Here is a 143,369-nt window from a genome sequence, read left to right as displayed (position 1 = left end):
CTAACACACACATTCTTGCAAGCGATTTCTCCTGACATATTGTATTTATAGCATTGTTTTCACGTGCAATTTTATGCAGATTTCCCCCTAATATATGCATCCTCGTATACATTTTTGACTAGAGAAACATGCATGGCAAAATTTGCAGAAGTGTGAATGTTGAAGGATAGCCGTGTTTTGGTTTGTGCATTCAACACCCGCCACCCACCCACAGGAACTGCGAGTCACAGTGGTGTAGCGTGGGTTGTCAGCACCCGGGGCAAGGCAAGTAATTTGCGCCCCCTAACCCATGGATTTGCGCCCCCTAACCCGTGGATTTGCACCCCCTAACCCCCAGATGTTTCGCCCGGTGCGGCCGCCCCCCCCTGCACCCCCACCCACGCTACGCCACTGGCAAGTCAGATTATGTCACAATCCAATCTGGTCCAAGTTTCTCCTGCATCCCTCAGGCAAAACTTTCCCCCTCCTTGCCCAGCAGGAAACTCTTCCCAAGAGAGAGGAGCGTGACATGGGGTTACCAGTTTGCAAATGCCTCTGCCACTTTGCCCATTGCAGCAGGTGGGGGTGTTAGTCAGCGGTCACCTTTTTTCCTCCATGCAAGGAAAAGTTACTCAAGTTGATATCTGCAAATCGACTGGTGATTAAAGGCACAAGAACAGACCTTTTCTTCCCTGGTCAATTGGCCCGAGAGGCTGCAGATGGGTCGGGAGAAATGCAGGCCATGATCTTTGCTGCGTCCCAAGCTTCAGCAAACTTCACTGCCTCTTCCCAAGCCAATTGACTGTGTCTGCTTAATAAGCATGGTACTTAAATAGTGATAAACCTGTGCAAGGGCCATTGCTCTCCTGTGTGTTTCTCTGGGATGGGATGTGGGCAACAGTGAAACCAGATGGCTGGAATTAAGCACTCCCCGGACCTCTACACTGCTAAGTAGTTATTTTTGGCTATGGTATATGGTACAAGGAGGGCCAGCCCACCCATGAGGCAAGGTGAGGCGACCGCGTCAGGTGGCAGGATCCACCGGGGCAGCAGATCCAACCTGCAAGGACCGTGTTGCCCTTGTAACAACAAAAGCTGCAGGCCGGATCTCCTGGCTCTTCTGTAGCCACCACGTCCCCAACTGTGTCATGGACTGGTATCTGAAGAAGTGTGCATACCCAGAACAAACTTAGCTGGTCTCTAAGGTGCTACTGGACAATTTTTATTTATTTATATGGACTGGACCCGCCACTTGTCAAGGAAGGAGGGCTTGCACATAAGTGTGCCATAGCTGTCAACTTTCAGATTTGAAAATAAAGGATCAGCAGCCTCAAAAATAAGGGATCAGCAGCCTCACCTGTCCTGGGGCCAGTCTACGAGATATCTAACAATCCGGGACAGCAGCGGGAAACGGCGCTGGAATAAGGGAATTTCTGGCAAAAAAAGGGAAGGTTGACAGCTATGAAGTGTGCATTGTGTCAGGACGGCTGTAGCAATGGCATGGATACCTGAATATTAGCAGGAAATTTACTGTGGTGGAAACTCCCCTCAATTGCATCCATCCCTGTTTCTCAGAGGAATTTTCACTGAGTTGTCAATGTGAGTGGCTTCTCCTTTCCACTTTATCTTGAATGTCCAAACTGCTCGATTGGTGGTGATTATTGTGGGATGGGTGCTTCTCATGCATGGAAGATTTTGTTTGTTTGTTTGTTTGCAGGGACCACATGGCATCAGCATCAAAATGCAAGCCCATATTCTCCTCACACCCAAATTAATTTGGATCAAGCCTTTCTAGGGAAAATCCAACTACAGTCCGAAACCTGTTACCAGTGACTCATTTAGATATAGGAATGAGCTGTTTCCAATATTTTGGCCCTGTCTGGAAACACCCCGACATGGCTACTCCTCTGGAAGTTTCCAGAAGTATCCATATTACATTTAAGAATGTGTTACCATTTTCCAAATCTGGACTTAAACCAGCCTGTATGATAAAACAAGCAAACATGTTATTTGATAGAAACATTTCCGGGCTTGCCACCCTTCATCTGACATGACTCTTCGTCCTCCTGGCAAGTAGAAATTCAGCATATGAATCTTTTCCTGTCACTACCCCTCTGTGTTGCAAGGGCAACATGTGCTGAATTTCTGCGCAAGGTGCAGAACTTCTGTCCCCAATAGGGACATTCCTAACTGTAGCTGCTCTCTCAACTTGAGTCAGCGGCCTCTGGAGTATATTGAAATAGCATCCAAGGGGCTTTCCAGAGATTATCCTTTCATTGTACTGATATAGATAGATAGATGGATAATTATTAGTTGCTGCAGGGGGTTTACTTGCCTTTCTGCAGGCTGCTGTATCTATTGCAGAGCCAACCTCCTTCTTAGTATCAGAGTATATTCACTCTTCCTCTTGTCCTGTTTCTTTCCCCCGGGGAAAACCACTCTCTAGCGCTCAATCTGAGCCAACAGCAACTGAGTTTTTGTGAATTGCTATTTGTTCCAATACAGCGCTAAAGAGCGGGTTTTCACTGGGAAAGGAGCAGGGCAAGCGGAAAACCACTTGACCACCCCACCCTCTGCAACTGCTTAGCTTGCCTCTGTCATTGTGCTGGCGCTACACACAGCTGCTTTCCCGCCCAATGCAAAAGGAAGAGGTACTGAATGACTGGATCCAGACTAGAGCAGCTGTAGTGCAATGATTTCCAGTCTGATTTCTTCCTCCTGCATCTAGGAAGCTGGTCAGATTCCATCCATCTGCCATGCACGAACTTTGCTTCTGCCAGTTCAGATGCTTCACTCTGCATTTTTTCCATCACTCATGGGAGCGCTGTACTCACGAGTTCAGTGAAGTGTGTGAGAGCCAGGGAGTTTTCAGAGCTTGGCAAAATCCCCACACCCTTTACTTAGCCACTTTTTGGCGCTTCCGTGGTCGTGAGATGACTGAGAGATCCATGAGCAGCTATCGGATAAATGTCTGGGCTTTCAAATCCCCACTGGCCCAGGAGCCCGATGACCCTGACATCCTTAAAATATATTTCTATATATTGGAGTAAATCAAACAAATCAATACAATAAAGGCAATAGAAATATCAGAGAGGCTTAATAGCAGGTTGGTAAATTACTTAAGACCATTAGGAAAACCCAATTTCGCATTGTTCTGTTGGGAGGAAGTCCTGTGCATCTGTTGCATATAAGATAAAATCCCACCAAACACTATAGAATTTGCCAGGGTCCTCCAAGCATTTGGCAACACGTAATTTATGAGTTATTTTTTTCCAGCTAGTGCTAATATTTTGGGGGTTCCATGGGACACCCTCCCACCCCCACATCATCAAGCCCCATAGCAAATTAGAAGGGTCTCTGCTGCTTACGGGGGGGGGGCAGCAGTGGAGAAGTCATTGTGGTGCAAATGTATCCCTGGAGCCAAACCTGGCAGTCCTGCTGCTGTGTTTGCACCATGCTGACCTCCCTGCTTCCTCGCCCCTCTCCTTTCCAATAAGCAACAGCGACCTGCCTGCCAGGAAGCTAGCACAGAGTCTCTGCCCCACCTGTTGAGTCACTTCTGTTGGAGAACAAGTCCTCGGTGTAGCTGGCTTTAGTTAAGATTTCACTTCCTCTTTTCTGCTGAAATAGTTACTGTCAATGCCCTGTTGACCTTGTCTGAATCCAAGTTGCTGGGAATAAGTGGAGTGAGCTGCTGTTGCAGGAGTGAGGCCCTGTTTGAAGGCATCTGGTTGGCCACTCTGAGAACAAGATGCTGGACTAGACAGGCCATTGGCCTGATGCACCAGGCTCTTCTTATGAATGTGTGTATGCGTGCTTATTTAACTTATATGCAGAATTCATCATGCGAAAGGCTGGGCTGGATGAATTCCAAGCTGGAATTAAGATTGCCGGAAGAAATATCAACAACCTCAGATATGCAGATGACACAACCTTGATGGCAGAAAGTGAGGAGGAATTAAAGAACCTTTTAATGAGGGTGAAAGAGGAGAGCGCAAAATATGGTCTGAAGCTCAACATCAAAAAAACGAAGATCATGGCCACTGGTCCCATCACCTCCTGGCAAATAGAAGGGAAAGAAATGGAGGCAGTGAGAGATTTTACTTTCTTGAGCTCCATGATCACTGCAGATGGTGACAGCAGCCACAAAATTAAAAGACGCCTGCTTCTTGGGAGAAAGGCAATGACAAACCTAGACACCATGTTAAAAAGCAGAGACATCATCTTGCTGACAAAGGTCTGTATAGTGAAAGCTATGGTTTTCCCAGTAGTGATGTATGGAAGTGAGAGCTGGACCATAAAGAAGGCTGATCGCCGAAGAATGGATGCTTTTGAATTATGATGCTGGCGGAGACTCTTGAGAGTCCCATGGACTGCAAGAAGATCAAACCTATCCATTCTTAAGGAAATCAGCCCTGAGTGCTCACTGGAAGGACAAATCCTGAAGCTGAGACTCCAAACTTTGGCCACATCATGAGAAGAGAAGACTCCCTGGAAAAGACCCTGATGTTGGGAAAGATGGAGGGCACAAGGAGAAGGGGACGACAGAGGACGAGATGGTTGGATAGTGTTCTCGAAGCTACCAGCATGAGTTTGACTAAACTGCAGGAGGCAGTGCAAGACAGAAGTGCCTGGCGTGCTCTGGTCCAGGGGGTCACGAAGAGTCGGACACTACTAAACGACTAAACAACAACAACAATGTGTGCATGAGTATCCACAGTGTGATGCAGCAGCAAAAAAAGCGAATGCTATTCTAGGTTGCATCAACAGAAGTATAGCGTCCAGGTCAAGGGATGTAATAGTCCCGCTCTATTCTGCCTTGATCAGACCACACCTAGAGTACTGTGTCCAGTTCTGTGTGCCACAATTTAAGGATGTTGAAAAGCTGGAACGTGTGCGGAGGGCAAGCAAGAATCTGGAAAACAAGCCTTGTGATGAATGGGAGCTGAGTCTGTTTAGCCTGGAAAAGAGCAGACTGAGAAGAGATAGGATGGCCATTTTCAAATATCTGAAGGCTGTCACATGCCAGAGGGAACAAGCCTGTTTTCTCCTGCTCTGGAGGGTAGGATTTGAACCAATGGCTTCAAGTGACAAGAAAGGAGATTCCGACTAAAAATCAGGAAGAACTTTCTGAGAGTAAGAGCTGTTCAGCAATGGAACAGACTCCCTTGGAAGGTGGTGGGCTCTCCTTCATTGGAGGTTTTAAAGCAGAAATTGGGTGGCCGTCTCATGGATGCTTAAGTTGAGATTCCTGCATTGCAGGGGGTTGGACTAGATGACCCTTGGTGTCCCTTCCACCTCTACAATTCTATGATTCTATGTGTTGGTATGGATCCCAGGGGTAGGCTGGTGATTGGAGGATTAACCTTATACAGTGGTACCTTGGGTTACAGACGCTTCAGGTTACAGACTCCGCTAACCCAGAAATAGTATCTCAGGTTAAGAACTTTGCTTCAGGATGAGAACAGAAATTGCGCAGCTGCAGCAGCGGGAGGCCCCATTAGCTAAGAACAGTTTCAGGTTAAGAACGGACCTCCAGAATGAATTAAGTTCTTAACCTGAGGTACCACTGTACTAGACAGCATCTTAAAAAGCAGGGACATCACCTTGCCAACAAAGGTCCATATAGTTAAAGCTATGGTTTCCCAGTAGTGATGTATGGAAGTGAGAGCTGGACCATAAAGAAGGCTGATCGCCGAAGAATGGATGCTTTTGAATTCTGGTGCTGGAGGAGACTCTTGAGAGTCCCATGGACTGCAAGAAGATCAAACCTCTCCATTCTGAAGGAAATCAGCCCTGAGTGCTCATTGGAAGGACAGATCGTGAAGCTGAGGCTCCAATACTTTGGCCACCTCATGAGAAGAGAAGACTCCCTGGAAAAGACCCTGATGTTGGGAAAGATAGAGGGCACAAGGAGAAGGGGGCGACAGAGAACGAGATGGTTGGACAGTGTTCTCGAAGCTACAAACATGAGTTTGAGCAAACTGCGGGAGGCAGTGGAAGACAGGAGTGCCTGGCGTGCTCTGGTCCAGGGGGTCACGAAGAGTCGGACACTAAACGACTAAACAACCACAACAACACTGTACTAAGAACCTTGGGGAAAGCTACAGTCCTCCCACTAATTGGGCTGAGCTAGGATTTGACCTGAGGGGGGGTGGAGCTCTCCTGGCAGTGGGGCCTTTAGCTGCTGTTCATTCCATAAAGACTTCAGAGTGAGCCTTAACAATTGTGACTCTATTTTGGAATTCCCTCCCTTCTGAGGTTACGTACATCCACACCACACATTTACAGCACGTGACTTCCCCCAAAGAAACCTGGGAACTGTATCGTACTCCCTCACCCACCTATGATTACTGACACCTTTAACAAACCACAGTTTCCACAGTTCTCGGGGGGAAGCTTTGCTCTTTAAATATGTGGTGCAGCCTCCACAGGCACATACCTCCACATGTGGTGGGAGTGCCCCAAAATCCAACTATTCTGGACAACAACCATACGAGAAATAACTAAACCACCCCAGAATTGGCCTTACTAAACATCTTCCAAGACAATGATGCCCACTTACACCACAAAGAACTCGTAACCCACTTACTTTCAGCAGCCAGAAGCATCATAGCCAGACACTGGAGAGACCTGTCACGACTAAGCATGGACCAATGGTACCAAATAGTATGGGAAACAGCCTTACTAGAAAAATTAACCAATAAACTGAAACTGACACAGGGACAAATGGAAGACGCCTTCACCTCGGCATGGCTCCCCTTTATCACAGACACAGCCCAACAAGACAATGACAAAAATCTACCAATGGCATACAAATCAATATGGCTATCCTTATCCAAAACACCCACCCACCCCACTCACACATGAAAACAAAGACCACCACAGCCAACCACAAATGAACAACCACACCCTAGGCCAACCCCAACCTCTCTCATCCCCAAAGGAACACAAGCGAACAGCAAAGAACCTGCACAAGCAACGCTGACACAAAACCCTACATATAGTAAGTAAAATAGAAACATCGCCACCCAACTTTACCCCGACCCATCTCTCCCCCACCACTCTACCTCTTTCCCCCTTTTCTTCCCAATGTCTCAACAAATGAAACTGATTTGTAAAAATGTTACATGGGGGAGGGGGGAATTATACGAGAGACATTGCACACACTTTTGTAAATCAAGAAAATCTTTAATAAAAAAAAATATGTGGTGCGGATGGAGATACAATGGGCGTTTAATTGTTTTGTGTCAGCTGAAGACATGGTCATTTGCCCGGCCCTTTAATGAAGTTTTGTGTCAGATTGGTTGTTTATGTATTATTCCTGGATTGTAATTTATCTGCCTTTGCTTTGAGCTGATTGCATTATGTATCTGGTTTGCACTTTTAATTGTAATCCACTCTGGTCTTGCAATGAAGAATGGGCTAGTCATGTTTTAAATAAATAAAATACATCTCGCAATTATGTTATTGCGAGTAGGGAATGCATTAAAAGGGGTGGGAGAGGGTTGCTGCAAAACCTTTTGATTTTTCAGGGGTGCTGCAAAATGGATGATAAGCAGTGGTCCATTCTGAGTGAGGGCAATACTGACTCAGGAATCAGTGACCTCACTCTTAACTGCCTTTGGGACTTCCACATGTATTCATTCAAAATTCTGTGCCATCTCATAACCAATCTGCATTTTAAAAAATCCATATTGAAATTTGCATTTAAATATGCATTCCTCATTATTGAGAATGAATAAGGAGCAGGGTTCTCTTCTGACTTGCAACTCAGTGGAAAGAGAGCCAAACATTTAAGTTGGCAATAATAAATACATCTTCCTTAGTTCTTGGGAGCACAATATTGCCTCTGCCGTTGTTAACATTGCCTTAGATTGCTGCAAAAACTCCTGTGTGCCGTTCATCACCAGGAAATGCCAGGGACACTCCGAGCTACACTGCCAGTGCGCAGGGCAAGATCCTGCCTTAGAAAAGCACATCTAAATACTGCTGTTGTGCCACTGGGAACCTCCTTTAACATGATGAGCAAGCTTTGTTTTGCTGTCCCCGTCTGGTGACTCATATCTTGTAGCTTGGGAGGCGCATTCCCTCTGCCTTTGTTTTGCATGGGGCGTTGCTGTTACTGTGGAACGGGGGAAGTCAAAACTCTTGCACCTCTGCAGCGTGGAGAGGAAAGGTTTCCTGCCGCGGAGTGGCAGGCCTGGTTTGTCCACTTCTCTTTCCGGCAGCATTCCTGGCAGCCAGCGCCACAGAACCTTTGCCCAGACACCCCAGATGCCAGTGACCTTGTCGTGATTACTCAGTGGCAAGCAGAAACCACTCTGCATGGGCTCAGAGGCACTACTGCCACCGCCTGTTCCATTAACTGCAGCTTTTCGTTGCAGGCGTTACGCAGGCGGAGTTTATCCCCCTCTCCTTGCCCACATCATAGAATCATAGAGTGGTAGAGTTGGAAGAGACCCATCAGGGGCCATCTAGACCAGCCCCTTGCACTTCCCATCTTCGCCAGGAGAAGATTCACCTGCCTTGTTCCCATATGCCTGAGTGCTGCTAAAAAACAAGGCAAGGTGCTGGAGCAGGGCCAGTAAAAAAGATGCCAGCCTGAGCGACTGAACCGGTGCCACATCCGCCTGCTCTCTGGGGAACAGAGGCTGAGATGGGGAAATCAGCAGAGCTGCAGAAAGCCTGACCTGTAGGGTGAAGGTGCAGCACATTAACAGGGTGGGCTGGGGGGCGTCGGGGGAGAGCCGATTACCGGGAACAGCGCTCCCCCCCCCGCGCAGCCCCCTCCACCTCTGCCCTCCTCGCCTCCCTCTCTCCAATTGCCATCTCTTACCTTGCTGCTGAAGGGTTGCCAAACGAGGCAGGCCTCTAGAGAAGGATTTATGGGCAGTGATTAAAGAGCAGCAGGCAGCCCTGCTCAGTTTGATTTCACCCTGGCTACAAAAAGCCTGGGAGAAAACAAATTGTTGTGAATTTGAAGTAATTAAACGGGTGAAAGAAAAATGTGCGGTTTGATGCATGGGGCTAGCACTGGCGGGAAGAGGGGGTGGGAGGGAGAGTGGATTCAAGTGTGTGTGTGTGTGTGTGTGTGTGTGTGTGTGTGTCTTACACAGACATGCACCTCTTTCTTCCCTCAAATCAATGCACCGAAGCAAATGTGAAATATTCTCAGATCCTGGAATCTTCTAAAAAAGAAGACGGCAACCTGTGGGCTGTGTATAACCCTCAGCTGAATTCCAGAAGTCCTCCCCCTCTGCAAGCCATCAGGCCAGATCTGAAACAAGGCTTATCTATCTATTCCCAAGGCCTCACTCCTGTCAGCAATCAGACTGCAGCATTTGGCACTAACTGCAGCTTCCGGATCAAGCACAAGAGAAGACCCACTTGGAGTGCACTGCAGTAATCCAGTCTTGAAGCAGTGCGTGAACTACTGCAGCCAAGCTTTCCTGGCAAGCTTAATTTAAATAAGATTTTTTTTTGAGGGGGGGGGGGATCTTGAGGACCCACCCCCGAAGAAATTGGGAGGGTGGATACAACCAGTGAGCTGCAGATTAGCCACTCCTGGTTTGAATGCTAGAATTGCAAAGCTACAACCATCGGCTTATAAAATACTTTAAAAACTGAAAAATATATAAAGGTAAGATCAAAATAAACCCACAGCAGAGCAGAGGGTGTTAGCAGACCACTTTTCTCAAAGTACTTTTAAAAAACGGGTCTCCACCTACCTCTAGGAGGGTGACAAGAGGAGTGTGTATGAAATGGGGGTGCATTCCTTCCACTTGAGGGGGGAACAGCTGTCTCCTGCCTGCCCACCAGGGGTGAAATTCCCTTTGATTTCTTGGGTAGGCCCTCAACTTTTGAATGGCACATAATGGTGCAGAGCTCCTAGGGGCAGGACTGGCAGCCTCTCAACTGTGAGAAATGTGGTGTTAGCAGGATCCAATTTTGCAGCTCTCGGCTTCGGCTTCGGAAGAGTTACCGTTTTGCAAAATGAAAACGAAATGAAAACACTTTCCTTTTTTTTAAAGAACGTGTGATGGGCAGGAGACCAGGGGCGCACCTAACAGCTGCTCACTTTAACAACCAGCACGTGATTCACCACGTTGGGCCTTATTGCTATAAAACCTAAATAAAACCTATTATTCAATGGTCTGAAGATTTTACGGCCCTTCCTACATTTGAATGCAGAACTGTCAATCTCATCCCAATATTTACTTGGGCACAAGGACTGCTTTGTTAATAGATGTTTGAATTGGGATCATTAACATCAGCTGACTTCTCTTTTTTGCTTCCTGCTACAATTCCAGTATTTTTCTCTCTCCTCTGAGCTGCACCTGATAATAGCAATAAAGGAGAAAGAAAAGGAACATATATTTATAATTAAACAAAGTTTAAATGGACAGAAGTGTTCAATATTAATCTGTCCAGACATGGAGCTGTTGCATGTCACATGTCTGTTTACATTCCAGCACAGCTTGCTGGGAACTTCCGTTGTGTGTATAGCTTTTGCTTTTCCCTGTCTCTCTGAGAAGACAAAGAGAGAGACGACATGTTTCTTTGTCCTGATTTATGATTAATAAATCCGAGGTTGTAGTATGCTTCCACAAGCCTCACACCTATTCTGTGTGTGCAGTTTGCTCTGCTGATATAGTGTGCCCTGGCTTTGAAGCCTGGGTCGCAGATTTACGTCGGAGCAGAGGCCAGTGGGTCCTCGCAGTGGGACGGCTGGAAGGAGATGACCCAGCTGGGGCTAGCCAGCTAGCCTTACAACCCTCTGCATGCCGACACCCCCCCCTTACATTTTTAACAACTACCGTGGTACCTCGGGTTAAGTACTTAATTTGTTCTGGAGGCCCGTTCTTAACCTGAAACTGTTCGTAACCTGAAGCACCACTAGCTAATGGGGCCTCCTGCTGCTGCCGCGCCGCCGGAGCACGATTTCTGTTCTCATCCTGAAGCAAAGTTCTTAACCTGAAGCACTATTTCTGGTTAGAGTTCTATATACAATGGACTGTTTGGGATGGTCGCTAGAGGCATGTAGATATGTTTGTTTGTTGGTCAGTTGGTTTACGGTATAAGGTGGTGTCTATGCGCCCATCCTGTATTTTTATAGTAGTGTCCAAAAAATGTATTTCTTGCATAGATTGATTCATTGTTAGGTTGATTGTGGGGTGAAAATCATTGAATTTCTGGTGGAAGGTGTCCAGGGTCTGTTGACCATGTGTCCAGATGATAAAAATATCGTCAATGTATCGCAGGTACAAGAGAGGTTTGAGTGGGTAGGAGTTTAGGAAACGTTGTTCTAAATCTGCCATGAAGATGTTGGCATACTGTGGGGCCATGCGGGTGCCCATTGCTGTGCCGCTGATCTGAAGGAACAGATCATCACCGAATTTGAAGTTGTTGTGGGTAAGGACAAATTGGCAGAGTTTGGTGGCAAAGTCCGCTGTGGTTTTATCTGAAATGGTGTTCCTTATACAGTAGCTTGTAAACCATCGTTGTGTGGGATGTTGGTATACAGAGATTCCACATCCATAGTAGCTAGTATAGTATTGTTGGGAAGATTATTTAAAGGTTGTATTTCACTATTTCTGGGTTAGCGGAGTCTGTAACCTAAAGCGTATGTAACCTGAAGCATATGTAACCCGAGGTACTACTGTACAAGAAAACATTTGTGCAAATAAGGAACTGGGTGCTGGTAACCCACATCAGCACTGTAGGGGGGGGGGGTGAGGATTGCAGCAGTGAGGAACACAAGAAGAAGAAAAGGACAAAGCGACGGAAAAGGCAGAAAAGTTGGTTTCTTATGCTGCTTGATTCTAGTTATGTGTTTTCACTTCCCTTTGGGTGGGGAAAGCACTTACAATGGGCAGCACTCCCAAAACGTAATGAGCTGGCCTGAACCCACCCTAGGAAAGTAGGCCTGGCACCTTCCCTCAACCCCTAATAGCTGGAGACTTTTCACTTCCAGAGAGCGAGCGCACAAATTGCTGGTCTGTTACTGAGATTCCCCACGAATGCCAGGGTGACACCCCCCGTTTCCCAGCCCCCATTTTTCCTCACAACAACCCTGTGAGGTGGGTTAACGATAGAAAGAACAACTTGTCTAAGAGCCCCAGTGAACTTTCTGGCTGGAAAGGGGAGATTTCAGTTTATATTCTCCTAAAGTTAAGGCTGAGCATGTTAGGAATTTTCTATTGTTCTTCAGTTTGGCTTGGGGTTTATCTGCATTTTATTCTGTTTTCAGTCGCTTTGAGCCTTTTGGGGGGGTATGAAGCAACTGGAAATGAAGTAAGAAACACCTCATCTCACTTGCCTGGATGGAGAGGGTGTGTGTGTATTTGTGTTGAAAACTAGCCTAGAATTCAAAGGTAAAACTTACATTCATTGCCCTGCCCACTTTTGCCTCTGCTTCTGGAATGTTTTTCAGAAGAGAATGTGGTCCTCAGCTGAAAACATCTCACCCAGATCTCACAGGACTGGAAGGTGTCCTTCAGGTAACCTGGTCCCAAGTCGCTCAGGGCTTTACAAAACAGAAACGAGTTTATAGAGCATTCATTTGTTTGCAGGGAGGTCAGCATTACCTGGCACTTCCCAGTGCATCTTCCCCCCATTTCCCCAATTGCCAAAAGTCTGGATATTTTGAGGAAGAGGGTTTGTTGAGCAAATGGCTCCCAATCAACTTGTTACACAACCTGAATTGGCTGGTTATGCCATTGAATCCCACCAGAGAAATTGAGACCCTCTGGAAAGAGCCTTGATTTGGAGCACTTTATGCAAAGACCCTCCTCTCCCTCACTTTGGGGCTTTTGCCATAAGGAAAGTGGCAAGGGTGGCATTTGCTTGGTGTAACTGTCCTCTGAGTTCCCCACAAATGAAGCCATCTCCAAAACTACTGTTTTCTGCAGGCAGGCAGCTAGCTGATCTCCCGCCACAGGTGAGTGGGGGAAGGCTCCTTCTCTAAAATATCTCTTCTTTGCAGAACAGCTTCAGGCCATTCGCTATCTGTGTGGGGCATCTGCTGATAAGGATTAGCTAATCTCCTTGACAAAAGATGTACAGTATCCACCCACAACACTGAGTGAATCTGTCTCTCAAAGGAGATATCCCAAACTAGTAAAGGTAAAGGTAAAGGTACCCCTGACCGTTAGGTCCAGTCCCGGACGACTCTGGGGTTGCGGCGCTCATCTTGCTTTATTGGCCGAGGGAGCCGGTGTACAGCTTCCGGGTCATGTAGCCAGCATGACGAAGCCGCTTCTGGCGAACCAGAGCAGTGCACGGAAACTCCGTTTACCTTCCCGCCGGAGCGGTACCTATTTATCTACTCTTCTGATCGGCAAGCCCTAGGCTCTGTGGTTTAACCCACAGCGCCACCCATGTTCTTTACCCAAACTAGGCATGGCCAATCTGATTGACCTTTAACTCAGCTCTCTTTGTTACAATCACAGAACCACAGGGTGCAAACCCTCCCCCCCCTCTGATTGATTGTTTGATTGTTTGATTGATTGCAGTTATCTCCCACCTTTTTCTCCAAGGACCTCAAGAAATCATAGAATTGAAGTTGAAAGGGTCCCTGCAAAGCAGGAATCTCAACCAAAGAATCCATGACAGACGGACACCAAACCTCTGCTTAAAAACCTCCAAGGATAGAGACTCCACAATCTCCAGAGGGAATCCGTTCCACTGTCAAACAACAGCATTAGGCTGAGAGGCGGTGACATGGAAGCTTTTTAGCTGAGATTCCTGCATTGCAGGGGGTTGGAACCTTTGGGGGTCCCTTCCAACTCTACCATTCTATGACTGCCTCTAGGTCACCCAGTGAGCTTCATGGCCAAGTGGGGATTTGAACCCTGGTCTCTCAGGTCCTAGTCTGATGCGCTAACCACGAGACCACCCTGGCACGTGACACTACTGTATTAGCGAAATTCCCATCCTTACGTGGTCCGAGTGGAGACTGAACATGCTTAGTGGTGACGTAATGCTGGCTGGGGAAAGGAGGGAGAGACCGACTGGGTGACAGAAATCAGAAGCTGGAGCTTGTAGACTGTGTGTAGCAGTCTACACACCAGCTGCTTTTAAAGACACAGCTGCAGCACTTGCTTGAAACATTGGCAGCCATAAATATCTCGCCATCCACACTGCCTGTATAGTTTGATCAACCCCAGGAAAGCAGCTCTGTGTGACTTGCCACCAAAGTGGCACCTCCATGTTTGGACGCAGTCTACCTTGCTGCTATGAACAAGAGAGGGCCTACATGCTCCTTGTGAGCATGTTGCCTACATACTCTCCTTGCGATTTTTCTGGGGCTTCTGAGCCAGCTGCTGGATCGCATGAGCTTTTGATCTGATCTTCCTATGCTCTGAATATACCGTATTTTTTGCTCTATAAGACTCACTTTTTCCCTTCTAAAAAGTAAGGGGAAATGTGTGTGCATCTTATGGAGCGAATGCAGGCTGCACAGCTATCCCAGAAGCCAGAACAGCAAGAGGAATCGCTGCTTTCACTGCACAGCAATCCCTCTTGCTGTTCTGGCTTCTGAGATTCAGAATATTTTTTTTCTTGTTTTCCTCCTCCAAAAACTAGGTGCGTCTTGTGGTCTGGTGCGTCTTATAGAGCGAAAAATACGGTAATCCCCCTCTCCCAAAAAAACCAATTTTATTTCCTGAACTACGAGGGAGGCTACCTATGCAGAACTGACACAGCTGAGTTCCTTGAAGGCTGGACTTAAACCATTCAAAGCCTGTAAAAATCCCCTTACCCACCACCCCTGTAATAATGGCCACCAATCCTCCAGGGAGAATTCATGGGGATACTTCTGAATAGCCAGGGAGCTGCTCCTCTTCTGCCTTTTGCAGACACAGAGTTTAATTTCCAGTTTTATTCTCTGCTTTTATTGCCGCTTTAATTGCTTTTCTATTTTATGTCTCGGATTTCTCCAAGTGGCTGGGGAGGTGCGCTTGGCTGCAAGAACTTCTTAAATCAAGTGGGGTGGGGGGCTTCCTGGGAAAGGAAAACAGAATGGGAGGGAAATAAGCTAGGTGAGTCAGTGCAGGAAAGAACAATAGGTAAAGGGAGGAGAGAGAGAGAGAGAGAGAAAGAGAGAGAAGGAATCCATATTGGTCCCAAATTATTTAGCTGTGATTTCTGCATTGAATGGGGTTGGTCTGGATGACCTTGGGGGGTCCCTTCTAACTGTTAGAGTTCTGATTCCCCGAGAAGAAAAATCCAGTTTTGCTAGAACCAACTGAAATGTCACAAAAAGAGTGAGCAAGCTTCCGTTTTCTCCAGAATTCTTCGTTACAGCCGCTAGACCTCACGCAACGTGGGAAGGAAGGCAAAATCTGGTCTAACCACAAGTCTTAAAATGGAAGCGTAGGTGGCGGTGGGCAGGTTTCAGGCTGCAGCTGCGACTGCGACTGCTGGGGGGAAAAGAAGCACACCATGGCTGACCACCCTCCCTTTTGAAGAAAATAAAAACGTCGCAGGTCACCTACATCTGCCTCCGCTCTTAATGAAAATGGACAGGTTAGCAGGGGCTTAGCAGGAGGAACGGCTGCTATCAAGAGCTGCTTGAAAAGTTTGCAACTGTGAGTTGCCGGGTCATATCCAATTTAGTTAAGACTCCCTGAAACCCATGGGCTTTATTTCAGCGGGTCTACTTTGGGGGTGACCAACAATGGGCGTTGGACTAGATGACCCTCGGGGTCCCTTTCCAACTCCACAATTCTCTCATCCTATGACTCACTCACTGCTTACATTTCCCCCCTTTCCCTTCTCTCTGTCATTTTGATGCTGTAACTCAGGGATGGGGGGGGGGTCTTCAGTCTCCGAGGCCAGATGTGACCCCCCCCCCCAGTTTGGTCCTCAGCTCCCTCACCAGGCCACACTGTTTTGCATCTCTTTACCTGACTTGCAGTTTGTCCTTCGGCTCTTCTGCCTCTTGCTTTTCAGGAGGGAGCAAAGAGAGAGATGTGTGGATGTACTTCACAAAGGTGACCCTTGTGTTTCTTGCTGCACCCCCTTTTGTCTGTGGCTCCAGCACTTAGGGCTGGCATATGGCCCTCAAAAGGTGACTCAGAAGGGAACTGCGGCCCTCAAGTTCAAAAAGGGCTTCCCAACACACAGCGACTGTTTTTAGCGTTCTGAATGTGCTGCTACGTTTTGTTCCGTTCTGGGTTTCTTTGGTAAGCCACCTTGTTCTGACGAAAAAGCAGGTTACGAATAATGAAGCGAGCCAAACCTGCCCTCCTAAGCGTACAATTTAAGGCAGGCTTCCTCAACCTCGGCCCTACAGATGTTTTTGGCCTACAACTCCCATGATCCCTAGCCAGCAGGACCAGTGGTCAGGGATGATGGGAACTGCAGTCTCAAAACATCTGGAGGGCCGAGGTTGAGGAAGCCTGATTTAAGGGTTTGTTTCGGCTGCATTTAACGTCTCTGTGACAGGTGGGAATTCAACAGGTGAGGCTTAAGGTAGCAGCACATCTGTTGAGCTTCTATGTGGCCCAGGGAAAGGCCAAAGCAAAAGAGACCCATTCTTAAAAACCTAGACGTAAGTATGCATACTCCGACAGAAATCACAGAGAATCGTACAGTTGCTAGGAACCCCAAGGGTCATCTATTCTAGCCCAACCCCTGCAATGCAGGAATCTCAGCAAAAGAATCCCCCCTGAATCTAATGCCACCTGCTTTCCAAAATGCAGGCTTTGCATTGCTTTATTATGACATTCCTATCCCACCTTTCCATTCTGAAGGAAATCAGCCCTGAGTGCTCACTGGAAGGACAGATCCTGAAGCTGAGGCTCCAATACTTTGGCCACCTCATGAGAAGAGAAGACTCCCTGGAAAAGACCCTGATGTTGGGAAAGATGGAGGGCACAAGGAGAAGGGGACGACAGAGGACGAGATGGTGGGACAGTGTTCTCGAAGCTACCAGCATGAGTCTGACCAAACTGAGGCAGGCAGTGGAAGACAGGAGTGCCTGGCGTGCTCTGGTCCAGGGGGTCACGAAGAGTCGGACACGACTAAACGACTAAACAACAACATCCCACCTTTCCTTTTTAGAGTTGGTCTCTCCAGTTTATCCTCCACAACAACCCTGTGAGGTAGGCGAGGCCAAAGGAGAGTGACTCGTCCAGGTTTACCCAGTAAGCTTGCTTCCTGAGCGGAGATGGGATCCATGCCCTTCCAGGTATATATATATATATCATGCAGGTGCAGAAATGGGTCAATGCTCCCGGACTTCCGGAGGCGGCGCAAAACAGCAATGGCGGTCCTCTTTACCCAGTGAAGAGGGGCTCCGCGAAAAAGGGTTTTCCGCTACGGCGAAGCGGAGACCCATCCAGATAAACCGCAGGCAGAGCGAGCCTGTGGCCGTGGGACTCGGCGGGTGCCAGAAGCCCCCCCAGAAGCGAGGAAGGGACCTCGTAAGAGGCTCCGGATCGTGAACGGGGGAGCGGCGCTGTGAGTTCATCGCTCTTTTCGCGGAAGTGAAGCCGCGCTGCTGTTGCTGATGAGCGCCGACCTTTCTTCTTGAAAAACATCGAGATTGGCTGCAATTTACCCGTGAGTAAGGGGTACCAAAGAACTGATTAAGGATTAACTTAAATTTATCTATTTTGGCTGAAAACGGGAGGCGAGTAACAGGAAGTCCGCCTTCCGGTCCTGCTAATCGGAGCAAAGCAAAGAACCCGATGCGGGCTGAAGTGTTAAAAAGAGACTTTGAAAGAAGTAAGAAGGGGCATTAATAGACTGTGTGTTTCTAGAAATCGAAAAAGGGTGAAGAAATAAATGTTTTAGTCCAGTGTGCTAGAGAATCTTCCTCCTATTGTGAAGAGACGTGGAATTGAAGGGGACAACCGAGTTATTGGACTGCCAGTGTTGCAAATGAGTACTGTCAGGCTGCTGAAACTTTTCTTTTAACATAAACTGTTGCATTGATGGATACACTATCGCTTTAATACTGTCATCGAAACCTCTCTGTTACCTTGTGGCACTAATTTGAAACAGAACTCTCTGAAATCCTCCTTTCTGAACTTGGGGATTTCAGTTGAAATAGGAGCTTTGATGGTGGAAAAGAAACTTTCTTTCCTTTGAAAACCCCCCCTAGTGGATTTGCGGAGGCATAGTGGCCTGGGAACTGTATCTTATTGGGATTTTTTGTGGTTTAATTGTTTATACTCTGGACTTGCCTTTCTCATGGACTGAAAGACTATTTGACCTTGAACAGCAGCTGGGGAATGAGTGGCCCAGCGAAAACAAGAGCAGCTAAAGCTAAGGAAGCTTTAGCTGAGGAAGTTAAAGAAAAGAAAAAAGACAAGAGAGCTGGGCAGCTGGTCCAAACAACCTTGATTCATCATCGTAGATCCTCGGTGCCTACTGTGTTGACGGCGCAGGAGGAGGAAGTTGAAACGCCTGCTACAGAAGAAATGGCAGCTGGAGGAACTGATCCAGTCTTGAAGCAAATTTTGGAACAATTGGCACTTTTGAATAAGAAGGTGGACGATCAGTCATCTAAAATTGATAGAGCTACATCTACTATCAGCAAGTTAACAGATCAGGTTTCGCAGCACACCCAGGCTATTGAGAAACTGCAAGGAGCTACGGCGGAGAACTACAAATTAGCTGCGGAAGCCAATCAAAAAGCTGAGCAAGCGTGCAAGAAGGTGGAAGAGATCAAAGGGGAAGTAAGACCTCTGAGAAGACAGGTAGGAGAACAGCAAGCCTACCTGTCAATGGTGGAACTGAAAAGTAAGGAATGTAATCTTAGGCTGAGGGCTGTCCCAGAGTTGGAACAGGGCAACCTAGAGAAATTCTTGACGGAGCTGTTTTCTAAATTTTGGGGGGTTGAAGAAGATAAAGACTTCAAGATTGTGACGGCCTTCAGACTGGGAAGATCGGTTAAAAAAGATAAGTCCAGAGACTGTTTGGTTTGTTTGAGAACAAGAGAGGAAAGAGACAAGATATTAGGCCAACACTTTAAAAAATCCCTGGAAGTCGAAGGTAAAAGGGCAGAAATTTATAGAGACATTCCTAAATATTTGTTGGACCTTAGAGCCACATATACAGACTTGGCCAAATTGTTAAGATACAACGCAATCCCTTACAGGTGGGAATTTCCTCAAGGTCTGTCATTTACCTATAAAGGAAAGAAGGTAAGAATCAAAACGCCAGAAGACCACCAGAAGTTCCTACACGACAACGAGGAGGACCTCCAAAAGAGAGCCGCAGATTCTTGGCCTCCACCACCGGGATTACCACCAGGATCCATACCATCTGGAGGCGGCCCGGCACCACAGCTTCCGGAAAAGGACGACAAATTAGATACCCAACTGTGATACCCAAGAAGTAGACCGGGATGTCTCTACAGCTTCTTAGTTGGAATATAAATGGCGGGAACTCTCCAGAAAAACGCAGAAAAGTATTTCATATTTTGAAAAAAGAACAATTGGATATTATTTGCCTGCAAGAAACACATGTGACAAGACTCCATAGAAAAGTGCTAATCAATAAAAGGCTAGGCCAAGAATTTATTTCATCGGATAAAGTTAAGAAAAGAGGAGTGGTGATTTATGCAAAGGAGAACTTGTCCCCAAAATTTGTATTTAAAGACGAACAGGGCAGAATTTTGGCAATTGAAATCCAGACACAAGGAGAAAAGTTTTTAATTCTGGGAATTTACGCCCCAAATGATGGAAAATCGGAATTTTTTAAGAAGCTGCATGAGATTATGCTGGACTATTTGGACTATAACAACATTATCATGTTGGGAGATATGAACGGTGTCGCCTCAGTGAATATGGATAAGTCACAAAGTGCTAATATAACGAAAGATGGCAGACTTCCAAAAACCTTTTTTGAAATGACTGACAATTTGGATTTGATTGACATATGGAGGATCAAGAACCCTCTAGGGAAAGAAGGAACTTTCTTTTCTGAGGCCCATATGACATGGACGCGAATCGACCAAATATGGATAACTAGAGGGCTGGCACCTAAGACCAGAAAAGTGGAAATCTGCCCAAAAACCTGCTCCGACCACAACGCCTTGAGAATGGAACTGAGACTAAATACAACCGGATCGTTCAGATGGAGAATGAATGACGCCTTGTTAAGAGATCAGGAGATTGTTAAGAAGGCCCAAAAAGTTCTAAAGGACTATTTTGAAATAAACTTAAAGACAAATGTGGAAAAAAGAATAATCTGGGACGCAAGCAAAGCAGTGATAAGAGGGTTTCTAATACAACAGAACACGATTAAAAAAAGACTCTGGAATGAAAAGAAGGAGAAGATCTTGGAGAAAATAAGAGAAGGAGAGAGAAAACTGAGATCCAGGCCTAAATCGAAGGAAGTATTGAGAGAAGTGAAGTTTTTCCAGGCACAATATTCGAAACTGATAAATCAAGAGGTGGAATGGAAAATTAAACAAATGAAACAAAGATCCTTTGAATCTGCAAACAAATGTGGAAAATTGTTAGCCTGGCAGTTGAAAAAGAGACAAAAACTTAACACAGTTACAAATCTAGAGATTGAAGGGAGAATGGTTCAGAAACCCGATGAAATCAGAAGGTCCTTTTAAAGAACTCTATTCTCAAAGGCCACAAAAAAGCTCAGAGGTGGACCAATTTGTTATAACTAATGGATTACAAAAAATACCCCAGGAAATGAGAGCAACCCTGAACTGTAATATTACAACCCAAGAAATTGAATGCGCCATTCAGAACCTCCAACTGGGCAAATCTCCGGGACCTGATGGGCTTACTTCCAAATATTATAAGGTACTGAAGGACTCATTGACACAACCATTGCTGGAAGTTTGCAACCAGATTATGGAGGGGAGGAAGGCACCGGAAACGTGGAAAGAAGCCTTCATCACGTTGATCCCAAAACTAGAATCTGAAAAAACTCAACTTAAAAACTACCGTCCTATCTCACTCCTAAATGTGGATTATAAAATTTTTGCAGACATTTTGGCAAGTAGGTTTAAGAAAGTCTTAAATGAAGTTATTCATAAGGACCAAGCAGGCTTTCTCCCTGGTAGGCATTTATTTGACAACACAAGAAACATCATTGACATTTTGGAGTTTTTACAGATTAATTCAAACACAAGAGCGGTGTTGATTTTTATTGATGCGGAGAAGGCCTTTGACAACATTTCTTGGCTGTTTATGAAGAAAAATTTGGAAAGGATGGGAGTAGGGCGGGGGTTTGAAAATGGAATAGAAGCAATTTATTCAGAACAAAAGGCCAAATTGATAGTAAACAACGTGGTGACAGAGGAGTTTAAAATTGAAAAAGGGACACGACAGGGGTGCCCTCTATCTCCTCTGCTGTTTATTTCAGTCCTGGAGGTGCTACTGAACATGATTAGAAACGACCGGTTGACACAGGGAATTGTGGTCGGAGAGAAACAATATAAACTGAAAGCTTTCGCAGACGACTTGGTATTAACATTACAGGAGCCAGCCTCTAGTACTAAAAGAGCGTTAGAATTAATTTCTGATTTTGGTCGGGTGGCGGGATTCAAGCTGAATAAACAAAAAACTAAAGTTTTAGCAAAAAACTTGACAACTACTGAAATAGAGGAGTTCAGAAAAGAAACAGAACTAAATGTGGTTAAAAAAGTAAAGTACCTAGGGGTGCACTTGACCTCCAAAAATTTGAATTTATTTAAGGACAACTATGAGAAATGTTGGTCAGAGATAAAAAGAGATCTGGAAACATGGTCAAGATTAAAACTTTCCTTGTTGGGCAGAATAGCTGCTATAAAGATGAATGTATTGCCGAAAATGCTATTTTTGTTTCAGTCCCTCCAGATCGTGGATAAGGTGGAATGTTTTGGAAAATGGCAGAGGGATTTATCTAAATTTGTCTGGCAGGGCAAAAAGCCCCGAATAAAGTTTAAAATACTAACTGATGCGAAAGAAAGAGGGGGGTTTGCCCTGCCGGACTTGAGGTTATATTACGAAGCTGCAGCCCTCTGCTGGTTGAAGGATTGGATCCTATTGGAGAACACCGATGTCCTTGACCTGGAGGGATTTGACAATGCTTTTGGGTGGCATGCATATTTGTGGTATGACAAGGTTAAAGTTCATAAATTGTTCAAAAACCATATTGTCAGAAGGGCAATTTTCATGGTCTGGTCAAAATATAAAGACTTATTGGAGAGTAAAACTCCGAGGTGGCTCTCACCGATGGAGGCCAAAGCACGTAAAAGACTCAATATGGAGGCCCACTGGCCTAAATATTGGGAAATAATTGAAAAAATTGGAGATAAATGGAGGTTACAGAGTATGGAAAAGTTAAAAAACAAGGTGCGAGATTGGTTGCATTATGCTCAAATCCAGGAAGTTTTTAAAGCAGACAAAAAAGTGGGTTTTCAGGAGGAAAAATCGAAACTAGAAACAGAGTTGCTTGAGCCAAAATCCAAGCTAATTTCGAGAATGTATAACTTGCTGCTTAAATGGAACACACAGGATGAGATTGTCAAATCCTCTATGATAAAGTGGGCACAGGATTTGGGGCATAACATTATGTTTGAAGACTGGGAAAGGTTATGGAACACCGGAATGAAATTCACGGCATGTACTGCCTTGAAGGAAAACATTATGAAAATGATATACCGGTGGTACATGACCCCAGTCAAGCTTGCAAAGATATATCACCTGTCTGATAATAAATGCTGGAAATGTAAGGAAGAGGAAGGGACATTTTTACACCTCTGGTGGACCTGCCCGAAAGTGAAGGCCTTCTGGGAAATGATACATAATGAACTAAAAAAGGTGCTGAGATTCACCTTACCTAAGAAACCGGAGGCCTTCCTTCTGGGCATGGTAGACCAGAGGATGGTCAAGAAAGATAGAACTTTCTTTATGTACACTACTACAGCAGCGAGGATTCTGTTGGCAAAGCACTGGAAGACACAAAATCTACCCACATTGGAAGAATGGCAGACGCAGCTGATGGACTATATGGAGTTGGCTGAAATGACTGGCAGAATTCGAGACTCGGGAGAAGAAGAAACGGAGGAAGTTTGGAAAAATTTTAAGGACTATTTGAAAAAGCATTATAAGTTGTATGAATGTTAAAAAATGCTCCTTTCTAGGAAGGTATAGCTTCAGTATCGGCAAATTTCTGAATTGATAAATAAGACACTATAAGACAGAAGTGAGGTAACGAAATATTTTTATTGTGTGGAAATTAAAAATTAATGCAATTGTATCGAAATGTTTACATCAGATAACACGATAAAATGGAAGATATATTGTTATGTACAAAACAAGTCAACAAATTGCTGAGGTTTTGGTTACACAGGGAATGCAGTGCTCGGGAGATGGGGGAAGTCCATTGGATTCATGGAAGTATGTATTTGAAAGTGGAAATTTGTTTATTAAAAACCTAATAAAATATTTATAAAAAAAAAAAAAAAATGCTCCCATCTCCATTTTCACCGTCGTGTGCTTCCGATTATTTAAATGCGATGACTTCCGGGAAAGCCTTAATGTCACGTTGAACACGTGTTCAGCGGGAAAGGTTGAACACCCTTGCTGCAGTTCAACCCTGCGCCTGTTTACTCGGAAGTAAGCCCCGGCACCGATTCCGATGCTACAGAGTTCTGGAGCCAGGCCTACGGATCCAGTGCAGGTTTACTCGGAAGTAACACACACGCACGCAGGGACACGTGCCTAATTTGTGGAATTTCCTTCCTAGTAAACACGCACAGGCTGGGGCTGCTGTTAGGACTTTGCCCTTAAGCGCGGACTGTGCATGGAGCAAAAGTCCCCATCATGCGCTTTTGCACGCGAGTAAGTCGACCCATCCAAAACTGAGCGCGGGGGGTTGTTGAACTCGATCCGGAGCAGAAACCCTCCGGCTCTCGCGGAACCCCTTACTCCCGAGTAGACCTGTGTGCGTGCATGCGTGCGTGCACGTGGAGGTGGCTCGGGCGGCGGCTTCCCTCTGCCTCCTCCGCGCTAGGCAAGCAGCTCCGCTTTCGGGAGAGACCCTTTACTCCCGAGTAAGCCGCTCCCCTCCTGTCTTCCCCAGCAGAAGCAGCCCAGCCCGTGCTCGCTCCGACCCGTCAAGGCAGGAGGCGGGGATCGGGGCGGCGCCGGGGGCGGCGCGTCGGGGCGGGCCGGTTTGCGCCCTGGAGGTGCCGGCGGCGGGGCTGGCCGCCGTAGTCCCGTCCCGTCGGGTCCCGCTCGCCACAGCGCCGTCGGAGCGAGCCGCAACCATGCCCCGGCCCGCGAGAGGCTCCGGCGGGCCGTCGGAGCGGAGCCCGCTGCTGAATTACCGGCTGTGCAGCAGCGTCTCGGTGGAAGCGGAGCCGTCCGCGGCCAGGGCCGCCGGGGCGCGCAAGCTGCCCACCTTCCTGGGCGTCGTCGTGCCCACGCTGCTCTCCATGTTCAGCGTGGTGCTTTTCCTGCGCCTCGGTGAGTGGGGCTTTCCCTGCGCGGCTGGAGGAATCTGGCTTAGTATTGTTATTAGTATTGTGACTTTTATTATTTAGTTCGAAAACCGAGTTCAGCGCGCGTGGCGGAGACCGTATCGCGTCTTAAGAAGCCGCCTGGCCCGAAAAGCTCAGTTTGGAGGCGGCGGGGAAGCGCACGCACTTTGCCTATGCTCAGGAAACCAGGGGAGGGAGCAGCCCTTTGGTTCAAGCCTCATCGTTGCCGCTGTAGGCGTTAAGTGAGCCAGGGATCTCCAGTGATGGGAGTCCAGTAATATCCTAGGCCACAGGATTCCCTGCTGCTGGTGAGAAGATGCCTTTGAGATGAAGGCTCTGTTGGCGCCTACATAAATGTGACAAATATTGTTTCACATCTGTTTTAAAGCTCAGTCTGTGCGGAGGTTGCCGCCTCTTCCCATGAACTTGTTGTCCTTCCTGTTTAAGCCAGGTTCTCCCTGAGGCAATAACCCTGTGTCCAGGTGAGGGCTTGCTTCTATAGATGTCCCTCATCGTGTGTTATCCAAACATATCAAAATACGCCCCCTGTTCATAGAAAGCTAGCATCTCAGGGAGCAATGCCGGCTAGAACCCTTCTCCCTGTCATCCTAGGTTTCTATGGGCAGGGGTTATTGTTTATGTATGGAGCTGCTTTGGGTCATGTTGCTTCCCTGCCAACAGCTCTGCTGTCTGGAGTGGAACAGATCAGAGCTGACTCCTGCAGTGAGAATTAAATCCTAGTGACTGTCTGCTGACTTCCTCTTGGCTTCAGGGCACCCTGCCCAACAGCAACTTATAATTAACCAAGTCTTATAAGTCCTGATAAGGTCCTAACTCCTACACTGACCCAACACATCAGTGCCCTACTATAGGGCCTTTTAACTAGCGTGGCAACTTACCACACCAAATGCCAGCTTCCCTAAGGAAGTGGTTCTCAAACTTTTTTCTCAATAAAGACTTCCCTGAATTTTTCATTGATAAGAAACACATTGGATTATTATTATTATTATTATTATTGGGTTATTATTATAACTGGGTTTCCCCAGCTACTCTGGGCGGCTCCCAACACAATTAATAATAATAATAATAATAATAATAATAATAATAATAATAATAATAATAATAAAAAGTGATAAAACATAAGACATTAAAAACTTCCCTAAACAGGGCTGCCTTCAGACGTCTTCTAAAAGTCAGATAGTTGTTTATTTCCTTGACATCTGATGGGAAGGTGTTCCACAGGGCAGGCGCCACCACCAAGAAGGCCCTCTGCCTGGTTCCCTGTAACCTCACTTCTCGCAGGGAGGGAACCGCCAGAAGGCCCTCGGCGCTGGACCCCAGTGAATGATGGGGATGGAGACGCTCCTTCAGGTATACTGGGCCGAAGCAACAACTTGTGGCAGTGTAAATGTAGAACACAACTATTTATAATATGATCGCAGGTAAAGTAAGGGACGCGGGTGGCACTGTGGTCTATACCACAGAGCCTTTTGGGCTTGCTGATTGGAAAGTCGGCGGTTCGAATCCCTGCAATGGAGTGGCTCCCTTTCCTCTCTTCTGCCAACTTAGCAGTTTGAAAGCATGCCAGTGCAAGTAGATAAATAGGTACCGCTGTGGCGGGGAAGGTAAACGGCATTTCCATGCACTCTGGCTCTTGTCACGGTATTCCCTTGCGCCAGAAGTGGTTTAGTTATGCTGGCCACATGACCTGGAAAGCTGTCTGTGGACAAACGCCAGCTCCTTTGGCCTGAAAGTAAGATGAGCTCTGCACTCCATAGTCGCCTTTGACTGGACTTAACTGTCCAGGGGTCCTTTAACTTATGATCACAGGACATCCAGAAGGTATAAAACAATGCAGCTACGTAAGAGCATAAATCATTTCCAAAATATAATTGTAAACTTATGTACCTTAAGGATGCATACAGACTCAGTGAGAGGCATGAGCTTGCTTTTGCGGGCAACTCTCACCATCCCATCAGCACAAAGAAGCCTTTCTCTTGTCTGCTTTTCCTCCGAATCACTTGATGTTCTTGCTCTCCTTTTGGAAAGATATCTACCCATATTTGGCAAATAAAAAAGATATTGTCATACTATAGTATACAACGCCACACTGAAATGTTTAAATGTTTATTTGATGGCCCTTGAATCTTCCCGCCGCTCTTGCCACCCTCTCCTGCCACAGCCTCTGAGAAATACTGTCCTACAAGACCAGGGGTAGGCAACCTAAGGCCGGGGGGCCAGATCCGGCCCAATCACCTTCTCAATCTGGCCTGCAGATGGTCCGGGAATCAGCGTCCGGGCATTACATGAGTAGAATGTGTCCTTTTATTTAAAATGCATCTCTGGGTTATTTGTGGGGCATAGGAATTTGTTCATTTTTTTCTCCAAAATATAGTCCAGCCCGCCACATGGTCTGGAAAGGACCCACGGCTGAAAAGGGTTGCTGACCCTTGTATAAGACCCATATCCACTCTTTAAAGCCTGCCTTGCAGGGACCTCGAGTTCAGCTGCATCCTTTATTTAGCCTTACTCCCTAGAGCATTTTTTATGATCTGGCGCCTGGAATACAGTGTCACTCCAGGGTTCCTGATCACCACATTTGACCCTCATACTATCTGCACTAGTGGTCTATACCCCACAAAGACCCCTCTTTTGTTAATACTCTCACGCTCTTAGCAGTTAACTTCTACCTTCCTCCTCCAAAACCCTTACAAACAACCGCAGCACTTCTGCTTTGGTCTCTCCTTTGGTCTCCATACAGTCCAAGGCTGCTGCCTCTTATGAACTTGCCCCACTCATGTTATTGCAATAATGGCTACCTAACCCCTTTCCAAATGCCCACCTCTGTTCTGGGCTATAAATACTACTCATTGGCCTACCTGCCTGCTGCGAATTTGAAGCGGCTGCAAGGAACCAGGCTGGGATTGATGGAGATGTTGTAGTCCCAAAACATCTGGAGGGCACCAGGTTGGGGAGGGATGGGCTTTGGGCCTTGACCCAGCAGCTTGAATTGGACTTAGGAGAGAGTAGGCAGCCTGTCGTTGGCATTCGTCTGTCTTGAGAGACAATGGAGTGTGCGTCCGGGGGCAAAGTCAAACTGCTGTGTTAGCAGCATTGAAGTTACCTCTCCGTGGTGCAAACCTGAGCTCTGTGTCTGGAGGTCCTGGGCTGCCCAGAGGACAAGACCCCCCTCTCAGCCTCCCTAATGGGGTCCAAAGGAAAGCAAAGCAAGACATTTGACACCAGCTTGGCTGCAGGAGTTGCCGGAGGGAAGCGTCCAAGGAGCCCTACAACCATCTTAGGGACTGCACTCCAGATTTGTGTATGGTTTACTCCAGAGTTTTCCAAACTTTTCATGTTGGTGACACACTTTTTAGACATGCGTCATTTCACGACACAGTAATTCATATATATGTGTGTGTGTGTGTTTTAACATATCATTTTCAACAGTAATTAAACATGCTTTTACATCTTATACAATTTTTTTGACTTCCCTCAATCTCATCTGGAAATTTTCCAGTCTAATCTCTTAGTATAGATTTCTTACTTTCCCCATTACATTTAAATCTCATAACTGTTATCTCTATTCTTTTTCTACTTTGTAACGTTTCATATATTTCTCCTTACAAAACTTCTTGCAGTCCTATTAGCGCAATTTGTTAATTACAATTGCTCTTCAAATAGTTCATATACTTCTTCCAATCTTCTGTGAATCTCTGGTCCCGCAGGTTTCGAATCCTTCCTGTCATTTTGTCCAATTCTGCATAATCCATTAATTTTTTCTGCCATTCTTCTTTCGCACAACATAGTAATTCAGTTTTACTAGCAAACCGGAGGGTAAACTAACTCCTTTCCAGCACCGGGAGGAACTTGGGGAGTGTTCACACGACACAACCAGACACTGCAACCGACACAGTAACATGGCACAACGTGCAGTTTGGATAGCTCTGATTTACTCCCTAGCCTTTTCTTCTTCCAAAGATATCCCACAAGGCACCAGACCTTTAAAGCCCTTCACGGCTTAGGACCCTCGTACCTACGGGACCGCCTCTCCCAGTATGCTCCCCAGAGGACCTTAAGGTACATAAATAACAACACCCTAGAGGTCCCGGGCCCTAAGGAAGTCAGATTAGCCTCAACCAGAACCAGGGCTCCGGCCTGGTGGAACGCTCTATCTCATGAGACCAGGGCCCTGCAGGATCTGATTTTTTTCCGCAGAGCCTGTAAGACAGAGTTGTTCCGCCTGGCCTTTGGCATGGCACCAATTTTATTCCCTCCCTCTCGGTTTCTTTTTTCCTTTTTCCTTCTGCGATGGAACTCCTATTTGGGGACTTCCCTGGCTTTTTTCTGGCCCACGTAGGACCAGTCTGGATAGTTGGCCTTGGTGAAGACTTGACGTTTTTATCCCCCCAAAAGTTTTTGATTTGAGTTTCCACTGAAATGAGGCTGCATTTTAATGTTTTAATGTTGTATTTTAATCTTGTTTTTTAAGTTGTATTTCGATCAATTGTTTTATATCGGGTGTTAGCTGCCCTCAGCCCGGTCTTGGCTGGGGAGGGTGGGGTATTAATAAAATTTATGGTGATGATTATTAGCTATTTTTCCAGCATTGCAGGGGGTTGGACTAGATGTCCTTCGGGATCCCTTCCAACTCGACAATTCTATGATCCCCTCTTTCTGCGACCTGCTTCTTCAGTCCGCTTGAGCGGAAGCAAACGTCCCTGCTCCCACCCCCAACACACACCTGATGTTCGATCGCAAAGTGCTTTCTCTCAGAAATGGTTGTGGCAGCTGGGAAAATGAAGGAAGCGAGCCTGTAAGTGCTGGCCGTAATAAGCCTTCGCTCTTCTTGGGCTTTGGGCCAGCCGGGGTCACTCCAGTCGTTATATCCCCTTGCGTCTTGATTAATACCTTTCTGCAGCTTTAATGGAGCACTCAGGCTGCAACGTGGTGTTAATTAAGTGTGCAGGGTGGCCGTGCGAGAGGTGATGTGGTTTGTAAGTTCTGGGCTGGAACCAGAACTGGATTAAGGCACCGTATCGTAGGCACACATAAATCTGTTCAGTCCAGCATCTTGTGTCTCCAGGGGCCAGCCAGATATTTTGGGAAGACCACGGCAATAGCCCTTCCTTGCTGAGTTTCCCCATGCAGCAGCTATTGAGAGATAAAGGGTAAAGGGACCCCTTACCATTAGGTTCAGTCGTGACTGACTCGGGGGTTGCGGCGCTCATCTCGCTTTATTGGCCGAGGGAGCCGGCGTACAGCTTCTGGTTCATGTGGCCAGCATGACTAAGCCACTTCTGGCAAACCAGAGCAGCGCACGGGAACGCCGTTTACGTTCCCGCCGGAGTGGTACCTATTTATCTACTTGCACTGTGACGTGCTTTCAAACTGCTAGGTTGGCAGGAGCAGGGACTGAGCAACGGGAGCTGACCCCATCGCGGGGATTCGAACCGCCAAACTTCTGATCAGCAAGTCCTAGGCTCTGTGGTTTAGACGACAGCGCCACCCGCGTCCCTTATTGAGAGATACCGTACATTGCCTCTATATGTGGAGGTTCCATTTAACCAGCATGGCTAATGCCCATTGGTGGATCTGGCCTCCATAGATCTCTCTCAAGCACGTCCAGTGTTTGAGATCAGCATGGCTAGGATCTCACATTACTGGTGCATTCCTACATTGCATGGGGTTGGACTGGATTACCCTTCCAACTCTATGGGTGCAGTAGCACCCCAAAAGTAATCCAGCTTCAAGAGCCCAACTCTGGAAATCAAACAGTGGGTGTGGGGGGGTACTTGTAGAGAGAGTGTCTGGCATAGACCTGACCAACATACATCCCACCACTTGGAGAATGTGGAAGATTTCTCCCTCCAAACCCGAGCGCCTAATTGCAGAAACGACTTCCAGTTCATCTGTTGCCAGTTCAAGCAATAGTCTTGTGGCTTATTCAGAGACTTTCTGGTTCGATTTGGCTGAGGCCTTTCCTGGCCTTGGGGAGTCCTCTAAATTGGGAGGCACAAAGTTGCCAAAATGGTGGCAGTGAGGATATGTGTCTGTTTCAAAATACATTTTCGATTATATGTCGAGTTCTTTGCACGCTCAGAGCAACGGAAGCATTGCAGCGGGGCGAGATCGAAATGGCTCTTGTTAAAATGTGTGTGTCTTCCAGAGTTCAAAACGTTTGCGCCAAAGCATGAAGTCTGCACATCTGTGTGTCTGACGGGACTCTAAATCTAGATGCAGCAACTGTCAACAACAGTTAGCACTTAAATCGGTTTGATGTTGTTTGCATGTTTCAAAAGATTTCAGATTTATTTTTGTTAAGTGAGAGACAAATGATTGAAGCGTTGCTGGTCTCTCTCTCTCTTTGGAGGGGCAGGCAGTATTTCGGAGTCTCTTGCCGTGTGCCCGTCCGAGACGGCTACAGATGGAGTATCTGCTTTACTCAGGTCACATTTATTTTTTTACGACAAATGGCCGCCCATGAGAAAGCAATCAGGCAGGCCTGCAAGAAATGGAAGCATCTCTTAGGAGGGAGAAAGGAAGACGTTGGATCACGTTTTTTTCTTCCTTCACTAAGCGATCACCTGTGTTCAGTCTTCAGCCTTTCCCTAGTGTGAGAAGCTGCCTTAAACTGTGTCAGACTTCGTCCACCTACCTCAGTATTGTCCACTCTGACTGGCAGCGTCTCTCTGGGGGTTCAGGCAAGTGTCTCTCCCAGCCCTACCTGAGATACTGTGGATTGGGACCTTCTGCACGCAGAGCAGATGCTCCAGCTCTCCTCTGAAGAAGTGCTAGTGTAGGATTCAAAACAAGGCACATGGTTTTGAATTCATTTGAAATATAAGTCTGTTCATAAGCTGCTCCATTGTTTGAAATGCAGGTTCTTTGTCCTGGAGGCAGACTGCCCTCATTTGGCTTGCCTGAGTAATCTGAACAGTCTTCTTTGCAAATACCCACTTAGGCTTAGTCAGTAGGGTATGTTACAGATAGGTAGCCGTGTTGGTCTGCCATAGTCAAAACAGTAGCACCTTAAAGACCAACTAAGTTACTTCTTGGTATGAGCTTTCGTGTGCATGCACACTTCTTCAGATACCAGGTATTCAGGTATCTGAAGAAGTGTGCATGCACACGAAAGCTCATACCAAGAACTAACTTAGTTGGTCTTTAAGGTGCTACTGGAAGGATTTTTTTTTGTTTTCAGTAGGGTATGAGACTCTTAATCGCGGGGTCATGGGTTCAAGGGGCAAAAGATTCCTGCATTGCAGCAAGTTGGACTAGATGACCCTTGGGGTACCTTCCAATTCATCAGTTCTATGTTTCTAAGATTTTGACTCGTGACCTGTCTGATTTGTGTGGGGCAGACTGGGGATTTGAAGTTGTGGGTAATTGGTGGGGCAAAACTTTGGACTCAAAGCCTTTCAGTTCCCACAGATTGGGCTTGGTAGTTTTGCTCTTCATTGCATTTGGTTCAGAAGTACTCTGGCATTGAGATCTGGCTTCCTCCTCTTCATCGCTCATTGAAACGCTTCAATTCTGCTTTTTCAACACGTGGTTACTGCAGTCTCCGATATGCTCTACAGTTCTGTCGTCCCACCATGTGCGCATGCAGTCTTCAGTTTGGGATTGGGCACAGAATCTGGAGCATCGGCTTTCCAAAGCAAATCAAGTTTCTAGTCCATATGAAAAAGTCAGCTGTGGCAACCAGTTGTGATTTCAGTGTCTTCCACAGTTCTCTCCCCGCCCCCCCACGCCCCACCCCACCCTATTGAAGTAGAAAGATTCTCTCTTGCCAATTTTTTGTTCTCAGCTGAGTTTTAAACCTTACAGCAACATTATGTTAATTATTATTCTAATTAAGCTTATTGTTTATTTAAAAACAACAACAACAACAACTGCTGTTTGAGGGAGTCCTGCGCAGGATCAGAAAGCAAAACAAACAGAATGCAAGGGAAAGAGCCTGAAGATAACATTTGTGTGTGTGTGTGTGTGTGTTTTAATTGTGGTGAAGGTAAAACGGATTCTGTTCCAAGAAAAGCTCAATTTCCTGCACCACTTCCTATATCCCTTATACAAGTCTGCAAAAAGTTGTTCATTTTGAATAATGTATCCCCCCCCCCCCCCCAGTTTCCTGCATGTTCTAACAGGCTCAGACTGTCCTTTTTATGTATATATAAAAGACTGCAGTTCCATTGAATTTGGTGGGAATATACTTTGGGCAAGTGTCTATGGGACCGCAGCCTTAATCAAAGAGAAACTAATAGTAATAGTCAAAACAAAATAAAAAAATTCCTTCCAGTAGCACCTTAAAGACCAACTAAGTTAGTTCTTGGTATGAGCTTTCGTGTGCATGCACACTTCTTCAGATACCATGAGGTTGATGGACTTCCATTTCATGCGGCTCAATGTGGTGCCTTCCATAGTTCCAGTATCTGAAGAAGTGTGCATGCACACGAAAGCTCATACCAAGAACTAACTTAGTTGGTCTTTAAGGTGCTACTGGAAGGAATTTTTTTATTTTGTTTTGACTATGGCAGACCAACACGGCTACCTATCTGTAACTAATAGTAATAGGATACTGTAGAAATTAATCCGGGGTCTGTGCAGCCTGATAGTATATGCCAGCCTTAACAAAGGCCAGGGATGCAGTGCAGTTACACCCTGCGTTCCCTTGCAAACATTCTCAAATATTTAGATCTGAACCCCGTGGGGGGAAACCGGACACAGGGTTCTTTCAGAGCTGTCCTGATCTTCCTTATGACTCAGGATCCGCTCATTATCCTGGGATCCTCTCTGTTTGCAGCGAGAGCCAGCTCTGAGCAGAGGGCAGAGTCCGAGCTGTGAATTTCCTCTCCCTAGCAAGGAACAAATTGGGCAGCTCGCTTTGCCAGGTCCGCGTGGTTGGCGGGGCGTGGGGGGGGGCACACCCTCCACAGATTTGCTCAGGGCAGCTGGGGACAGTTTAAAGCTGTGTCTACAGCCCACGAGCTCCGCAAGGTTCAAATCCATTTTCTCTGCTCATCCTTTCTCGATCGCTTTTAACTTCCCCCAGAAGCAGCCTGGGGTCAATCAGGGTCATCCCTCTTGCAAAATCTGCCTGCAGAAACCTTTTCCTCCCTTGAGTTGCAAGTAGCACTATCTCCAGTCTCCGTTGTGGGACAGAATATACAGCTTGGGGGCGAGGAAAGCCTTTCCTTGGAAGGGAGGCTGCCCTGGCCAGGGCCTGTGACACCCGCGGTGCCCTTGATTCAGGATTAATTAGAGCAAAGGCAATTTCCATGTGCATGGCCTTCAAGCAATAAATAATACTTTAAATAAAAGATCTGGGAGGTGTTGATACCTAGGGAGGGATAGCTGAGCTCTGGCATTTGTCATGTTCAAAACTGGAGCAGGGAAATCCCTTTCCATCCAAAGGGCCACATTCCCCCTTGTGGGGGCCACAGGCCAGTCAGGGGCGTGGCTAGAGGCAAAAGTGGGTGGAGCCACAGGAGTGACTCTCTGCACAGCATAGGCTACATTCTGGTCATGGAGAAGTCGAGAGTTTTCTGCTTGTCTCTGCATTTTATCCTCATCCTATGATCCTAGCGGGGGACGCAGGTGGCGCTGTGGGTAAAACCTCAGTGCCTAGGACTTGCTGATTGTATGGTCGGCGGTTCGAATCCCCGCGGCGGGGTGAGCTCCCGTCGTTCGGTCCCAGCTCCTGCCCACCTAGCAGTTCGAAAGCACCCTTAAGTGCAAGTAGATAAATAGGTACCGCTTTATAGTGGGAAGGTAAACGGCGTTTCCGTGTGCTGCGCTGGTGCTGGCTCGCCAGATGCAGCTTGTCACGCTGGCCACGTGACCCGGAAGTGTCTTCGGACAGCGCTGGCTCCCAGCCTCTTTAGCGAGATGAGCGTGCAACCCTAGAGTCGGACACGACTGGCCCGTATGGGCAGGGGTACCTTTACCTTATGATCCTAGCAGCGATAGGCCTGGTCTGTGGGATGTGGCGCTTCAGAATACGTTAAGGAAAAGTGTTCTTGCCTAGCTTGTTCCCTGCCATGCTAGATTTCTACCTGCAGGCGTTTTCTTTCCCTTTCTTTTTTTGGAAAACGGGAACCTTTGCAAAAAAACCCATATCCCACCTGTGGGCTGAAGTGGTCAAATCCTTTCAACTAACTCACTTGATTCCATCACATTGTTTGCATCAGGAGGCATAAAGAAAGAGATTTGTTCCACTGATAAACTAATTACCGTTTGGAGACTTAAGGCGGACTGGTGGCTTTTATTTCATGCTAGTGATTTTGTGGGACACGGCAGAGACTTTTACGTGGTCTAGGATGGGGAAACGGTCCCAGGCGTTTCGGTTCTTGCAGTGGAAATTCCAGTTAGTCCCCCCACCCCCTCTAATAATTGGGAAGTTCTCTTCCACAAGCTCCTTTGAAATGAGTGGGTCTTGCTCAGCAGAACTTCCCTGTCAGGTGAGACACATGGAGGGGTCTCTCTAAATAGTCTGCTTTGCTGCTGTTACAGGAGACCCAAATCTCTTTCCCTCCCTTCTGGCAGCTTCCTCATGTTGCCTTATGACAGGGCTGCCTTAGTTCTCAAATAACACTGTGATCTTATGAAAGTCCTCTTTCTTCTTCTTCTTTTTTTTAAAAAACTAACAAACCAAAGAGAAATCGAAAGCGTGAAAATCCCAGGGTGGAGACACTTTGGAATTCCCCCACACAGCTCTGGAAGAAATGGCTTGATTTCTTTACCTGGCACTGACTGGGTTCCTTTCACTCTGCTGCTGAGGTTTTCTGGAAATCTCGGTTTGTCAGGGCAGGGTAGCTGAGTAACAACCCCTTCCACAAACACACACAACACCCAGCCTGCGGTTGCAAGGGGAAAGGCACCACTTTCTGGTCTGCGTGTTTGCCCAATGCCAGCTGAGCCAGCAACATGTGGAGGTTCACAATGTGCTTCCCCTTTGCAGTATTTCTGCACAGAATTGCTCCAGAAACTTGTCAAAGGTGATGTGTGGTGCCTGAACAGGTTGGCTCTCCTGGTCAGCCCCGTGACCCTATAAACTCAGATATATATGTTAATCCATTTGTTGTTGTTTAGTCGTTTAGTCGTGCCCGACTCTTTGTGACCCCATGGACCAGAGCACGCCAGGCACTCCTGTCTTCCACCGCCTCCTGAAGTTTGGTCAAACTATGCCGGTAGCTTTGAGAACACTGTCCCACTATCTCGTCCTCTGTCGTCCCCTTCTCCTTGTGCCCTCCATCTTTCCCAACATCAGGGTCTTCTCCAGGGAGTCTTCTCTTCTCATGAGGTGGCCAAAGCTTCAGGATCTGTCCTTCCAGTGAGCACTCAGGGCTGATTTCCTTCAGAATGGAGAGGTTGGATCTTCTTGCAGTCCATGGGACTCTCAAGAGTCTCCTTCAGCACCAGAATTCAAAAGCATCAATTCTTCGGCGACCAGCCTTCTTTATGGTCCAGCTCTCACTTCCATACGTCACTACTGGGAAAACCATGGCTTTAACTATACGGACCTTTGTTGGCAAGGTGATGTCTCTGCTTTTTAAGATGCTGTCTAGGTTTGTCGTCGCTTTTCTCCCAAGAAGCAGGCGTCTTTTAATTTCGTGGCTGCTGTCACCATCTGCAGTGATCATGGAGCCCAAGAAAGTAAAATCTCTCACTGCCTCCATTTCTTCCCCTTCTATTTGCCAGGAGGTGATGGGCCCAGTGGCCATGATCTTCATTTTTTTAATCACTTAATGGCACCTTAAACCTAAGTTACAGTTGCCACAACAGAATGTCTAGGTGTCATCTTTTTTACAAGGATATTTATTATTACAGTCGTACCTTGGTTCTTGAACTTAATCCATTCCAGGAGTCCGTTTGACTCCCGAAACCGTTCAAAAACCAAGGCGTGGCTTCCGATTGGCTGCAGGAGCTTCCTGCACTCAATTGGAAGCCACGTCAGACTTCCAAAAAGCATTCAAAAACCGGAACACTTACTTCCTAGTTTTTGGTGTTCGAGAGTCAAAACATCCAAATACCAAGGTGTTCAAGAACCAATGTACAACTGTATTATTATACTGAACTATGGCAATTAGATAAACAAATTGTCGCTGTATAGCAGGTAATAACTTGTGAGTGACTCCTATGGGGAAACCACGGCTGATAGCAGGGTTTTATCCAGGAGCAAAACACGTTTCCGTTCATTTGGGTTTTCCTTTGTTTCTTTTTATTATGGGGTTTCCAAAATTGGCAAATTAATTTGCAGAGTTGTAAAATCGGTGTTTAAAACCAAAACCAAAACCAACCCTCCTGATTCTGCTTATTAAACATAACTTGTGGTTTCACCTCGAGTCTCTTGACCAATTCCCCCCCCCCCAAAAAAAAATTACAGGGTTTCCACATGTTTTCCTCACGGTGGTTCTTCTTTTGTGGTGCCAGGCACATTCCCCAAGGCTGAAAAGCAGCAATATTTCGTCAATCTGGAAAACCGGATTGTCGCAGCGCCCAGCTAGAGAAGTCCATTGCAGCTGTGGATGGAGATTGTGATGGTGTCATTGTCGTGGGTGCCTGTTGCCGGTCTCTTATAGCACATTCACCCCCCCACACTTGCTGCCCGCCCCGCGGTTCCCTCGGTTGCCAGATATATATGTACTCAATTTAAAAATCAATTGGCTTGTTTTCGAATCAATACCTTGTTTTTGCTTTACAGCTCTGAGGCCTTAAGGGAACTCGGTGGAGTTTATAAATCTAAATAAGTCAGGCCTCGACGCTTTAGAGCTTAAACGGTTCCATGGAGAAGGGCGGGAGTCTTCCAGAAAGAGCCGTGTGAAACCCCAGAGGCCGGGAGGCTCTGATACGGCGTGAAACGGACAGCAGTTTGATGCTGCTAGGGCTTGTTAGCTGGGATCCGGAAAGATCTGGGCTTGGTTCTTGAGCCAAAGGACAGTTCTGGCCTGGTTCTGGCAGCAGCATGGGTGCGGGTGGGCCAAGAGGGTTGTGCCAGGATCAGTGGACCCTCAGGTGGGCAGCATCCAGCTTGCATTGGAGAACTTGGGCCAGTCGTATACTCTCAGACAAGCCTACCTTAAAGGGTTGTTGTTGGGGTGATAGGGTATGTTTACCTGTGTTCGGTCCTTGGGGCCAGGAAGGAGAATGGTGGTGCAAACCAGGGTTAGAAACTCAGATAGAGAAGCTAATCGCCAAATTGCACCTTAAACCGAGGTTATGTTCACCACGGTTGAACATCTAGGTGGTTGGGTTTTTTTTGCATTATTTATTTGTTTGTTTCATTTCTGTATTGCTTTATATTTTAAAGAAAACATCCCAAAGCAGTTTACAACATATTAAAACTTCCAGCAAAACAATCCAGAATAAAACAAATTCAGGCTTCAAGGAAAACATATCAGATTCTTCTTAAAGTGACACTTGGCTTTCCCCATATTTATTTACCGTATTTTTCGCCCTATAGGACGCACTTTTCCCCCCTCCAAAAATGAAGGGGAAATGTGTGTGCGTCCTATGGGGCGAATGCAGGCTTTCGCTGAAGCTTGGAGAGTGAGAGGGGTCGGTGCGCACCGACCCCTCTCGCTTTCCAGGCTTCAGTAAGCTATCCGCAAGCCTTGGGAACTCCGTGGGAGTTCCCGTCGGGCTCCCAAGGCTTGCGGATAGCAGCCTGAAGCCGGGGGCGCATTGCACAGTGCACCCGGGCTTCGTGCAGATATTGGGCAGCCCCACAAGCTCGGGGGACAGCGGGGAGGCGGAGCGCCGCCATCCCGCTGTTCCCCGACCTGGTTTGGAGGCTGGCGCTGGGAGAAGCGCACTTCTCCCCACCGCCAGCCCCACAAGCTCGGGGGACATATCCGCAAGCCTGGGGAGACCGGCGCGACTTCCCGCTGGGCTCCCTAGGCTTGCGGATAGCAGCCTGTTCTGGAGGCTGGGGTTGGGGGAAGCTCGGGCATCCCCCACCCCAGCCCCGCGCCTGGGGAAAAAATAAATCCCCCCTTTATTCCCCCCCAAAAAAACTAGGTGCGTCCTATGGGCCGGTGCGCCCTATGGGGCAAAAAATACGGTATTTTCCTACTTCATTTATAGAGCTGCCCCATAGTAGAAGGAAGGCAGTGTGGTTTAGTGGTGAGAGTGTTGGACCAGGACCTGGGAGATCAGGGTTCAAATCCCCACTCAGGAATCTCACGGTGTGACCTTGGAGTCAGTTGCAGCCTCTTAACCTGCCTTGCAGAATTGTTGTAGGGGATTAACTGAGGAGGGGGGAGAACCATGTACTCCTTGGAGAAAAAGGTGGGAGATTAATGCAATAAATAAGGTCTTTGGCTCACCTGCTTAAAAAAGCTGGAAGGATATGGAGATGTCAGCTGCCAATCTGGCATCCAGAGATCTCCTTGCGATCGCAATTTGACCCGCGCCAGTTGCAAAATGCGCCTGGTGCCTTGCTAACTTCTAACACTGGTGCAAACATTGGGGCTCTGCCTCAGTGTGGAGGGGATAGATTAGCTGCCACTGGTGCAGGGAGAATTGGACGGAGGTCTCGAGTCTTCCTTTGTTCCCGGCTGCCGAGCTTTTGCACTCTGGCACATTGCCACTTTCCCAGTTGGCTCGCTGCCTCTGGGCAGGGAACGTTGCCTCCTAGGTGCCTGCCGCTTAGACAGATCCCTTGATTCACAGAGCTGTAAGGCTCTGCAAGGTGATAAAATTCTCCAGGGCTTGGTTTTCTACACATCCTTCTGTGTCTCATCCGTACACAACACAGACATCCCTGCTTGGAATTCAGCAGCCAGATTGCTGATTGAGGCAAGGCAATCTGAGCGCCTGAGGCCAATCCTGGTGCAACTGTGTTGGCTGCCTCCTCCTCCTCCTCCTCCTCCTCCTCCTCCTCCTCCTCTTCTTCTTTCTTCTTCTTCTTCTTCTAGCTGCCCTTCACCCTAAGATCCCAGGTCTATTTTTTAAAAAAAAATTTTTATTAAAGGATTTTCATGGTTAACAAGGCTACATACGTCTCTGTTTTTTTTTTACACCCACCTTATTTTCACACTTGCAAGTTGTTTTACATTGTTTTTCATACTGTAACCCACCCTGAGACCTTAGGGTGGAGGGTGGCTAATAAATGAATGAATGAATGACTAACAATAATAAAAAATAAATAATATTTAGCCCAGCCCTCGGTTTCCTGTTGCTGTACCCATTCCCAGTCTGCAAGATAACCTGACACCCCCAGATTACTAAATTTATGCAGTTCATAAATCTACATTGGGTCACTTCAGTGCCCTTTTAAATCTCTCCCCCCTTTCCCATGTCTCCCCCACTGCCGTCCCATGGCCTGCTTTAGATTGGCAGCTCCTAGGGAGCAGGGACCTGTTTCTGGGTGTGGATCTCTGTGGGGCAGTACCCACGCTTGGTGTGTTGACAATGAGGAGAATGCGGAAGAGGAATGCGAGGTTTGAACCTGCGGCTTCCCTTCCCGGCTACTGTGAAGATGACTCACGTTGCTGTGTTGCAACAACTCGTGCATAAATTGGTCTAGTTGGCTAATTGGGAGTCTGCAGGTTACAAAGGAGCCATGTATTTAGCAAGTCACCGGGTCACCCAAGGTGATCGGGAGTTTAGGTACAACTATTTACTTTTAAAGGACAACTGAAGGCGGCCCTGTTTAGGGAAGTTTTTAATGCCTGACGCTGTATTGTTTTTAATATTCGATTGGGAGCAGCCGAGAGTGGCTGGGGAAACCCAGCCAGATGGGTGGGGTATAAATAAATTATTATTATTATTAAACTTAATATTTTATGTAATTCTGTCATACTCCATTTTACCAAAGTTGTCCATTGTTTTTGTCATTTCCCCCCTTCCTCTATGACCCACATGGAAAGCAAGCCGGCTGGCAGAGGAGAGACAGATCATTCCTTTGTCAGTCCCCTTGACAGAACTTTCAAACCCCATTTTGCTTAGGGACTAGAAACCTGCATTCTCATCGTGGCAGACTCTGAGCCCCTGAGCAGGCCAGTAACTTATGTGGACTTACTTATGAGGCTCTGATGAAGTATTTTCTTGTCAGGAGCCCATAGATACCCTCAAGGGGCCTGAGATGGATGCCCAAAACCAGAAAGGGGCTTCTGCCTCTTCTTCGCTGAGAGGGTGAAAATTTGCTTGGAGGTTAAGGGAACACGGGAAGCCTTTAAGGCAGGTTTTCTTTTTGGCTGCCCTAGCACTCAGGTCCTTTCCTGGGGGCTCTTGTTCCAGAGCAGGAGTGGCCTAAAGAAACTCTGGGGGAAGGCCAGGAAAGTTGGGGCAACGTCCACCCTCCATATTTCCTCCTCTGTTTCTTTCTCCGTGCTGACAGGTTTTGTGGTGGGCCAGGCCGGGCTGTTCCAGTCGCTGGCCATGTTCGTCGTGGCCTATTTCATCATCGGGCTGACGGTTCTGTCGGTGTGTGCCATCTCCACCAACGGGGCCCTGGATGCGGGTGGCGCCTACTGTATCCTTGGCACGCAGACCCAGCGAGTGTCCGGTTGGCTTAGAGCATCTCCTAGCACCTCTACAGCCATTGCACCAGGGGCTGGGAACTGGATCCAACCAGTGGGGCAGTTTCTTCTCCTGCCCGCACCCCACAGCCAAGTTCCACAAGCAGGCGGGGCTGCCCAGTGCTACAACAACATCAGGAATCAAAGGCTGTGGGATTCCTGCTTTACAGCGGGCTGGGCTAGATGACCCTCAGGGGCCCTTCCCACTCAGCGATTCTAGGATTCATTGAAGGCTGGTCCATTTGAGCAAAGGGGGCACTGCCCCACCAACCTCAGTCTGCCCTTAGCCAGCCCCCTCCTGTCTGCCTACTTCCAACCCTTCCGGGGGTGGGTGACGTCACTGCCACCATTGGCCTTTTGCCCCACCAATTTCTACTTTACACACACCTTTGCAACTATCTATGTCAGTGTTTCTCAAACGACGACTCCCATCATCCCTGACCACTAGCTATGGATGATGGGAGTTGTAGTCCAACAACAGCTGCAGACCCACGTTTAAGAAGCGCTGGTCTGTGTGACGGATGCAGCAAACCTTAGTTTGGCCTTCTTCAGCCTGATGCCCTCCTGGACTACAACTCCCAGCATGCTGGTTAGGAGCTGATGGGAGCTGTAGTCCAAAATGCCTGGAGGGCACCAGGGTGGCAAAGGCTGCCAGTTTCCCTCCAAATGGCGTGTAGATGCTAGTGCCAGTACAGACCCTCCTCTTAGCTGCATCTCAGGGTCACTGGGTCCCCTTGACTTCTATGTTGCTCCTTGACGCACCGGGCGCAGACATGATCAGCCGGGCGCTGGGGCCCGAATTCGGCGGCAGCATTGGCATCATGTTCTTCTTGGCCAACGTTTGTGCCAGTGCGCTCTACATCCTGGGGCTGGTGGAGGCAGTCGTGGATGACTTTGGAGCCCCGGCAGGTGAGTGGCATACAAATCTTCCCGGGAGATGCTGACCCCTGTCCGCACTGCAGGGTTTTCCCCTCTCTGCCTGCAAGGCAGCGAAGGTGCCCACCCTGACCACCTCCTTGCCTGTCCCCGCAGAGGGCGGCGTTGGCAGCGCCACCCAGGTCCTTCCTCGCGGCTACTGGTTTGACCTCCTCTACGGCACGGTCCTTCTCTTCCTCTGCCTTCTGGTCTGCCTCGTGGGCGCTGGCATCTACGCCAAGGCTACTTTCCTCATCTTCCTGATCGTCATGCTGGTCCTGGGCACCGTCTGCCTCAGTTTCTTTGTGGTGGCCCCCCGCAAGGTGAAACTGCCCCCAGGCATCGACGGCAACGGCACGGAGCAGGGCAACGCCTCCTTCACAGGCTTCAAGCACAGCACTCTCCAGGCCAACTTGTTTGGTGAGTTACACCTCTGCACTTGAAAAGTATTATTTTGTGGGGGGCGGGTGGCGCAGAAGCTGTGACTCGGGAGGAGGGGGGAGAGAAACAGGAAGAGAGGGCCTTCTCTGTGGTGGCCCCTAAGCTGTGGAACTCCCTCCCCACAGAGATGTGCCTGACACCTTCATGGCACAGCTTGCAGAGGATGCTGAAGATGCACCTCTTTCCCCTGTATTTTGACCCTTGAAGGGGTCTGTTTTTAGGCTCCAGTATGTTGTTGTCATGGGGACGCGGGTGGCGCTGTGGGTTAAACTACAGAGCCTAGGGCTTGCCAATCAGAAGGTCGGCGGTTCGAATCTCCGCGACTGGGTGAGCTTGGTCCCTGCTCCTGCCAACCTCGCAGTTCGAAAGCACGTCAAAGTTAAAGTAGATAAATAGGTACCACTCTGGTGGGAAGGTAAATGGCATTTCCATGCGCTGCTCTGGTTCGCCAGAAGCGGCTTAGTCCTGCTGGCCACATGACCCGGAAGCTGTACGCCGGCTACAAAGCGAGATGAGTGCAGCAACCCCAGTCGTCTGCGACTGGACCTAACGGTCAGGGGTCCCTTTACCTTTACCATGTTGTTGTTGTTGTCATAGAGCTGTAAGGGCCCCCCCGGGTCATCTAGTCCAACCCCCTGCAATGCAGGAACCTCAATCATACATGACAGGTGGCCATCCAAACTTCCAAGGAAGGAGAGTCCACCACTTCACGAAGGAGTCCGTCCCACCATCACTTTTTTGCGATTTTCCCAAGGGAAAAAGCAGCTCACAAACTGTTTCAATAAATGCATTCTTCACTGCCTCCCGCAGCCGACTACAGTGTGGATTACACAACGGGCCGCCTGATGAGTTTCAGCACCGTCTTTGCCGTCATGTTCAACGGCTGCACAGGAATCATGGCAGGTTCCAACATGTCAGGTGGGTGCAGGCTTTTCACGGGCCGGGCCAGAGCCCAGTGGGCAGAGTGCATGCTTTGAGAACAAAGGGGTCCAGGTTTGACTTTATGGCATCTCCAGATACGGCTAGGGGAGACCCTGCCTGAAATCCAGGAGAGACGCTGACAGTCTGTGAAGGCAGCACTGAGCTAGGTGGACCCTCTGTCTAAAAAAGTGCAGAGTTGCAAAAGACTCAGAAGATGGCAGCCAAAATCCAAAGGGATGGAGCGGCCCCCCTCCGAGGAAAGGTTGCAGCAATTTGGGGCTCATTGCTTTAAAGCAGGGGTAGTCAACCTTTAGGGATGCAGGTGGCACTGCAGGTTAAACCACAGAGCCTAGGGCTTGCCGATCAGAAGGTCGGCGGTTTGAATCCCCGCGACGGGGGGAGCTCCCGTTGCTCGGTCCCTGCTCCTGCCAACCTAGCAGTTCGAAAGCACGTCAAAGTGCAAGTAGATAAATAGGTACCACTCCGGCGGGAAGGTAAACGGCGTTTCTGTGCTCTGCTCTGGTTCGCCAGAAGTGCCTTAGTCATGCTGGCCACCGCTCCCTCGGCCTGTAAAGCAAGATGAGCGCTGCAACCCCAGAGTCGGCAACGACTGGACCTAATGGTCAGGAGTCCCTTTACCCAGTCAACCTTTTTATACCTACTGCCCACTAATGCATGTGTCTTTATGGTAAAATTTCCTTACCGCCCACCAGTGCTCAATGGAAGGAGGATTCAGCTTGTGCTGTAGAACCCCCTCCCGCCCACCTAGAATCCTGAAATGCCCCCTAGTGGACAGGAGGGACCAGGTTGACAACCCCTGGTTCAGAGAAAAGCAAGTCAAAGGTGACATGATAAGCAGGTCATAAAACTATGCATGTCACAGAGAAAGTGGAGAGAGGAACGTTTTTCTCCTTCTCTCCTAAAACTAGAACTTGTGAATATTGGAAGATTCAGGAAGTCATTCATCATCATTATTATTATTATTATTATTATTATTATTATTATTATTATTATTACAGTGGTACCTCTGGATGCAAACGGGATCCATTCCGGAGCCCCGTTCACATCCTGAAGCGAACGCAACCCGCGTCTGTGCGGGTCGCGATTTGCCGCTTCTGCGCATGCGCATGACGTCATTTTGAGCGTCTGCACATGCGTGAGCGGCAAAACCTGGAAGTAATGCGTTCCGTTACTTCCGGGTCACTGCGGAGTGCAAACTGAAAACGCTCAACCTGAAGCAACTTTAACCCGAGGTATGACTGTATTTATTACATTTAATTTGTATTCCGCTCTTCATCCGTAGATCTGAGTGGTTCAGAAAAATACAAGATGAAAGCACAAAATACATCATAACTTCCAGAACAAAACAAACCAATAACCCCCCTCTCTCCGCCTGTGGAACTCCCTCCCACAGGAAGCAGCAATGGCCACTAACTTGAATGGCTTTAAGAGAGGATTGGACAAATTCATGGAGGAGGAGAGAGCTATTGATGGCTATTAGCCAGGATGGCTGTGGTCTGCCTATTCAGCTGAGGCATCAATGCTTCTGAAAACCTGTTGCTGGAAATGGCAGGAGGGTAGAGGGTTCTTGCATATGTCTCCTGCCTGTGGGTTTCCCATAATGGACATCTGGTTGGCCACTGTGAGAACAGGATGCTGGACCAGATGGATGTTTATATAAAATAAAAATTCCTTCCAGTAGCACCTTAGAGACCAACTAAGTTTGTTATTGGTATGAGCTTTTGTGTGCATGCACACTTCTTCAGATGCACTGTTTTTATGTTCGTGGTCTGACAAGGTATAAGGCAGCTTCCTGCCCTCTGAAAGGAAAATGAACACTTTGTAAGCGGGATTCTCTGGCCTGGGAGATATGGAGGTTTTCTCCCCCTGTCCGGGAAGTCCCTGATCCTGTCCTCCTTCCTTTCCACAGGGGATCTGAAGCGGCCGAGCTACTCCATCCCACGAGGCACCATCACAGCTGTGATCTTCACCTACATCGTGTACAACCTGTTGGCTTTTCTGCTGAGCTGCACCTGCGACAGGTAGGCGTTGCGACTGGCCACCAGGGGGAGCTCCTACCCCATAGCTCTTTACTCCCCCCCCCTTAAAACAACAGCAATAATGAGCAGACAAAGACTTCTGAAACCTGCCCTGTACTGGGGTTCAGTATAGGTGGCATCATCTGCTCATTTTATCCTTGCAGCTCTCTCCCTTGTTAAAGCGATTTTGGAATTATGCCCATTTCAAAGACAGAGAAACTGAGCTGAATTATCCTGGGTTTGTCTAAGCTGAGCAGACCTCATAGTTTCAGGTTAGCCTAGAGACTTAATTTCTCCTCCTCCCCTACTGGGCATTTAAGAGGCTTTCAGGTCTAAAGCTTGGGACCAGCTTGTTCACAAAGGGGCATCATATGATACAGTCCTTCTTTGGACTTCAGTTTGTGTACGTGTACACGTTCGCAGGTGGGAAGGAATTATTATTAATTAGATTGATATACCCCCCCCCCAATCATAAGATCTCAGGGTGGGTCACAGAATAGAATGCCTCCCTGCAGCTAGAAAGGAAGAGTGTCAGGGACGAGGATTGCAGCTTTGCTTTCTCCCTTGATGTACTGCTGTGTGGCTCTCTCTATATGGGGAATGACCTGCAGCTCAGTGGTGGAGCATCTGCATTGTTTTCAGAAGGCCTTGGGTCCAATCCTCAATGGCATCCCCTTGTAGGACTAGGGAAGAGTCATACCTGAAACCTTGGAGCCCAGCTGCCATATATGGGGGGGGGGGAGAGAGAGAGAGTGTGAGCACATGGAACTAGGTGGTCTCACGGTCTGGCTCAATGCAAGGTTTCTCCATAACCACACAAGACATAACCGGCTGTACTTTTAAATAAATGAGGTATATTTCATTGTATCAAATTGTAGATTTCAACGGAAGTCTCATAAAGTTAAATGAAAAAAGCAGAAGACCCAGTGGCTCAGTTCATTCTCTACTCAGTTCATGCATAAGGTCCACACATGTATAAGTGTCTATTTCACCTGTCTGTTCATGTTGTTGTTGTGTAGTCGTTTAGTCGTGTCTGCCTCTTCGTGACCCCCTGGACCAGAGCACGCCAGGCACTCCTGTCTTCCACTGCCTCCCGCAGTTTGGTCAAACTCATGCTGGTAGCTTCAAGAACACTGTCCAACCACCCCGTCCTCTGTCGTCCCCTTCTCCTTGTGCCCTCCATCTTTCCCAGCATCAGGGTCTTTTCCAGGGAGTCTTCTCTTCTCATGAGGAGGCCAAAGTCTTGGAGCCTCAGCTTCACGATCTGTTCTTCCAGTGAGCACTCAGGGCTGATTTCCTTCAGAATGGAGAGGTTGGATCTTCTTGCAGTCCACGGGACTCTCAAGAGTCTCCTCCAGCACCACTGTCTGTTCATAGAGTCCAATAATCCACATGCAGGGTTGTTACAGTTCCGCAGAATCCTTTCACAGAGTCTCAGACAAGGATTTCCGGAATATTAGCCTTGTTTCGCCATCCTAGGCTTCATCAGTAGAACAGGCTCATAGTGGTTGCAACCACTACTATGCTATAAGATCCACTATCCTGTAATATTACACATGAGCCTGTGCTACTGATGAAGCCTAGGATGGCGAAGCAAGGCTAATATTCCGGAAATCCACTGGGTCTTATGCTTTTCTCGTTGAACTTTATGGGACTTCCGTTGAAATCTACAATTTGATACAATGAAGTATACCTCATTTATTTAAAAGTACAGCTGGTTACGTCTTGTGTGTTTATTGAGCACGTTTCACGTAACCATAGGTTTGTTGTTGTTTTGCTAAGGTTTCTCCATAAGGACATAAGAAGAACCTAGGAAAACTCGCAAGCGGGACCTGAGCAGAACAGAACTCTTTCCACCTGCGATTCCTAAACAGGCGTTCACTGCAGGGAGCTAGGCCTTAGGTCTAGAGGCCCTTGATAGTCATGCCCTCCATAAATTTGTCTTCCTGTGTTTGTTTGTGGCGGGAATTTCATTTATTTTCCTGTGCTCTGTGGTCTAGGTCTTGCTGACTGATCTTGGGTGACTGGCAACGGGCAGGCTATGTTTATTTACCGTCTATTTCGCTCTATAAGATGCACCAGACCACAAGACGCGCCTACTTTTTGGAGGAGGAAAACAAGAAAAAAAATATTCTGAATCTCAGAAGCCAGAACAGCAAAAGGGATCGCATTCGCTCCATAAGACGCACACACATTTCCCCTTGCTTTTTAGGTGGGAAAAAGTGAGTCTTATAGAGCAAAAAATATGGTATTTATTAAATTTGTATACTGCCCTACACCCGTAGATCTCATAAAATCACAATATTAAGAAAAAGAAAACACATAATACAAACAAAGGCAACCCAATAGTCTAACCCCCTTCCACAACACGTTTTAAAAGGGCATTGGATGCCAATCAGCCAAAGGCCTGGTTAAAGAGGAACGTTTTCGCCTGGCACCTAAAGGTGTATAATGAGGGCTCCAGGCTCCACAAATGGGGAGCTACTGCAGAGAAGGCCCCGTTCTCATGTTGCCACCCTCCGGACCTCTTGTGGAGGAGATACACAAAGAAGGAGCTCAGAGGATGATTTCAGGATCCAAGTGGGTTCATATGGAGAGAGGCGGTCTTCTACGGCTCAGTTGGTTGCAACAGGGGGAACTTCCTTTCCCTACCAGCTCTTTGACTTTCTGCGCACTTGACGCTGCCCATTTTGCTTCGTGCATGGAGGCTTATTATCTGCCATCCTCCTAATGCACACTTGTTTTTCCTCTGCGCCTCTTTGTGTGCCGGATTATACGTCCAGCCCCTCGGGAACGGATGTCCCAGGCTTCCTTGTCTTGTCACCTGGATTAGCCCCCCCTCCCTCCTTTTGAGATTTGTGCAGCCCAGTTGTACATAGGCAAAGAAACCCAAAGTAGGCTGGCAAGCGGCTGATTGTGGTAATCTGCCCCCCCCCCCGCCAAGGGCATGGGAAGGCACTCAAACACAATTTCCTCTACCTGCCGGCGATTGCACCCACCCGCTCTCTTGTGGCTAGCAGAAGCATAACGTTAAGCGTGGCTAAGATTGCGCTGAACTGCCCCTGCCACCAATTCTGAGAGATTTCAAGGCGGGTGATGCAGGTCAGGTGCACATGGAAGACTCCAAATCAGAGCTGACGTGGCAGAATGCCAGGCGCAGGAGGGAGCGAGAGCGAGGCCTTCCCACGCCACTAGATCAATTCGGCCTCTCTTTGCCCACTTCCCCTTCTCCCACCCTCCCCCAAGTGGCTATCTAAGCACCCGGGAAATTTTCTGGATTTGGCAACCCATTGCAAGATAAGCGCACCTTGATCTCCGCCATGCATACTCTGGTTGCAGGTTTAGGGTGTGGTTTTGTTTGTTGCTACCCTTCCTGCTACCGATAGGGCAGATAAAAGAAAGCAGTTCTTCACACAGCGTGTTGTTAAGCTGTGGAACTCACTGCCACATGAGGCATCAACGACCACCAGCTTGGATGGATTTAAAGGAGGATTAGACAAATCCATGGAGGGGGATAAGGCTATTGCTGGCTACTAGCCACAAGAGTGGTGCCAGTAGCATTTCTGAGTACTAGTTGCTGGAATGTTTAGGAGGTGACAGGGCTCCTGTGCACGGGTCTTCTGGACTTTGCACATGCATCTGGGTGGCCACTGAGTCCAGGAGCCTGGGCTCTCACGGCCTTTGCAGTTTCACAGCACCAGCTTTTAAAAACATTGCCCCGTATCGCATGTTGAGAGCAGAGCCCTTGGGCAGAGAGGCTCAGTGGCTTGGCTACGGCTGCCTATCGAATCTAAGACCGAGACGGGATTTGAACTCTGGACTCCTCTTTATTTGCTTATTTCATAAAATGTGTTCACTGCTCGATTTCTTTAAAGCAGCCGAAAAGCGGTTTGCAAAAAATGAACGACAAAAATTTAAGACTTTCAAAAAAGCTAAAATAACAATAGAAGGAAAACAGATTGGAACTTGCATCAACTTTCTAAACATTTGGGTAGGCTTGTCTGAACAAGGATGTTTTTAGCCGGTGCCAAAAAGCATACAGTGAAGGTATGGGGCGTTTAGGTGCTGCCACACTAAAAGAGTGAGTCTACAAATGTAGAAGGGGGAATCTTCCATCTACAAATGTGGAAATGGCACCTGTAAGCAATGCCATTGCACTGATCAAAGCAGCTGAGTGAACGTATATGGGGCCAGGCAATTTCGCAGGTCAACTCTTCCAAAAGGCTTTGTATCCTAATAACGTGGCCCAGTAGTAAATGGGAAACCAATGCAGATCTCTGAGCTACAGGTACCATAATATGCTGGCAAGGCCTCACTCCTGTCAGCAATTGTGCTGCAGCATTCAATATTATCTGATGCTTCCAGATCAAGCACAAGAGAAGTCCCACTTTGAGCGTTTTGCAGTCACCAAGCCACAAACCTCAGCTCACAGCTTGGCCAATGGCCTCCCACCTGCCTTGCCATTATTTTTTCTGGCTCGCTTTCATGTGGGTCTGCAGTGCCCCCTAACACAATGACACCAGTGCTATCCCCCCAAAAACCCCTGCAAAACCCAGGGGTAGCAAGGATCTGAAACTGAGCTTTGGCTGGAGACATGTCCGGGGAGGTGGGGCACTGGTGGTCATGCCCCTTGGTGCATTTGCAAACGGTGTCGGATTTTCAGGTGGGGTGCATGTGTGCATGTGGGCCTGCTTGTTCTCGGAGAGAGAGAGAGAGGCTTGTTAATTTTCTGCTCTGGAAAGTGCTGCCATAAATCGCGGCTGTGCCGGGGCAGTCGGCAGGAATTGGCTAGAATTATAGCTGTCATGTTCTAATACCTTAATGCATGGCCATTGCTCATAATGACAGGGGACAGGGCAGCTTGCAAGGCCCCCGCGCATGACATGCACCTGCCCCCCTCCCTCCCCGCCACTCATCCCTCCTCTGCTCTGAGAGGTTTAATAGGCCTCACCGTCCCCTGTTCCTTCCTCATACCCCCAACCGGCTGATCCTGATATCAAATCAACATGAGCTTATTGGAAAGGCACGAAAATGAAATCTGGGGCCCTGTTCGTCTCCTGCTGCTTTGTTAGGCATGCCCTGCTCTGTCCCTGGGTGGGATTTATTTTGGGGAGGGGTGGTAAGGGGGGTTGGCTGCTACGTGTGATTAGAAAGATGGGAGGAGTGGAGGCACAGCCCAAGAAAGGAGACAGCTCTCAACCAGACCATCCCGGCTAAAGGACGGTTGTCGTGGGGCAGCCCTGATAGAGAAGGAAAAGCCAGAGGTTATGGTTGATATGTAGCTGTGCCTTTAAGGGCAGGTAATTCGTTCCATAGAATTATAGAACTGTCAAGATAGAAGGGACCACAAGGATCATCTAATCCAATCCCCTCTATTGCAGGAATCTTTTGCCCAATGTTGGCCTTGAACCCGTGACCCTGAGATCAAAAATTTCAGGCTCTGCCAGTTGAGCTGTTTATTTATTTGCCCATGCAAATACCAACTTGGGTGGCTTTAAAAAAAGGTTGGAGAAATCCATGGAGAGGGCTACTGATGGCTACTAGCAGTTTGAAAACATGCCAGTGCAAGTAGATTAATAGGTACCACTGTGGCGGGAAGGTATATGGTGTTTCCGTGCACTGCTCTAGTTTCCGTCACGGTGTTCCGTTGCACCAGAAGTGGTTTAGTCCTGCTGGCCACATGACCCAGAAAGCTGTCTGTGGATAAACGCCGGCTCCCTCGGCCTGAAAATGAGATGAGTGCCACAACCCCATAGTCACCTTTGACTGGACTTAACTGTCCAGAGGTCCTTTACCTTTTACCTTTTACCTTACAACTATGATGGGGATGCTCTGCCTCTATAGTTGAAGGCAGCAGCGCTTCTGAATGGCGGTTGCTGGAAGCCACACGAGGGGAGAGTTGCTCTTGTGGTCGGATCCTGCTTGCTGGTTTCCCACAGGCATCTGCTTGGCCACTATGAGAACAGGATGCTGGACTTGATGGGCAATTGGCCAGATCCAGCGGCCTCCTCCTGAGTTCTTATGACTGGTAGCATCTCTCCAGGGTCTCAGTGTTAGAATTCCTGCTCCATGATTGCAGTCATGGGATTGTTGTCTATCCCATGATGGTGTATGTTTTCCTTCTACAGAGTGGGAAGTGACGGAGACAGGATGTTTGTGTTACTGTGTTCCATGAAGTGGGACTATTGTCCTTTGTCCTTTTTCTTTCTTGCTGTCTGATGCTAGAGAGAGAGGGAGCCATGTTGCAGTGCTCCGTGTGTGTTTATATGTAAATAAAGTAGATTAGCCAAAATGCTGAGTTGCTGACGTCTGTCACACAAGCAGTGGTGTAGCGTGGGTTGTCAGCACCCGGGGCAAGGCAAGTAATTTGCGCCCCCTAACCCGTGGATTTGCGCCCCCTAACCCATGGATTTGCGCCCCCTAACCCTAACCCCCAGATGTTGCGCCCGGTGCGGCCGGCCCCCCTGCACCCCCCACACTACGCCACTGCACCCAAGATGCGCAAACTCTGTGGATCCCTAAGTGTGCTGGTGTCGGTTGGCATCAGTCACTGTGATGTTTGGGCAGAAGAAAGCTTATGAAGCTCCCAAACGATCGACCAGGAGGGAGGGAACATGCCAGTTGGGCATGTGTCTCTGCCAGGGTCCTACTCGAGTGTAGGCTGAACTCCTGACACTCAGATGGGCAGCATTCTTCATTCTACCTGAAGATGTCATTGGGGATTGGACTTGGGGCATGCCAAACAGGTGCTTCGCCACTGAGCTGTGCTCCTTCCCTTAGGACTCCAGAGCCTGCTCTGCCCAGTTAGCAGTGCTTCCATCCCCGCAGCAGCAGCGAGAGCATGAAGCATGCCAAACGCACCTGCCAAGCGACAGGTGTGTGCTCTGAACGCCACATCTAGTCCTTAATTGTACGGCAGTAACAACTGATAGTGGAACAGGCCAGAATAATAGAATCTTAGAGTTGGAAGGGACCCCACGGGGTCATCCAGTCCAGCCCTCTGCAATGCAGGAATCTCAGCGAAATCATCCCTGACAGATGGCTGCCCACCTACGTCAGAAGATGGTGGAGTTTCCATGGAAGTTCTTTTTTTAAAAAAAATTAAAGGTGCATGTTTATTGAGCATAGAAGCTGGAGTCAACAGGGAGCTGAGGAGACATCCGCCAACAATGGCCTCTTTGCAGTCCGGTCAGTGTTGGCAAAGTGGCAGTGACAGGCAGTAGCAGGAACCACAAGCCATTCTGCAGGCACATCCAGTGGCCAGGTACCCTGAAGGGCAGGAGACACCAGCCCCACGTGCAGATGTGCTTGTGCAAATCAGGTGGGCCTTCGCGAGGATTGAGGACACTTTGGAATGGACCATTAATCAGAGTCTCGATAACACATGTCTGAGCCCTGGCGTACTTTGCAAGAATCAATGCAGCAAGGAACAGGAATATGGCGGATTTCATCACGCTGTTGCAGAACGTCCTTGTCAAAAAGCACATTCCTTCAAAAGCATGGATTTCTTTCAAGAAGTTTTCCCCTTGGAAGTTCCTTTGAAACAGGTGGGATGGCCATCTTTTGCGAATTCTCCTTCTGTGATGCCTGCATTTGCGGTAGTTGGACTAGATGACACCACAGGTCCCTCCCAACTCTACAGTGTTGGCCGTGGGTGCTGCTGCCTTGGGAGCCACCAACTGGGGCACGGGGAGGGTGCCAAACTGGTTCCTCGCTACACCAGGCCCACCTGCCCCCCCCTGCTGCGCTTATTAGCAAAGCGATCAATTTGGGGGTAATTAGGTATTAATTGCCCAAAGACACTGGCGTTGATAGCCCGTGCTAATTTATCTCCCACCTGCTCACTGCCTCTTGTTAAAATCCAATTAAGGCCCGGCCATTTGTATAGTTTAATGCGTGAAGGAAAGTTCTGCCTTCCCTCTCCTTTTATTTCCGTTACTGAATTTTGGGCAAGCGGCTCCTCAAATGCCGTCAGCCGCGAGACTGACCAAGCGCCTTCGATCGGATCAATGGCTCGTTCAGGATAGATCATCCTTTGCCAACCACTGTCTCTTTTGGACTACAATTCCCATCAGCCGTCCTGGCTTGGGCTGATGGGAGTTGTAGTCTAAAGCATCTGGGGGGAGGGCACCAAGTTGGCAAGACTCCTCATAGATGATGAGCTACTTGTTCCTGCAAAGGACAGCGCAGCTCCTGGGTTTGAGGCACTCCCTAGATAGAACTGGTGGGCATGCCGTGTGGGAAGGTTGTTGATCTGCGGAACTCCCTGTCACAGGAGGCAAGGCAACTTTAAAAGAATAGGGCTATCGATGACTACTTGCCATGATAGTGATGCTCTGCCTCCACAATTGGAGGCAATGATGCTTCTGAATGTCAGTTGCTGGAAACCCCAGGAAGGGAGAGTTGTTCTTGTGGTCAAATCCTGCTTGCTGCTTTCCCATTGGGTTATCGGGTTGGCCATTGTGAGAACAGGATGCTGTACTGGCTAGGCCATGGGCCAGATCCAGAAGCTTCTTCTTATGCTCTTCTGGGTCCAAACATGCTGCCAAGGAGCTCAAGGTGGTGTACATGGTCCCATCCTTCCCCAGGACCCACAACAGCCCTGTGAGGTAGGCTAGGCTGAGAGGCAGTAACCGGCCAAAGGTCACCCAGCGGGCTTCATGGCCCGGTGGGGTTTTGAACCCTGGTCTCTCAGGTCGTAGCCCAACACTCAAACCACTATGCTGTGCTGCCTCTGTGTTCTTATGGGGGTGCCCAGGCCTTGACCATACAGAGCCTGCTGGCTTACCAAACTGGTCATGCAGATGCCAGGCCATTTGAGTGTGCTTCTCAAACCAGCTTGATTGGCAGGAATAGACCTTCCAAATGTCTTCCTGCAAGGAGGGGAACGTGATTACAGTGGACGCCCGGGTTGCAAACGTGATCCGTACGGGAGGCTTGTTCACAACCCACAGCGCCGTGTCTGCGCATGTGTGGGTTGCGATTCAGCGCTTCTGCGCATAGTGTGATTTAACGCTTCTGCACATGCGCTACTGCCAAAACCGGAAGTAACCCGTTCCAGTACTTCCGGGTTTTGGTGTATCCGTAACACCCCCCCCCCCAAAAAAAATGCAACCTGAAGCGGATGTAACCTGAGGTATGACTGTATCTGCTCATGTCTGCAGGACAAGCTGCTCTTTTAAGGGCATGGCAGCAAATAAAATGGGGTCAGGGGTGCATAGCAGATTCCTTTGGGTCTGCTTTTGATTTGGGCTATGTTCAAAACAGCCCGGTCCTCTGGGGGCTTCCCTGACCTCTTGCCGACTCTGCTCCAGGAGGGAATTATGCACAAGGGCCTCGCCAAGGTGGGAAGTAGCTTGTCTCCTTGGGATATAGAATCATAGAATTGTAGAGTTGTAAAATCATAGAGTCCTGAAGGAGCGTCTCCACCCCCATTGTTCTGCCTGGACACTGAGGTCCAGCTCCGAGGGCCTTCTGGTGGTTCCCTCGCTATGAGAAGCCAAGTTACAGGGAACCAGGCAGAGGGCCTTCTTGGTAGTGGCACCCGCCCTGTGGAACGCCCTCCCACCAGATGTCAAAGAGAAGAACTACCAGACTTTTAGAAGACATCTGAAGGCAGCCCTGTTTAGGGAAGATTTTAATGTTTAACAGACCCCTGTATTTTAATACTTTGTTGGAAGCCGCCCGGGGTGGCTGTGGAGACCCAGCCAGATGGGCGGGGTATAAATAATAAATTATTATTATTATTATTATTATTATTATTATTATTATTATTATTATTATTATTATTATTTTGGAAGGAGCTATGCAGGTCATTAGTCCAACTCCAACCCAATCATTTGCCCAACATGGAGCTCAAACCCACAACCCTGATATTCAGAGTCTCATGCTCTGCTGACTGAGCTCTCCCAGCAGGACTGGAGGCCTCCCTCTGCAGGGTCTGCAGCATCCCTGTAATGGACTGAGAGCAGAAGGCACTTTCCCCCCTGCAAGTGTTCCTTAGGGGCTCATTTTGGAGCCTAATGGAGCAGGGAGGAGGCCAGGGTTCCTCACCCCAGGCGAAAGCAGAGGGGGTCATTTCGGATGCTCAGATGGAGAGGGACTGGCTGGAGTCTGGGATGGCAGAAGCACAGAGAGCAACCGGCCTGGTTCACAGCCAAGCTGTCTCCCTGAGAAGCACACAGGAGCCTCTCCCGAGCTCATGCCCAGATTGAGGATGAGGTTATCACTCTACAGCAAAATGTCCCTAGGGCATCTTATGCTTATTAAATTGCTTATAGACTGTTTTTTCATTAAAAAAGCATCATAAAATCATAGATTTGTCGAGTTGGAAAGGGACCACAAGGGTCATCTAGCCCAACCTCTTACAATGCAGGAATCTTTTGCCCAACCTGAGACTCGAACCCACAACCCTGAACTTAAGACTCTCACGCTCTGCCGACTGAGTCCTGCTGTATTCTCCCTTGGGCAGTTTGCAACAAAGAGACATGAACAGACACCAATTGACCAGTTGCCCGGGATTCTTTAGCTGTGATTCCTGAATTGCAGGGGGTTGAGCTAGATGACCCCACGGGTCCCCTACAATTCTACGAATTAACTGTTGTCAAAGGATGTATCCTTAAATGCCTGCTTGTTCCTGAATCCTGCTTGCGGGTTCCCCACAGGAATCTGCTTGGCCGCTGTGTGAACAGGGTGCTAGGCTAGATGGGCTGTGGGCCTGATCCATCTGGCTGCCGCTACCTTCTCATGAGTTTCCACCTTCTCACCCCCTCAGGCTCCTCCTGCAGCGGGACTACAGCTTCCTGAGGGACATCAACATCTGGCCTCCCTTCGTCATCATTGGCGTCTACTGCTCGACTCTGTCGGCCGCTATGAGCAACCTGATCGGGGCCTCCCGAATCCTCTACGCGTTGGCCAAGGACGACCTCTTTGGTGAGTTGACCTTCTGCCTGCCTGGGCCTACTTCTTGCGTCAGGGATTCGTTAGCAATGTCTCTCCTTGGCAGGCAGGCATGGACCAACATAAGAACGTAAGTAGAGCCGTAAGTGGGAGTGGCCGCCGAGACCATATAACAGTGATTCTGAATGATCTTCATTGGCTTGCAATGCACCAAACTGTGGCCCCGAGCACAATTCAAAGTGTTGGTGCTGACCTTGAAAGCCCTAAATGGCCTCGGTCCTGTACACCTGAAGGAGCGTCTCCACCACAGGCAGAGGGCCTTCTCGCTAGTGGTGCCTGCCCTGTGGAACGCCCTCCCGTCAGATGTCAAGGAAATAAGCAACTATTCTACTTTTAAAAGACAACTTCCCTGTTTAGGGAAGTTTTTAATGTTTGATGCTGTATTGGTTTTAATACAGTGGTGCCTCGCAAGACGAAAAGAATCCGTTCCGCGATTCTCTTCGTCTAGCGGTTTTTTCGTCTTGCGAAGCAAGCCCATTGACAGCTTAGCGGATTAGCGCTACAGCGGTCTAGCGGCTTCTAGCGATCAGCTGTTAAGCGGCTTAGCGGCTTAGGAAAAGGGGGGGGAAGCGGGGGGGGGAACTGCAGGGACTCGCAAGATTTTTTCGTTTTGCGAAGCAACCCCATAGGGAAATTCGTTTTGCGAAGTGCCTCCAAAACGGAAAACCCTTTCGTCTAGCGGGTTTTCCGTCTTGCGAGGTGTTCGTCTTGCGGGGCACCACGGTATTCAGTTCAAAGCCACCCAGAGTGGCTGGGGAAACCCAGTCGGATGGGTGGGATATAAATAAATTATGATGATGATGTATCAGGCCAGTGACCCACGTAGTCCAGCAACCAGGATTTGAGCGTCAGAGCCTTCCTGTGGTTCCCAGCAGCTGGTATATGGAAGCATTGCTGCCCTGAATTGTCAGGGCACAGTGCCAGTATGCCAAGGCCACAGACTGGGGCAGCGTCTCCCAGCTTCCCTGGATTTCTTATGGACTACAGTTCCCATCCATAGCCAGATGCAGGGCACCACATTGGGGGATGTTTACCTAGGCTACCAGTTTCTGATTGACTAAGTTTACTAAACTTCTCCACACTGAGCTGATTTGATTGATTGATTGATTATATTTCTACGCCGCACTTCATTCGCATGAACCTCAGAAGCGGCTCACAAACAGTAAATAACAACAACCAAACAGAACATCACAAATGCAACATAAATTGTATAGATTAATCAACAGATAATCAGTGAAACAATTACAAATCACCAGGGGCTCACAGCAAACGTTCAAAACATCAAAAGACAAAAGCACTGAAAGCACAAACACACAAAATGAAGAGCACGTCAGTAGATTGAAAAAAAAAACGACAAAAAACAGCAATTCAACAAACCGTAGAATAAATTTGATGTTGCAAAAGAAAACAAATCATTGTTTCAGTACATAAATGCAAAGCAGAACAGGAATTAACCCGCCACCTTTGGTCTTTTAGTTGCCTACACACACGTAGACACACTTAATACTCTTTGGGGGCTGTTGCTGAACGCAGCTGATTCTGCAGTCTGGAAGATCCTTAGCTCTGCCTGGCAGTCCTCTGCGCCCTCTCCTCTGTCTCCTGCTTGGCTCTGTCTGCCTCCCTGCCTGGCTCTCCCCAGCGGTTCCCTTGTTCCAGCACTTGGCCGTCCTTTCAGAGTCCTCTGCCTCCCTGGCGGGCTGCGTGGGCAACCGCCAATCAGGTTGGTTTGCCTTTGCCCTCGCCTGGCAGGGCCTGTTGACAGGGCTCTGCTCCTGGGCAGAGACGTAGCCCACCCTCAAAAACTCCTGCCAGCAGGGCAGGGGACGTGGGAAGCTGCCTTATATATTGAACGCGGCTGTTGGTACGTCTGACTCAGTATTGTCCACCCTGGCTGGCAGAGGCCCTCCAGGATTTCCAGAGAAGACATGCTACTGGGAGACGCTGACAGGGCTGGATTAACCATTAAGCAAAATAAGCGTGTGCTTTAGGGCATCAAAGGGAGGGGGAACCACATACATTTTCCATTGCTGGGTTTTTTTAACCTTAATGGTCCCAAATGGCTCAGCTGAGCATTCGTTTTCTCCCTTGAAGTACCGTATTTTTCGCTATATAAGACGCACCAGACCACAAGATGCACTTAGTTTTTGGAGGAGGAAAACAAGGAAAAAAATATTCTGAATCTCAGAAGCCAGAACAGCAAGAGGGATCGCTGTGCAGCGAAAGCAGCAATCCCTCTTGCTGTTCTGGCTTCTGGGATAACTGCGCAGCCTGCATTCGCTCCATAAAACGCACACACATTTCCCCTTACTTTTTAGGAGGGAAAAAGTGAGTCTTATAGAGCAAAAAATACGTTATATTACAAATCCCAACAGAACAACTATGCAACAAGGCAGGCTGGGTGCCTTATCTCTACTAAGTATCGAAGCAGATTCATTACGTAAGATGAGTTTTGAGGATCAGATCAAAATGTTTGCAGTTAGAAAAAGAAGGAGATTTTTCTTTTCAAATACAAAATCTACAAAAATAAACATTATTTTCCATCTTACTGTAGGTTTAGATTCATTTTGAAAAATAAGATTTTATTTTACTGTTTATTATGGTTTATATTTTGCATTAGATATATATGGGGCACCAACATCTTTTAAATGCTTAGGGCCTCCGATGGTCTCTTTTGTCCCAGCAACAGCCCAATAACCTCACTGAGAGAAGGGGCTGGCTGCTGCTTCCATTCTGCCGGGCTCCTTTACTGCTCTTGCATTTCAGCAACCTTTACCCCACAGTTCAGCTCATACGCCAGCCTTCCCCAACCTGGTGCCCTGCAGGTGTTTCAGCCCCAGCCAGAACAGGGCACACAGCGGTTGTCTTCATAAACAGAAGTGGCTGGTCTTCATCTCTCCCTCCCATCTGTGCCCGTGTGCTATTGCATTGTAAAAGAAACAATCATGTTTGATTCAAGGGGAGCCTTCTTCCATTTGCAGATTGCCAGCATGTCCCCCTACTATCTAAATCATGGGTAGGCAAACTAAGGCCCAGGGGCTGGATCCAGCCCAGTCGCCTTCTAAATCTGGCCCGCAGACAGTCAGCATGTTTTTATATGAGTAGAATGTGTGCTTTTATTTAAAATGCCTCTCTGGGTTATTTGTGGGGCCTGCCTGGTGTTTTTACATGAGTAGAATGTGTGCTTTTATTTAAAATGCATCTCTGGGTTATTTGTGGGGCTTAGGAATTCCTTCATATACAGTGGTACCTCTGGTTGCATATGGGGTCCGTTCCAGAGCCCCGTTCGCAACCTGAACGGAACGCAACCCGCATCTGTGCATGTGTGGGTCGTGATTTGCTGCTTCTGCGCATGCGCGTGACACCATTTTGCACGCCTGTGCATACGCAAGCAGCAAAACCCAGAAGTAACCCTTTCCGGTACTTCCGGGTTGCCGCAGGACGCAACCTGAAAAGACATAACTTGCAGCGTTGGCAACATGAGTTATGACTGTATTTTTTAAAAAAATATAGTCCGGCCCATCACATGGTCTGAGGGACCTGCTGAGAAAGTTTGCTGACTTCATTCTAAATCAAGACATAAAGGGTGGCAAAGAGTTAAATTCCCCCCTACCTACCTATCTCTCAAACTAGGGACCCAGTCTGCATCTAGCAGGCCCCTCCAACTGGTTTCACTTCCTGCTCTGCACTTAAAAGCACATAGCTTGGCCCTGATTAATCCAGGTGGGGTGTGTTTTAGTTGATTTCCCCCCAATCCATTAAGCCAGCCAATTAATTGATGGAACATTTCAGCCTCAGCGTTTAATGAACATATAGTAAAACGGGCATCAACACTCTGCTGAGGACCTCTCCATTAGGGGCGGGCAGACGCCAGCCTTGTGGGATCTACTTTACCTTCTGCTGGAACTCCCAGAGGGAGCCAGGTGCAACTAGAATTGGCTCAGGCAGGCAGGTGTATGTTTGGAATTAAGGAACAGGGTGCCTCGGAGCACATGCTCATCCCAGAGATCAGAGATCAGTGCCCAAATCAACTTCACAAGGATGCATGCATTTATTTTTTTAAAGCTTCTCTTGTTCCCTGCTCCCAGTTACTATTATTTATCTAATTGCGAGTGGTTTTGCTGTCGTTGCTAGCATTAGACAATTGGGAGTCAGAAACTATAGTGCAAATTACTGGAGATCTAGCAGCAGATTCTGATCTGCCTTCTGCGCATTGTGGTCACTTTCCCTGCTCTCTCTTGCTCTCTGTCTCTCTTTAATAAACACCGATTTTATAGAAGCCCTTGTTCTAATGTATTGTGCTGCCTCTCTCTTATCTGGTAACGAAGGCAAAGTTCTGGGGCCGGCAAAGCGGACGTCCCATGATGGAAACCCCTGGATGGCTGTAATCTTCTCCTGGATCCTGGTACAGGTGAGTTGGATCCCAGTGCCCTGGTTTTGCTCCTCCTCCTCCCAATGCTGCTGTTTTAACCACAATGATTTCTGTTTGGTTTGTGTTCGTCCCATCGATCAGCCACCCAATAACAATGGCTCCCAGGGCGACGCGCAGAGTAGAAGAGATTAAAAACCAACGTCCCAATAAAACGGGGATCGATAGAGCAGCAGAACAAAAGCCAGCAGGAAGCATCTGCCAGGGATGCTTTCGCTGAGGTTCCTTCCTTTCGGCAGGTTGGACTAGATGACCCTCGGGGTCCCTCACAACTTTACAGTTCTATGATTCTATGAAACAACCCCCCAGCACTAGAACCAATGTTGCAAAAGTGAAGTCTGGAGAATTAAAAGCATCACAGCAACCGTCAATTAATATAGAAAGCCAATGTTCTCAAAAAGGGAGGGTGGGGTCTGCCTTGCTGGCCCTTGAAGGTGGGCAACTTCAAGCCCCGGGTGGCAGCTGCAGAAAAGAGCAGACTGGATCTCAAAGGGAAATGTAGATTTGTCAATGGGGACTACAAAGGACCAAGAAGCCAGGAACGCAGAGACCAGGATATGGGCTCAGTCTCCTTTTTCCAGGCTAAACATACCCAACTCCTTCAACCGTTCCTCATCAGGCTTGGTTTCCAGACCCTTGATCATCTTGGTCACCCTCCTCTGCAAATGTTCCGGCTTGTCAACGCCCTTCTGAAATTGTGGCACCCAGAATTGGACACAGTATTCCAGGTGTGGTGTGACCAAGGCAGAATAGATCAATAAAGTGGTACCTCTGGTTACGTACTTAATTCCTTCCGGAGGTCCATTCTTAACCTGAAACTGTTCTTGACCTAAGGCACCACTTTAGCTAATGGGGCCTTCTGCTGCTGCTGCGCTGCCGGAGCACAATTTCTGTACTCATCCTGAAGCAAAGTTCTTAACCCGAGGTACTATTTCTGGGTTAGCGGAGTCTGTAACCTGAAGGTTCTGTAACCTGAAGCGTCTGTAACCCGAGGTACCACTGTAGCTCCCTTGATCTGGACACTATACTTCTGTTGATGCAGCCAAGAATAGTGTTAGCTTTTCTTGTTGCTGTATCACACTGTGGACTCACGTTGAGCTTGTGGTCCACTAAGACCCCGAGATCCTTTCCACATGTACTATTCCAAACAGGAACGATTTGTAGTCATCCATTTGTATCGAGAGACAATGGAGTGTGCCTCTCAGACTGGAGTCAAACCGCTGTGTTAGCAACGCCGCAGTGACCTCACCGGGGCGCATGCCTGGGCCGGGTGTATGGGGGTCCTGAGCTGCCCAGACAGCAAGACCCCCCCCCAGCCTCACTGATAGGGATCCAAAGGAACTCAGAGCAAAACGTTTGGCACCGGCTTGGCGGCAGGAGTTGCCAGAGGGAGGTGTACAGGGTGCAATCCAACTGCCTTAGGGACTCCACTCTGGATTTGTGTAGGGTTTCCTCCTGAGCCTTTTCTTCTCCCAAAGATGTCCTGCAAAGCAGCGGGTAACTTCTATTTTTATTTTTAATAATGTTTATTGCAGTTTTAAAAGTTACAAAAAGAAAAAGTAAGCAAAAACAAAACAACACATCACAATAAGAAAAAAAGAAAAAAATACAAAAAATAAGATCCATTAAAGAAAAAAACACAGCAAATCTTCCCATAACTTATCTTTCATTTACTTGTTTCATTGACCTCCTCACATCTCCCTTTTTTGTATTCTAGTTCGGTTAACATTTCAGCAAATCCTTTCCAACTTTTCCAATTTTTGTCCTGTAAATTATCTTAATATAATGTAACTTTACTTTCCCTCCTTTCACCAATTAACAGTCTGTTTTTTCCTAAACCTTTATGACATTTCTGCTAAAACCACATAACTTCATTCCAACATCCTTCTAACATTCATTAATTTTACAATGTTTCTGTAGATAGTCTTTAAATTTCTTCCTGTCTTCCTCCACTGACTCTTCTCCCTGGTCTCGGATTCTGCCAGTCATTTCCGCCAGTTCCATGTAGTCCATCACCTTCATCTGCCATTCTTCCCGGGTGGGTAGATCTTGTGTCTTCCAGTACTTTGCAATAAGTATTCTTGCTGCAGCGGGCAACTTCTAAGGGCATTGGCCTGATCCAGGCGGGAGGGCTTGCCTTACGATCTTACGTTGAAGTTCGTTGTTTCCTGCAGATCATTTCTCGTTACGGTTCAGATGGTGACGGCGTCCTTTCCTGTAAAATAATGCTTAGGTTTTCCTCCTTATCGGCATCTGTTTTATGTTGTCATTAGCTGCCTTTGGGGGGCACTTTGTTCAAAAGGCTGGTTAGGATTCTTTTTCTAAATGTGCAGATGAATAAATGCATTAGACGGGCGAGACGGGAGATGCGGATCTGAGCAAATGTGTAGCTGAGGGAGGGCAAGGAGCGCGTCTGGTATCCCTGGAGGCAAGGCTGGCCTAGGACTGGTTTACTGGGGTGATGCATTCATTTGGAACAGGCCTCAGCTCTAAGATGCAGGAAGAAGAATGCCACTGGAGAATGTGCAGAGTGCATGTCCTCCGTTGCTGCATAAAACCAGTGTGCACCCAAACGCAACTGAGGTTTAGGCAGCTGGGCTTGCTGTTAAGAGCAGTTTGAGTCCCAGAACCTTTTCTCTTTTTGATCTGAACCCCAGCAAAGAAGCAAGTCTTGAAGGAGAGGCACAGAAACTATGTTGATGAATAAGAGTGTGCTGAGGAGGCTATCTCGTGCCTTAAGGTGTGACAGGAGGCACGTGGAGCATTCAGCATGAGGGCTAGAAACTTCGGAAGCTGTTGCAACAAATAGCAGTAGGGGCAGGGTGGGAGCTGCTAAGATAGCCCTGGGGGGTGGGAAGGCAATGAATCCCTTTCCCATCAAGGCCTCCTACAAAATGGACAGTCCCCTCTCAGATGGTAAAATTGGAACTGTGGCTGGGTTGGGGAGAGGTAACACTGCGTGAAATAGGCTTTCTGTGAAGGGAGAAGCAGATTTCAGGGCAAATGTTACCAGATAGTGAATCCAAGTCTCAGCGATGTTGTGGTTTGGTTAGGCAGAGAGGGCAGTAACCTGGGGAAATATGGAAGCTGAGTTGGGGGAGATGTGTACTGGCTGGTTCTGAGCCGTAGAACCATAGAACTGTAGTTCTGGAAGGGACCCCAGGTATCTTATCCCAAACGTGGTTCTCAAACCCACAATCCTGGGATTAAAGAGTCTCATGCTCTACTGACTGAGCCATCCTTTCAGTCAGCTGAACCAGGACCCACAGAGGAACACAGGAAGCAGCCTCTTATCCCAAACCAGACCTCCATTCTATTAGCTCAGGACTGTCTATGTTGACTGTCAGCAGGTCTCCAGGGGTCTTGGCCCAGGGGCATTCTCAGACCTTCCTGGCGATGCCACTGGGGAACTGAACCTGGGACCTTCTGCATGCAAGCCAGATGTGTTACTGCTGAGCTACGCCTCTTCTCCAAGTCTTGCCTCGTAGGTCCAGATCCTGGCCACGACAGAGGGCACCGGCTTGGGGGAGGCTGCTGTAGGCCCTATGCCAGCTCTGCCCCAGAACGTGGCAAGCTTTGGGCAGCTGTTGCAGGCCTGGGGGAGAAGCTGGGAGGGGTGGGAGGGAGGGGGCTTGGCCAGGGAGGGGGTCAGAAGGAGGCAATGAAGTGAGTTGGTGCACGCTGGACATGAGATCCCTATCAGGGCTCCATCGGAATTGTCCCAGGTGCATTAAACAATTGGTCTGACGCCGCATGCAAACCTATCAAAGCGAGATGCCCCCTCTCCGCCTCCGAGAGAAGGATTGCAGCGAGGCCTCCCCCCCCCCCCCCGAGATTCCCATCAGCTTAATCTGCCGGAGCTGCCGTCTATCTCTCTCCCCCCCCCCCCGGCTCCCTCGGCCGCACAGGCGTGCGCTGCTCCGCCAAATTGGACAAATACATGTAATGCAAAAAAAATTGCCCCATTAGCCGGAAAAGAACATTGCAGTGCACTCACAAAAGGGGAGGGAGCCATTAGGTGCTTCAAGCCCAATTGAAGTCACCATGGATCAGATTCAATGGCTGGCGACAGATGCGGCATCGCTCGCTGCGCATAAGACTCGAGGGTTTGGGGGGGCGCGGAGAGGCAGCGCTTGCTACATGGTGGAGCTTGAATGGTGCTTGGATTTCTTCGAGCTGGAGAACAGCAATGACCGTCAACTCAGAAGTCTGCAAGCTTCTTAGGCCCAGGTCCCATTTTTTGAAACCAAAACATACGTTTGGAGGCCCTGTTTCTTAATCTTTCCCCCACTGCACCCTACCTGGGATCAGTGGCACAGCACAGCATTGGTTGATTCCAGGTAGGGGAGCTTCCCACAGAGGAGGCCATTTTGGGCACCTGAGAACCAGGTTCTTGTTTCCTGCATGCCCTTAATTGGGGGGGAGAGCAAGGACACTGTCTTGTCATAGAATCATGGAATTGGAAGGTTCCCAAGGGTCATCTAGTCCAACCCCCTGCAATGTAGGAATCTCAACTTAAGCATCCATGGCAGATGGCCATCCATCTCTGCTTAAAAACCTCCAAGGAAGGAGAGTCCACCATCTCCCGAGGGAGACCGTTCCTCTGTCAAACAGCTCTTACCACCAGAAAGTTCTTCCTGTTGTTTAGTCGGAATCTCCTTTCTTGTCACCTGAATCTGTTGGTTTGGGTCCGGAGTGGAAAGCAAGCTTGCTCTATCCTCCGTAGGACAACCCTTGAGATATTTGAAGATGGCTCTCATATCTTCTCTCAGTCTCCTATTTCCCAGGCTAAACATACCCACCTCCTTCAACCGTTCCTCATCAGGCTTGGTTTCCAGACCCTTGATCATCTTGGTCGCCCTCCTCTCCACACCTTCCAGCTTGTCAACATCCTTCTTAAATGGAGGTGCCCAGAACTGGACACAGGACTCCAGCTTGGTTCTGAGCAAGGCAGAAGCGAGTGGGACTCCATGAATTTGCCCAGTCCTTTTTTAAAGCCATCCTAGTTGGTCGCTAGCCTCCATTGTGAGCAAGTTCCATAGTTCAACTGTGCATTTCCTCAATCCTCTTTCCACATAACCATGCATAATTTTATAAACTCGTATAGCAACAACAACAATTTATTATTTATACCCCACCCATCTGGCTGGGTTTCCCCACCCACTCTGGGCAGCTTCCAACAGAATATTAAAATATAATAACCTATTAAACATTAAAAGCTTCCCTGAACAGGGCTGCCTTCAGATGTCTTCTAAAAGTCTGGTAGTTGTTTTTCTCTTTGACATCTGGTGGGATGGTGTTCCACAGGGCGGGTGCCACCACCGAGAAGGCCCTCTGCCTGGTTCCCTGTAACTTGGCTTCTTGCAGTGAGGGAGCCGCCAGAAGGCCCTTGGAGCTGGACCTCAGTGTCTGGGCAGAACGATGGAGGTGGAGACGCTCCTTCAGGTATACAGGACCGAGGCCATTTAGGGCTTTCTAGGTCAGCACCAACACTTTGAATTGTGCTCGGAATTTGTTTGCCTTTTCTCTAAACTAAGTCCCAAATGCTGCAACCTTTCCTCACTGGGAGTGCCTCTCCGTCCCCTTGATCATTCCAGCTGCCCTTTCCTGGACCTTTTCCAACACTTTCTACTTTGTTGTATGAAAGCGTTTATATGCTCTGTTTCAGTCCAAAAAGCTCAACACACTTGCATGAAAACACAAAAAGACCATGCAATTAAAAAGACAATAAAACTGAAAACAGTTTTTAAAAACCCACCACCAACGTAATCAGCTAGGAGAGAAGAAAAACAGCTGGGTGATATATACACATGTATTTTAATAAAGGTATGAACAAAAGCTTTAAAAGAGAGCGAGCTGACAGCCAACTTGGGAGGGAACACCACAATATATTGGTTTATTCATCATTGCTGTTATGATTAGCAGTTTTTATGTCACGCTCCACTGAGGTGACAGTCATTGTCTCCCACAATAACCCTGCGAGGTAGGTTAGGCAGAAAGGGGAGAGGGCAACTGGCTCAAGATCATCATGGGAGTCTGTTTTTGGACTTCCAAGCGTTTTGGACTACAAAGTCCATCATTCCCTGCTACCCAAGACCCTTTTCCCTGGAGAAGCCAGGGAGTTGATGTGGGATCTTTAGTGCCAGGACTGAAGAGGGGAGGTGTAAATTGTCATGGCCAATCAAGCCAAACAGCTGGGATGGCTCAGTTGGTAGAGCACAAAGCTCTTAATCTCAGGGCTGTGGGTTCAAGTCCTGGGTTGGGCAAGAAGATTCCTGCCTTGCAGGGGGTTGGACTAGATGACCCTCAGGTCATCTTTTCAATTTCAGGCAAGAGAGAATCTGCTATCTCTTAACTGTCAGAATATTCTCCCTAATGTTTACTCAGAATCTCCCTTCTTTGTCATTTGAATCTTTTGGTTCAGGCCCTCCAGAGCAGCAGAAAACAAGCTTTCTCCGCCTTCCATGTGACAGGTCTTCTGATATCCTATCACCTCTCAGGAGTCAGCAAACTTATTTCAGCAGGGGGCCGGTCCACTGTCCCTCAGACCTTGTGGGGGACCAGAATATATATTGAAAAATATATATGAAGGGATTCCTATGCCCCACAAATAACCCAGAGATGCATTTAAAATAAAAAGACACATTCTACTCATGTAAAAACACACTGATTCCCGGACCGTCTGCGGGCCGGATTGAGAAGGCAATTGGGCCGTATCCAGCCCCCGGGCCCTTGAGCTAGTTCTTTGGCCTGTCCAGTATCCAGGTTTTTTTTAAGCCCCCCCCCCCCAGCTTGAAAAAAGACTGTTTCTATTTGGCCTTTCTTGGAGCTGTGATACCACAGCCTTGATCTCTTCGAGGTCCCCCTAGCAGGCAGTGATGGTGTCCCTGGCCTAGCCTTGTCCGGACCTCCCCTTCCCCTTTGGTCCCCCTCCCCCTGCAGTCACACAGTGTCGTCGTTCCCCCCCCCCCCCACACTCAGGGCAGGGGCACGCTACCTATCAGCAGTGGCTCTTTTACCTTGATGAGCAGCTAAATGAATTATAAATCAAAGGCAAGTGCCAGGGGAGGGGGGCGGGAGGGGGAGGCTGCATTGCAGCGGCCAGGCACGATCTCCACTCGGTGCACACTATTAACTCGCAACCAGCTGAAAATCCCCAATTGCTTAGATGGTCTGCATAATCTCAGCCTCTTCCCTGGCTCCCCCCCCCCCAAGCAATGATGGCAGGTCGTTGCACTCCTTGCCAGCGAGAGGGGGGCTGTGAGGGTCCAGGGCAGCAGGGAGGGGGCCACCTCTTAGTGGGGGGGGCACACAGACAATCCCTGGCATCCCCGGTTGAAAGCATCTTGTCTAGCAAGGCTGGGGAAAGGCTTTTAGGGTTGAGAACTGATTTGCGAGGACATGGGAGCTGTCTGGTGCAGTCAGACCTCTGCCCTAGCCAGCTCAGTGCTACCTGCACTGACCGGCAGCGGCTTTCCAGGGTTTTAGAGCAGAGGACGTTCCCATATGCTGCCGGGAATTGACCCTAGGGATGCTCCACAGCTGATATTACAGCTGTTTCTCTTAGCACTGAGTCCAACTCAAAATATCCTGGCAGGAGCTCCATGGGAGCTTTCTGAGCAGTTGCCGTCTGAGTTGTGGGCTGGTAAAGGGAGCACTTTCTAGCTGGTATCCTGTTGGAGGGGAAGGTCTCCTTCCAGCAACTCTGGCAGCCAAGCTGGTGCCAAACACATTGCTCTGCTTTCTTTCGGACCACATCAACGAGGCAAGAGGGAAAAAGCAAAGTGTGCTGTTCCTGTGGGTTACCCGGCGAGAGGCGAGGTCCAAGTCCTGTCTGTGGTCAAGGTGCAACATGGAGGCAGTCTGTAGTAGCTGAATCAGGGTGTAGGGCAGGGAGTCAGGTGAAATCAGGAACAGGCTTGCAAGCAGGGAGCCAGGGCGGGTCAGGAGCTCTGGCAGAAAAGCAGGACAGGGTTCAGGCAGGAACTAGCAACCAACAACATTGCTCCCACAACTTGGGACTGGGGCCGGCCAGCTTTTATCTGCCCCGAGGCACAGGGCGGCCCCGATCCTCTGGTGACTCGCCTCTCCTGGCCTGGAGGCGAGCACTCCTCCTGTGGGAACTTAGTTCCCTCCACCTCTCTGCCCTGAGCCTCTGCAGCTCAGGAGAGGCTGGAGGGTTACCGGACCCAGAGGCAACCTCAGCTTCCCCTGATGGGGCTGAGAGTGGAGCACCTGCAGGCAATGGGTCCTCCATCACCTCAGGAGCCAGAGCAGACTCAGCTGGTGCCTGCACCTGAGGATCCAGCACAGGTGAGGACCCTTCAGGCTCAGCTGGTTCTGGAGGCGGGGAATCCTGTGCAGGCTGGGATCCCTCAGGTTCAGCATCTGAGTCCGAATCCCAGGCCATCACACTAACCCAGGAACCGATTGTTAATATGAAAGAGTAGTTCACATAATCAGTGGCTGTAATGGAAGCAGTTTGGGGACATGAGGAAATGAGCCCCACTTTCCCCATATATATTTTTTATTCAAGTAACCTTTATTGGCATCACATAATACAAACAGAATAAATAGGCCAGTGCAATCTCGTTGCCATTTCCACGGTACAGTCATTTGCCAAAGGGAAGAAGAGGCGAGCAATCTGTTTCATCTCTGTGGGTTGCCAGCAAGGGCAGGATCCTGCAGCACACTTTGGCGACAAAAAATCAAATAGAGGAACTTAGCTACAGTCTTGGTGAGCTCCTGGTCTCTCCCCTGTAATAAGAAGCACATAACCTCCGTCTCTGGTTTCCATGTTGGAATACATAGATGGTCTGGAAATTGTTACCTTTTACATTTAAGGGCCATGTGAGCTACAGTTTCCACCAGGTGGGCAGATCCTGTCTCCTTCTGCCATCCCTGCAAACCTACCCCACTTCCCCCATATTTCCCACTGCTGCAGCCTGCTGGTGCCAAAGGAGCCCGATGGAGCTGCTCCTTGTTGCTCTCTCTAGGGCAGCGGTTCTCAACCTGTGGGTCCCCAGATGTTGTTGGACTACAACTCCCATCACCCCTGAGCTCTTGCCTTGCTAGCTAGAAATGATGGCAGTTTAGTCCAACAACATTTGGGGACCCACAGGTCGAGAAAGGCTGTTCTAGGGGGAATCTTTTGCCTTGTGGCTTTGCCTGCTTCCCTCCACCGGTGCCCTGCCTGTTTGTTTGCAAAGCGATCAGATGCGTTGCACAAGGGCGGCTTCAACCTCAAGTGCTTGCTCACCCAACCCCCCCCCCCATTGTTCTGTTCCGGGAACTTTTTAATGCTCACAGATGTAGTGAGCAATATCGCAGCCAGTTACCAAGGTGTTCTCTCTCTCTCTCTGTGTCCCAGCATCCTGACGTTCCTCCTCTAGTATGACTAAGGGTACATTTGCGCTGCCAGCTCACTCTGCCTCTTTCCTCCTTGAGCTCTGCTGGAAGGGCTTTTGTCCTCTCCACACCCCCCCATAGGGCACACTGTTCTTCAACAGCTGTAGCTCAGTGCTAAATCGCTGCTGGAAGATCCTGCGGTAGTTTTCCTGATGCTCCCCCCAGGACTGTTTAAAAGAGGCTCCGTGAACGGCCCTCCTGAGCGGAGCTGCTTTGGACCACAGCATGGGGGGGGGGGGAGTCAAATCCACATTCCCATATCCTGCATAGGAGACTGCCTGATTCCAAGCCAGGCACCTGGTCCATTTTGCTCAGTGTTTTCTACACTGACTTGCAGTGGGTCTCCAGAACTGCCCGGCCATGGCCTTTGCCAGACATATGTGTCACGGACTGGTTGAATGCAGAGGAATGCTGGGAGGAACTAGCTGGGGACCACCCCCCCCCAAGGGAAGAAGACTCAGAGCCCGGGGGTTAGTGGTGGGATGACACTGGGTGGTCACAGGGAGAGGATGGAGAAGATTGGGAGGAGGAGGAAGCTGAAGAGGTAGCGGGGTTTAGTGAGCATGAAGAGGCTGTGGCAGAGAGAAGCTCAGAATCGCTGAAGCAGGAGAGGAGGGAGGTTGGCAACACAAGAACAGGGCCTTCTCTGCAGTGGCTCCCCGTCTGTGGAACGCTCTCCCCAAGGAAGTTCATCTGGCGCCTTCATTATACACCTTTAGGCACCAGGCAAAAACGTTCCTCTCTAACCAGGCCTTTGGTTGATCCGATTTACAACCCTTTTAAAATGTGGGTTTTTTTGTGGGGGTGTATTGGGTTGCTGTTTTTATTTTGATTAGGTATTTTGTGGTTTTATATCTTGATTTTGATCTGTGAACTGCCCTGAGACCCCCAGGTATAGGGCAATGTATAAATAACAATAATAATCCAGACGTCTGCAGTGGAGCCAGCACCTGCAGGGGTCATGAGGGTTCCTGGACCAAGCAGAGGAATGAAGCAAAATGCGTGTTTAAATGTGAATTTTCATGCAGATAATGGGTTTTTAAAAATAATGTTGTTAAAAAAATCAATGCCAAAATAAGGGCAGAAAGGATACTGTTTAGAATTGGGATCCACGCAGACCCACCTGTTCATTATTGGAAGAAAGGCGAGGGGTAAAATAAATGCTATGAAATATTTTGTGCGGCTGTTTGTAGGTTTTGGCTGCTGAATTGTTTCTTGAGTAAGCTGCTTTTGTGTCCAATGTCTTAACTATTCAATCATAGAACTGTAGAGTTGGGAGGGACCTGCGAGGCTCATCTATCCCAACCGCCTGCAATGCAGGAATCTCAGCTAGATCATGTTACGATATGGATGCAATGCTGCTGCAAAGTCCTAGCTTGAAAAGTAAACATGATGGGAATGTTGGGACTGCTGTGGGAAACAGAGGGACAGTCAATTCACAGTGCGAAGCACTGGAATTAGCTCAGAGTGTAATATGAGCTCTTCCGTTTGTTCCTGTCCAGGAAGTGCAGGAAGTGTTTGTCACTACACTGCTGGAGTTTGAAGAGAGCAGTCATGTTTTTTGTAACGCTGCAAAGACAGAAATAAAAGCATGTAAATACGTTTCTGTCTATCTCTTTCCCCTGCCGGGGGGGTGGAGCAGGAAAGAGGGGGGGTGTTCTTCCCACGTTTGAGAAGAATCGCCGATCGAGACCTAGCCTGCGCTTGCTGGGGAATTCAGCCAGGGAGATCAACAGGGAATCAAGCCAGGTGCCTGGGAGAGTTGCCAGTTTCTCCTGATAAAGGCTTGATTTCCGACAGATCATACATGACTGATGGTCATCCAACGTCTACTTAAAAACCTCCAAGGAAGGAGAGGGAGTCTGTTCCAGTGTCAAACAGCTTTTACCGTCCGAACGTTTCTCCTAATGTTCCTTCCATAATGATAATTATTACAGCATACTCCCGCAAAACAGTGGCTCCCAAACTTTTCTGAGCCAACTACCTCTCGGTTGCACAAACTCAGCGCCCCCTTCCCTATAAAAATAGCAGAATAGCAGCCTGCATGACCCACTAAGGAAGATAATAACCCAATAAAACAGTAGCAATTAATTGCACATTCATTCAGAATCCAATTAAAACTGTTTAGTTTAATTAATTCAACAAAATGGATGAACTTGATTCAGAGTCTAATAACCATTTGCAACTCCCTGCAACCCCCTTGCCCCCCCTTGAAATCCCACCCCGCCCAGGGGGAAAATACCACCCAATTTGGAAGCCACTTCTGCAAACCATTATTGAACCTGGTGTATATAAAGATTTTAAGTAAGCAAAGTCCCCCATCACCTGTATTTTACCTGCGCTGTTGGAGTCTGCAGGCTTCCGTCTCCTGTCTCTCACCGCCTCTCTGTTCTCCATCCCTTGCAGCTCGTTCTCTTCTCTGGCAAGCTGAACACCATTGCCGCTGTGGTCACCATCTTCTTCCTGCTGGTCTATGCCACTGTGGATTTGGCCTGCCTCGCACTCGAATGGGCGTCTGCCCCAAACTTCAGGTATGTGGGGCTCCTGTGTGTAGACTAGCAGGCTGGCGATTGCCACCGGGATCATATTACACCGGACCTGAAAGGCCTACATTGGCTCCCAGTACATTTCCGAGCACAGTTCAAAATGTTGCTGCTGACCTTTAAAGCCCTAAACAGATTTGGCCCAGTACAGTGGTAGCTCGGGTTAAGAACTTAATTCATTCTGGAGGTCCGTTCTTAACCTGACACTGTTCTTAACCTGAGGTATTACTTTAGCTAATGGGGCCTCCCGCTGCTGCCGCTGCGCAATTTCTATTCTCATCCTGAAGCAAAGTTCTTAACCCAAGATATTGTTTCTGGGTTAGCAGAGTCTGTAACCTGAAGTGTCTGTAACCTGAAGCATCTGTAACCCAAGGTACCACTGTGTACCTGAAAGAGCGTTTCCACCCCCCATTGCTCAGCCCAGACAATGAGGTCCAGTGCCAAGGGCCAATTGGTGGTTCCGTCACTGAGAGAAGTCAGGTTACAGGGAACTAGGCAGAGGGCCTTTTTGGTGGTGGCACCTACTTTCTGAAACGCCCTCTCATCAGATGTCAAACAGATAAACCACAATTTGACTTTTAGAAGGCCTTTGGAAGTAGCCCTGTACGGGGAAACTTTAATGTTTGCGTTTTATTATGTTTTTATATATGTTGGAAGCCTTCCAGAGTGGCTGGGGTAACCCAGTCAGATGGGCAGGGTACAAATAATATATTATTACATTCACCTTGTTTGAAAACCAACCGTGAGCCCCGTACGCTGAGGGCGAGTGGGAATCTGGTGGACAAGTCTATGAAGTGTGAGGACTAGCTGCTTGAGTCGGGGCAGGGAGCTTCTTTCAGCCTGGGCGTTTTGCTTCCTTCTGGGCATTTATTTTGGGGGGGGATGTCACATGATGTCACATGTCTGGTGGGTGGGGCCAGAGACAAAAGTGGGCGGGGCAGCAGATGTAAATTTTGCCTAGTTTCTGCACAAGCACTCACCTCACTGTCCTCTACCTGGCAAGGACTGTCAGCATTCAAGGGGGAGTGTGAAGCAGAGGTAGTTAGGGGCGCGTCCAAGGGAGTGTCCCGAGGGCCGGGTAGAGGCTCATCGAGGGCCACGTTCAGAGCCTAAGCCTGAGATTCCCCATAGTTGCTTCATAGAGCAACAGTTTCGAGAAAGGTATTTGGAGGAAAGAGAGGAGCATGTATAGAAAATTCTGTTCCTCCTTTCTCAGCTCACGGGCTCTCCCAGCAGCCTGCAAATCAATGCAGAGACGTACCATAGCAATCGTGTGCAAACGTTAAACACAGTCGTAAAACCAAACATATGCACTAGCCAATAAAATAACTGGAGTTCTAAACAGAATTACCATTGTTTGCTTGTGCAAAAAGCCTTCTTAAACCGGGAGGTTTGTCTTGGAGGTGTGGCGTTTTGCTGGGCACTAGAGAGATCTGGGAGGGACACAGGTGGCGCTGTGGGTTAAACCACAGAGCCTAGGACTTGCCGATCTGAAGGTCGGCGGTTCGAATCCCCGTAACGGGGTGAGCTCCCGTTGCTCGGTCCCTGCTCCTGCCAACCTAGCAGTTCGAAAGCACGTCAAAGTGCAAGTAGATAAATAGGTACCGCTATGGCGGGAAGGTAAACGGCGTTTCTGTACCTGCTCTGGTTCGCCAGAAGCGGCTTAGTCCTGCTGGCCACATGACCCGGAAGCTGTATGCCGGCTCCCTCGGCCAATAAAGCGAGATGAGCGCTGCAACCCCAGAGTCGGTCACAACTGGACCTAATGGTCAGGGGTCCCTTTACCTTTACCTAGAGAGATCTGGGAAGTTCTATGGCACATGCAGTCAGTTCATATGGGAAGGGCACCCCTTTTGGAAAACAGCACCATGGTGAAAAGGCTCTGCTTCTTCTTCTGACAGTTGCCAGCTTTCTGGAGTCGAAGAGAGCCTTGTCCCAGAATCTTTATGCAGCTCTTTTCCAGGATAAACACCCCCAGTTCCTTCAACGGTTCCTCATCTGGCTTAGTTTCCAGCCCCTCTATCATCTTGGTCCCCTTCCTCTGCACACTTTCCAGCTTCTCAACATCCTCCTTAAATTGTGGTGCCCAGAACACCTCTCCGCCTCCTCTTTGACTCTCCATACGGCTTCTTCCTCTGCTCCTGTAACTCTGCCTTCCCCTTGACCCCCCCTCCGCACTCTTCACATGGGTCTTCCATGCAGGTAAAATACATGCTTTGGAGGACCCCTGGCATTTGATTGTTGCATGTTGCAAGGCGAGTGCGCCTGCCTGGGGCTGTCTGCAGTACTGCTGGCGGGGTTGGGGGGCACGGGTAGATGGATGGGGAGGAGGTACTCCCCCCCCTGACTTTCTCTCCCTCTCCTTGCTTGCAGAAAAGCCAGTCCACCCGCTTGTGAGCAGCTCAGGGAAATCACCTCCCCCCCCCCCACTTTCCTCCCTCCAGTGGTCCCTCCTCTCTCTCTCTCTCTCTCTCTCTCTCTCATGGGCCTGGTGATCAATTTCTCCCCCCAGCTAATCCCATCAAGCCGAGCACATCGCCCGTGTAATAAGCATTTATGATCCTGTTTAAAAAGCTTTTGCCCTTGAGCAAATACCGTTTTTAGCCAAGAAGGGGGAAAGGGAAGGATTGCCGGGAGGGGGGGGCGGGGACTGGGGGGCGTGCGCGAGAGAGAGAGAGAGAGAGAGAGAAAGCAGAGAACCCAGACTGCATTCTGCTCTTTGCAGTGAATTTATGGTACTTGTCCTGCTCCTTTTCTCGGGGCCGAGTGCCAGCCGTTTTTATGGAGCACAGTTTACATTAGTGGTAATTAAACCAAGGGGAGCAGGAGACAGTGGGGAGTGGCGTGGAGCAGCATTCCTGGAACAGCGTCCCTCTTCCTTTCCTTTTCTTAGCTGGGGTTTACTCAGCTGCAGCCCTGCGTGCAGGCGAGAGCTTGCATTGTTTATTTGTGATTAATTTCCTGCATTGAAGCAGCGTTGGACTAGCTGACCCTCGAGTTCCCTTTCAACTCTGCAGCTCTGTTTATTGAATCTATCTCTCACCTTTCCTACACGATGCTGAGGGTGTTTTGTACATGGTTACCCTCATTTAATCCCCACAACAACCCCATGAACTGGGTTAGGTTAAGAGGCAGGGACCAGCCGAAGGTCACCCTGTGCTGTTCATGGCCCGAGTGGGGATTTGAACCCTGGTCTCTCACATCCTCGTCCGACAGTCTTAACCACTACACCACACTGGGAAAACCAAGATGAGTAATGTTTTGGAGGATTCAAAGTGCCATGAAACGAATTTGATGCAAAGGTGTCTTGTTTGTTTCCGGTGCAAACTTTGCAAAGTGGTTCCTGCAGGTTTTTTCCAGAAAGTTCCAGTTTGAAGGAGGGGTAAACGCCAACGGTGGAAGGCGCCTATTGGCCAGCATCAGTGCCACCAGCAGCCCAACTCCTTCCTTGGAGGAGAATTATTATTATTATTATTATTATTATTATTATTATTATTATTATTATTATCACAACTGTTCCTGTGATTATTTCCTCATAAAGTGTGCTGTTTAAAATAGCAATGTGGAGACCTGGAAGCATGAAGGAAAACATTGAGGACTGTACCTTTGTTGGAATGTGTTAGTTTGTGTGAATGTTAGAAAAGTTGCAATGGTGGAATCATGAGAGAAGGACCTTCTGGGACCACAGTTATCGTGCTGAGTGTGTAGGAGTGTCCTCTGGGTGTTAAAAATGCCGGGTGCTGAACCTCTTGCAATGCAAGAATCTCAACTAAAGCATCCATGACCGATGCTTCAACCTTGCTTACAAAGGAAGGAGAGTCCACCACCTTCCGGGGGAGTCTGTTCCACTCTTGAGCAGCTTTTGCCATCAGAAAGTTATTCCTGCAGGTGGTGCTGTGGAGGGGAAGCGGGTGGTGCTGTGGGTTAAACCACAGAGCCTAGGACTTGCTGATCAGAAGGTTCGGGGTTCGAATCCCTGCGATGGGGTGATCTCCCGTTGCTCGGTCCCTGCTCCTGCCAACCTAGCAGTTCGAAAGCACCTCAAAGTGCAAGTAGATAAATAGGTACCACTCTGGTGGGAAGGTAAACGGCATTTCCGTGTGCTGCTCTGGTTCACCAGAAGCGGCTTAGTCATGCTGGCCACATGACCTGGAAGCTGTACGCCGGCTCCCTTGGCCAATAAAGTGAGATGAGCACCGCAACCCCAGAGTTGGCCATGACTGGACCTAATGGTCAGGGGCCCCTTTATCTTTACCTTATGATTCTACAGGAGGGACGCAGGTGGCATTGTGGTCTAAACCACTGAGCCTCTTGGCTTGCCAGTCGGAAGGTCGGCGGTTCGAATCCCCACAACGGAGTGAGCTCCTGTTGCTCAGTCCCTTCTCCTGCCCACCTAGCAGTTCGAAAGCACGTCAAAGTGCAAGTAGATAAACAGGTACCGCTCTGGCAGGAAGGTAAACGGCATTTCCGTGTACTGCTCTGGTTTCGCCAGAAGCAGCTTAGTCCTGCTGGCCACATGACCTGGAAGCTGTATGCCGGCTCCCTCGGCCAATAAAGCGAGATGAGTGCCGTAACCCCAGAGTCGGCCATGACTGGACCTAATGGTCAGGGGTCCCTTTACCTTTACTAGTCGGAATCTCCTTTCTTCTCATTTGAATCCGTTGGTTTGGCTCCCAGCCTCTGGAGCAGGAGAAAACAAGCTTGCTTTGTCTTCCATGTGACAACCCTTGAGATATTTGAAATTATAGTAACCTAACAAGCTGTCGGGCCAGTGGTCCATTTAACTCAATATTGTCAACACTGACCGGCAGTGCCTGCGCGTTGGACTAGATGACCCTTCGCGTCCCTTCAACTTTTATGATTATGTGATTCTAGGATTTCAAACTGGGTCTCTCCTGGCCCTGCCCAGGGATGCCAAGGGTTGAAAACGAGTCATTTGGTGTGAACTGTGGCCCTTCCCTCAAGCTACAGTCCCTGGGTTATTCTCAGTGAGGGTGAAGCATTCATTGTTCAGAGGGCCCTTGCGCCCATGCGCAGACTCTCTGTCTCTCCCGCCCGCCCCCTTGCTTTTTTATGGTAGCCAATAACCGTCAGAGTGCAGTGAGGGTCACACACTGAAATTAGCTGCTGTCAAGAGCATAAATTAGGCAAGACCTTTTTCTCTCCTGTTCCTGAGTTTTCTCTCTCCTTCTCTGGGATCTGGGAGACGGAAGTTTGTGGGGTAACAGAAAGTGGGTGCTCAACGGGTGCCTCATTTGGCTGAGGCCTGGCCTGGACCAACTCAGGTCATTTTGCTCCCAGGGGCAAAGGGCAGCATGGCAACCCCTGCCAAGTCCATCTCCATAAGGCTGCTAGACTGGCAATTGAATCTGATCGCATCGTCGTCAATGGGGCGGCACCCACTGTGCACCCAAGGCCAGGGCGGGGGGGGGGGGCACACACAGTTCTGCTGTCTAACCCCACACTCCTGCTCTCCACCTCCCAGTTTCTGCCACCCGAGGCAGATGCCTCTCTCTCCCCAACGGTAGGGCCATTAGACCTGACTTAGCAGGGAAGTTTTTTCCCAGGCGATGGAAGCGGCGAATGCGCCCGGCCAATATTAATAATTAATTTCTGCGTGCGCCCATAATTATTTAAACTCAAAAGACGTGCATGCATCCTAGTCGGCGTTAACACCTCTCCATTTCAGAAAGACGTGGGCTTTTAAGTTTAATGGATAAGTTTTTATTATCTCTGTAAAGCGTCTGAATTGATTGTAATATCTGGATCAGATGCTAGTAAGCCTCCTGGACAATTTCAGTCAAACTCACACGGTGTTCTTTCTTTCTTTCTTTCTTTCTTTCTTTCTTTCTTTCTTTCTTTCTTTCTTTCTTTCTTTCTTTCTTTTAGAAGTGGGGGAGGGTTTGAAATCTGGGTGGGTGAGATTGTCTGTTTTATTTAGAAGATCACTGCCATTCCAGTTCTAAAAATGGAACCACCTGAGGCAGCTAAAAGCATAGAGTAAAACAAAAAAACCCCCACCCACACACAATCTAAAACAAATTTAAAATGAAGCAACAGATAGATGAACAAAAAAAGAAAAAAAGAAAAATCTATACAGGAAGCAAAGCAGGTTAAATCAACCAAAAGACGGGCGGAAAGAGCTTGCTGAAAATTTATTTTGTGTGGCCGTGAGGTGCTATCTAAGGAAGAGTCGGTGGAATCTCCCAGGGCAGGGAGTTCCAAATTGGGGTCACAGACCAAGGGTGCTGACAGGTGAGGATACCAGAAAGACAAGAGTGAAGGCCGGGGTGGGGGGAGATATGGAGGGGGCCTAGTCATCTGAGAAATGAGGCACAGGGAACAGTGGGTGGAGAAATATGGGGCAGAGGGGGGTAGAGAGATAGGGCATGGAAAAGGAAGGGTACTTTTTCTGTCTGACAGAGGTGGGGTTGCAGAGATGGGGGCATGCAAGAAGACCTCCAGTGGTTTTGGAACTGCTTCTGAGATAGGCCAGGCTAAGGGAGGCAGCGGCCGGCGCAAGGTCACCTAATGAGCTTCTTCATGGCCAAGTGGGGATTCGAACTCTGCTCTCCCAGGTCCTAGTCCCCCCCTCAATATACAATTTCAAGGCTGCAAGAGAATGTCGTCTCTGGGGCAGCATCTTAAAAAACACACAACCCGCACCCTTTTTCCTTTGCCCCCCCCTCTTTCTCCTGCCATGGCTTCCTTCCTCCCCCCCACCTTAAAATGCCACTTCCCCCCTCCTCCACTCCCCTCCCTCTCCGCACAGCCGCCGAGGTCTCCAGCACACACGAAATAAAAAGGGATTTTAATTACCTTTCAGCAAAAACAACAATTAGAGAAAATCACAGCTTGTGGGCTCCCCGCCCCCGGCTGGCTAATCGCGCTCCAGCGCTGAGCGCTGAGTAGACGGGGAGGGGGGGGAGAGCAGGAGGCCACCCCTCCATGCACAAAAACACACACACACATTTCATAAGCTGGTCTGTTACCCACAGACAGGCCCTTTTGCCTGCCTAATCGATTGCGCACGCTTGCGCACACCCACACGTGTTGTTCCAGGTTGTCAACCTCACAGCCCAGGCCTGGAGCAAAATCAGGGTTAGTTCCCTGCAACAATCCTATCATATTGTTATTATTATTATTATTATTATTATTATTATTATTATTATTATTATTAATGAACAACAAAATGCAGTGTGTGTGTGGCAGGGAGTATTATTTGCTTCGCGGCGCAGCAAAGCCAAGCGTGCCCAGAGACCACCTGGTTTTTGCCCCCCAAACCCCCAGTGGTTCACGGAGACAGCAGGATGTCATGACCGATGGTTGCTAGCTAGATAACCTGTTGAGTTTTCAAGCTGGGAGGCAAAGTTCTTTATCTGTGAGCATGTCATCTATTTGGTTTACATGCCAATCTTTATCCAAAGATACCGTATCTTCGGGTGCCAGGCAAAAACATTCCTTTCTAACCAGCCCTTAGCTATCAGTGCCCCCTTTTTTTCTGTGGGTGAGATTTTTCTAACGTGCTTGTTCTTTGCTTAAAATACCGTAAGCCGCTTTGCGTTGCAAAAAAGCAACTAATAAATTTAATAAGCAACAACAAGGCAGGTTTTGCTCTCGACTCCCACCCTCTCCCCAGCCTACTGTAGCTCGGTTGTAGAGCAGCTGTTTTGCACGGACAGGGTCCTGGGTTCAATTTCCGGCATCTGAGGCCTTGCAGTGCTGCTGGTGGTCAGTGTTGACAGCACCCAGCTTGATAGATAGACCAAACTCTGGCCCCGTTCACTCCATCAAAGGCACCCTTGTTGTGGGACTAATCCTGCTCCTGGGTGGGCTTGCCTGGTTTGCAGCCCCCTCCCCTTCCCTCTGCATGGCTCTTGCCTGCAGGGGTTTCTTCCTTGGCGTGTGACAGGTTGCGGGGACTCGCCGTTGTCTATCCATAGGGAGGAACTGGCACAAAGCCCAGCATGACGGCATCTTGCAGGGTTTCCTGGAGAGGCTGGATGCATCTTACCACACAGCGATCTCTGTGCAGCCCCTCCCTTCAGAGTCCCACCCAAGGAGTTCCCTTCCTTGGTGTGAACACAGGAAGCTGACTTATACTGAGTCAGACCATCAGGCTCCCTCTAACTCAGTCTGCACGGACTGGCAGCACCTCTCCAGGGTCTTCAGAGCATCATAGAGCAGTAGAGTTGGAAGGGACCCACGGGGTCATCTAGTCCAACCCGGCTGCAGTGCAAGAATTCTCAACTAAAGCATCCATGACAGGTGTCCACCCAACCTCTGCTTAAAAACCTCCATGGAAGGAGAGCCCACCATCTCCCAGGGCTGAGCGGCTCTCAGAAAGTTATTCCTGTTGTTTAATTGCATTCTTCTTTCCCGTAACTTGAAGTCCTTGGTTCAGGTCCTGCCCTTCGGAACAGAAGAAAACAAGCTTGCTCTGCCTTCCATCTGACAGCCCTTGAGATATTTAAAGATGGCCATCAGATCTCCTCTCAGTCCTCCTTTTCCAGGCTAAACATACCCAGCTCCTTCAACCGTTCCTCATCAGGCTTGGCTCCTTGGGCAAGGGACATTCGCAGCCCTGCCTGGAGATGCTGCAGTGTGAACTTAGAACCTTCTACATCAGAAGGTTGGCGGTTCGAATCCCCGCGACGGGGTGAGCTCCCGTTGCTCAGTCCCTGCTCCTGCCAACCTAGCAGTTCGAAAGCCCGTCAAAGTGCAAGTAGATAAATAGGTACCGCTCCAGTGGGAAGGTAAACGGCGTTTCCGTGCACTGCTCTGGTTCGCCAGAAGTGGCTTAGTCATGCTGGCCACATGACCCAGAAGCTGTACACCAGCTCCCTCCGCCAATAAAGCGAGATGAGTGCCGCAACCCCAGAGTCGGCCACGACTGGACCTAATGGTCAGGGGCCCCTTAACCTTTACCTTAAATGCAGAGCAGCTGTTCTGCCACTGAGCTACAGCCCTTCCCCACCGGACTCCCTCACCCTACCCAGGTTGGGGAAGGAGGAAGGAAAACTTTGGACCAGTTGAGGCAGCACTGCGGAATGAGCACGCATTCCTTTCTTTGTCACTGTAGTGAATGGGAGGCATTGATTTTTCTTAACTTCCATATGTATTGATTTAGTTTTCTTTGTTGCCTTCATATCCCAGCTTTTCCTCCAAGGAGCTCAAGGTAGCCTTCATGGTTCTTCCCCTCCCCATTTAATCCCCACGACAACAACCTTGTGAGGTAGATGATGCTGAGAGACAGCAACGGGCCCAAAGTTTGCAGTGGAAACTAAACTGGCCTTTCATTCTGCATCTAGCCAGCTCCTAAGAAAGCAGCAAGAGAGAGAAGCTCAAACACACTGGGTTTTCGACTCTCCGGATTTGTGGGGTTTTTCCCCCTGCATGTGCTCTTTGCTTACAGCTTGCTGTTTGTCGAGCTTTTGCAGGTGGGCGGAGAGGAGCAAGGAAATAAATAAATGCATTTAGAGGGTGCGGCACTTAGGGGAATCTCCCTGATTGCAAGTTTCTGCAAACTCCCCCCCCCCCCATCTGCCGCCCCCAGAATGGCTGTGGGGTCGGAGGGAGCCCAATTCATGTTGCCAAGGAAGCCTGGAACCATTATCCCAGCTGGATGCATTAGTGCTTAGAACCACGGTTTGGCGGATTGGGGGGGGGGGGAGAGAGAGAGAGAGAGAGAGAGAGATATTTGCTGCCTGAGATAGTAATTGTCGCCGTTCGGCCCAGCTAATGGCTGTTATGATTAAGTTCTATTATGGAGCCCGCGCTCAGGAGCGGGTGGGTGGTGGTGGGGTGTTTTTTTTTTTGTCGGGGAGCGCAGCAGGGAAAGGAGGGGATTGACAGCTTTTCAGATGGAGAGACGGAGCATGCTGCTCCTTGGCCGCACTGCCCCGCCTCCCCTCACCCCACCCCAAAAGGATCTTAATAGCAGCCCACGTAATAACCCAGGAGTGGTAACTGAGAGTGCACATTGCTTTGCAAGAGCAGGCGGGCGGGAGTTGGATGAGAGGCTTCGCCCTCCCCTCCGCAAAGGACACTTTCTCATCTATTCCTGGGTTCGTTCTGCAGGCAGGCCCCAGCTGCGTGCCACCCCCCTTTCTCTTCCTCCAGCCCCCGCCTTTGGCTGCTATCTGGGGAGCCGACCCTCGCCTCGCTGGCTTCCAAGCCTCTATTGATGCGATTGTTGATGCAACTCCATGCACCCATTGTTGCAGTGTAATGAGGCTGGCAGCAGCCAAGCAACCTGTGGCACCTGAAAGGTGTGCACATCTGTGGTGGAATAAGCTCTTGGCTGTTGCAAACGTGGTTCCCCCATGTCAGATTGCCACGCACCCCCCTACATGCAAAGACACCTCCAGGTCATGCAGCGGCAGAGACAGCCTCATGTAACAGTAAATGAAGCACCCACGCATAAATGGGGGAGACCCTCTCCCCACCACATCCTGTCTCTGAGCATGTTGCTCTGTCCCCTGGGAACACTCGGCTCTCGAGCCTTTGGTGGTCCTTGAACTGGCACACAGCTGAGCTGATGAATGTGAGGCAAGGGCTTGGCTTGGGTGCTACCCGTCCACTCTGGCCAAAGGAGGGAGGTCAACCAAATTAGCTGCCAAGACCTCTTCACATGAGTTGGCCACAGCTGATCATGCATTTTGCCTGACCCCTGACAAGCTGGAAGGTGTGCAGAGGAGGGCAACCAAGATGATCAAGGGTTTGGAAACCTGATGAGGAACGGTTGAAGGAGTTAGGTGTGTTTAGCCCAAGGTTAGGCAAACTAATGCCCGGGGGCTGGATGTGGCCCAATCGCCTTCTAAATCCGGTCCGGGAATCAGCATGTTTTTACATGAGTAAAACGTGTCCTTTTATTTAAAACGCATCTCTGGGTTATTTGTGGGGCCTGCCTGGTGTTTTTACATGAGTGGAATGTGTGCTTTTATTTAAAATGCATCTTTGGGTTATTTGTGGGGCATAGGAATTCGTTCATTTCCCCCCCCCAAAAAATATAGTCTGGCCCCCCACAAGGTCTGAGGGACAGTGGACCGGCCCCCTGCTGAAAAAGTTTGCTGACCCCTGGTTTAGCCTGAAGAACAGAAGACATAAAGATAATAGCATGCCTACCTTTGGATATCCGAAGGGCCATCACATGGAAAGTGGTGGGATGATAAAAGCTTGTTTGCTCCTGCTCTGGATTCAAATGACAAGGAAGGATATTCCAACTTAACATCGTTTTTATTTTATTTTTACTGTTTTAGCTTTTGTAAATCACTTTGTGATTGTTGGTTTTTTTACAATCAAGCAGCGTATAGATTTTATGAAATAAACGAACAAGTTTGTTTTTTCCCTACTCGAGAGGCTAGGATCCGAACCAATGGACTCTAGTTACAAGGAAGGAGATTCTGACTAAACATCAAGAAGAACTTTCTGACAGTAGGATTTGTTAGACAGTGAGATGGACTCCCACGGAAGGTGCTGGACTCTCCGTCACTGGAGTTTTTTAAGCAGAGGTTAGATGTCCAGCTGTCAGGGATTCCTGAGCTGAGATTCCTTGGACCAGATGACCTCAGTGTCCCTTCTATCTCTACAGTTCTAGGATTCTAAGTTGACAGCCATCACTGCCTCCCATTGGAGCAAGTTTCATAGTTTAGCCAGTTCACTTGGCCTGCCCTGGAGTCCTGAGAAGGAACTCCTTTGTGCTGGAGAGAGGGCACTCTGCACATGCTCCAGACACACACTTTTTCGCCTGCTCGCTCACAGGTCAAGTGAAGTTGAGTTCCAGGTAAAGTGCAATGTCTTGCTTCTGGAACAGATTCTGTGTGCTCAGTCATTCCTGCTGAAAAAAGAGCTGGCACAACCTTTGCTGCGAGTTTGCATTGTGTTCCCACTCATCATGAATGTTCCATTAAGGGACATTCTGGTCTGCTTGCCTGCATATGCTGTAAGAGGAAGAACAGGGTCTTACAGAATTGCCAGCAGCAGCAGCAGCATCTAAAAGGCGGGTCGCCTTCACCAAGATAACTACCTGAGCAGTTGGATGTCAATATCCTCCTTTGTGTGTTTCTGTTGTTCAAATCTCAGAAGCAGAGAGAGGGAATTGGCGGAAGCTGCAAGGAATTCAGAGACCTGGAACAAAAGGGACGAGGAGAGGCAAAGAGGAAACGTGTCTTCCTTTGCTCTGGGCCAGGCCTCCCCCGGACGCATTTGCAGCAGCCCCGCACCCGTGGCTCGCCCTCCTTGCTGATATCTCTTGGCACTTTCTGATTCACGATGGCCTCTGCCTGCCTGTATATTGGCAACATGGTGGATAATGAATTGTTTACGACCAGTAGTTCTGTTTTTCAATGAGCTGAAACGTGTCGGATAATAAGTTGTTTATAAGCCGTAAATCTCGGCCACCATAAACCCAAAGCGCATCACTTAATGGTGAATTGCAAGCTCTGGTCCCCTTCCGCAGCCAGCCTGGAGCCCAGCCGCCTCATTGGGTGGCGAGTCGATGGGAAGCGGGACGCTCTTCCCCATTGGACGGCGCTGGGATGATAAAAGCTGCGAGGCTCCGTCCCGTTGGACAGGGGAATTGGGGATGAGTTGCGAGGTCCGTCCCCATTGGTTAGCAGATTGATGATGAGCTGTGAGCCGGTGTCCCGTTGGGTAATGAATTACTCGGAGACATATTTGCTCAGGAGAAGTAAATCTGTTTGGTACATTGTTGCCGAGTTGTGATTATATTGTAGCCGCGCTCTGTAAATCACAAAGAAGGGCCTTGATATACGGCAACCAAGCCCGGCTGCAGAAGGAGGCAGCGCTGTGTGTCTCTACAGCCGCATCAGCAGGCTGGGTCTTGGATGCATTGAAGTAAGCCGAGCAGCCAACAGCTCCTATCTTATTCTGGTCTTGCATTGCCACCAACCCATGGGGTTGGTTGTGCCTTGACTGCATGCCAATATACAGCCAATCCAACTCGTGCTGGCAAAAAAATGGCGGCAGGAATGGTAATGGGTAACATATTGAATGGTGGTGTTTAGACCTGGCTCTAAAACCTCTGATATCTGCACCAAGATTATAATCTGGAAGCCAAGCCTTGAGGAGGAATGGTTGAGAGAGTTGGGTATGTTGAGCCTGGGGAAGAGGAGACCGAGAGATGGCATGATAGCCATCTTCAAATATTGGGAGGGCTGTCACATGGAGGATGAAGTGAGCTTGTTTTCCTCTGCTCTGGAGGGTACGACCCAAACCAATGGATCAAATGACAAGGAAGGAGATTCGACAGTGTTTGGCAGTGGAACAGACTCCCTCGGAAGGTGGTGGACTCTCTCCTTCATTGGAGGTTTTTAAGCAAAGGTTGCACAGCCACCTCTCAGTGATTCTTCAATTGAGATTCGTGTATCTCAGGGGGTTGAAACAGATGACCCTCAGGGTCCCTTCCAACTCTGTTATTCTAAGGCAAGCTTGATTCTGTGACGAGAAAATTCAGATGTAATTTTAGCATCCCTTATTCTGCTTCTACCACCTACTGGGAAGATTTAAGGTGCGGAATTCTGAGGAGTGAATTGCAGCCTCCTCTGGCTTTTGCAGTTGCCAACACTTATTTATAGTCATAAGGTCTAGAAACTTGCCTGCAGAATGGTCGCCATGATTCAGAATGGAGTGCGGAACCAGTTAGGCACTCATCCCTGGTGGTAAGCAATTGCATCTTGCCAATACAGAGAACCAACAAGGTATCGTCTGTGTGTTTGCTGTACCACAACTCCCATCACCCCTGACCATTGGCCTTGCTGGCTGAGGCTGATGGTAGCTGTAGTCCGTTACATCTGGAGGGCACCATATTGGCCTCACTGAGCCAGCGGCAGGGTGGTTGTTCATGATGGCAGGCAAGGAAATGCAAAATTCTCTGCAGAAAAAGAGTTGAGGATTATCTGTGAGCAACTCACAATTGAGTGCAAGGAAGAGTGAAAAACCAAGGGATTTCTGTAGGCAGTTGTTGTTTCGGGATGACAACCCTGAATCAACAAACTTCAAGAAGGCTTCCCAGATCACCTAAACTAGCGCTTAATAGTGATGCACTGCCTCATTGCGCCCAGGCTGGGGAAAGGAATATGGATTTCGTAATACACACGTTTTATCAATTTAGGGACTTGCACAGAGCTAGAAAAGTTTCAGGAAAGATCAGCTAAAATGATTGGCATCTAGAACTTCTTAGTTTGGAAAACAAGTAGGGGGCATGGCAGAGGCACATAAAAGAATGCCCAGTGCGGAGGAAAAGTTTTTCTTCCTCTGCCACAATAATAGATCCCAGGGCCATCCAGTGAAACTAAGAACAAACAAAAGGAGCCACTTTTCCCCTCAGATTTGCTCACATCGGATTTAGTGATTGGCACCAATTTTGGATGGCTTTGAAAAAGATTCGGGTGAATTCTTGAAGGGTAAGGCTTCCAGTCATGATGGCTTCATAGAATCATAGAATTGTAGAGTTGGAGGGGACCCCAAGGGTCATCTAGTCCAACCCCGTGCAATGCAGGAATCTCAGCTAAAGCATCCACGACAGATGGCTATCCAGCCTCTGCTTAAAAACCTCCAAGGAAGAAGAGTACCAAGGGAGACTATTCCACTGTCGAACAGCTCTTACTGACAGAAAGTTCTTCCTGCTGTTTAGTTGGAATCTCCTTTCTTGTAACTTGAAGGCCGTTGGTTCAAGTCCTACCCTCCAGAGCAGGAGAAAACAAGCTTGCTCCCTCTTCCATGCGACGGTCCTTGAGATATTTGAAGGTGGCTATCATACCTCCTCTCAGTCTCCTCTTTTCCAGGCCAAACATACCCAGCTCCTTCAACCGTTCTTCATCAGGCTTGGTTTCTAGACCCTTGACCCTCCTCTGTGACCTACAGTAGCAGAGGCAGGATACTTCTGAATACCAGAATACCTTTGAATGCCAGTTGCTGCGAATCACAAGCAGGAGAATGTTGTAATCAGGTCCTGCTACCCTGAGGCATCTAGCTGGCCACTGTGAGAAGAGGATGCTGAACTGAGTGGCCAGTCTGAGTCTATAGCAGCCGATGCCAAGCTGTGTGGTTTGTCTTTAAGATGCCGTTGGATGTTTGCAGAGTCCTGCTCCTGCCGCCTCTTCAGGGTCGGGGCTGCTGGCCAGAGAAAGCAACAGAGCCCAGCCTCCTCTGAAGTTCACAAGGGAACTGCGCGTGGAGGTTGTTCAGCACCTTGGACAGCGGATTTATAGCTTGGCTTACGAGAGCTGGAGTCTTCTCCAGCCCTTAAGCTACTGATCCAAGCCTGGATAGCTGTCCTGGCCATAGCTGGCAATGTTTCCCTTTTTTAAAGGGAAATTCCCTTATTCCGAATAGGATTCCTCACAAGAAAAGGGAAACGTTGACAGCTATGGTCCTGGCTCAATCACCAGCTGCACGTTGGAGAGCTCTTAAGGCTGGGATGATGGGAGCTGGACTCTTAGAGTTGAAAGATTTGAAAAAGGACTTTTTCACACAGTTTGCAGTTAAACTGTGGAACTCACTCTCGCAAGAGGCTGCGATGGCCACTGAGCTGAGTAGCTTTAAAAGAGGATTTGACGAATTCTCGGCTATCAATGGCTACCAGCCGTGGTGCCTCTGCCTCTGCAGTTGCAGGCAGTGATGTTTCTGAATACCAGTTGCTGGAAACTTCAGGAGGGGAGAGGTCTCTTGTGCTCAGATCCTGCTTGCAGGCTTGCCCTGGACCTCTGGCTGACCAAGGTGAGAACTGCATATTGGACTAGGTGGGTCCCCTCTGGCCCGACACAGCAGCCGGTCCCTCCTTGTGTTTCCATGCAAGCAGCGATTCTCAGAAATCCTCTCTGGATAAGGCAAAGCAAGTTTGGAGTTGGCTGATTGGGCTTTGCCTCAAGGGGAAGACACATTAATGGAATCAAATACCTCTGTGAAGACAGGGCAAGACAGCTAAAATTGGGAATTGAGCTTTTGATAAGGCATTTAAATAGAGTTCGCTTCCAGGAGAATAGAGGGGTTTGGTCTGTAAATGATCCGAGAAGCTGTTAACAGACTCTTTTCTCTTGGCGCTTCTCTCGCTCTTCATGTTTGTGCTGCTAAGGTAGCACTGGGGACTCTTTTTCAGCAAGGTGTGTGAATTTAGGAGGGGAAACTTAATTTTTGCACATTTCTTTGGTGATGGGGTCTTTAAAAATATGTTTTTGGGTGTGAGGAATTCAGATCTGCTGTTACTTTTGTGATTAGACATTTAGCTTGGTAAGTCTACATTTAATGAAGAAGCACCTCAAATGCTCTTGGAAAACCAAATAATTATAATTTTACATTCAGAAAATGCTAAATACTACTACTACCACTGCTAAATAATAATAATAATAATAATAATAATAATAATAATAATAATAATAATAATAATAATAATAATAATATATAACTGCAAGTACTTGGCAATCATTTTACACACATTATACTTGCCAAGTAAAACTAAATTAATTTAACCAAAATATCCTTTGAATCCCCAAATCACGTTGACATCATGTTTGAATTCCCAAGTCATCTAGTGGGCATTTTGGGGGTATATGTGGGTATATGGGGAGATGGTTCTCAAACCTAGACCTGGAAAGTGTGTGCTTCTGCTTGGAGCAGTTGCATTTTGCTGGAGGAAGCTGGAAACAGCATCGGTTGCTCTGTGAATCATAGAATCAAAGAATTGTAGAATTAGAAGGGACCCCAAGAGCCATCTAGTCTAGCCCCCTGCAGTTCAGAAATCACAGCTGAAGGTTCCCTGACAGAAGGCCACCCAACCTCTGCTTAGAAACTCCCGAGGAAGTCCCTTCCACTCTTGAAGAGCTCTTAACCACCAGAATGTTATTGCTAATGTTTAGTCAGAATCTTCTTTCTTGTATTTTGAATTCATCGATTTGGGTCCTATGCTCCTGAGCAGCAGAAATCAAGCTTGCTCCATCTTCCATGGGACAGCCCTTCAGATAAGGCTCCAAGGCAGCCTTTCTCAACCTGTGGGTCCCCAGACCTTGTTGAAGTACAACTCCCATCACCCCTAGCTAGCAAGGCCAGAGCTCAGGGATGATGGGAGTTGTAGTCCAACAACATCTGGGGGCCCAAAGGTTGAGAACCGCTGCTCTTAGGCCACCGTCGCCTGGGGTTGATTGCAGGCTTAGCTAACACAGAGCCTTGTTGCTGTCTGTCCTACACTGCAGGGTCTGCTGACGACACACCCTTTCTACCTCAGAAGTGTGCGCCATCCATGACACCACAGACCCCTGAGCTCCTCATTTGAGCTTCTGAATTTCTGTGCTCCCGTTGCACCTGCATGAACAGTTCTCGATCCGGAGGTGTTGCTTGGCGCATAGCTAAGCTGTGGAACTCCCCAGTTTAGGCAGCCTCAAAGAGGGATTAGGCCAGGGGTTGGAAAAAAAATTTAGCCGCAAGCCAGTCCGCTGTCCCTCAGACCTTGTGGTGGGCCGGAGAAGCGGTACCGGGGGGAGGAAGCTGAAAGAAGAGGCAAGGGGGGCAAGTAGTCCTCCTCCCCACCCCCAGTCCCAGCTGCTGCACTTACCATCCCAGGGGCTGCCGCCACTGCCACCACCACTGCGAGCTTGTCCACTCCATTTTCTGGCCCACAGGAGCACCAGGGCAGCGACGGCGGAGGGAAGATGAGCGTCACGAAAGGGCTGGCTCCGGAGAGGGGCTGCGTAAAATGGCACTCAGCCAGTTCAGCCCAGCCCCCTTCCTCCTCTAGGCAGGGCAGGGAGAAGCCAGGAGGAGGGAGGGAGGAGGCGCCACCGCGGTGTGTGTGTGTGGGGGGGGGATGGAATGGTGCAGGGAGGGAAATGGCGCAGCCCGAACGAACAGAATCCCCATGCCAATCCACGGACAGTCCATAGGCCAGATCCCTTTTTATATATATTACATATAAATTTTTATTAGTTTTTCAACATATCAATTTCAACAATAATTAAACATGCTTTCATATCTTATACCATTTTTTTTTACTTCCATTAATCACATCTGAAAATTTTCCTATCCACTTAATATACATTTCTTACTTTCACTATTACATTTAAATATCATAACTAATATCTCTATTCTTTCTCTACTTTGCAATGTTTCATGTATTTCTCCTTACAAAACTTCTTGCAGTCCTACTGGCGTAATTTGTTGATTGCAGTTGCTCTTCAAATAGTTCACATATTTCTTCCGATCTTCTGTGAATCTCTGGTCCCACAGGTTTCCAATCCTTACTGTCATTTTATCCAATTCTGCGTAATGGACTAATTCTGTGTAGTCCATTAATTTTGTCTGCCATTCTTCTTTCGTCGGAATTTCTTCCTGCGGGCCAGATCCTGAAGGCAGTTGGGCCTGATCCGGCCCCCGGGCCTTAGTTTGCCGACCCCTGGATTAGACAAATTCGTGGGGGAATAAAGGCTAACAGCAACTGCAGGCCTTGATGGCTGCATGTTAGGTTCAGGATCAGAGGCACCATGCCTCTGAAGACCAGTTAACTGGGAACTGCTACTAGGAGAGCTGGTTTTGAACTCGTGTCTCGCTTCTGGGAAACAGGACAATTGATTAGATGGGACCCCTTGGACCTGATCCAGCTACAGGCTCTGCTTAACTTCTGAGTAAGTGAAAGAGAGGCTTTTAAACAAGAATCGTTAGTAGCATCTACCCAGTATCCTTTTTTTTTGCATTTTCATTAAGGGGCAAGGGGCAAGACGCAGGGAGTCCTTTTAAGCATCTTGTGTGAAAACAGCCTCCCGAGTGGAGAAGTGGGAGCCTTGAGTGCCCTTGTCTGTGCATTCCCCCCTCAGCCACCAAGACAGGACTCTCCAAGCGCTGATTTCTAAGAGGATGCTAATTGATAATTACCCAGTTTGCAAGCCCTTGTGACTAGCAAGAGCTGAAGGGCTCGGAACTGGTGTTTTCACAGTGTTTGAAGAGGGCAAAGAGGAGGAAGAGGGGGAGGTCCGCTTCCGGACAAAAGGAATCCTGGCTACAAATCCAAGTGAATGGGATATCTGGCCAGGCCTCTTAGGGGTCACTGGCGGTGGGGATTAAATTCTGCACCCGGGCAATCTGGATTCTGTGTCAAGAAAAGCTGTGGTTTGGTTCAGGTTGTGTAACAGATACGTTTGCATTTGTGTGCAAAGTTTTTTTTTCTGTTTGTGTGTCTCTGTGTTATTATATTTCATTAAGTTTATTGTGGCTTTCTTTCTCATGGGTGAGCATTTGGGTATGCAGGGGACTGAAACCCTGCTCCCCCTTCACCGGCAAATCTTTCTCAGTCCCTCTCTGTGGTTCAGCAAGCAATTTGTGTGCAGATTCCAGCTTTTCAACAATAAGGACGAGAGAGAGAGAGAGAGAGAGAGAGAGAGAGAGAGAGAGAGAAAGAATGAAAGTTGAGATTCTTGTGGCAGCTGAAACTTGTGCCCCTTGGCATATCTCCCAGTGCTGCAGATTCAGTTATACCTGCAGCCCTGAATACGACTTCGTTACAGGGGTATTGAGGTGCCTTTGTTTAACCCAGAGAGGAAGATGATGGGGATGTTGGGAATTTCCATTCCACCTTTAGTTGCAGACATGGAACTGTTGCATGTCACATATCTGTTTCCATACCAGCAAAGCTTGCTGGGAACTTCCGTTTGTGTATAGCTTTTGTTTTTCACTGTCTCTCTGAAGAAAGGGAGACGACATGTTTTCTTTGTCTTGATTTATGCTTAATAAATCTTTAGCTGTTAGCATGTTTCCACAAGCCTCACGCCTGTTCTGTTTGCGCAGTATGCTCTGCTAATATAGCCTGCTCAAGCTTTTGAAGTCTGAGTCGCTGATTTACGTCGCACCAGAGATCGGGGGATCGTCATGGCTGGAAGGGCATGATCCAGCTGGGGGCTAGCCAGCTGGCATCTCAACCCCCGAAGGATGCCGACAGGGGATGCCCAGAAAAATGCACCCCACCCCCCATAGACCAGAGGTATCCAGGACCCTGGAGCAAAGAGCCATTCTCTTGGACGTGTTGAGTTCAAATGGAAGCTGTGGGTGTAGCCTCCAGTTTGCAAATGCTGGTGCCAGAGTAGGCAATACTGAATGGAGTATAGAAATAGAGTTGGAAGGGACCGCAAGGGCCATCTAGTCCACCCCTGCAATGCAGGAATCTTTTTGCCCAATGTGGGACTCGAACCCACTACCCTGAGGTTTAAAATCTTGTGCTCTGCCGACTGTAGTGCTCTGGTTCCATATAAGACAGCTTCCTAGGTTCACAGGTGAAACCACCAGCCTGGCAATCCATTCAATGTAGGGATGTGGAACTTTCTGGCCTCCCAATTGGACTCCAACTCCCATCAGCCCCTTCCATGTCACGGATGATGGGAGTTGTAGTCCAGCAATATCTGGAGGGCCAATTATCCCTGATAAAACTGGAATGCAGATCCTGCATGGACCCCCTCAAGATGGCAGGTTATGAGCCATTAAAGGGGGTATTTGAGTTTTAGGGTGTTCCCCAAGAGTGGCTTTGGGGCATCCAGGTTCTGCCCCCCCCCAGCTGTGGCACATTTTATCCCACCTCTCCTACTACTTGGGCCAAAAGCCGAATTGCCTTCTTTGGCCTCCCTAATTTTCTGACACCACGTTAACCAGCCATCCGCTCTTTCCCCCCTCATCACGCCTGTGTGACATTCATCCTTGCAGACAGCTCTTTAGCTCTCGCTAAGTGGGGCCTCATCCTGCCCAGGGGCTGAGCCCTTCCGAAAAGGAGTAATTGAATCGAGACCTTTCTTCCTCTCCCTCCCCCAGCCCGCTCCTCTCAGTAAGAGTGATGGGGACTCAGCACCACGCTGGGTGGAGCCCTTTCCAACGTTGGTTAGTTCTGAGAAGCCAGGGAATATGGAGAGGAACACGTCTCCCCACAATTATCAGCACTGGTGAATGGCAGCTCCCTGCTGCTGAGAGCTGATGTGCCTTTGCATTCTCTGAGGTACAAGTCAAAGAGGGTGGGGGAGATTCTTTCATTCTCGCAGCCTCCTCCCGCCGCCTTTTAAACATGCTCATGTAGCGTCTTGTTCCTCCAGCTCCCTTTCTTTAAAGTAAACAAGAGCTTGTGTTACTTTCTCAATTCTCCTGAGCACGTACAGAGTTTTCCTCCAGCACTGACCAGCTATATGTCTGGTTACCACAAACAGACAGATAAGGGGCAACCTCTCTCTCCATCTGCATGCATTTTAACACCTCCCTTGACACAGTCCAAAATTTATTTTAAAATCCCCTGGGGAAAGTCCACAAGTGATGGCTCCTGCCCCAGCATGGCATGACTTCAGAAACTGTTGAGGTCCAATAATTCTTGGAGAACAGATGAGGTCCCTTAGACTGGAGGCAGGGAGCTGCTGAAGTGTGGCCCATCACATAGAATAATAGAATTGTAGAGTTGGCCAGACTATCCTCCACCAGGGCCAGGGCCTTTTCAGTGATGGCTCCGACCTGGTGGAATGCTCTGTCCCATGAGACCAGGGCCCGGCAGGATTTAACCTCCTTCCGCAGGGCCTGTAAGACAGAGCTATTCCACCTGGCTTTCAATTTGAATTCAGCCTGATCTTCCTTCCCTCCCCCTCCCCTTTTATGAAGATCACACCTGCTCTGAGACCCCACAGCTAATTCTTCCCTGGCCTCCCCGCTGGCCAAGTAGGACCAATTCAGCCAGCTAGCCCTGGGGATTATCTAATGCTTATTTCCCCTAAATTGATTTTTGAATTTTAATGTTATTCGTGTTTTTATACTGTATTTTATGCTGCTTTTATAATTAAGTCTTTTAAATTTGTTGTTAGCCGCCCTGAGCCCGGACTTTGAACCGGGAAAGGCGGGATATAAATAAAAAAATATTGTTATCATCATCATCATCATCATCATTATTATTAACCCCCTGAATGTAGGAATCTTAACTAAAGCATCCATTACAGATTGGACATCCAACCTCTGCTTAAAAACCTCTGAAGGAGAGTCCACAGTCTCCCGAGGGAGATTGTTCCACTGGTTTGGGTCCAAAAATGTGTACACCAGGCAGAATACCGTAGATTCCGGCGTATTAGGTGACTGGGTGTATAAGATGACCACCTAAATTCGCAGCTGCCAATTTGGGGGGTCGACTTATACGCCCAGTCTTATACACCCAGTCTCTGCCCAGCGAACCCATACCTGGCGTATAAGACGACCCGCAACTTTTTAGAGGATTTTCCGGGGTTAAAAAGTCGTCTTATACACCGGAATCTACGGTATATGCAGAAATGCATATACAGTGGTACCTCGGGTTACATACGCTTCAGGTTACAGACTCCGCTAACCCAGAAATAGTACCTCAGGTTAAGAACTTTGCTTCAGGGTGAGAACAGAAATCGTGCTCCGGAGGTGCGGCGGCAGCGGGAGGCCCCATTAGCTAAAGTGGTGCTTCAGGTTAAGAACAGATTCAGGTTAAGAACAGACCTCCGGAACGAATTAAGTACGTAACCAGAGGTACCACTGTATTTGAAAGAGGATTCAACAAATTCATGGAGAAGAGGGCTGTTGATGCCTAATGTGCCTTCTGCAACTTGGGCAAGCAATGCTTTGGCATCCAAGTTGCTGTGAAAACCGCAGGAGAGAGGGCTCTTGCGCTCAGATCCTGCTTGCTTGTTTCCCATGCGCATCTGGTTGGCCACTGAGAGCAGCATGCTGGTCTAGAAGGGCCACTGGCCTCATCCAGCAGCCTCTTCCTATGTTCTTAAGTAGCTGGGGTGGTGGGAGGTGTAGTCAAAAACACCTTCGAGAGCACCAAGGTTGGCGAAAAGCTTGCCGAACGTGGGCTGAGGCCCCTTGGCCAAAGTCGCAGACGTTGTGCATGTGTGGCTTTGGGAGCTGAGGCTGGCTCCCTTCCCCTCCAGTTAACCTCTCTGGTCCTTGCTGGGGCCGCAGCATCCCGCGAGGGGGTTAAACTCTGTGCGCTTCGCAGAGGCTCTAATGCACGCTGCGGCTGGCTGCCAGGGCCCAGGAGAGACCCGCATTTTACACACATCGATTACACACTTAACCACCATTTGCGTTTTTATCCCTCACCTTTTCTTCCCCTCTGAGCAGCAGCAAAAGAGGCGCGTCTCCCTTCTCTGCGTCTCCTCCCTCCCCACCTCTCTCTCTTACACACACAAGTAAATACACACAGCCTTTGTGCATTTTTTTTATTTTTGTGGGTCCGGCTACGCAAGAGTGGCAGAGGGCAATTAGCATTCCGGGGCTCTTTTTAAATCTCCCTAAGCAATATAGATAAGACAGCGGGTTAGATGAGAACAGTTTAATTAAGCCGTAGAAAAGAGGCCCTTTGCCGGCGCCCTCGGTTCCTGCGCTCTGCCAACCGCGCCAACCTTCCAGTGCGGGACTGGCTTGGTGCCACGCAGAGCACACCCTGCCTGCTGCCCCCTCCCCTCTGTGCAGGATTGATAGCCCCCTTTGGCTTCTTCTTCCCTCTCCCTGCCCCCCCCCAAAAAGCTGAAATTAAAAACCAAATCTGGGATTAAAAAGCAACCAAACACTTTTTCTTCCTCTATCTGGCCAGTGCCAGGAAAACCTACAACTCTCTTGAGGTGTCGCAGCCATCAGCTGTCCTCATTACTCAGTGAGATTTGAGGCTACCTGTCCCAGAGGGGAGATAAACAAGCAGATTTTAGGGACTAGGTGCTGTTTTTTTTTAAAAAATCACATTTTTTTGTTGTTGTTTAAAAATTGTGTTTACATCCTGTGCTTCTGCCACAGAGCAATGGCTTTGGTTCGACTGCATTATTATTATTCCAACAGGTCTGCAAGGAACATTAGGCCGTGATGGGCAATGAAATATCCCACTCAGCTTCATGGCTGAGCAGGGATTTGAACCCAGGTCTCTCTGGCCCGGAATTTTTAACTACTCAAGAAGATGTAACTCTTTAATGCATGCGGATCAATAGGAATCGCTCGCGTTTTTAGTGCCTTTATAATGAATGATACGTGCTAAGATCCCGTGGGAAGGTGGGGAATCCTATCGGAGCAGCTGTGTGATTAAAATATAAATTGCAATGATGTGTGCGGTATTTTTTGTTGTTTCAGTACTTCAAGTCAATTGCGTGTTGTTTGGCATTTGGTTTTAAAATTTATTGCAGCCCCTTCGAACAGGGCAGCTTCAGTGTGTAGGTGTAGAAACGGTCAGCTTTTAAAAGTTTTTGCTAGGCAAATCTTGTCAACCCAAGAATCCTGCATCTAAGAAAGACCAACTCTGAGGGAGTCCTTTTTTCCAGATAAAAAGTTGTCCACACCCCATCATCCAACCACAGGGCATGCTGGCTTCCATGTATGTCAAGAGATATCACTTTCCTCCCCCCTTTCTGATACAGGCATTGGACCTTTTAAAAAAGCCCCTGATAGGCAGAAATACAATAGGAGAATCTTGCAGTGATGGGGGAAGGTTTCTCCTGTTGCATTTCTGCTGTCTTGCAGGGGCTGAGGGCTCTGCGTTTCAGCTGACAGAGGTTGAGGAATCTCAGCTTGGCTCCTTTCCTGAAACTAAGTGATTTCAGTAGTTTTCTCCTTGCAGGTGTCATTAGATAATAAAAAAAGCGTGTGTTTTATTCTGTAATGGCTTCTCGGCTGAATCAGACCTCTAGCCCAGCTTTCTGCTTCCAGTAAGGTCAGCCAAATACTTCTGGCAGATAACTGGGGCAGCCTGCTTACAACTCATGCTTAAACTTAAATGCTGTTTTTTTCCAACCGTCTGCTCAAAAGCATTCTCATACTTCTTCCCCCCCCCCAAAAAAATCCTTATCTGTGCCTGCTACAGTTGTGTGACAGGCAGAAATTCACCAGGTGTAGTGTTTCCTGTCACTGCATCCTCATCCTGGAGTTAGCCACGCCATCTGAATTTCTTCCCATATTTTCATGTTGAAAATACCATGCATCCCGTGTGTTTGCCTGCATGCATGTGATACTGCTGCAAATTGCATGCAGAAGCTGCTCTGTGCAGGAAATTTCATGCATGTACAATTTGCCATGCTTAAACCTTGGAATCTATGAAGCAGCTAGGGAAAGTGATCTGAGAGCCCTTCTACTTACTCAAGCATTTTGCGGCTGGAGATGAGTGCGTTGGACTCTCTCTAATGGATCCCTCGGGGTGTAAGCAATTGTGTTACGTATTCATTGTCTTTAAATGTTGCTAACCAGCCGTGAGCCTTCTGGGACAGGGCAGGTTACAACCCAAATAAGATGGATTTCCTGCAACTCTGCTCCGGTTGCATCTGAGGGTGGCCTCAGGGGCTAGTGTGGAGTAACTGATGGAGTGGCAACCTGCAGGGTCCGCACGCTGCTTTGTAGAATGGCACACCCCCTAACGGAGGGGAGAGAAACCTGTGGAGCCCTGAGGCATTGCTGTACTCCAACTCCTGGATAGCTCAGTTGGTTAGAGCAACGTGCTGATACTGCCAGGGTTGCAGGTTCAATCCTCGTATGGGACAGCTGAATATTCCTGCATAGTAGGAGGTTGGACTCTACAATTCTGTGATTCTGTGATTCTAACTCCCAACTTGAACATCCAGAGGGCTGCAGGTTCCCAAGCTGTCAGGAGTGAGCCAGCAGTAAATCACACCATGCAAACTGCAATTGACTCTTTATTAGCAAGAACATGATCTTGGCAGAGTGTCAGGCCTAATGAGCACAGCAGCTCATCCCTGGTAGGTCTTGCAGTTGCTGAAGACTGAAGGTCCCCACATCCCCATAGCTGCCTAAGCCCCGCTCCCCTCCAGGGTTTCTCCCAAGCAATCTGAGACTGTGCCTGTCTCTCCTCTGTGCTTTTCATGTCTCTCCTGGTTCTAGGGTACCAGGGAGAAGGGAAGCTTCCAGCAGGAGGCAGAGATACCTGGGACTCTTCAGCAGTCTGACTCATCTCTGCCTCTCGGCCTCTCCTGCTTCAGCTGCTGCCTCTGATTCTGGACTTCTGTCTGCCACAGACTCTCCCAGCTCACTAAGCCCTGTTGCCTCTTCAGCTTCCGACACCACCACTTCCCAGTCTTCTCCCTCTGTCCACCCACCAATCCCTGGACTCTTAGCCTTCTTCCCTCGGGGCTTCCCCAGCTGGTTCCTCCCACAATTCCTCTGCGTCCAACCGGTCCGCGACACCACTGGCAGCTAAGTGGATCTGCCCCTCCCAAGCTGACTGCTATGATTCTTCCCGCAGGCCCACCTTCCGGTACTTCACCTGGCACACCTGTGTGCTGGGCATCGCCGGCTGCTTCGTCATGGTCTTCCTCATCAGCCCCATCTACGCCTCAGCCAGCGTGGCCTTCATGGTGGTTCTCCTTGTGGCCCTCCATTACCTCTCCCCCAGCAGCAGCTGGGGCTACATCAGCCAGGCTCTCATTTTCCACCAGGTAAGCACGGGGTGGACCCCCAAAACTAGCTCTCTACCGCGGTCGGCAGCAAGCAAGACTTTCTCCTTTCTGATGCGAAATGTTTTAATCAGTGTTTTCGGGCGCTTTCGTTTGTCGGTTGCTCCTCCTGTGGGAGAAGGGGCGAGGCAGAAACACGGCGAGCAATCTCTTTTCCTTGCACACATAAACACCTGGAGCTGTGCTGACTAGTTTAGAGACAAGAGTTCTCCCTCTGGCAGCGTTCAGCCCTCTCGTAAATCAGGCAGGGTGGGAGGAGGAGGAGGAGGAGGAAGAAGACCCTTTTCCAGGGATTTCAAGGCAGGGTCTGCGAGCCTCATGCTCTGGCCACCCAAGGAAATTGCAGAACGCTCGAAAAGTATACATTTCCTGCAAAAGAGGCAAAAAAACTTTTGATTCCTGAGTATGCTAAAGCTATTCAATATTAGAAGCGATGTGGAAGGCAGCGATATTTTTTTGTTTATTATGGGTTTATGGGCATTAATTTTATTTATTTACCGTATTTTTCGCTCCATAATGTGCACCGGACCATAAGGCGCACCTAGGTCAGTGTCTTCTCCCTCCTGAGGAAAAGCCCGCAAGAGCCGTGCGGAGCTTGTGTGCGGCTCTTGGGGGCTTTTCCTGCCTGCCTCCCCCCTGCATTAGCTCCATAAGACGGACACACATTTCCCCTTACTTTTTAGGAGGGGGAAAGTGCGTCTTATGGAGCGAAAAATATGGTATTAAATTTGTAGACCACCCTTCATCTGACGATCACAGGGTGGTTCACTAAAATAATAATAATAATAATAATAATAATAATAATAATAATAATAATACGAAAAGAACCCAGCAAGCAGGACCGAAGAGCCCTCTCCCCAACCCACTGCAGCTTCCAGCAACTGGTAGCTCGTTTGCAAAACGCAGGACCAGGTGGTCCTCCCCGCCCCATACAGATTAATTTACCTGGTTGTCCTAATAATGTTTCGAACTCGCCTCCACCCCTTCCGCAAGGGAGCTGCACGCTCTTATCTCGCATCCTTTCAGACAGGCAACTCGTCCTTCCAGCTGGCGCCGTTCCCCCCGTGCTCTGCCCTTCCCTGGGATTCATTCCCAGACCCAGCAAGTTGGGCCTGTTGCCCAGCCCTTGCCTTTTAATTTTTGTGTCATAAAACCAACACTTAGCAGGGAAAAAACCCTGTTAGCACGTAATGGAATATTCTTATTACCCAGCTGCTGTCTTGCTGGCCTGCCTTAACGAAACTCAGGCCCTCAGCCAGGCCTGGTGAGTGGGTTTTGTTGTGTTTTAGCAGGTTCCGAGCACCTAAAACCCACAACGTTAGTACAGAAGGTCCAGACCTTCCAATTTGCAAAGTCGATTCATTTATTTATTGTGGGGTTTCCCAAACTTGGGACTCCAGCTGTTTTTGGACTACAGTTCCCATCATCCCTGGTTCTGCTAGCTAGGGATGATGGGAGTTGTAGTCCAACAACAGCTAGAGCCCCAAGTTTAGGAAACCCTGTTTATTGCGTTTGCGTCCACCTTCCCTCTCAAGGAGCTCAAGGTGGCATACGTAGTTCTCCTCATTTTACCCTCACAAAAACCTGTGAGGTAGGTTAGGCCGAAAGTGAGTGACTAGCACCCAAGGTCACCCGGTGAGCTTCATGGCTGAGTCAGGATTTGAACCCTGGTCTCCCAGGTCCTAGTCCAACACTCCAATTACTACTAAAAACACTGTTTCTAGCTTCCCACGACCCACCTCAAATGCTTGCATCTGAAGTGTTTGCTCGGATGCTAAGAAAACCTTTATGTGGGGCTGTAGCATGTTGGAAGAGCTTCAGATACATTATTTCAGTACAACAGCCCTGTACGGTAGGCCAGTGGCGGTGTCCCCCGTGTTGCAGATGGTGGAACTGTGGTTGAGTGCCGGTGAATTCATGGCCAGCGCCAGATCTGGAGACTTGAGCTAACTTCCTTGGAGCTTCGCTCTCACGAATCACTGGCTTGACCTGGAGTGTGCTTCCTGGAGTTTGTCCTGGTTACTTCCTCCTTGCAAGAAGCAAAAGAGGCCCTGACACTGCATTACAGCGGGACACAGCTCCTCTGCATTTCCCGTTTTCTGCTCGGCCCCTTTCTGCTAAACAAAAGAAGGAGAGTTTGGATTTGATATCCCGCTTTAAGACGTGGGTGGTGCTGTGGGTTAAACCACAGAGCCTAGGACTTGCCAATCAGAAGGTCAGCGGTTTTAATCCCCGCCACGGGGTGAGCTCCCCTTGCTCAGTCCCTTCTCCTGCCCACCTAGCAGTTCGAAAGCACATCAAAGTGAAAGTAGATAAATAGGGACCACTCCGGCGGGAAGGTAAACAGTGTTTCCGTGCGCTGCTCTGGTTTGCCAGAAGCGGCTTAGTCATGCTGGCCACATGACCCAGAAGCTGTATGCCGGCTCCCTTGGCCAGTAAAGCGAGATGAGCGCTGCCACCCCAGAGTCGGTCGCGACTGGATCTACTGCCTCCTGACACCCACATTTGGCTGAAATGCATCCACTTCTGAGGTGCAGCACCCCCAACACCACTAATCCATGCTGAGCAGGCCTTACTAGGAAACAAGGGTGATCTCTGGCAAGCGGTTTGGGCAGTGTTCAAAATCCCCCAGGTGCCAGGCTCGTTTTGCTACTGGCACGGGCCCATTCGCGACTGTGTTGTGTGGAGATTTGTGGGCACCAGGTTGGCGACTGACGTCTCCCTCGAGCACCTTTTCCATTTCCACTCTCTGCTTCTGCTTCTTGGATACTGGGACAAGTGAACTGTTGTCAAGCAATGTTGTTGAGATCATAGAATTGTAGAATTGCAGCGTTGGAAGGGGACCCGAGGCTCATCTAGAATCATAGAATCATAGAGTTGGAAAAGACCACCAGGGCCATCGAGTCCAACCCCCTGCCAAGCAGGAAACACCATCAGAGCACTCCTGACATATGGTTGTCAAGCCTCTGCTTAAAGACCTCCAAAGAAGGAGACTCCACCACACTCCTTGGCAGCAAATTCCACTGTCAAACAGCTCTTACTGTCAGGAAGTTCTTCCTAATGTTTAGGTGGAATCTTCTTTCTTGTAGTTTGGAACCATTGCTCCGTGTCCGCTTCTCTGGAGCAGCAGAAAACAACCTTTCTCCCTCCTCTATGTGACATCCTTTTATATATTTGAACATGGCTATCATATCACCCCTTAACCTCCTCTTCTCCAGGCTAAACATGCCCAGCTCCCTTAGCCGTTCCTCATAAGGCATCGTTTCCAGGCCTTTGACCATTTTGGTTGCCCTCCTCTGGACACGTTCCAGTTTGTCAGTGTCCTTCTTGAACTGTGGTGCCCAGAACTGGACACAGTACACCAGGTGAGGTCTGACCAGAGCAGAATACAGTGGCACTATTACTTCCCTTGATCTAGATGCTATACTCCTATTGATGCAGGCCAGAATTGCATTGGCTTTTTTAGCTGCCGCGTCACACTGTTGGCTCATGTCAAGTTTGTGGTCAACCAAGACTCCTAGATCCTTTTCACATGTACTGCTCTCAAGCCAGGTGTCACCCATCTTGTATTTGTGCCTCTCATTTTTTTTGCCCAAGTGCAATACTTTACATTTCTCCCTGTTAAAATTCATCTTGTTTGTTTTGGCCCAGTCCAGCCCCCGATGAATAGACCTTTAAGGTGCTGTTTGGCGCCTAGCTTATATACCTGAGTGTCTAACTCCGGTTTGGGGACACCAGTGTGGAGGGCAGAGGAATCTGGCCGCAGCCCTGCGACATTTGCAGGCAGGGAAACGTCGGTGTGTTAGCTGGGGCTGCCAGCGCCTCTGCAGACATCCGTCTGGCTTTGAGACGTCTTGGCAGATCGATGGGAGAAAGGAGTGCCCCGTGCAGGTGGATAAAAGCAGGCGTCGAAAACGCCACCTTCCTCTTCTCCTTACTCCCTCTTCTCCCAGCTCCCCAACCTTTCATTCCTGGCCCTGGCACACAGAGACTTTGGCAGGGAGCCAACACCACAGATTGTGTGCGGAAGGGGGGGGGTGGGAGGCGCGGGAGGGAAGGAATGATCTCCTCCTCTGCGGTGTGTCTGGGGTAATAACATTTACTCACCAGGGTGATGTTACCCCGTTGGACGCTGATCAAATGCACTTGTCCCCGGTAGTGAAGACAAATGCCGGCAGCTGAGGAGGTAAATGCATTAGCTTGCCCTGAGCTCTGACTTGTCTGACTGACATGTTTGCTCGGTTGTGCACACACACACACACACACACACACACAGCGAGGAAGGAAGCTAGCGGCTGGAGCAGATGATGAAGGAAGAGAAAGCGAGGGCTGTTTTTTCTCAGCCAAGAAGACGCTTTTATCAGGGACAGTTCGAAGAGCAGGGCTGGGGCAGACATCCCATCAGACATAACGTTTAATTTGTATACAGTGGTACCGCGGGTTACAGGCGCTTCAGGTGACAGATGCGTCAGGTTACAGACTCCACTAACCCAGAAATAGTACCTCGGGTTAAGAACTTTGCTTCAGGATGAGAACAGAAATCGCGTGGCGGCAGCGTGGAAGCAGTGGGAGGCCCCATTAGCTAAAGTGGTGTCTCAGGTTAAGAACAGTTTTAGGTTAAGAACAGACCTCCAGAACGAATTAAGTTCTTAACCCGAGGTATCTCTGTACCGCCTTTCTATATTACTCTGCACAAAGCCGTTTGCAAGCTGAAGAAACAACAAAATAGGCAGCAGCAATCGCACACGTAATAATCAATCTGATCCAGTACAAAAAAAGTCACAATAACCTTAAAATAAGCAACTTACATCAAATGAAGCAATATTCAGCAATCCATTAGAATATAACAGTAAACGGTAAAATTAAATATTGGCAAATAATAGTTAAACAGTTGACACTTAAGAATTGCAATGAAGAATTACTAAAGAATGATCAATAATAGTAACGGGAAGTCCCAATGCATAAAATGCCACACTTATGTCTAATCCATCCAAGTTGATGGCCCTCTCTGGCTCCTGTGGGAGGGAGTTCCACAGTTCAACTATACGCTGTAGAAGTTTTCTGCTGAAATGCAGGTCATCGGCACTCTTCAGATACGTGCATTTAAAAAAAGGGAAAACTTGTTCTCTGAGCACCCAGAGAGCAAGACTGTGTCAGTATTTTCATCCCTCCCATTGCAAAGATCAGCAGATCATGTTTGTTTTACTTTCTGCCTGTGAAAAAGGAGGGGGCGAAAACTACTCTTCCAGACTTCCGTCCCTAGTACTGTGCGGATTTTCTTCGATCTGTCTGGAGACAAGATGGCAGTATGAGAGAGCTGACTCTCCCAGTGTGGTGAGCCAGTGTGGTGTAGTGGTTAGAGCGGTGGACTCATAATCTGGTGAACCGGGTTCGCGTCTCTGCTCCTCCACATGCAGCTGCTGGGTGACCTTGGGCCAGTCACACTTCTCCGAAGTCTCTCAGCCCCACTCACCTCACAGAGTGTTTGTTGTGGGGGAGGAAGGGAAAGGAGAATGTTAGCCGCTTTGAGACTCCTTCGGGTAGGGATAAAGCGGGATATCAAATCCAAACTCCTCCTCCACTCCTCCTCTCCCGTACATGTTTGTTATGTTCTTTTATTTGTTTAATCAATAGAAATAAATTAGGTATGCCACGAAACCTCCGCAGCTTTGCTTCTGTTACTCTGCTGTTTTGAGGGGCTCACAATAGCAAATTGCACCGGGACCTATTCCTTGGGAATGCTGTGCTGCTGTTCCTGGGATCGGAAGGACAGAAGATGTTCCCGACACCCAGCCCATGCAGGCGCTGAAGACATGGGCTGTATATGGGTCAGACTGGCTCTTAATAAAATAAGAAGACGGTTCTGGATCAGGCCAGCGACCCATCTAGTCCAGCACCCTTTTCTATCAGTGACCAAGATCCAACTGTGGGAAGCCCCCCAGGCAGGACCTGATTGCAGCCCTGCGCTCCCTGCTTGGGGTTCTCAGCAACCGCCATTCAGAAACCCATTGCCTCCAACTGTGGAGGCAGAACATAGTCATCATGCCTGGTAGACCCTGATAGCCTGAACATCCTCTATGCACTTCTCTAACCTTCTTTTAAAGCCATCCAAGTCAAGTAGCCATCACTGCCTCCGCTGGGAGCAAGTTCCATAGATCTAACTTCACCGTTTGCAATGACATACTTTCGTTTTCCTTCCCACGTCCAGCTTCATTGGACGAGTCAGCTGTCACTTTGTTAACAGTGTCTTACAGATTGCAATTGCTTTACTGATAATTTGTTAATCTACATGATTTGTGCTGCGTTTGGGATCTTCTATTCTGGTCTCCCTTAGGAGATGGTGGACTTTCCTTCCTTGCAGGTTTCTAAGCTGAGTTTGGATGACCACCTGTAATGGGTGTTTTCACTGAGATTTCTGCATTGCAGGGGGTGGGGCTAGTTGACCCTGGGGGGCGGTTATTATTATTATTATTATTATTATTAGTGATGCTCATTTGATCAGAACTAACGCTCGGGAAGTAGGTGATCGGGACGCGGGTGGCGCTGTGGTGTAAACCACTGAGCCTAGGGCTTGCCGATCAGAAGGTCAGCGGTTCAAATCCCTGCGACGGGATGACCTCCCATGTTCACTCCCAGCTCCTGCCAACCTAGCAGTTCAAAAGCACATCAGAGTGCAAGTAGATAAATAGGTATCGCTCCGGCGGGAAAGTAAATGGTGTTTCTGTGAGCTGCTCTGGTTTCACCAGAAGTGGTTCAGTCATGCTGGGCACATGACCTGGAAAAACTGTCTGCGGACAAATGCGGGCTCCGTCGGCCAGTAGAGCGAGATGAGCGCCACAGACCCCAGAGTCATTCGCGACTGGACTTAACTGTCAGGGTTCCTTTACCTTTACCTTTACCTTTAAGTAGGTGATCAGGAAGCATCTACTGATAGTGCTCGCTTCGGCAGCACATATACTAAAATTAGAACGATACAGAGAAGATTAGCAGGAAGCATCCATTGATTGCTACAGGCCTCAGGCCCAACCCTTTGCCCTTTTCGATGAAACTAACATCCCGGATGCCCGGATGGCACCAGAGCTCGCTAAGGCTTCTCGCAGGGCCTGCCCACTCATCCCACCAGCCTCGGAGCCAAGACGCCTCCGTTGACTGGGAGCAGAGGGAGCCCTGAGCGCCGCCCGCTTGTCAAGGCGGAACCGCCAGCATATGGCGCTGTCAGCGTCTGCCACCCCCCCATTATCCCCTCAGCGCAGCGTGGGCAGTGGGGCGCTGAGGCGGAACCCTCCTCCTGCCAATCTGGGGCGCTGACAGGCAGGTGCCGCGTTCCCCTCACGCTCCCCATCTGGCTCTCCTGCTTCAAGCCTGGCTGGTTGTGGCAGGAGTGAGCACCTCCTTCCCCAGGGGCGGGAGGAGGTGGCGTCAGCCACAGACGGACATTGCTCCGCTCGGAGGGCAAACTTTGGTCTCAAAATGAATTTCTTAAAAAGCAAGTCCTGTGGCACCTCAGGCAAAGCGCTTGTTTTCAAGGAAAGGTGGGAGAGTTTTGAGGGGAACCTCTCAAAGGAGTTCCTTGCGTTTCCAGACGTTCGCGCCTCATGTTCAGTAAAATCCTGTGTGGTGTTTGCCGGATATTCGCTGACAAGAGTGACTCAAATAAGACTTTCGCACATCACTTTGATATGACGGATACGGGTGACCGTTTTGTCACACTTTCAGGCGCACATTTTACCACACAACCGCACCTGACCTGTGGCGAAATCCTCCGTAATATTGACAGGATGTAACCCATGAGGATAATCTCTAAGTTCTTTGGCCTCCTGCCACCCCGTCACCTTGTGTCAGATTGTTGAACGTATTCTCCTCAGCTCAGAGATCTGTCCTTTTCTATATTATGCACAAAGCACTGTGCACATCGATGGCGCTCTGCTATTATTCTTCCTCTCTACATCAGCCAGTGAGGAGCACCAAATCCACAGCGCCCAAGCAAGCTGTGGCTAAACTGCCTCCTTGCTTAGCTATAGAAACAGGGGGCTTTGAGGAGGGGGCTCCCTTCACCGCCACCTCAGATGCTTTGGCATCTGTCTGCCTTTTAAAACACACACACACACAAAACCCACAAATTTTCATTAGTTTTTATACAAATACAAAAAATCATTAAAAACTTATCCAGCAGTACAGCTAATGATGTTTGTTTCATCCGTTGTCTCTAGACATACACTTGCACATTCAACATTCAAACACGTTGCTTAAAGTAACCTCTCCACTGAGAATATCGAGCATTTGGTATAAGATCTTGATATTGGTCGTTAACATATTTAAAGAAGGGGGTCTGTGTTTCTATTCGTTATGCTTTTAATTGCCCTCCTGTGTCTGGTGAGACGTTCAGGGGTATATCAGTCTGGTTCTTCCATTGCTGAGCTAATCATTCTGTGGTCAGTGAGAAACCTACTACAGTGGTACCTCGGGTTAAGAACTTAATTCGTTCTGGAGGTCTGTTCTTAACCTGAAACTGTTCTTAACCTGAGGTACCACTTTAGCTAATGGGGCCTCCTGCTGCCACCGCCACACGATTTCTGTTCTCATCCTGAAGCAAAGTTCTTAACCTGACGTACTATTTCTGGGTTAGGGAGTCTGTAACCTGAAGCGTCTGTAACCTGAAGCGTCTGTAACCTGAAGCGTCTGTAACCTGAGGTACCACTGTAGTTCACTGTAGGTAGAGCCTATGTCCAAAGATATAGCCTCTTGGGACGAAGTCAAACTGCTGCATTAGCAGCACCAACGTGACCTCCACAGGGCGCTAGCCTGGACAGTGTGTCTGGAGGTCCTGGGCAGCCCAGACAACAAGACCACCCTCTTGGGCTCCCTGATGGGGTCCAAAGGAAAGCAGAGCAAGACATTGGGCACTGGCTTGGCTGCAGGAGTTGCTGGAAGGAGGTGTACAAGGCACCATCCTGCTGTCTTGGGGACTCCATTCCGGATTTGTGTAGGGTTTACTCCTTAGCATTTTCTTCTCCTGAAGATGTCCCGCAAGGCAGCTGAGGTTCAGGATCAAAGTTTTCCTTCTCCTAGATCAGGCATGGGCAAACTCGGCCCTCCAGATGTTTTGGGACTACAACTCCCATCATCCCTGACCACTGCTCCTGTTAACTAGGGATGATGGGATTTGTAGTCCCAAAACATCTGGAGGGCCGAGTTTGCCTATGCCTGTCCTAGATGGGCTACGAGCCCCATCTGCTCCTCACCTCCCTCTACAGCAGGCTTCCTCAACCTCAGCCCTCCAGATGTTTTGAGACTACAATTCCCATCATCCCTGACCGCTGGTCCTGCTAGCCTTCTTGACCATTGGACCTTCTCTTGGTCTCGTTGGTTCAATCTGCCAGAGCCTTTCTTTGCATGCAAAAGAAGCCCCTGACTCCCCAGGGATTTGAGACCCTTCGGCTCCTCTCACCTGGTTTAGCCGGCCAGTGGAAGCCATTTCGTAGGTTGTGGCTGCTGTCGCATGCTGACAGCATCTCGGAGCCACAGGTGAGAGCTGAGTGCTGGGGTGGGAGCAAAGGAGAGCAAAGCACCCCAGAAGGAGCACAATGTGTCCCCCACCAGAGGTACTCCCATCCCCTAACACCCCATTGAACCCTCCAGCCTGACTCTTTTTTTTGGGGGGGGGGATATTTTTATTAGGAATTTCAACATAATAATTTATCACAAAGACATCATCCTCATTCCCCTCCCCCCATTTTATCCCTCCCCATTTCCCCCCAAAAGAAGAAGAACACCCCCACCCACCCCCAGACTTCCCTCAGCTCCTCTCTCTGGTTTCTCAGCACATGTTATTCTCTGCATATTATAAAATTGTAAAGATCCTTAACTTATCCATCTATATATTACCAATAAAAACCTGCCAAGGAGTCCAGTTCATTTTGTTGTTTCTTTAAGTACTTTGTAAAAGGCTCCCATTCTTCTTTAAAGTCACAGTTGTCCTTATCACGTAGTTTGTGTGTCAGTTTCGCCAATTCCACATAGTCCACCAGTTTCTCTAGTCCTTTAGTCGGGGTTTCCTCGTTCTCCCATCCTTGTGCTCTTGCCGCCGTTGTTGTGTACATGAAGATGTTTTTCAATTTCCTTGGCGGGTCTTTTCCTACAATCCCAAACAAAAATGCTTCAGTCTTTTTTACAAATGCTAAATTCTCTCTCTCTCCCCCCCACAGGTCCGCAAATATCTGCTGATGTTGGACATCCGCAAGGAGCACGTCAAGTTCTGGCGGCCGCAGGTGCTGCTGATGGTCCGGAACCCGCGGACATCCCTGCAGCTCATCAGCTTCATCAACGACCTCAAAAAGAGCGGCTTGTATGTGCTTGGCCACGTGGAGCTGGATGACTTGGGTAAGGGGGCAGCGGGAGGCCAGCTGGGTGACCCCCCAAGACCTCTGGAGAGATGCAACCATGTGCCCCAGGGAGAAGGCACATAGGACGTTGCCTTGGACTGAGTTGTACCACCCACCCACCTAGCTTGGAGAGGCTCTCCTGGGCAGGGGGGGCCCTCGGTAATATGGCACCCTGTGTGTGGCCAAGATTTGACACCTCCTTCCCCAGCCCTCGCTCCAGCCAAGCAAGGTGCCAGGCCTGGGGCATAGCTGTCAACCGTCCCTTATTTGGCGGGAAGCTCCCTCATCCCAGCACCGTTTCCCGCTGCTGTCCCAGATTGATGATGTCCCTTAAATTTCCCGGGTTTGATGCTCGCCCGGCTCGGGAGGGAAGCAGCAGCCCGGGGTCCTCCGCCTCGAGAGAGAGCGCGCGCACGAGCTGCCATGTCTCCGTCTCTCCCTTTTCCCCCTCAGGGGCGCATCATGAGGGGACAGGTGGCGGCGGGCGGGCAGGCAGCCCCTCTCTTGCGAGACTTCCGTCGCGCTGCCAGGGGAAGCCAGAGGCAGTGACGGGGGCGGCGGGGACTGAGGAGGCGGCCTGAGGGAGGAGGAAGAGGAGGGGACGGGGAGGGATGCTTCAGTGGCCGCGGTGGCGGCGCAACCACCTCATGCCGGGTTCGCGGGCGGCTTGGCTGATAGTCTCTCCCTCCCTCCCTCCCTCTCTCTTGGGCGGGGAAGGGCCGATGGAACTCCTCACGCCAGGACGAAGGCAGCCCCAACGTGATAAACTGGAACCAGGCTGGAGGTTATTGTGGGTTTCAAAAACTTTATCACGGACTAAACGAACGTGCCCAGTTGCCTGGCCTCGAAAACAATATTGTAGAATTGGAAAAAGTTCGGGAAAGGGCAACCAAAAGGATTGAGCGGGTGGAAGAAAGATTGAAGCGTTTGGGACTTTTCAGTTTAGAGGAAAAGGCGAGGGAGAATCAACAGGGTAGAGGTTTGTGAAATCATGTGTGGTCTGGAGTAAGTGGATGGAAAAAACTTGCGGACGTCCATTGAAGCTGAACGTTGGAAGAGTCAAGGCAGATGAAATACTTATTCACGCTGCACATAGCTGAACTATGGAACTCATTCCCACAGGCAGCAATGATGGCCCCTGGCCTAGATGGCTTTAAAAGAGGATTGGTCAAATTCAGGGAGGAGGAGAGGGCTATGGATGGCTCCTAGCCAGGATGACCATGGTCTGCCTCCACGGTCAGAGGTGCCAATGCATCTGAATACCACAGGAAAAGAGAGGGGTCTTGTGTTCGGATCCTGCTTGGAGATTTCCTATTGGGGCTTCAGGTTGGCCACTGTCAGAACAGGATGCTGGACTAGAAGGGCCATTGGCCTGATCCAGCGGGCTCTTCCTATGTTCCTAAGCTAATAATAATAATAATAATAATAATTTATTTATACCCCACCCATGTGGCTGAGTTTCCCCAGCCACTCTGGGCGGCTTTCGACAGAATATTAAAATACAATAGTCTATTAAACATTAAAAGCTTCCCTAAACAGGGCTGCCTTCAGATGTCTGCCTCTGGCCTTTGGTCAGGGCGCAGCCTGACTCCCTCCTTTGGCAATCTTTACAAATCTTTAGTTTATGGTTGCCATCAATTTTGATTTTAATTCATTTTTATAATGTTTTATAATGTTGTACTGTTTTAGTGTTGTTAGCCGCCCTGAGCCCGGCATCGGCTGGGGAGGGCGGGATATAAATAAAATTTTTTATTATTATTATTATTATTATTATTATTATTATTATTATTATTATGTCTTCTAAAAGTCTGGTAGTTGTTTATCTCTTTGACATCTGGTGGGAGGGCGTTCCACAGGGCGGGTGCCACCACCGAGAAGGCCCTCTGCCTGGTTCCCTGTAACCTCACTTCTTGCAGGGAGGGAACCGCCAGAAGGCCCTCGGAGCTGGACCTCAGTGTCCGGGCAGAACGATGGGGGTAGAGACACTCCTTCAGGTCTACTGGACCGAGGCCGTTCAATGGATGGCTCAGCAGATTTTCCTGCCAAGTGCATGGCTGTCATTTCCTGGGTGGGGTGAGGAGGCAGGGAGGCCAGCGCCCTACAAAAACATAAGCAGGAGTGCCAGTTTCAGCTCTATCAATTTGCACCGCTCCAATGTCCTTGCCAGCTCACCTGTCCCCTTCCAGTTAAGCTGGAGCGGAAGTTCTGCCCTCTGGTTGAGAAGTTTGAGTCTCCCAGAGTGCAAGTTTGCTGCAAGAGTTGATGTCTCAGCTCGGCCTTTTTGTTTACTCTCAGTCGTGAGCACGTGCCCCTTCCGGTGAACACATGTACACCAGCGCAGCGCTCCTCACGCTGCACGGATGCTCCAGCCAAAAGCATTCGCAAGCGCACCTGGGTCTGTGTGCCGCCTGCCCAGGCTCCCAATTCTACCTGCCTGCTGTCCTTTGTACTGCAAATTGATTTCTCAGCTGCTTTTGTGAAGGCCGCAAACGGGGCCCCTCCCAGAGCTGTTCTGGTTTCCATGGTGACTAATGGATTTTTTTCCCCTCCCGCTGAAAAGAGGGGAAAGTAGAAAGAGGAAGATAGTTAATTTCATTTTTCAACCACACACACACACACACAGAGAGAGAGAGAGAGAGAGAGAGAGAGAGGGCAAATATGAGAGATAAAGTACGACAGCTTAGTTGGGGTGGATCAATGAGAAAGGATTCCTGGGTCTTTGGGTGGATAAGAGGTGAACTTGGTGCCAAGTGTGAAGACCCTCTGTGAATGCGCTTGTGAGCTCCAAGCACTGTCAGAAGCTGCTACTTCCACCCACATTGGGGAACTTTGTGGCAGAGGGAGAAATGAACCGTTCTTGGGTTTGGCGAGGCGCAAGTCCATCGTCACAACACACACGTGACACAGAATTCTCTGAAACGGTAAATTTTAAAGAGAGCCATGCGGGGAGAGCTTTCCATTATCTTTTAGGGCATATAAATTGTGGATTGCAGAGTTGCGAACGATATCTCATCTTAAAAGTGCGGAATATGTAGGTTTATACTTAAAGTACAGTGGCTGGCATTGTCACTTCATTCCCCCGAATCAGAGGCATGCAGTAAAAGAAGCCAGGAATGCGAATTGCAGCTTTTGGGACCTTTGTAGCTCTCGACTGAGGTGTTACGGAGTGTTCCTGGACATCCCAACTGCTCATGTGCTTTGGGAAGCGTCAGCACATGAAGCCTACGGGCAGATTGTTGTTTAGTCGTTTAGTCATGTCTGCCTCTTCGTGACCCATGGACCAGAGCACGCCAGGCACTCCTGTCTTCCACTGCCTCCCACAGTTTGGTCAAACTCATGCTGGTAGCTTCGAGAACACTGTGACACCATCTCGTCCTCTGTCTTCCCCTTCTCCTTGTGCCCTCCATCTTTCCCAACATCAGGGTCTTTTCCGGGGAGTTTCTCTTCTCCTGAGGTGGCCAAAGTCTTGGAGCCTCAGCTTCAGGATCTGTCCTTCCAGTGAGCACTCAGGGCTGATTTCCTTCAGAATGGAGAGGTTTGATCTTCTTGCAGTCCATGGGACTCTCAAGAGTCTCCTCCAACACCATAATTCAAAAGCATCCATTCTTCGGCGATCAGCCTTCTTTATGGTCCGGGGGGGGGGGCAGATAGGGCTGTGCTTTGTTGGCGAGAAGGGGCATAGCAGGGAAGGAAGAAGAAGGCAGCACGATACCAACATGTTATCGGTCAGCGGTCAGGTTGTGCGAATGTTGCCGGAGAGAAGTGAGGTGTGTCTGGCAAACACGCGTGGTAGTGTGTGTCCGCAACAGTACTGCACATGAATCATAGGAGCCAACTTCTAGGGGCCATGGGGGCTTCAACCCCCACAATAAAATATTTGAGGGGGCCGGGTCCCCACAAAGTTGATGGGCATTCCCATTCAAATGGTGTGTATGCATTGCATCATATGATTGATTATGCGGGGCGGGGCTTACCTGGGCCCCCGCAATATTTTATTCAAGTTAGCACCCCTGGTGTTACTGGGATGGCTCAGTCTGTAGAGCTTGAGACTCTTCATCTCAAGGTTCTGGGTTCAAGCCCCAATGTCGGGCGAATGATTTGCGCATGGCAGGGGGTTGGACTATGTGATCCTGGTGCTCTTTTGCAAAATAATAATAATAATAATAATAATAATAATAATAATAATAATAATAATAATAATAATAATAATTTATTATTTATACCCCGCCCATCTGGCTGGGCCTCCCCAGCCACTCTGGACGGCTTCCATAAAAACCAAAAATACAGTAAAATATCATACGTTAAAAACGTCCCTGAACAGGGCTGCCTTAAGATGTCTTCTGAATGTCAGGTAGTTGTTTATCGCTTTGACATCTGCTGGAAGGGCATTCCACAGGGCGGGCGCCACTACTGAGAAGGCCCTCTGCCTGGTTCCCTGTAGCTTTGCTTCTCGCAATGAGGGAACCGCCAGAAGGCCCTCGGCGCTGGACCTCAGCGTCCGGGCAGAATGATGGGGGTGGAGACGCTCCTTCAGGTATACTGGACCGAGGCCGTTTAGGGCTTTAAAGGTCAACACCAACACTTTGAATTGTGCTCGGAAACATACTGGGAGCCAATGTAGATCTTTCAAGACCGGTGTTATATGGTCTCGGCGGCCGCTCCCAGTCACCAGTCTAGCTGCCGCATTCTGGATTAGTTGTAGTTTCCAAGTCACCTTCAAAGGTAGCCCCACGTAGAGTGCATTGCAGTAGTCCAAGCGGGAGATAACTAGAGCATGCACCACTCTGGCGAGACAGTCTGCAGGCAGATAGGGTCTCAGCCTACGTACCAGATGGAGCTGGTAAACAGCTGCCCTGGACACAGATTTGACCTGTGCCTCCATGGACAACTGTGAGTCCAAAATGACTCCCAGGCTGCGCACCTGGTCCTTCAGGGGCACAGTTACCCCATTCAGGACCAGGGAATCCTCCACACCTGCCCGCCTCCTGTCCCCCAGAAACAGTACTTCTGTCTTGTCAGGATTCAACCTCAATCTGTTAGCCGCCATCCATCCTCCAACAGCCTCCAGACACTCACACAGGACCTTCACTGCCCTCACTGGTTCTGATTTAAAAGAGAGGTAGAGCTGGGTATCATCTGCATACTGATGAACACCCAGCCCAAACCTCCTGATGATCTCTCCCAGCGGCTGCATGTAAATGTTGAAAAGCATGGGGGAGAGGACAGAACCCTGAGGCACCCCACAAGTGAGAGCCCAGGGGTCTGAACACTCATCCCCCACCACCACTTTCTGAACACGGCCCAGGAGGAAGGAGCGGAACCACTGTAGGACAGTGCCCCCAGCTCCCAGCCCCTCAAGACGGTCCAGAAGGATGTTGTGGTCGATGGTATCAAACGCCGCTGAGAGATCCAGCAGAACTAGGAAACAGCTCTCACCTTTGTCCCTAGCCCGCCAGAGATCATCAACCAGTGCGACCAAGGCAGTTTCAGTCCCATGATGAGGCCTGAATCCCGACTGGAAGGGATCCAAATGGTCCGCTTCTTCCAGGCGTGCCTGGAGTTGTTCGGCAACCGCTCACTCAATCACCTTGCCCAAGAATGGAAGGTTTGAGACTGGGCGATAATTGGCCATCGTGGCCGCATCTAAAGATGGTTTTTTAAGAAGCGGTTTAATAACCGCCTCTTTCAGTGGGTCTGGGAAGGCTCCCTCACAGAGGGAAGCATTCACCATCCCACGAAGCCCATCGCCCAGTCCTTCCCGGCTAGCTTTTATAAGCCAGGATGGGCAAGGATCCAGGAGACAGGTGGTTGGTTTCACTCGTCCAAGCAGCCTGTCCACATCCTCAGAAGTAACAGATTGGAATTGATCCCACTCAACTTGACTAGACAGAACTCTAGCACTCTCCCACCCCGGCCCTGCTCCCACGGTGGAGTCTACTTCTTCCCGAATCTGAGCGATTCGGGATAATAATGATATACCGCCCTTCATCAAAAGATCTCAAGCCAGTTCACAAGATGATTCTATGAAATTGGGAACTCTGTGAGTGATGGGGAATGGGTACCAGTAAGGTGTTGGAGAAACCATAGCCATGGATATGTGTGTGTGTTAGGATAGGGTAACTGGCGACCCAGAAGATGCTGGACCAGCCTTTCTCAACCTGTGGGTCCCCAGATGTTGTTGAACTACAACTCCCATCACCCCTAGCTAGCAAGGCCAGAGCTCAGGGATGATGGGAGTTGTAGTCCAACAACATCTGGGGACCCACAGGTTGAGAACTGCTGTGCTGGACTCTCTGGTGTCGTTATCCCTGACCACTGCCATTCTGGCTGGGGCTGATTTGGTTAAGAGAGTCCAACAACAGATGGAATTCTGATGCCTTCTGCAGCTGTCTCTTAAAGTTGTTTGCCCCTGTTGATGGACTTGTAGGGAGGTGCCTCCACACGCAGGTTCCCTCCATATGTGTGAATGTGTCCGTGCTTATCCAAGGGTCTCCTCCCACTGTAGGCTTTGCTCTGGAGGTCCAACGCAACGCCGGCCGGCTGACCCTCTCCTTTCTCTCTTAGACTCCCTGCCTTCTGACCCCTTGCCGCACCAGTCTGACTCATGGCTGCAGCTTGTGGACAGGCTGAACATCAAGGCCTTCGTCAACCTGACCCTTTCGGACTCCATCAGACATGGCACCCAGCAGCTGCTCTTCATCTCTGGCTTGGGTGAGTATCCCTTTTTGTTTGGGCCAGAGAACTGGGCAGCTGAGGAGGAATTAGGGGCAGGCTGTGTGTTGCAAATAAATATATTTTAGGAAGGGGGTTACTGTTTCGTTTTTTGTTACGAATTTTGTGTTTTTATCTTGTATTTTCATCTAAGGATGAAGGGCGGTATACAAATTTAATAAATAGTACACATGAGATTCGTGGGACGCGGGTGGCGCTGTGGGTAAAACCTCAGTGCCTAGGACTTGCCAATCGTATGGTCGGCGGTTCGAATCCCCGCGGCGGGGTGAGCTCCCGTCTTTCGGTCCCAGCTCCTGCCCACCTAGCAGTTTGAAAGCACTCTTAAGTGCAAGTAGATAAATAGGGACCGCTTTATAGCGGGAAGGTAAACGGCGTTTCCATGTGTTGCGCTGGTGCAGGCTCGCCAGAGCAGCTTCGTCACGCTGGCCACGTGACCCGGAAGTGTCTTCGGACGGCGCCGGCTCCCGGCCTCTAGAGCGAGATGAGCACGCAACCCTAGAGTCGGACACGACTGGCCCATACGGGCAGGGGTACCTTTACCTTTACACATGAGATTCAGGCATGCTTTCTGGTTGTGGGGAGGGCGTACTTTGCTGCCTGCAAGGTGCTTTGACGTCCCAACTTCAGGACTTCAAAGCGCCTGGAGAAATCACCTGGCTGCCTTGGTGACCTCAGCTGATGGACAGGCAAGCCACCCCTCTTGCAAATTTGGTCCACGAAACCAATCCAGATCTGGCCCACAGAGTTCAAAAGGTTCCCCGCCCCGCAATATGGATCTAGTTGAACCAAATGCCTAAGCTGCCTCTGTTCCTAAACCCCACAAGGCTGACCAATGAAATACAGCAATATTTCTTCATTTTTGTGGCTGCATCAAATATAATTGTAGGACGGAACTGGCCACCAATCCATTTTCATTCCTTTGTTTTGGGGAGGTAGGGGTTGTGAGGGCAACTTTTACCGCCAACCATTTACCCCCAATCTTGACCTTGTTTGTTGCTGCAGCTCAGTCCCTCCTCCTTGATTTGATTGGGCTCAGCCGGTAGAGCATGGGACTCTTGACTGTGGATTTTGAGTCCCAGCTTGGGTGAAATATTCCTCCATTGCAGCAGGGGGTTGGACTAGATGACCCTCAGGGTCCCTTCCAACTCTACAATTCTAAGACTCTGTGATTCTACTTTCATTCCGCTTTCCAGCAACAGAAGTTGTGTTCAAAGCAGCTCATGACAGACACAATAGCATTAAGAAGCAAAGCAGAACAATGTAGATGTTGCAAACCAGAGATTCCCAAACCTGGGTCTCCAGCTGTTTTCGGACTACAGTTCCCATCATCCCTGACCACTGGTCCTGCTAGCTAGGGACGATGGAAGTTGTAGCCCAAGAACAGCTGGCGACCCGAGTTTGGGAAACCCAACTAATACTCCCTTGCCTCTCTCTCCCTCTCCCAGGAGGCATGAGGCCCAACACCATCGCTCTGGGCTTCTACGACGACACGACCTCGGAGGACCGCCTCTCCCAGCACCCGGCCTTCAGCAGCGGGGAGGAGGTGGCCTGGCAGAACTTCCCTCCGCCGTGGACGTCGGGGACGCAGAAGTGCCTCTCTCCCCGCGAGTACGTGGCCATCATCGCGGACGCCCTGAAGATGCAGCGCAACGTTCTGCTGGCGCGCTCCTTCGAGGAGCTAAAGCCGCCGCAGGAGCTGGGATGGCGGGCCCAGCCCCTCATCGACGTCTGGCCCATCAACCTGCTGCGGCCTGACAGCGCCCACTACGTGAACACCTGCAGCCTCTTCCTGCTGCAGATGGCCTGCGTCCTGGCCATGGCCCGTGCTTGGCGCCGCGCCCGCCTGCGCCTCTTCCTCTGCATGGAGAGCGGCACCCGACCCCGGGGCCAGGAGGACAAGCTGCGCCAGCTCCTGAAGGACCTGCGCATCCAGGCAGACATTCACACGGTGCTGTGGGACAGCGCAGTGGCCCTCCACTGGCACCGCCAGCAGGAGATGGCCGGCGCCACCGACGCCTTCGGCATCCCCGGAAACGTGGCACAAGTGACGGACGAGTACCTGAGCGCCGTCAACCAGCTCATCCTCCAGCAGAGCTCCGCCCCCACCGTCCGCTTCCTCTACTTGCCCCGCCCCCCAGCGGACACCACCCTGTACGGCAGGTACTTGGAGCAGTTGGAGGTGCTCACTCGAGGGCTGGGCCCTACGCTGCTGGTGCACGGGGTCAGCGCTGTCACCAGCACTGAGCTCTAGGTTGGGTGCTGCGCGAGGTCGGCCTGAGCCGTGGCTGGCTGGCTTGCTGATGCCCCGTGACGGTCAAGGGTTGGGGAGTGCCAGGGCACCAGAGTGGTGTGGTGGGTCAAGAAGTGAAGGTGGGCAGCAGGTTATACTGGGGCTGCTCTCTGGGCCCTGCTGGACTGGACACGGGCAGCCTAAGCGTCCTCTTTCACCAAAGACTGGGCCTACTTGGAGGACTCCTGGGCGTGGGAACTGTGAGCCCCGCTTCTGGGGCCCAGCAAAGCCATTCGGGCCAAGAAGAGACTGTTACGTCCTGCAGGGACGTCCCGTCAACACTTTGGAAGACTCTGTGAGCTCACGCAGAGGGGACCCGAGTGAGACCAGAGCAGTACCAAGCTAGCACTTTGCCAAGTGGCCTTGGAAAAACTCTGCAGCAGCCCCGGTGCCTTTGATACGTGTAGAAACAGGAGCAAAAATAAAGATGGTCCTGAAGGATCTGAGCAGGCTGCTGTGGTGGCGTTTGGGGTGTTGATGGCAAGGAGCTTGGGGCAGTTGTCACAGGAGTGTGCTGGTCAGTAATCGTGGGAAGTAAATCTCTCTTACGAAAACACGAGCTCCAGAGACTTGGTTGAGTGTCAGGCCTAATGGGCAGAGCAGCTCGTTCCTGGTGGTCTTACTCCATGAATACCAGCTGCTGAGACTGAAAGCCCCCACCTCCACACAGCCTTCTAGGTCCCCTCCTCTCCCAAGCAATCAGAGACTGTACCTGCTTGCAGTCAACCTCTGCTCCGCCTGTTTCAGCCCATTTCTGGTTCTGGGAGGTGGGAAGGGAGCTTGTCACAGCAGCAGGAGGAGACACCCGGGACTCTCCAGCAGCCAGACTCATCTCTGCCACAGCCTCTCCTAACTCACTCAGCCCTGTTACCTCTTCTGTTTCTGACACCTTCTCTTCCCAGTCTTCTCCCTCTGACTGCTCATCATCCCACCCCCACTGCCCCGGCCTCTGAGCCTTCTTACCTTTGGGGTTTCCCAAATGGCTCCTCCCACCATTCCTCTGCCCCCAACCAGTCCATGACAGTGGCGGTGGTCTGAATGGCTGATTCGTTGCGGCAGTGTCAGGCTCCCTCCACACCCCCCGGAAGGATGGAGAGCATTAGAAGGGGGGACACCATTATGCTGATCAGGTTATAGCTCCACTTTCATGTGAAATTTCGGATGCAAAAAGCAGCAGCTGATCCCTTTGAACAACAATGTGAATGGAAAAGATAATCATTTCTGAATTTCCAATCCAGTTGTCCTCTCCTCCCTCCTTGGGCCCTAGAGGTTTTCTAGTGGGTCTACTGTGGAACCAAAATTACTTCTGTCCTCAGACTGAAGACAGAAGTAATAGTCTTAAAAGTAGTCACAGTGAGCTAGTAACATAGGAAGCTGCCTCCAACTTTGACTTTAAACCTGCAAAAAACACCACTACTGGAAAAACAGTTGCAAAACTCCTCTTGGGTTTGGGAGAAGCAACAGGATGTTGGTTACCTCACAGGTGCTAGCCAGTAGCTACCCACCATATCCATCCTTCGCCCCATCACACACACATATACACACAAACTTGCAGAAACCATTTGTTCCCACCGTTCCCAACAGGACAGAAGAAAATGTCTGCGTCTCCAGAGCAGTGAATGAGCGTCCAGCCCACCTCAGCCCGTGCATGAAATGTTACTTCTGTCCCCACCTTTTGCTTCTGCCTTCATTGGTCCTTTGTGCAGATTTCTTTCCAGGTATCCACAATGGCCGGCAAAATCTGGTTCTCTGGAAGAAACATGAAAATCCGACCTTGACACTGGCAGTAGCTTTTCCTCCACTCACCCTTTCACTTGGGGGACAGGGAGTGTTTTATCATTTACTACATTTATATCCTACCCTTTCCTTCTAAGAGCTCAAGGTGTGCCAAACATGTCGCCTCTTTCTCCCAGTTGTATTCTCACAAAAACCCTGCAAGGGAGGTTAGGCAGACAGTGACTGATGGGGTAACCCATGGCTGAGTGGGGATTCGAATCCTGGTCTCCCATGTCATCTGCCTGATGCTCTGACCACTGCACCACACTGTCCCTAGTGACTGGCACCCAGGACCCTGTGTCTCAGCACAGTGTGCCTATCACACGTCCCTTTCTGTGCCCTCCCTGTTGCCTTTCCGCAGCCCCTAACTGCACCGGTTGAACGGCTGCTTGCCAACCTACCCCTGTGAACCGCCACCTTACGTCCGGTGCCAGGCAACTTGCGTGGGCACAGAGCAGCCTTTTCCCAAACTTCCGCCCTGCAGATGGCATCTCTCAACACACTGACACATGCAAATCGCTGCCATATCTGTGGCGCCTGGCGTCTCAAGCAGTGCTGCCCACGTAGCCATGTCTTTTTCTCCTTCGCTGGCCAGGCAGGGGCGAGAGGGGAAATCTGCCAGGAATCAATTACTGGTGTCATTGCTGCCTGCTAACACCGGCTCCCCCTGGGCTTCTCCTCCCTTCATCAGGCTTGTCACTTCTCCTGACAGGCTGCCGCTTTCGCCGTCGCCCCTGCGCTTCCCCCTCCACCGCTCAGTTCTCAAGGAGACACGCGGTGGGAAAGCCCCGCAGGGCTGCGGACTCTGTAATGAGTACAGGGAACGGAGGGGCTGACCCAAAGGGGTGGAGGACGTGAGGGCAGGAGACTGGAGTCTTTTTGGATACCCGATGTGCTAATCGGAACCCAACCCATGGTCCCTGTGGAGCCAAACAGGAGCACCTGAGCCCAGGAGGGGTGGAATTGCAGAACTGGAGAATTGTATTGTTGTAAGAATTGGAGAATTGTATTGTTGGTGCTGGAGGAGACTCTTGAGAGTCCCCTGGACTCTCAAGATTAAACCTCTCCATTCTTAAGGAAATCAGCCCTGAGTGCTCACTGGAAGGACAGATCCTGAAGCTGAGGCTCCAAGACTTTGGCCACCTCATGAGAGAAGAGAAGACTCCCTGGAAAAGACCCTGATGTTGGGAAAGATGGAGGGCACAAGGAGAAGAGGATGACAGAGGACGAGATGGTTGGACAGTGTTCTCGAAGCTACCAGCATGAGTTTGACCAAACTGCAGGAGGCAGTGGAAGACAGGAGTGCCTGGCGTGCTCTGGTCCAGGGGGTCACCAAGAGTCAGACACGACTAAAGGACTAAACAGCAACAATTGTAAGGGATCCCGAAGGGTCCTCTAGACTAACCCCGTATAGTGCAGGAATCTCGCTAAAGCATCCTTGACAGGTGGCTACCCAACCTCTGCTTAAAAACCTCCAAGAAACGAGAGCCCACCACCCTGCTGTCAGAAAGCTCTTCCTAATGTTTAGTCGGAATCTTGTTTCTTATCATTTGACTCCCATCGGTTTGGGTCCTACCTTCTGGAGCAGGAGAGAGTGAGCTTGCTCCATCTTCCCTGTGACAGCTCTTCAGGTATTTGAAGGCAGCTGTCATCACCTGGCAATCTCTTTTCCAGGCTAAACATACCCAGATCCTTCAAGTGCTCCTCAAAAGATTCAGTAGTCTTGGTTGCACTACTTGCACAAGTTCTGATTGATCAATATCCTTCTTAAATTGTGGCCACCAGAATTGGACACAGGTATTCCAGGTGTGGTCTGACCAAGGCAGAGTAGAGTGGTACTATGACTTCCCTTGATCTGGACACTATACTTCTCTTGATGCAGCCTAGAATAGCATCCACCTTTTTTGCTGCTACATCACACTGTTGGCTCTCCTCTGCGCACCTTCCAACTTGTCAATACCCTTCTTAACCTTTGGTTCCCAGAACTGGACACAGGACAGCAGGTGGGGTCTACCCACGGCAGAACAGAGTGGTCCAGTCATACCTCATGTTACATCCACTTCATGTTACGTTCTTTCAGGTTACGTCCTGCAGCAACCCGGAAGTACCTGAAAGGGTTACTTCTGGGTTTCGCCGCATGCGCAGAAGCGCAAAATGATGTCACACGCATGTTCAGAAGCGGCGAATCGCAACCCCTGCATGCGCAGACACGCTGCCGCGGGTTGCACTCTTTTCATGTTGCGAACGGGCCTCCAGAACGGATCCTGTTCGCAATCAGAGGTACCACTGTACTCAGTTGGTAGAACATGAGGCACTTAATCTCAAGGTCGTGGGTTTGAGCCCCACGTTGGGCAAAAGATTCCTGCCTTGCAGGGGGTTGGACTAGATGACCCCTGGGGTCCCTTCCAACTCTACAGTTGCGTGATTCTAAGGATCCACACATTACACTGCATCACTGCCTCCAACTGTGGTGGCAGAACATAGCCATCATAGTAGCCATCAATATCCCTCTCCTCCATGAATTTGTCTACTCTTTTAATGGTGGCCATTACTGTGGGAGGGAGTTCCATAGTCTGACTGCATGAAGAAGCACTTCCTTTTCCCCACATTCTCCCTGCTCTGGTACACTAATTTTGTAAGTCGCTGAAGAGAACCTCCTTGAGGAATGGGATGCATAAATAAAAGAGAACTCCTGTGCAGAAGCTATTCTAGAAGAAGTTTGCCACTGTATAATGACACAATTCCAGTTTCCCTGCTTACAGTATTCAGTCTTTGAATGTGCTTTGCTGTGTTAGGCTGCAGCGCAGGCCCAGTAAGACACTGCAACGGCTACAAACCTGCCTGGTCTGCTGCCCTTACTAAGCCTCGCGCTGCTGATACGTGACTTTTCACCTACCACCTTGGAAAGCAGGCCTATTTTTTTTCCTACCAAGAGGAAACACGAAGTAAAGTGAAATAGCAGCAACAACTCTTGATATATTACATTGACCTTCCGTGACCTCCTCTCTCTCTCTCATATCCAACTCGCGGCCAGGGACAAACCTCCACCTCGCTGCATCCTGGCTCCACTCCTCCCTTCGAGGGGCTGCTCCAATCCTGCCACCCTCTCCAGGTGTCCTGACAGGCTGGCAGCCAAGGAGCCCTCCTTCTCCAGAGGACATGCAGCTGGCAGTGCTATCGGAATCGGGTGGAAGCGCTGAACGGCCCTGTCATTTAAGCTGGCAATTTCCTCCTCCGATAGGCATCGGAGTGACACTATTCATTTTCCTATTGAGCGCGGCTCTATTGATTACGGAGAGGGGAGGAAGCGGCTGGCAGGACGGCAGATAAATGTATTAGCTGCTGCCTGCCACGCCGGACGGGCCTTTCACACTCTGCAATGATGGATGGCTTCCTATTAGCCCCGGAGCAGGTGGCAGAGTGGCAGGGCTTGGGCTGGGGTGGCGACGCCAACGGACCAGGGGCCTGTGGCCGCAGAGACACAGAGAGGCGTGCAGGGTCTGAGCAGGAAGGGACCTGCTCCGTGTGGCCAAGTAGGCTGGCACCTCCTGCTTGCCCTGCTGGCACCAGCAGAGAAAAGGTGGCCGGCTTCCCTGCAACAAATTGCAGGGTGTTTACTTGGAAATTGTGAGTAATAGCTCAGCTCAGCAATACAGCAGACACCTTCAAAAGCAGCAGAAAGTGCTTCTTTTCCTCCTGGAGAAGTTCAGGGTGGTGCCAACACACACACACACACACACACACACACACACACACAAGAATGGAAGGGTGCCCACCAGCTTGGCTGTGTTGCACCTTCTCATCACAGCCCACAGTGGCTGAATGGGTGCAGTTCAAGGGGGGAGAAGAGAAGGGCAAATGCTTAAGATTCAGCCTTTCACACCTGAGAGGGTGTTTCCAGGACCCACCCACCATTTTCCTGCAGTGTATCTTTGGGAGAAGGAAAGCCGAAGGTGTGAACCCTGTACAAATTCGGATTGGAGTCCCTAAGGTGGTTGGATGGTGCCTTGCACACCTCCTTCCGGCGGCTCCTGCAGCCAAGTTGGTGCCGAATATATTGCCTTGCTTTCTTTTGGAGATGCACTCCATTGTCTCTTGAGACGGACAGGTGCCAGCAAATTTGCTTTAAAGGGACCCCCGACCATTAGGTCCAGTCGCGGACAACTCTGGGGTTACGGAATTCATCTCGCTTTATTGGCTGAGGGAACCGGCATACAGCTTCCGGGTCATGTGGCCAGCATGACTAAGTCGCTTCTGGCGAACCAGAGCAGCACACAGGAACGCCGTTTACCTTCCTGCTGGAGTGGTACCTATTTATCTACTTGCACTTTGATGTGCTTTTGAACTGCTAGCAGTAGGGACCGAGCAACGGGAGTTCACCCCATCACAGGGATTCGAACCGCCGACCTTCTGATCGGCAAGTCCTAGGCTCTGTGGTTTAACCCACAGCACCACCCGCGTCCCACAAAATTTGCTTTAGCTGTGTTTAATACTGCATTTTAACCTGTGGTAACCCACCCTGGGTCCTGCTGGTGAAGGGCAGGTTAATTAAATTATTATTATTATTATTATTATTATTATTATTATTATTATTATTATTATTAATACCCCGCCCATCTGGCTGAGTTTCCCCAGCCACTCTGGGCGGCTTCCAATCGAGTGTTAAAAGCAATACAGCATTAAATATTAAAAATTAAACAGGGCTGCCTTCAGATGTCTTCTGAAAGTCAGATAGTTGTTTATTTCCTTGACATCTGATGTTAGGGCGTTCCACAGGGCGGGCGCCACCACCGAGAAGGCCCTCTGCCTGGTTCCCTGTAACCCCACTTCTCACAGGGAGGGAACTGCCAAAAGGCCCTTGGAGCTGGACTTCAGTGTCTGGGCTGAACGATGGGGGTGGAGAAGCTCCTTCAGGTACAGAGGACCGAGGTCATTCTGTATTATTATTGTATTATATGATCCCATCGGGTTCTTTCGCTGCGGCTCTTGCACTGCATGGGGTTGAACAAGATTACCTTTGGGTTCCCTCCAACTCTACAACCTATGATATCAGCAGTACTGACTCCCATCGTTCTCCTGCTTTCCCGATCTTGGACAGCCATCTCTGTGTGGGTCTGCATCACTGTCCAGCAACCAGGGAGAAATTCTTAGGCTGTCTCTCCGGAAGAAAACCCCTGGAAGGTTCCTTTTTGTGGAGGCCCATCCTTCTACCCCCAGACACGCTCTTTAACATCTGGAAGCCATTTTGAAAAGCTGGAGGCTCCCAGCCACCTTCCCTTAAGCACTTAGAAGTTGGAAATCAGTGTCGGCAATCACGGCATTTCTCTCCCCAGCCCAGTACCACCAACTATAAAGGTAAAGGGACCCCTGACCATTAGGTCCAGTCATGACCAACTCTAGGGTTGCGGTGCTCATCTCGCTTTACTGGACGAGGGAGCCGGCGTGCAGCTTCTGGGTCATGTGGCCAGCATGACTAAGCCGCTTCTGGTGAACCAGAGCAGCGCACGGAAACACCGTTTACCTTCCCGCCGGAGCGGTACCTATTTATCTACTTGCACTTTGACGTGCTTTCGAACTGCTAGGTTGGCAGGAGCAGGGACCAAGCAACAGCAGCTCACCCCTTCATGGGGATTCGAACCGCCAAACTTCTGATCGGCAAGTCCTAGGCTCTGTGGTTTAACCCACAGCGCCATCCGTGTCCCTGCACCACCAGCTAGAGTGGCTCTATGAAGAGAGATCTCCTGGACTGGAAGGGCAACCTGGTCCAAGTCCAATTTAAAGACCAAGAGCGTTGGCCAGAAGACTGAGCAGCCACACGAGTCAACTGCCTCCCGTCTCCCCCGCTCTGCCGAGATGCGTTGCCTTTCTATTTAAACTACAGTGATTATTTTGAAATTTGCTCAAGCAAAACACAAATTAGCTGATGCAAATGTGATGCAAATCCATGCCCTCTTTTTTGGGGGTGGGGTGGAGATGCACTTCCTTTTTGGGGGGGCGTTGATGCAGAAGTGGGCACCACTTCAATCCATGCGCACACACTTCCTGTCAATTTCTGGGATGGCACCCTGCCCTCCCTCCCGCCCTGCCCTGAGCTGGCACCCAGAGCAGAACTTGCCAGCCCTGCCAGCGTGGGTGGCGTTTCTGCCAGGGTGCGGGCGGTTAATTTTATTTACAAACAGGCGGGTAGGCTGGCACAGGGCAGACGAGTAATCAGGACTGAGGGTCCATAATGTTAATTATCGCAACGTAATTAAAAGCACATAAAAAGCCTCACACTTCATTAAATTAACTTCCCAGCCTCGTTGCAACCACAGGAGGTTGGTGTTTTAACCCGTGACGCTCCGCAGCAGAGCAGGAGGAGCCGAGAGCCGAACATCCCTGCCTTCAAACCTTGAGACACGGTGGAGGCTGGTCCGGGGTGCAGTCTGTCTTCAGCCAGCACCTGCCTGCCTCACCATAGAATCATATAATTGTTAAGTTGGAAGGAAACCCCAGGGTCATCTAGTCCAGCCCCTCTGCAATGCAGGAATCTCAGCTGAAGCATCCACGACAGATGGCCATCCAACCTCTGCTTAAAAACCTCCAAGGTAGGAGAGTCCACCACCTTCCGAGGGAGAACGTTCCACTGCCGAACAGCTCTTACTGTCAGAAAGCTCTTCCTGATAATTAGTCGGAATCTCCTATCTTGCCACTTGAATCCATTGTTATAGGTCCTATCCTCTGGAGGAGAAGAAGAAGAAGAGTTTGGATTTGATATCCCGCCTTTCACTCCCTTTAAGGAGTCTCAAAGCGGCTAACATTCTCCTTTCCCTTCCTCCCCCACAACAAACACTCTGAGAGGTGAGTGGGGCTGAGAGACTTCGGAGAAGTGTGACTGGCCCAAGGTCACCCAGCAGCTGCAGGTGGAGGAGCGGGGAAGCGAACCCGGTTCACCAGATTACAAGTCCACCGCTCTTAACCACTACACCACACTGGAGCAAGAGAAAACAAGCTTGCTCCATCTTCCACGTCACATACCTTGAGATATTTGAAGATGGCTCTCCGATCTCCTCTCAATCTCCTCTTTTCCAGGATAAACATACCCAGTTCCTTCAACCGTTCCTCATCAGGCTTGGTTTCCAGTCCCATGATCATCTTGGCCGCCCTCCTCTGCACATGTTCCAATTTGTCAATATCCTTCTTAAATTGCGGCTCCCAGAATTGGACACAGTTTTCCCGGTGTGGTCTGACCAAGGCAGAATAGAGTGGTATTTTTACTTCCCTTGATCTGGACAGTATATAGTGGTACCTCGGGTTAAGAACTTAATTCATTCTGGAGGTCTGTTCTTAACCTGAAACTGTTCTTAACCTGAAGCACCACTTTAGCTAATGGGGCCTCCCGCTGCTGCTGTGCCACCGGCATGCAATTTCTGTTCTCATCCTGAAGCAAAGTTCTTAACCCGAGGTACTATTTCTGGGTTAGCGGAGTCTGTAACCTGAAGCGTCTGTAACCCGAGGTACCACTGTACACCTCTTGATGCAGCCTAGAGAATAGCATTCACCTTTTTTTGCTCCTGCATCACAGTGTGGACTCAAGTTAAGCTTGTGGTCCCCTAAGACCGCTAGAGCCTTATTTGCAAGCAATCCAGGGGTTGGCCCTGACTGTCAATGTCCTCCTTAGTCTCACTGTTGCCCTTGTAAAACTCATCAGGATCAGGGCAAAACTAGGAAGTATCCATTCCTCCTGTGACTGGCTCTGGCGCCCCCTACAGTTGAGCCTTTCTTGCCTTGGGCACCAGCCACGCCTGATGGGTAGTGACCTCACACACTCCTCCCAGCTACCCTGATTTTCTGTTGCCTGGTTCTGGTTAATTAAATGTCCCCATTTTGTCCCTAGCTCTTCCTCCCCTCGCCCCACCCCACCCCAGACCTCCCCACACTGGAAGATTGTAGCAGTGGGGTTACCTTTAAGGCTGAATTTGCTAAAGTTGCTATTTCCCCAATCACATCTCTTAGAAGTTAAATCTCTGTGGGGAAGCAGATTAATCTTGACTTTGGCAATCAAGCATATAAATGCATGTACCTGGACGCAAATGCCAAGTCGTTGCTGTGCCGCACGGCGCTCGGCGCCCCCCCCCCAGGTTTCCTGCCCGCTCTCCCTGCCCCCTCCCCAGTTGCCTACCCAGAGAGTAAACATCGCTGGATACGCTCGAATTGCAGCTCTCCTGTAATAAGTGTGACCAGATCCATTGTGAGATTATAGACGTTCTATTAAGCATCCTTATGTTTCAAGAACGGAAATGGTTATGGTCAGTTATTACTAACACGCTTGCATTACAGGCGAGAGGCAAGGCAGACTGTTGCATTTGGAGAATAAATGAATACAAAGCAGCCAGACAAGAGCCTTCAGCAGCTTGCCTAATGGTAGGAAGGGAGAAGCTTAGGCTGCAGGTTTTGTAGTGGAGGGAAATGGGAGCACTAGAAGTACATAAAGGTGTCCCTATTTTGGTGCCTTATGGAAGTGAGAGCTGGACCATAAAGAAGGCTGGTCGCCAAAGAATTGATGCTTTTGAATTCTGGTGTTGGAGGAGACTCTTGTGAGTTCCATGGACTGCAGGATGATCAAACCCATCCATTCTGAAGGAAATGAGCCCTGAGTGCTCACTGGAAGGACAGATCCTGAAGCTGAGGCTCCAAGACTTTGGCCACCTCATGAGAAGAGAAGACTCCCTGGAAAAGACCCTGATGTTGGGAAAGATGGAGGGCACAAGGAGAAGGGGGCGACAGGGGATGAGATGGTGGGACAGTGTTCTCGAAGCTACAAACATGAGTTTGACTAAGCTGCGGGAGGCAGTGGAAGACAGGAGTGCCTGGCGTGCTCTGGTCCAGGGGGTCACGAAGAGTCGGACACGACTAAATGACTAAACAACAACAACAATCACTGTGAATGGTCAGCTGACAAGCGGCCAGGAACTTTCGCAACAGAACCTACGATGGTCAGGGATGTTCTCTTGAGAGCTGAGAATTTCTCCCCAGTCTTTGGAATGAAATACCCTTCAGAAAAATAAATGGGGTTATCTGAAGTTGGGGCATACAGCCTTGTGGGCCAGGGGCAGTTCTCTGGGAAGGAGAGGTAGGGTCAGAGGTTGTGCTGCCTAGGTTTAGTAGTTTGGAAGAGGACCTCAAAGGTCATCTAGCCCAACCCCACACATCCACTGCAGGAGATCCACTACTGATGAAGAGTCCACTACCTTCCAAGGGAGTCTGTTTCAGAATCAGAAAGCTCAGCCCTTCGGGAAGATCTTCCAAACATTGAAATGCCCTTCCTTGTCATATGAACCCATTATTTTGAATCCTAACCTTGTTGTTGTTGAGTCGTTTAGTCATGTCAGACTCTTCATGACCCCCTGGACCAGAGCACGCCAGGCACTCCTGTCTTCCACTGCCTCCCGCAGTTTGGTCAAACTCATGCTGGTAGCTTCGAGAACACTGTCCAACCATCTCGCCCTCTGTCATCCCCTTCTCCTTGTGCCCTCCATTTTCCCCAACATCAGGGTCTTTTCCAGGGAGTCTTCTCTTCGCATGAGGTGGCCAAAGTCTTGGAGCCTCAGCTTCAGGATCTGTCCTTCCAGTGAGCACTCAGGGCTGATTTCCTTAAGAACGGATAGGTTTGATCTTCTTGCAGTCCATGGGACTCTCAAGAATCTCCTCCAGCACCATAATTCAAATGCATCAATTCTTCAGCGATCAGCCTTCTTTATGGTCCAGCTCTCACTTCCATACATCACTACTGGGAAAACCATAGCTTTAACTATATGGACCTTTGAAGGCAAGGTGATGTCTCTGCTTTTTAAGATGCTGTCTAGGTTTGCCATTGCTTTTCTCCCCAGAAGCAGGCGTCTTTTAATTTCTTGACTGCTGTCACCATCTGCAGTGATCATGGAGCCCAAGAAAGTAAAATCTCTCACTGCCTCCATTTCTTCCCCTTCTATTTGCAAAGCAACTCTCACCAACAAGAGAAAGAGGGAGAGAGGCCCAGCTATCAGTATTACAAAGGGAAAAGGCACACAAGGAAAAGGAGAGGGGAGGGAAGAGGAGTGAGAGCAGTCCTTTCAGGCCAGAACACATTGGTGCACTATAAGCGTTTCCATCCAATTTGGGCCAGGCTGGCCTTGCTGCTGTTCCTCAGTGAGCAGCAGTGGCTTGCTCTTGTTCCTTATTGCCAGTGGATGTGGCCAGTTGCCCACCATGTTCCTCCTGCTGTCCCTGGGCAGCTCTGTGTTCTTTCCAGCAGGAAGTGAGGAAGCAAGCTCCCTCAGCTGCTCCTTCTCTGTGCTTCCCTTTGAACTCAGTGATCCTAGGGCAACTCCACTGCCTTGCGGGAACAGGAACTGACATGAAGGGTCAACTGAAGTTGTCCACTCCTAATCCCCCTGCCACGCTCAACAGGAAGTAATAAAATAGGCAGAACTGGGAAACAGGACTCTTTCAATTCAAAGCGCAAGAGCCCCAAAAGTTTCAAGTGTCAACACTGCAGAGACTGGTGCTGCAACGTGGGTTTTTGGGGGGCCAAGCACAGACATGCCCACATACATACAACAGGGGAGTGGAGGAGAAACAAGAGGACAACCACAGAGAAGACTGCAACCGTCTGACGATCACACAGTATGGATTCTCCATAAGATGTGAAAGGACAAAGGACGGCAATCCCAGAGGAGATAGAGGGGGACGCTTCGAGTTTCCAGCCTGCAGTTTCAGTCCTAGCATGATGATAATCCTAGCCAAATATAACCGCATCATATCCAGATTTAATTGATGCCCTGGTGGTAATAGTGACACGGCTGTTATGCCCGTGTTAATTTTCCTGCTCAGATTTATGTTCGTTTCTGTAATGTATGTTGATTGATACTTTAGCATTTTTAAAGGTTGATGATTTTATTGTTTGCATTTTATGGTGTGTGCACTTTGAGGGCCCTCGGGGTGGGGGGGGGGGAAACCAGCCTTAAAACATAAATGCAAATAAATCTAAAGAGCTTTATCTAAAGAATCTAAAGAATGCTTTACCACCGGGCAGGGAGCAGAACGATCTGCTCATAAAGAGAGGCAGTGGACCTCAGCCATGACACCCTTTCCCAACCTGGTGCCCTCCAAATGTTTTAGACTACAATTCCCATTAGCCTTGTGGTCCAAAAAAACCTGGGGGGCACCAGGTTGGGAAAGGCCGAGCAACCGCCTTTGTTCATGTAAAATGTCTTCGAAATGCTGCTTCTTCCTAAAAGTGGCTGTTTGATGTAGACAATTGGACTTGTTTTACACAGGAATTATGCGACGGTAAGAGAGAGCTTTAAGAAAACCACTCACGGTTTGGCAAAGGACTGGGAGGCAATTTATTTTCCAGCTCTGAGTTGGGGGTGAGTGGCTGACACAGGAGAGAAGAGGTCTTGAGAAGAGAGGCGGAAACCCCTGTTTCTGACTTTGACCTTTCCCAATTCATGGGAGCTCTCTGTGCTTTACTTATTTTAAAGGATGTTTTACCTTGTTCAGTTACCAGAGCAGCTTACAAATCACAAGAACAAGAACGGTCCCTGTCCTCTGGTTTACAATCTAGTAGGACACAACACAAAAGGAAAGCGGGTTGAGAGGGAGGAGGAAAAACACAAACTCATGCTCAGGTTCTTGGCGAAAAATACTCCCTGCTTCCTCTTTCTCGGGTACACCTGCGTGACATCACCTCCAGCCAGAGAAAAAGAAGTTGGGGAGTACTTAGACCCCTTGCCCGAGTCTAGCAAATCAGGAGTTTCTGCCCGCTGTGAGCCTGTTCAAAAGTGCAGGAGCTCAGCTCCTGAGCAACTCTGCCTGCTTCCAAGTCTGCAGACCCAACGGAGGCAGCGGCAGCATCAGTTCTAGGTATGGAACTGATCACTCCCACCAGCGTACACGCTCCGAGATCGCCGTGTCCCGATGTTCTTGGCAGCCAGCTAAGAATAATGACTTCCTCCTTCCATGGAGAGACATTTCATTCACAAGAGCCAGAAAATTGACCATCATGCCAGAGCTAAGAAGATAAAAATCGCTGGCCATTCTGCTTGTCCCATCACCTCTCTGCCGTCCAAACCTCAGGCTTGCAATCCAGAATCGCATGGCTATAGGGGACCCTTCAGGGGGCAGCCAAACTACCCCACCAAAATGCACAACATTATTTAGAATTAATACAATTAACAGCTGGGATGGGGGGGCGGGAATCAAGGACTGGTGGTACCCAAAGCCACTGGTCTCTCAGCTGCATGGATGGAGCAGCCCTGCATCCCTTCTCTACCCCTCCCCTATTACAACCTGATGTTCCTAAGTGATTAAACATACACACACACACACTGCACACAGGGAGCTAGTCCAACAGGGAGATAAGACTAGAACTCTTCTCCTTGGCATTCTGAATTTCTGTGTGTTAAGGGATTGGGGGAGGGGGAAGAGCAGCACTGGATCGTGTGAGTCCTAGCCCCTTCCCTGACTTGCTAGATTTCTACAGGAAGGGATTTGGGAAGTGAGGGTACAAAAGCAGTATTCATTCGTGTGAGTTCCACTCTGCAGTCTCAGGTGCTGCAGCAAAGACTACCTCAGTGAGAGGCTGTCTGTAATTTCTAGGGACTATTCCTTCTGTTTTTTTGTTTACTGGGAGGGGTTGGGTTTGGATCTTGCAGTAAAAGAAGCACTGGCTTATGGGACTGTTGCTCCGCCTCTCTTGTTAGGGCTTCTCCCTCCTGGTTTCTTTACCACAAAGCAGGTATAATGTATACAGTGGTACCTCAGGTTAAGTACTTAATTTGTTCCAGAGATCCATTCTTAACCTGAAACTGTTCTTAACCTGAAGCACCACTTTAGCTAATGGGGCCTCCTGCTGCTGGCGCGCCGCTAGAGCACAATTTCTGTTCTCATCCTGAAGCAAAGTTCTTAACCTGAAGCACTATTTCTGGGTTAGCAGACCAGAAGCGAATGTAACTTGAAGCATATGTAACCCGAGGTACCACTGTATATGGTGCTCGGCCTTTGTTGAGCATTTGTTCTGATATGTTTGCAGGGAGGTTATATGATGGCGAGCATTCACCCTGTGTTCATCCTGATTACCTTGCACTCCTTGTTGCTGTTGTTGTTTTTAAATTTTTTTATAAGCTTTTACAATGTACAAAATAAAAACAAATTTAAGTGACAATCATTCTCTTATTTCAAGGGTAGTGCATTCCTTGTTTTATTTGCGCAAACTTAAATCTTCGGTGTGTGGTTGCATCCCTCCTGCAAAATACTGGTGGTCTGTGGGCAGCCTTAGTGTCGCCAAAAGGCCTACATTCTCACAGAATTTTAGAATCTTAGAATTGGAAGGGTATACCAGGGGTCATCTAGCCTAACCCGCTGCAATGCAGGAATCTCAACTACTTCATCCAAACTCTGTTTAGAAACCTCCAATAAAGGAAAGTCCATCACCTCCCAAGGAAGTCTGTTCCACTGCCAAACAAACAGCTCTTACCGCCAGAAAGTTCTTTCTGATATTCAGCTGGAATCTCCTTTCTTATCACTTGTTTGGGTCTGGAGTAGACAGGAAGCTTGCTCCATCTTCCACGTCACAGACCTTGAGATATTTGAAGGTGGGCTCTCCTATCTCCTTTCATACTCCCCTTTTCCAGGCTAAACACACCCAGCTCTTTCAACCATTCCTCATAAGGCTTGGTTTCCAGGCTCTTGATCATCTTGGTCGCCCTCTGCACATGTTCCAATTTGTCAATATCCTTCTTAAATGTTCTAGTTACAGGTAGGTAGCTGTGTTGATCTGCCACTGTCGAAACAAAATAAAATTCCTTCCAGTAGCACCTTAGAGAACAACTAAGTTTGTTCTTGGTGTGAGCTTTCGTGTATCTGAAGAGGTGTGCATGCACACGAAAGCTCATACCAAGAACAAACTTAGCGCTACTGGAAGGAATTTTTAAATTTTGTTTCTTTTTAAATGTTGGCACCCAGAATTGGACACTGGACTCCAGCTGTGGTCTGACCAAGGCAGAATAGGGCGATACTGTTACAGTGGACGCTCGGGTTGTGAACGTGATCCGTGCAGGATGCACACACGGGTTGCGATCCGGTGCTTCTGCACATGCGCAAAGTGCAATTTAGCGTTTCTCCGCATGCACGGCCGCTGAAACCCGGAAGTAACCCATTCCAGTACTTCCAGGTTTTGGCGGTCCGTAACCTGAAAAGACGCAACCTGAAGCGTTTGTAACCCGAGGTATGACTGTACTTCCCTTGATGTGGACACTAGGCTTCTATTGAGGCAGCCTGGAATTGCATGAAATATTGGAAAATATGGGCTGAGGTTGGGGGGGGGGGGCAGGAGCTGTGCCTTGCCTTTCTCTGGACACTTCTCTCACAGAGTTAACAGGGACATTTTTGAGACGTTTTAGCCTCCCTGCGGTCCCTTCATCTCCCCATCTGTTCCCTTTTTCCTCTGCTGCCAACGGCCTCCCTGGTGACAGCTGGGAGGCAGCCCTGTTTGGTGCCACCTTGCCTGACCTTGGTGCCCATAACAGGTGGGCTGCTAGCTCTCTCTTGCCCCTCAGCAGCTGTCCGTGTGAGGTGGTCCTTCTGCTGTTCTTCCTGGGGACCAGGACCCCCGCTGGCACCAGCAGCAATCTCTAAAGGGAGAGAGGGGCGGAAACGTCAGCCGCTGAGCAGTCGGGCTACCATTTAAGGGGTCAAAAGCCAGGACAGGCTAGTAGGAACCACCTCTGGGGCCATCCTGGTGCAGCGAGGCCAAAATCCAGAGTCCCAGTTACTACCTGACCTTCAAGGAGTCTGCCTTGCGAGGTGTTTCCTAGTGAGAAGCAGGTGTATTCATTTTACCTGTGTGTTTAAAATATTCCTGCGCCGCCTCCTTTCAGGACAGAAGCTGTCCTGAGGAAACATACGTCAAAATAAAACATAAAAACCTAAGTTCGGATTCTGAGAGCGGGAGGTCCCCCGACTACAGTCATTCAGAAACAGGAGCTTAAAACATTTCACAACCCTGCCACACACTTGTACGAAACTCGTTTGCACAGTTTAAGAGAAGACCATTTTAAAAACAGCAGCGACACACTCGGAAACATAGTTCAGCGGCAGTTTGAGATAAACAGTGTTTCTGAGGCCATTGAAAAGATGGGTCTGATGGAGCGCAACATATGCCCCCTCAGAAGGGAATTCTACAGAGTTGGGGCCACCATCCAAAAGATCCTGCATGTAGCACAACATTCAAGTTACGTACGTAAGGAGTGCTTTAAGAACTGTTCTACAAGTTCTAGGTAACCATGCAAAGTTATCAGCGCCGACAGTAAGCAGGAAATTGCACTTTAAAAATACTTCTTCAGATTTTTGTTAGGCTCCCTGCATGTAGGAAGACTAGCACATCAGGGAGAGACACTTGGCATAGTTCTAGGGATGGCTCAAGATATTTTGGCACCTGAGGCAAAGCACAAAACGGTGCCCCCACTCCTTGCCAGAGAAGAAGGGGTGAATGGAGATCTACATTGGGGTCTGCTGTCCCTGTGGTCCCTGCCGCCTGAGGCAGTTGCCTCTCTGCCTCTTGGGAGGCTGGCACTGCATGGATCCCCTTTTGGATGTGCCAGTTTCCTGCATGCCTGCCTGCCTGCCTTTCCCCTCCCTGCCTTCTCCTCCTCTGCCCACCGCCTCCCTATCAACATCCGAATCCTCACTGATCCCATTAAAATAACTGTCCCCGTCCAGCATCTGCGGCACTTAAGGACTTGGCTGGCAGAAGGCTCTGGCTTTTTCTTCGCTCATAATTCCCGGGGTCACCTTGCTGAATGGCACAGCACATGCCTGCTCTCCCACCCGCCAGCCAAAGGACCCGAGCCGTAGCCACTGCCAAGAGGGCCGGATTATTCTTAGCTGGCTGCCAAGAACATCGGGACACGGCGATCTCGGAGCGTGTGCGCTGGTGGGAGTGATCAGTTCCATACCTAGAACTGATGCTGCTGCTGCCTCTGTTGGGTCTGCAGACTTAGAAGCAGGCAGAGTTGCTCAGGAGCTGAGCTCCTGCACTTTTGAACAGGCTCACACCGGGCAGAAACTCCTGATTTGCTAGACTCGGGCAAGGGGTGTAAGTACTTATCAGGTGCTGAAAGGATGTAGGATAGGGTTTGGGGAAATTTGACAGCTGAAGGCTTCATTCTGGGCTGGAGATGCAGCCACAGGGATAGATAGAGCTGCCCATTTCAGTTCTCCCAGTTGCTAATCTTTCCAAATTTTCAGTTTGCTTCTCCATATTTCTGCAGCAATTTGCACTGATAATAATAATAATAAATCATGAAAATCCATCAGCATTTTAGTGCATAAAAAGGGACCCCTGACTGTTAAGTCCAGTCGTGGATGACTCTGGAGTTACGGTGCTCATCTCGCTTTACTGGCCAAGGGAGCCGGCGTTTGTCCGCAAACAGCTTCTGGGTCATGTGGCCAGCATTTCTATGCCACTTCTGGCAAAACCAGAGCAGCACACGGAAACACCGTTTACCTTCCCGCTGGAGTGGTACCTATTTATCTGCTTGCACTTTGATGTGCTTTCGAACTGCTAGGTTGGCAGGAGCAGGGACCAAACAATGGGAGCTCACCCCGTTGCGGGGATTCAAACTGCCAACCTTCTGATCAGCAAGCCTTGGACTCTGTGGTTTAAACCACAGTGCCACCTGCGTATACACATGTTTGTGTGCAATTTTGTGGAAGCAGGATGCTAGACTAGATGGGCCTGATCCAGGAGTCAGACTTGTTTTATGTTCCTACATAAGAGCCGGAGGAAGTTGTCATGCATCTACTTTATCCAGCCGTTGCAAAGCCACCCCAACAACGGCTGGCGTAGCAGAGGTCCCCAAAAGCAGAGTAAGGTGAAAGGAAACACACAGTTCAAAATGTCTTAAGATGCATTGCCAATTCTAGGTTCTGCCTGTAAAAGTGACATAGAGAAGGCATGAAGTCTGCAGAGGCACCAGGACTGGATGGCTAAACAGTTTCAAGGGGGCAGAGAAAGGTTTTTCACCCTCATATATAACACTAGAATTTGTGGACATGCAGTAAAGCTGAACACGGGAAGATTGAGCTAAGAAGCCTGCTCTATCTTCCCATATACATAGAAATGTAAGGCTGTCATCACGCAGGGTCCATTGGAGGATTTGTAGTGCCATGTTACAGTTATGCAATTTGGGGTTGGGAAGCAAGCCTGGCAGTTGCATGGGGTGGGGAGGGAAGTTTTAGGGGGTCAATGGCTGGGTGATTGGTGAGCAGAAGGAGAAAGTGGAGAGAGAAAGTTTCTCCCCAGCAATCATAACACCACAACTTGTGGACATCGATGAAGTTGAATGCTGGAAGATTCAGGACAGATAAAAGAAAGGACATATTTGTGTGGCACATAAACTATGGAACTCCCTCCCACTGGAGGCAGTGATGACCACTAGCTTGGATGGCTTTAAGAGAGGAAAAGACAAATTCATGGAGGAGGAGAGAGCTATCAATGGCTACTAGCCAGGATAACAATGCTTCTGAATAGCAGCTGCTAGAAACCACAAGAGGGGAGAGGGCTCTTGTGTTCAGATCCTGCTTGCTGGTTTCCCACAGGCATCTGGTCAGCCACTGTGAGAACAGGATGCTGGACCAGATGAGTCACTGGCTTAAGTTCTTCTGCTTCTGCCTTCTTTCCAAAAGCCTGTGGAAAGGGAGTCATGCAAGCAACATTGCAGGGCTGTTGTGAAACTGAAGCAGGCATTGCGTCATAGAACTGTAGAGTTGGAAGGGACCACAAGGGTCATCCAGCCCAACCCCCTGCAATGCAGGAATCTTTTACCCAATGTGGGGTTTGCACCAATGACTCTGAGATAGAGAGTCTCATTCTCTTCCGACTGAGCTAGGGACTCCAAAATACGGTGCACATCAGAATCGCTGCAGATATGATCAAATAATAATGGCAATTTGTGATGATGGGCAAGTGATGGGAACGAAACGGGAGGGCTGGCCGCCCGGCCGCCAGAGTGATGGCTCGGGGCATTTTCTCGTGGCGGCAAAGAAGACCCAACCCCCCCCCCCCAGTTCCAGGGAGCCAGGAGACAATAGCCGGCGCTTGGCTATTTCTTGGAAATTTCACAGCATTCATTTTGGAGCAAATAAAAGCTGTCATTGCTGGAGAAATGATACCAATCGGGCCCTGAAAAGGCAGCAAATTACACACCCGAAAATGCACTGCTAGGGAGAGAGAGAGAGGGAGAAGGGAAAAATGCATATTAAAAATACAAAGAGGCACTTTGCCATCAGCCGTGCTTCCCCTGACGATCTCCAATAACCACACTTTACATAATGCTGCCTCTCCACCTCAGATTAATTTTGCAGAGAGAGAGAGAGAGAGAGAGAGAGAGAGAGAGAGAGAGAGAGAGAGAGAGAGAGAGAGATTAGAATATGAGACGGCTCTCAGAGCAAGGAGGGGCCAGGGAAAGACCCCTTCCTCACACACACACACACACACACACACACACACACACACCCAGCACTGTCCCCTGAGACCCCCTTCTGGAACTAGAGCTCCCTCTCTCCCCAGAGACTTCGCATCTCATCAACCTGTAATGTTGATGGCTCAATTTGCAGCATCCTGTTGCTTAGCAAGGATAATGCCACGGAGGGGCCTTTGTAGCCAGGCCTGCCTCCCAATGGGAGGGCAGGGCAGTCAGGAGCCAGCCAGCCAGCAGTAAATCACACTGTGCAAGTTGGAGTTAACCTTTTATTAGCAAGAACAGGAGCTGCACAGGAGTGTCAGGCCCAATGAGCACAGCAACTCTTCTCTGGCGGGTCTTGAATCAGCTGGGAAGAGTGAAGTTCCTTGCCTCTCTTTGTTGTTGTTGTTTAGTCATTTAGTAATGTCCGGCTCCCCCTTCATGGATCACTGCCTTGCCGTGGCGAAGGGGCTTGAAGAACTCAGAGAAGCTATGAACTATGCCGAGCAGGGCACCCAAGATGAACAGGTCATAGTGGAGAGTTTTGACCAAACGTGATCCACCTGGAGGAGGAACCGGCAAGCCACTCCAGTATCCCTGCCAAGAAAACTCCATGGACAAAGACAACAGGCATATAAAAGTTATGACGCTGGAAGATGAGCCCCTCAGGTCGGAAGGCGTCCAACATGCTACTGGGGAAGAGCGGAGGGCAAGTACAAGTAGATCCAGAGCTGATGAAGCGGCTGGGCCAAAGCCGAAAGGACGCTCAGTTGCGGATATGCCTGGAAGCGAAAGGAAAGTCCAATGCTGTAAAGAAAAATATTGCATAGGAACCTGGAATGTAAGAACCATGAACCTGGGTAAGTTGGAGGTGGTCAAAAATGAGATGGCAAGAATAAATATTGACATCCTGGGCATCAGTGAACTAAAATGGACGGGAATGGGTGAATTCAGTTCGGATGACCATCATATCTACTACTGTGGGCAAGAAACCCGTAAAAGAAATGGAGTGGCCCTCATAGTCAACAAAAGAGTGGCGAAAGCTGTACTGGGATGCAATCTCAAAAGTGATAGAATGATCTCGATACGAATCCAAGGCAGACCTTTTAACATCACAGTAATCCAAGTTTATGCACCAACTACTGGTGCTGAAGAAACTGAAATTGACCAATTCTATGAAGACTTACAACACCTTATAGAAGTGACACCAAAGAAGGATGTTCTTCTCATCATAGGGGATTGGAATGCTAAAGTAGGGAGTCAAGAGATAAGAGGAACAACTGGCAAGTTTGGCCTTGGAGATCAAAATGAAGCAGGGCAAAGGCTAATAGAGTTCTGTCAAGAGAACAAGCTGGTCATCACAAACACGCTTTTCCAACAACACAAGAGACGACTCTACACATGGACATCACCAGATGGGCAGCATCGAAATCAGATTGATTATATTCTCTGCAGCCAAAGATGGAGAAGCTCTATACAGTCAGCAAAAACAAGACCTGGAGCTGACTGTGGCTCAGATCATCAGCTTCTTATAGCAAAATTCAAGCTTAAACTGAAGAAAGTAGGAAAAACCACTGGGCCGGTAAGATACAATCTAAGTCAAATCCCTTATGAATACACAGTGGAAGTGAGGAACAGGTTTAAGGATTTAGATTTGGTGGACAGAGTGCCTGAAGAACTATGGATGGAGGCTCGTAACATTATACAGGAGGCAGCAACGAAAACCATCCCAATGAAAAGGAAATGCAAGAAAGCAAAGTGGCTGTCCAATGAGGCCTTACAAATAGCGGGGGAGAGAAGGCAAGCAAAATGTGAGGGAGATGGTGAAAGATACAGGAAATTGAATGCAGATTTCCAAAGAATTGCAAGGAGAGACAAGAAGACCTTCTTAAACGAGCAATGCAAAGAAATAGAGGAAAGCAATAGAATGGGAAGAACCAGAGATCTGTTCAAGAAAATTGGAGATATGAAAGGAACATTTCGTACAAAGATTTCCATAATAAAGGACAAAAGTGGAAAGGACCTAACAGAAGCAGAAGACATCAAGAAGAGGTGGCAAGAATACACAGAGGAATTATACCAGAAAGAAATGGATGTCCCGTATACCCCAGGTAGTGTGGTTGCTGACCTTGAGCCAGACATCCTGGAGAGTGAAGTCAAATGGGCCTTAGAAAGCACTGCAAATAACAAGGCCAGTGGAAGTGACGGTATTCCAGCTGAACTATTTAAAATTTTAAAAGATGATGCTGTTAAGGTGCTACACTCAATATGCCAGCAAGTTTGGAAAACTCAGCAGTGGCCAGAAGATTGGAGAAGATCAGTCTACATCCCAATCCCAAAGAAGGGCAGTGCCAAAGAATGCTCCAACTACCGCACAATTGCACTCATTTCACACGCTAGCAAGGTTATGCTTAAAATTCTACAAGGAAGGCTCAAGCAGTATGTGGACCGAGAACTCCCAGAAGTGCAAGCTGGATTTAGAAGAGGCAGAGGAACCAGAGACCACATTGCAAACATGCGCTGGATTATGGAGAAAGCTAGAGAGTTCCAGAAAGACATCTACTTCTGCTTCATTGACTATGCAAAAGCCTTTGACTGTGTCGACCACGGCAAACTATGGCAAGTTCTTAAAGAAATGGGAGTGCCAGATCACCTCATCTGTCTCCTGAGAAATCTCTATGTTGGACAAGAAGCTACAGTTAGAACTGGATATGGAACAACTGATTGGTTCAAAATTGGGAAAGGAGTACGACAAGGCTGTATTTTGTCTCCCTGCTTATTTAACTTATATGCAGAATTCATCATGCGAAAGGCCGGGCTGGATGAATCCCTAGCCGGAATTAAGATTGCCGGAAGAAATATCAACAACCTCAGATATGCAGATGACACAACCTTGATGGCAGAAAGTGAGGAGGAAATAAAGAACCTTTTAATGAGGGTGAAAGAGGAGAGCGCAAAATATGGTCTGAAGCTCAACATCAAAAAAACGAAGATCATGGCCACTGGTCCCATCACCTCCTGGCAAATAGAAGGGGAAGAAATGGAGGTAGTGAGAGATTTTACTTTCTTGGGCTCAATGATCACTGCAGATGGTGACAGCAGCCACGAAATTAAAAGACGCCTGTTTCTTGGGAGAAGGGCAATGACAGGCCTAGACAGCATCTTGAGAAGTAGAGACATCACCTTGCCAACAAAGGTTCGTATAGTTAAAGCTATGGTTTTCCCAGTAGTGATGTATGGAAGTGAGAGCTGGACCATAAAGAAGGCTGATCGCCGAAGAATTGATGCTTTTGAATTATGGTGCTGGAGGAGACGCTTGAGAGTCCCATGGACTGCAAGAAGATCAAACCTCTCCATACTGAAGGAAATCAACCCTGAGTGCTCACTGGAAGGACAGATTGTGAAGCTGAGGCTCCAGTACTTTGGCCACCTCATGAGAAGAGAAGACTCCCTGGAGAAGACCCTGATGTTGGGAAAGATGGAGGGCACAAGGAGAAGGGGGCGACAGAGGACGAGATGGTTGGATAGTGTTTTCGAGGCTACCAGCATGAGTTTGACCAAACTGCGGGAGGCAGTAGAGGACAGAGGTGCCTGGCGTTCTCTGGTCCATGGGGTCACGAAGAGTCGGACACGACTAAACGACTAAACAACAACAAAAATGTCCGGCTCTTCGTGACCCCATGGCCCAGAGCACGCCAGGCACTCCTGTCTTCCACTGCCTCCCACAGTTTGGTCAAACTCATGTTGGTAGTTTCAATAACACTGTCCAACCAACTCGTCCTTTGTCGTTCCCTTCTCCTTGCGCCCTCCATCTTTCCCAACATCAGGGTCTTTTCCAGGTCTTCTCTTCTCCTGAGTTGGCCAAAGTCTTGGAGCCTCAGCTTCATGATCTGTCCTTCCAGTGAGCACTCAGAGCTGATTTCCTTCAGAATGGAGAGGTTGGATCTTCTTGCAGTCCATGGGACTCTCAAGAGTCTCCTCCAGCACCATAATTCAAAAGCATCAATTCTTTGGGAATCAGCCTTCTTTATGGTCCAGCTCTCACTTCACTATTGGGAAAACCATAGCTTTTACTGTACAGCTGCCTAAGTCCCCTCTTCATGTGGACTTTTCCCAGGCAACAGGAGATTGCAGCTACATACAACCAACCTCTCCTCTGCACTTTTTATGCCTCTTCTGGTCCTGGCAGACAAGTGGGGAAGGGAGCTTGTCGCAGCAGGAGGGGGAGACACTCGTGCCTCTTCACAACCCTGACCCATCTCTGCTTCTTGGTCTTCTTTCTCTCTTGCTTCTGCTTCTGACGCTGAATCTAAGCTTCTCTCTGCCACAGCCTCTTCCTGCTCACTAAACCCTGTTGCCTCTTCAGCTTCTGACACCTCCTCTCAATCTTCTCCCTCTGTCCACTCATCGTCATCCAGTCCCCAGCTTCTGAGCCTCCTCTTCAGCGTTCCCCAACTGGTTCCTCCCAACATTTGTCTAGTTTCAGACCAGCTGAACACAGGAAGGAATAGTTCTGCTCTATTCTGCCTTGGTTAGACCACACCTGGAATACATTCCTACCTGGAAATATTGAGGGTTGAATCTGGAACCTTCTGCATGCAAAGCAAGATGAGCGTTGGCCCTTCTGAAGAGGGGGAATCTGTACTTCTAAGAACTTGAGTTTCCGT

At 49.1% G+C, this 143,369-nt stretch overlaps 1 protein-coding gene across 1 annotated transcript; it reads left to right on the top strand.

Moving 5' to 3' along the window:
- The first annotated feature begins 24,197 nt into the window (after nucleotides 1-24,197).
- LOC309369719 (solute carrier family 12 member 9-like) lies at nucleotides 24,198-118,892 on the top strand. Its single transcript, XM_081910893.1, has 13 exons — nucleotides 24,198-24,416; nucleotides 40,773-40,907; nucleotides 41,725-41,862; nucleotides 41,986-42,288; nucleotides 43,120-43,227; nucleotides 45,161-45,272; nucleotides 56,044-56,201; nucleotides 60,554-60,636; nucleotides 72,469-72,593; nucleotides 98,827-99,019; nucleotides 109,243-109,417; nucleotides 115,984-116,130; nucleotides 117,597-118,892. The coding sequence occupies exons 1-13, from the start codon at nucleotides 24,218-24,220 to the stop codon at nucleotides 118,400-118,402; spliced, it is 2,682 nt and encodes an 893-aa protein (XP_081767019.1). The 5' UTR covers nucleotides 24,198-24,217; the 3' UTR covers nucleotides 118,403-118,892.
- Nucleotides 118,893-143,369: the final 24,477 nt, after the last annotated feature.

Source organism: Podarcis melisellensis, assembly GCF_964234715.1.
Source record: "Podarcis melisellensis genome assembly, chromosome: 5".
NCBI classification, from domain to species: Eukaryota; Metazoa; Chordata; class Lepidosauria; order Squamata; family Lacertidae; genus Podarcis; species Podarcis melisellensis.
Note: the sequence above shows the minus strand (reverse complement) of the source record. Positions and strands in the feature narration are given on the sequence as shown.

What these genes read in the sequence shown, in the direction of transcription:
- LOC309369719 (XM_081910893.1), top strand. Translation starts at nt 24,218, where the DNA reads ATGCCCCGGCCCGCGAGAGGCTCCGGCGGGCCGTCGGAGCGGAGCCCG. An exon ending in CTGAGCTGCACCTGCGACAG is followed by an intron (nt 45,273 to 56,043) that starts GTAGGCGTTGCG and finishes TCACCCCCTCAG; the next exon opens with GCTCCTCCTGCAGCGGGACT. An exon ending in GGCCAAGGACGACCTCTTTG is followed by an intron (nt 56,202 to 60,553) that starts GTGAGTTGACCT and finishes CTGGTAACGAAG; the next exon opens with GCAAAGTTCTGGGGCCGGCA.